The following is a 144,179-nucleotide window of genomic DNA, read 5'->3' on the forward strand; positions in this document are numbered from 1 at the left end:
GTGATATGAATAAATCCCAGGAAAGCACTGAGCTGATGCACATGCCGATAGCCCATCCAGACAACTCATATGATGACAGACCAGGTAATGCAGACTAGCTCCAGATGTGCTGATTTCACACAAGCATTTGTCAGGTAAAGTTGTAATGGGCCATTACAGAAAATACGTTACACAGAAAGGGGCTTATTTACAAGCCCCATGCACTGCAGGGATGTCACTTCATACATTATCAAAAGTGATGTACCGGCTGCACAAGAGCCTTGTAAATAAGCCCCATCGTGTTATGCGGATGATCCTCCTTTGCATACTTCCCCAGGGTAGTTAGGCATTAATGAGGCCTGCCATGGCTTACACGGCTTAGCTAACCTGTGAATATGGCAAAAAAACATATCACTGGTCTTGATCAGTATTTACTATGTAAAAGGTATGGCTCCTTGATGCCCACTATGGCTATGCTGTGCTTTGTACGGGCTTGCCTGACTTCATACCTCGGAATGCATAGCAAATGCCGCCGGCTGGTTTTGCATGGCCTCATGAAGGTGTTTTTGAGACCAGAACCACTGGAGCTGTTATTACATATGAGACTCCCATTGTGCATGCCTCTTGTATAACAGGCCTAATGTATGTCACGGGGGGCACTCACAAAGTACTGTATCCAAGGATATGCCAGCCTGAATCTCACAGGTACCGAACTCACCTACCTTAAGGAACAAGTACGCATGGGATGTGATGTATGCAATCCTCCTGGAGTCTTCAGGGATGGGGACGAACAATCCTTTACCCGATTCCCACCTAGTTCCGGCTGGAATTCAAGGCCTCTTCCTAATCATCAATCCAGACCTCGTAGGTTTCAGCCTCAGCTCTCGGATGAGGACGCCTTCGCTCTTGTACTCTCATACAATGGCACAGGGCCATGCGGCTCCTCTAACTCTGCTATTAACATTCCCGCTATTTCCCCAGACCCTGACAGGCAACCCAGGGTCAACTTCAGGTCGGTTAATAAGGAAAACCTACTCCAAATTACTAGCACTCATCAGGAAGAGATAAACACCTTCCCCTACATTAACTTGATGCTGATCAACTGCAGATCAGCCATGAAACATGCTGCAGACATCTCTGCACTGATATTAGCGCAAGATTTGGACTTACTGATTCTCACAGAAACCTGGCTCAACGAGGCTTCCTCCCCTATTCTTGACATCTTAGTCCCGCTTGATTATGCCATTATGCGATGTGATCGTCTGGGGAAAATTGGGGGGGGGGGGGGGGGCATTGCTTTCATTCATCGCTCCAGCTTAACTATAAAACAATCTGAGAATGTTCTGCTATCTTCCTGTGAACTACTAGTAGCAGAAATTTGGAATAAGGGCAAGGTTGTCTGTGTGCTTCACACGATTTGCCATCCACCGGGTGACAATTTTCTCTTCATAGAGCAAATCATGGAGGTTATGAGCTCTTGTTAGGATCAACCATACCATATCTTCTTCTGAGACTTCAACCTCCATTGGAATGACACCAATGATCTTTTAGTCAACTCCTTGAAGTCTTTCCTCTCAGATCTCAACTTATCTCAGGTCTGTAAGGGGCCTACCAACAACAAAGGCGCAACCCTTGACTTGACCTCATTATTGATAGTGATCAACTGCAGATCAGCCATGAAACATGTTGCAGACATCTCTGCACTGATATTAGCGCAAGACTTGGACTTACTGATTCTCACAGAAACCTGGCTCAACGAGGCCTCCTCCCCTATTCTTGATATCTTAGTCCCGCTTGATTATGCCATTATGCGATGTGATCGTCTAGGGAAAATTGGGGGGGGGCATTGCTTTCATTCATCGCTCCAGCTTAACTATAAAACAATCTGAGAATGTTCTGCTATCTTCCTGTGAACTACTATTAGCAGAAATTTGGAAAAAGGGCAAGGCTGTCTGTGTGTTTCACACGATTTGCCATCCACCGGGTGACAATATTCTCTTCATAGAGCAAATCATGGAGGTTATGAGCTCTTGTTAGGATCAACTATACCATATCTTCTTCGGAGACTTCAACCTCCATTGGAATGACACCAATGATCTTTTAGTCAACTCCTTGAAGTCTTTCCTCTCAGATCTCAACTTATCTCAGGTCTGTAAGGGGCCTACCCACAACAAAGGCGCAACCCTCGACCTCAATATTGATAGTGATCAACTGCAGATCAGCCATGAAACATGCTGCAGACATCTCTGCACTGATATTAGCGCAAGACTTGGACTTACTGATTCTCACAGAAACCTGGCTCAACGAGGCCTCCTCCCCTATTCTTGACATCTTAGTCCCGCTTGATTATGCCATTATGCGATGTGATCGTCTGGGGAAAATTGGGGGGGGGGGGCATTGCTTTCATTCATCGCTCCAGCTTAACTATAAAACAATCTGAGAATGTTCTGCTATCTTCCTGTGAACTACTAGTAGCAGAAATTTGGAATAAGGGCAAGGTTGTCTGTGTGCTTCACACGATTTGCCATCCACCGGGTGACAATTTTCTCTTCATAGAGCAAATCATGGAGGTTATGAGCTCTTGTTAGGATCAACCATACCATATCTTCTTCGGAGACTTCAACCTCCATTGGAATGACACCAATGATCTTTTAGTCAACTCCTTGAAGTCTTTCCTTTCAGATCTCAACTTATCTCAGGTCTGTAAGGGGCCTACCAACAACAAAGGCGCAACCCTCGACCTCATTATTGATAGTGATCAACTGCAGATCAGCCATGAAACATGTTGCAGACATCTCTGCACTGATATTAGCGCAAGACTTGGACTTACTGATTCTCACAGAAACCTGGCTCAACGAGGCCTCCTCCCCTATTCTTGACATCTTAGTCCCGCTTGATTATGCCATTATGCGATGTGATCGTCTAGGGAAAATTGGGGGGGGGGCATTGCTTTCATTCATCGCTCCAGCTTAACTATAAAACAATCTGAGAATGTTTTGCTATCTTCCTGTGAACTACTATTAGCAGAAATTTGGAATAAGGGCAAGGTTGTCTGTGTGTTTCACACAATTTGCCATCCACCGGGTGACAATTTTCTCTTCATAGAGCAAATCATGGAGGTTATGAGCTCTTGTTAGGATCAACTATACCATATCTTCTTCGGAGACTTCAACCTCCATTGGAATGACACCAATGATCTTTTAGTCAACTCCTTGAAGTCTTTCCTCTCAGATCTCAACTTATCTCAGGTCTGTAAGGGGCCTACCCACAACAAAGGCGCAACCCTCGACCTCAATATTGATAGTGATCAACTGCAGATCAGCCATGAAACATGCTGCAGACATCTCTGCACTGATATTAGCGCAAGACTTGGACTTACTGATTCTCACAGAAACCTGGCTCAACGAGGCCTCCTCCCCTATTCTTGACATCTTAGTCCCGCTTGATTATGCCATTATGCGATGTGATCGTCTGGGGAAAATTGGGGGGGGCATTGCTTTCATTCATCGCTCCAGCTTAACTATAAAACAATCTGAGAATGTTCTGCTATCTTCCTGTGAACTACTAGTAGCAGAAATTTGGAATAAGGGCAAGGTTGTCTGTGTGCTTCACATGATTTGCCATCCACCGGGTGACAATTTTCTCTTCATAGAGCAAATCATGGAGGTTATGAGCTCTTGTTAGGATCAACTATACCATATCTTCTTCGGAGACTTCAACCTCCATTGGAATGACACCAATGATCTTTTAGTCAACTCCTTGAAGTCTTTCCTCTCAGATCTCAACTTATCTCAGGTCTGTAAGGGGCCTACCCACAACAAAGGCGCAACCCTCGACCTCATTATTGATAGAGACAATATCATCCAACGGGGTGATATCCTACCTTGTGACTGGTCGGATCATCATCAAATTGCCTTCCACATTCTGGAAAGGATTACTCCCAGAAAGGGACAACCTCTTAAAGTTAAACAATTGTCTCGCAACATGAGAGACATCAACATTAATGATCTTACTTCCGTCACTATGAATAGACTTCAGCCTCCCCCTGACATCACCAACCTTGATGATCTTTCTGAGCACTACATTAGAACTGTGGCAAATATCTTTGACACCATTGCGCTGAAACAACTTAAAAGGATCCCTCTCACACAATCCAAACCTTGGTTTAATGGTACCCTAAATGACGAACGCCGTAAGCTTAGGCTTTCAGAGAGGCTCTGGAGAAATGAGCCTTCATCTACTAGCCTCTATCAGCTTAGGAAAATGAGAAGTGCCTACAACAAAAAAAATCTGCATTGTTAAAACGGACTATTTCAGGGAGCAGCTGGACGGTGCTAAAAATAGACCCAAGATGCTATTTGAAATCATGACACAGCAAGCAAACCACACTTCCAAGCACAACCTGGCTTCCTTGACTCTGCTTCCTAGCGGGGAGGACTTCACAGTACACTTCACTGAAAAAACTAAGAAAATTGAACAGGAGATGCAACCTAACACTCCCAGGGTGCCATCTTTACATCTTCAGGGGAGCTCGGGATTCCCTCAGCACTTTCCCTACCTTTGGGTTGTTCTCCCAAAAATTATGCCTCTTGGAATTTCTTTATCCTGCCAGATTGCACAGAACTACTACACGCTATGACAACTCTAAAACCGGCCAACCACTTCAATGATCCTCTGCCGGCAAACTTTTCTAACGACCTCAACTCGGCCATTTGGTCGAAGATCATTCCTGAATCTCTCCTGCAAGGGAGCATCCCTGATTGTCTCAAAATTGGGCAAGTAACTCCCATCCCTAAGCAGCCCAACTCGGATTTATCTGATCCTAACAATTTCTGACCGATCACAAACATCATGACACTAGCTAAACTCCTCGAGAAATGCATCCACAAACAGCTATGCAACCATATAGAGACATTTTAACTACTTGACCTTTATCAATCCGGTTTCAGAGCAGGGCATAGTACTGAAACTGCTCTAACTCACTTTGTGGATGACACTCTGAAATCCCTAGGTCAAAATGTCCCCTGTCTTCTGATCCTTCTGGACCTGTCTTCTGCATTCGATACCATCAAACATGGAAACTTGATTAATCTTTTTCAATTCAGGATGGGTCTCTTTGGGCCGGTTCTAAAGTGGTTTGCCTCTTTCTTACATAGCCACACTCAAAGGATTAAACTCAACCAGTCCCTCGCATCCAGTACCTCGGTCAGGATTGGAGTTTCGCAAGGATCTGCCCTCTCGCCCATGCTCTTCAACCTCTATGTGGAACCTCTCACTGTCATTCTGAACAATTCTCAAATTCATTACCACATACACACAGACGACACACAACTTTTCCTGAAGATCTCCTCCCTGGAGGACAATAAAACCTTAAATGAGGCTCTCTCGCAAACTCAACAATGGTTACCCCAGAACCATCTTTTGTTGAATCCCCTCAAAACTGAATTCCTGCTGATTGCCCCACACAACCACTCTGTACCAACCCACGAATGGCTAAAACAACTCACAGCCCTTAACTGCGCCCCTCACGTGGTTGATTCCGCTAAATCACTGGCCATCACCTTGGACAAATACCTTAATATGCAAACTCACATCAGTACCACCATTAGGGGTGCCAACCTTCATCTTAACACAATGAAGAAAATCAAGCCTTTCCTTCCGCCAGAAGACTTACAGCCTGCAGTACAATCCCTGGTGATATCACAACTGGAATATGGCCTGGTGACCCTTGCAGGGCTTCCTAAAGCGAGCTTGGCCCCTCTCAGAGCCACGCTCAATGCATCGGACAGGCTCATCACAGGCTCAGAAAAACATGATCGCATCACACCTGACCTTTTGCAGCTCAACTGTTTATCTATTGAAGCCAGGATCCATTTCAAAATAGCTTTCCTCACACATAAAGCCCTGCATTTCAACACTCCGGCCTATCTAGCGAACAAGCTTGTTCTTTCTGGCGCCGGTCGGAACTTAAGAAGTATGTCCACACTACTCTTGAAACCTCCTAAATTCAAAAAGAAAAGTACGTACAAATATGCTTTCTCCTGCCTTGCGCCTAGAATTTGGAACGCTCTTCCTATGGAGATGAGAACCAATCCCTCCACTGCCTACTTCAAGAAACAGGCCAAATTGCTTTTCCTGAGTGGACATTAACTGCATCATCATGTACTCTTTCTCTAGTCCCCTTGTTGACAGATTTGACATTTATCCCAACATATCTTTCGCTATGTATTTTTAATTGGATGTTAAACTGTTATTTTACTCTAGGGCCCTTCCAGGACTATAATAGAAGAATACTGCTTGGGCCTATTACAGATCTGTCATTTACTCAACTATGCTGTGACGAGCCACTCTATGATTGTTTTACTGAATGTTACAGGAAATATATTGCACTACATGAGAAACTGAACTAGTAGGGCCTTCTACCCGGTATCTGATTTTGATTGTTTACTCCTTTTTGTTTTACAATGATGACCTCAACTGTTCTGAGTCAGTGGCATAAAGAAACATGAGGGGGCCCCCTGCAAATCACGTGGAGGGGGCCCCCCGGCAGACCGCCTCCCCTCCCGGCAGCCCAGCCCACCACCTACCACTTTGCCCCACCACCCAAAAATCTGGCACAGTTTTCTTTGAAACCTCCAACATTTAAATGAAATGCCTCTATATTTTCTTTCTCAAAGTACTATTGAGAAAGTGGGAAACCCTCTTAACATTTAAGCTACGCCATTTGTAACAATAAAGTCATAACTGAGGAAGCAATCAGAACAATGCCAAGGAGTGATCCTATTGTCTCAGGAACTGCCTATGGCTGAAGAACAACTATGAAGGGTCTGAATTCGAATTGACATTAACGGACATTACCTTGAAACTTTGAAAGACAAACCCAAACCTGCAATTCCATAAAAACTCAACCGACAATCTACATTCTTTAATATTGGTACCAGTAGTCAATATGATCCAGTGTCATTAACTGTCTTGTGTTGCTGACTTAACCAAAACAGCTACAGTGTTTTATGAAGGACATGAACATGAAAACTACCTTCCAAACACACATTGTCTGCAGTATCATCTTTTTAAGACGGAGATAGTCAAATTCAGTGTTTTAAGAAATATATATATATTTTACAGACTCGGACCCTTTCAGGGCATTGTTTATGAGCTTCCATTTTTATTCTGCAATGTGTGGCCTCTTCTCAGAGCCTGAGATTGCTGCACCCATGCTCAGGGACGCATGAAGTTACTAGGTCTAGTCTCACTGTGGCTTAAATTTATTATTAGCTTGAGGCTCATTACAGTACTGGTGTTACTTGGGCATTGGTTTGGCTCAGGGTGGGATCGACTTATTCCATCTGGTTTATGGCTCAGTGGAGTTACTGTGCTTGCACGTGTGATAGGAGTATTTAAGCTATAGTAACATTGATTGTGAACTCTAAATACAGTCTTTCGTTTTTAGTCCGACAATATTCAGTATGAGTTTAATCATCTTAAGTTGCTCACTTCAGTAAGGAAGAAATGAGTCATGGCACAAACTAAAGTTTTTATTAGGGCGAGGGGGTTGTATAATTGAAACATGTAATTGAAATAAATAAAAGTAAGGAAACCCACCAAGTGGCCTACATCAGTGTAACTTAGCCTGAGGAAGTCCTATCTAGACCAGCCTTCCTACTGTTTTACTGCTTGTCACTTTTACTAGACGATTTAAGAGCGGAGTCTGTCTTAGCCACAGCAGACTATATTGATACAACCATCTGGTACAGGGCAGGGACTCTCACTCGCACCATGCACCGGTGTCTAGAGAACATGGTTAGGGCTTTCAGCTGTGTCCGGCAGTCATTTTGTATATTTGTATTTATATGTTCAATTTATTTGAATGCCTTTCGCCAAGGCTCTGTATACAGAGAGTAAACTGATAGAAGCCTTTAAAGCACATGTTCAGCTGCACAGACATCCCATTCCGCTAAAACTCCAAGCGCAGCCACTCAGGCCATAAACCCAAAACCAGAATATTCCAGCTCATGCACCACTAGAGGACTCATTAGCAGGTCATAATACAGGGCAGGAGACAACATATTGGAGGGGCAAAGATCCAAAGCCCATTCAAACGAACATTCCAGGCAGTGGAAGACTGGTTGCACGCAAGTGAAATAACCAAAACGGAAGGACAATCCATAAGCCACGCTCAGAGTGGCCAGTGGCAAAGTACCGTAGCATTCAAGAATACGACTACGAAGCAGCAGCAGCTGGTCCCGGATGTTTGGTGCCACAGGAAGAGCATCCGTTTCGGAGAAAGCAAATTAACAGCAGGAGTCCAGTGGCTAGTGCAAGTAACAGTGGCAAGCCACCAAAGAGGCTGGAAAAAATAGAATGGATCAATGCTGGTATTACAAAAAATATAGTTTGAAAAAAGGTAACAAGGCCAGAGCCCACAGCCTTAAAAAAATGGGCAATGCCGTTTGTGTTAGAAGCATTGAAGATAGTGTGACTTAACGCCCAAAATGTAGTGGGAGATCGGTATTAAGAAGTGCATGGACCTCTGTACGGGTGTTAGCCACGTGAAGGACGAAGGTCTCATGGGCAGATGTGAGAGCAACTTCTTTTTGGGACAATAATGCTCTTATTCTGCTCAATTTGTTGAACTCTGCCTTAAAGGTCGTAATGGAAGGCCAAATGGAGATGTTGAGCCTCCCATGCGGGGGTGGAAAAAGCAAATTTTTACAGCAAACCACACGCTGTGAGACTGTTACAATGTAAGGGATGCTAGCAAGCATGCCGCAGCAATCTTCATTATTTAAAAACAAATAGCTACCGCTTGCTAGCAGGGTAAATGTAGGTGTGATAGCTAGTACTGGATGACCCTTCAAAATACACGTCAAATTTGGTGTTTGTAAATTACATGTGCCATGCAACTGTACATTCTTACACACAAGAGAATGATCGGGCGAGGACTCACATGACTCCCCAGTGAGGTACACCTCTTTGTCATCCCGTAAGCATCTGTATGTGAATGGTAAAGACCACACCTCGTTAAGAAATGCACTACCTAAAGGTTCATAGCGGCCCAAGGGATAATGTTTCATACATGAACTAAATTTAAACAAGGAAAATGGCAAAGTTATTACCCTATGGATGAGCCACACTGCAGAATTAGTTTCAGCAACTGAAAAAGGCAAGTGTTCTAATTTTTCAATATGTTACAGAGTGTATGTGGAATCCTTCATGGACATAAACTGTTGTCTATCTGTCAATTTAAGTGGTGTAAATAACGATGACGTGTTCATGTAATCCCATGGAACTTTCCCCATCTCCAATGTCCATGCAAACTGCATAATTGAACGCAATTGATTTTGATTATGATACAAAACAGATACCTCATCATGAACAATATCCACAATGGATGAAACAATATTGTCTAAAGTGTAAATACGGGAAGAAAGAGTGTTAATACTATTATTAACAACAGCAAGCACTTTTTCTAAATTAGCTTGGTCTATTGCCCTTAGACGCGAAGCAGCTTCAATTTGGGACAGCTTCCAGATTTCATTGTAAGTGGCATAAATAAATCATTTTGTTCTTGGACCAGAAGGCCCTTTTATAAAATCTGTCAAGTCAACGTCACCTGACAACAACGACAAATGGTGCTTAACTGACGTAAGGGTCGAGTGTTGCAACCAATTTTGACATAACTTTCCTACTGAATAGGTAGTAACTGAATGAGAGTCAGAAAAACGTGGATCAGGTCTATCCTGAATGTATCCTGGGGCCTTGTCTAAATAACACTGTTGCTAAGAATGCAAACTTATATGCCAAACCAACCAACCCTGGGGGTCCAGGCTAGAAATATTATAAGTGTCATTCGTAAGCAACAAGTGTAAATCTTCAATGGGCAAATCAGTATGATTATCCCAGTTGTCATAAGGAGCCAGTGTAGGTATTTTAGGTGCATTAATTTGTTTTGCAGTCACTAAACCTAAACAGGTTGTTTGATAAATCGAACTATTAAAAAATAGGATTTGTTTTGGGATAAGGCATGCACGATGCAAAGCTTCAGATCCGTGCACCTGCCAGAATTTAGAACCCCAAACAGACTTAATATCTACTGTATCCTTCCATAACTCATAACCACCCACTGCCAGTTGATCAATAAAGAATTTGGAATACAATAATTTAGTGTGGGTGAGCATGACTTTGGAATTGGATGTAATATTCAATTTAAAATAAAATTAATCCGGATTGGATTTATTAAAATCTGTGAAATATACAAAGTTTCGAAAAAGAGTTTTCGAACTGCCTTCAATGGGAGCTGGGCAATGTTCTCATTGTGTAAAAATAAAAACATTTCTAAATGTATTAGTTTTATGCAGGTAATGATGGTCAAAATGCTGATAACAAAATAAATCAGCATAATTTGCAGTGTTTAATTACAAATCCTCAGTATCAAATACAGCATAATACTTTAAGTCAGAAAACAAAGATTCAACGGCTTGTACGTCCCAATCATCAGAGCATATATTCTGTTTCACAACATCCCCCATAGAAACACAAAGTACATTGGGAACATTAACCACTTCTGTGGGGCCATGAATTTGGAAGTTAACTATTCCATCCGCAACTGGCCAGGCAGAGATGTCGACAAAAGTCTGGTCCCTTTTCATGATGTGTGATGAGGAGTGCGGGCCAAAGTTCCATCAATTATTTTAACTGCAGAGCGTTCAGTGAGGTAGTGACCATTTATTAAAAGGAAGAAAAATATCACAAATCCAATTGACACGAGCAAAAAAATAGCAATGAGCACCAACCAAATATATGTCTAGGGAGGGATAAAATTATTTCTTTTAAACCAGGTGACAAAAACAGAAAATTTGGATGGGGAACTCGATGATGAGGAGATAGAGTCAAAGGAAAAACGCAACTGGTTCAGTGTGTTGTCTTGCAAACCAGGCAATTACTCTGTAGCGGGACACGTATATTCAGTTTCTTCATGAAGACTGCAAGACGGAGGGTTTAGCAAAGGATCAGTAACAGTGGTCATCTCTATGGCAGTGTCAGGCCTGATGTTGTTGGAACTGGCCAAGACTGTATTCCTGGATATTGTTGGAAAGGAAACAGCAGGTGTCATACTATGTAGAATCCGCCAGGCGCTGTAGTTTGATATTGTCCACTGAGATGTATCTGTTATCTTTGCGACCAGGAAGTGGTGGTAAAATGACTGTACGAGTACCCTTCACGCCAAGCACTGGGACAGGCGCACAATAAGAGGTGTCAAACTCTTTCTTGTTCTCCACCTTCTTGCGGACCAGGTCTCCGATCTTGGGTAGCCAGCCGACTACTGTAATCTGCAGCGCCACTTCAGTGGTGGAGGGTAAATTTTCTTTTTCAAGACTGTCTCGAGCCTCTTGAACATTCTGTAACACACAGAATGATTATTTACATCAAAGGACGCGGTTGTAGCCGCCATGTCTAGACCATCAAGGTCCGGAACAAACATTTTCATGCCAAAGAGCAGTTTGTATGGGGTCCGCCCACCCAGAGATCTTCTAGGGAAATTATTTAGTTCAGGTTGTATGCTATACAAATGGGCAAACCAGTTTCTGCCAGTACCTATAACTCTAGCTGTCAAGGATTGCTTTGAGTCACAATTCATTTGCTCCACAACTGAGTTGCCCTCAGGCCTGTTTGGATCCGAAAATTTGACTTGCACCCCCAAAGACCTCATGGCATCCTTGTGCGCCTTGGAGGCGAATGCAGGACCTTGGTCAGAATGAAAAGTGCCACATTCAAAAATTCCTACAAAGGCACGCAAATCCCAGGTGACAGTTTGTGCGTCAGCACTGCGTTGTGGCCAAACTCAAAGAAAACTTGTGCATGAATCAACTGCAACCAAGATAAACGTATACGCAGTATCAGAAGAAAATGGACCACAGCGATCTAAATACACACAATTGAATGGTTTATTAGAAATGTACAGCTGTGTTTGTGGGGGGCGAGCTGCCGTTGAAGGTTTAATCTGCTGACAAATGTCACAAGAAAGCACATAATTACGGATTGCTTATATAACCCACGCCACCAGTAACGTTGCTGTAAGATAGAGACAGTCGCCAAAATGCCCTCATGAGCAGAGGCCATGCCTTTGTGCGCGGCTGTTATCAAAGCTTGTCTGCGGTCCTGGTTGGCAATCAACCTGTCACCAACGTCATTAATTCTCACATAGGGAACTTTATCGGGACTTAAATGATAAGAATATTTTGAAGGGAAACCCTGTGGGTACTTACTTCCCTTCTCCGTAGCAGCTACAGCTGCCAAGATGTCATCATCAATCTTAGTCATGGACCTAGTAACTGCTGCTACTGAATAAGTGGCTACTGCCGAATTAGCTGCTTCGTCAGCCAAACTGTTACCGACCGAGTGTACTCCTACGCGCTGGTGGCCAAGAGTATGAATTACTTGTGTGAGTGGGAGATGTTCTTTCAGCTCTGCGACTCAAACCCAAAGCATTTTATGCTTAATTGCGCTGCCTTTAGAGTCACGATAGTCATTCTGAGACCAAAAGTATAAGTTGTCATGAAAAGACTGAACACAGTAATAAGAGTCACTTACAATTAAGCTAGTCACATTAGAATCAGCAAACTCCAGTGCTAGCACCAGAGCTCGTAGCTCCGCTAACTGGGCGGTGCTGTCCCTTAGTGCCTGCGTGTGCACGACACTGGACTTGAACTCACCGTCCACTATGGTACCTGCCACTATTGCGCTAGCTGCTGAGTAAGAGTGTTTTGGTCCGGTCCACGGTTGCGCAGAACCGTGGGTGTAAATGATACAATGGTAGTCCTCGAGCGGGCGGATAGACAGAGGAGCAGGATGAACAAATTCATACTGTAAGAACTCCTGAGTTTGCAATGAGTAGTTAAAGATATGCGGATGTAAAGCTTTGAGTTTGGTACACTGGCTCTCGTTACAGCTCCAAGAGCAGGATATGGTGTTACAACCATCATGCATTTTCCTTGCGCCAGTTTATGTTCCTTTAGGATCACCATCTGGACTGCGGCCAATACTTTTTCAACTGTCAAAAAAAGCAGTTCAGCCGAAGTGTACAAATGTGACTTGTAAGCAATAGGTACTGTGTCACCTTCATTAAATGTCAAGTAGGTGAAACCCACTGCCCCTGGCACTATTCTTATCACCAGGTTTGTGTGGTTATCACGCGTCAACAAGTATTTAGATTCAATAAGATCAGACTGCAAGGATTGCAGTATAGCTGAATGTTCCAGGAACCAGCAGGCTTTTGTAAGGGTAGGTTGTATCAAGGCAGCGGCTTGATATGCTGTGCATAATCCGGAATGTAAGTTCGTCCGAAGTTTAAAAATCCCAGCAAGGATTGCAATTTTTTCAGAGTTGTAGGAGAGCGCAAACATGCGCATTATTCCAAGAAGTGAAGCGCTAGACCTCTACCTTCATCATTGGGTTTGTAGCCCAGTAACAACACTTTTTACTCTGCAATGTGTGATTTTGCAAAGTTAAATTTGTAACCGTAGTCTGCAAACAACACTATGATGCGGTCCACTCGACAAAGATGCAGCCATAATTCGTCCATGAGATAAATATCATCTATGTACGTATCAGGATCTATGTCATCCAACAGAGAGACAACACGTGCGGCAAAAACGCCAGGGCTATTTTTGTAGCCCATGGCCAATCTTGTAAACTGTTTTTGTTTACCGCTCAGGGTGAAGGCTGTCCATTGACTACTTATATAGGACAGATTGTGGCTAAAAAAGCCAAATGTCTAGTGTAGTTTTATATTTTTTACGCACAAGACTGTCTACAAGTCCTGAGCTACGGGTATTCTGAACCGCACAGTTACGACAATGAGAGTTCAAATGTCCGTAATCCAAAACTAAGCGGTATGACCCATCTGGTTTGGTTACTGTAAAAAGAGGGTAATTCATCGGTGACACACGTCTCAATCACTCCTTGATATTCCAATTGTTCAAGAATTTCAGAAACTGGAGCTTTTGCTTCCCGCTGGAGAGGACATTGGGGTTGTGGCTGCGGCATTGACCGCAATGGTATCTCGTGAGGCGGAGAGGTCTTATCCCAGCTCACCTGAGTACGGTACAGAGCCGGTGCAAGCACCAAAGCCCACTCTTCTGCAAAAGCCATTGCTGGCTCCTTGGGTCCTTGGCTACGTTGTGTGAAAGACTAGGGAGGATTACCTCCTCCCCCCTCGGAGCGGCTAAAACAAAAAATGGGGGCCAGTCTGCCTCAGCTAAGATGTCATACGAAGAAGTCAGATTTTCCCAAAAAATCCCTTTAATAACACGTTTTATATCACCTTCAATTAAAAGTACAATTTTATATAATCTATCAGGGGGAGCCATTCGGGTGTCAGCAGTTTCGACCGGGATGAAAGTGTCAGTTGCTGTCACCTCCAGAAATGGACGCAGTGCTTGCCGCACTATGGTAACCTCCGCTGCACTGTCTAGCAGCGGACCGCTGTGCTTCATGTTAAGTCTATGTGTGTGGGACTGACCAAAGTGGATAAACAGCATACATTGTTATTCGCCCTTGAAAAGGCTGTGCAGACAGAGAGCGCGGTGTCCCGCTGGATATGTGAAAGGTAGACAGTTCTCATGTGAAGCAGCAGAACAGAGAAATGTAGTCTGCAATGCTGCCTTGAAATTGGTTGCCAATTCCTCCTTCGTCCTGCACTTTTTACAGTCACTGACTGTCCTCTTGACTTTGGCAACGCTGTTCACCTTGTCCACTATAGTCTGCCATATGGCCTTTTTCTTCCCTGCTTCACCTCCATGAACAATAACTGATTTCATTACCAGGCCAGAGGCTACCATTATGCATAAAAAATCAAAAATAAATTAAAAAACTTTTAATGTGAGGCACCCACTTTTCCCTATTGTTGCCACCCCACATTGGCTTGAGGGGACTGTGGAGGTGACACTAGTGACTATGGTGGGCTTGTGGCTTGCTTGTCCTACCCTGCCAATTACCACACATCACGCATTAGACTAACGCATTTTAGTGAGGTGATCCACATCACTGCACTAAAATGCAATGTCACGCATTAAAATAGCGCCTCCTTAGCTGTCGCCTGGAGTGCTGCTATAGGAATGCACTATAGAACCTGCAGGGACAGCACTTGTGTGCTGCTCCCAGCAGGTTTGAGGGCGCTGGCTCAGCTCATCCTGCACAGTGGTTTAATTATCTAACAGCACTATGCACTGGGCGCGGCATTAGCAATCACGTCAGGATGGTCCGCAACCTGAGTTTTTTTTTTAGACTTGCACAGTTCAGCTGCTGCTGGGCAAAATGGCAGCTCATCTCGTACAGTGGGCGGCGGAGATATGATCCTACTATGGCCCAGCCCCCGCCGGCTCGATGTGAATCACCTTGCTGCTGGCGGCCTGATCTCCTTCAGCTGGTGCTCCTCCTGTGCATCAGTGGGTGATCGGTAAGGGCAGGCAGAGAACTCCGCTTCGCCTGTGGTGTGTGAAAACGTGCCTACTCCGGGGTCTGCTGAGAATGCGGAGTATAGGCCAAAACTCCGACTCCGCAGCGGAGTGGAGTTAGGCAGCCCCCCCATGCTAAGTAGGCTCATGGCCTCCACCCCCTAATAAAAAATATGTAAAAAGTAATGTAAAAAGAAATAAACACACCTACATGTACTGTGGCATCCCCGGGCTGCCCTCCTCCTCCTCGCTGTCTCTCTGCTGCAAGCCCACTATGTCGGACGTACATCTTGCAAGAACTGCGCATGCAAGACCTGCAAGACTTGTGAGAAATGCGCACACACGCACATTCGCAGTTCTCACAAGATATAGGTCCGACGTAGGGGGCTTGCAGGAGAGAGACGGCGAGGAGGAGGAGGAGGGCAGCCCGGGGACGCTGCAGTACATGTAAGTGTGTTTATTTCTTTTTAAATTTATCTTTAATATTTTTTATTAGAGGGGGTGGAGGCGGGGGGTGGAGCAGAGTTTTTTCCCAACTCTGTGGACCTCCGTGTAGTGGCACTACGCCAGCTCCACCTAGGGTTAGTGATCGGAGGCTACGAGGCCGCAAACTTTCCGCACTATCCTGGAAGGCCTTTATTGCTGGCGGCTGGTGTTGAAGGGGAATGCCCAGAGGTGAATCGGTCCTTGGCCTTCCTGGAGCAGGGACCATGCCGTTGAGGGCTCCAAGGAGTGGTGGTGGAGTGCCCTTGGAAGTCGCTGTGTCTGGTTCTGACTGCATTGCTCGCCGCTTCCGTGGGCAGCCGGCTGTCCTGTGAGCAGCAGCTTATAAATATTTAGTCAGGCCCCGGGGGGATTCTTTGGCTAACTGTGGCCTGCAGGAGTGATTAGGATACCTGCAGGCCACCAATTGGCAAAATGCTGCATGGGGGCTGCCCTGATGGAAGGAGGTGTGCAACACCCTCGAGGTCAGTTGGGTCACCACAGTGAGTGACTGAGCCTGGTTTTGCATTTCTGGTGTGTGGCCCACTGGTGCTGGCTGGAACTTTGCTTTTCCTGGGGCGAGAAAGGCATCCTGGGACTGTTGCTGCCCACTGGTATCCTGGGTGTATAACTGCATTGAGGCCCTCTCCCATAATACCCATTGGAAAGAATTAGCAGGCGGGGGGCCCCCCAGAACAACACTGTGGAGCACTATATGACCACAGCATGTACCTCTCGGCACACTACATGCCATGCCTCTGGCTGGATGGAGCAGATCAAAGCTGTTGCAGGCAATACAAGATTTCTGATTGGCCCTGGAAAATAAAATAGAGACTGTGGCCCTCAAGGTCAATCTCTTACGCACTGAATTCCGAAAGGTTTCAGATAAGGTCCGAGCGGCACAGGGCTCCATTGAAGAGCTCCAGGCAGAGGTGGCCACTTTGTGGAAGAAGGTGGTGGCGGTCACATCCAGTCGGGGGCCCGGAAGTTTGAGTGGAGGATGCGGAGGGGTGCTCTCGTCGCAATAATGTACGCTTGCTGGGATTCCTGAGTAGGCTGAGGGAGCTCACCCCGAGCAGTTCATTGAAGCTTAGATCAGAGACACCCTGAAGCCTAGGGGGCTGTCCCACATGTTCATTGTTGAGAGGGTGCACCATGCACTGGTTGCACCGCCACAGCCTGGGGCACCACCTCGAGCTATAATTGCTTGCATCTTGAATTATAAAGACAGAGACAGTATCCTTAGTGTGGCCCGAGACACTGACACTGCCAGCTTTGAGAATCAGAGTATCTCCATTTATCCGGATTACATGAACATGGTCCAGGGTGCCCGGAAAACTTTCTTGCAGGTTAAGACCAAGCTTTGGTTTACCGTTCTATGTTATTGTACCTGGTCAAGTTGATAGTACTTTTGGGGTGCAGGTCACATTTTTTTGATACACCTGAGGATGTGTGGTGCTGGCTGGAGGTCTGGGACAAAGTGCCCAGAAAGCGCAGTGGGTCCTGGAGATCTGGAACACAGAAATTGTCTGCTCGGAAGGGTTCCAATTGGAGAGCTAGAGAGGTGCCGGAGGCTGCCCAACGGCAATCCCCTGAGAGGGCTGATCCACATAGGGTGGAGATACAGATGGATGGTATCATGGCACTGGCCTGCCGAACTGGCAGCCCGTTTGGGTGCAGCTTCGTCAATACAGGAGGAGGTAATGTTGCAAACTGAATCCATTGCTGGCGGTGGTCCTTCGTGATGTTCTTCATCTCTGTATATTGGCTATATAATGCCTTGTTTTTTCCTTTATAGGCAGGACTCATTGTAATGTATCTGTCACACGGTTGATGGATGATGGGGAGTTACCCCTGGGGCGGTTCATTTGTGAATTAAGATATTGTGGAGGCATGATATGTTTTACTTTCATGCTTTGGCTGTAGTTCTTGAGGGCGCAATATATTGTGTGTGGGTCATGTCTTTGTGGGTAGCCCCTGCACATCATTGATAGGCACCGGTTGGGAGGATGCAGGGTTAGGATGTGGGTTCTGACACAAATAATACAACTGGATTTGCAATGTGAAATATTGTTTTTATGCTGTGTTTCTGGGGAGGGGGTTTCTTCATAGATGCCAGTGTTTGGAAACATTTGTTGGTTATTGTTGGCAGTGAATGTACCATGACAGTGCAAGTTCTCCAAGGACTGGCAGCCTTTGAGCTGGTCATTTAAAGAAGCAGGAGTGGGAGTGGAGTCTGGAGCAGGATTTTATTATGCCTATGGCTGAGAGAATTAATATTGTCCCATGGAATGTCCGCGCCTTCGAGGGTACACCAAATCTATAGAGTGCATTCTTTCCTAATACGTCACAAGATCCAAATTGCTTGCCTGCAAGAGGCACATCTTGGAGTAGGTGAGATGCAGAAATTACATGAAAAATGGAGTGTCAATTGTTCTCTAATTCCTATTCCTATTATGGTGGGGGGGGGGTGATCATGTGGGTGGCTCCTGGGATACCTTTTCAGCTCACGTGTAGCAAGGCAGATGGGTAGGGAAGGTATGTCATGATTCAAGGTACCCTAGATCAGAAGGAGTTTATGCTCCTAAATTCATATGCTTCTAATATTGATGACTGGCATTTTTTTGAGTGGCTGCAAGACTTGTTGACAGACAGTGTGGGTTTCGCCATAATCTGGGCAGGAAACTTTAATTGTGTATTGGATATGGGTGGGGGATTGTTACCCACCCAGGTATGCTGCCAATCCACTGATGGTGGTTACTCTAAGGTGGGCAATGCAGAATCTGGGTCTCCTGGATGAGTGGCTCCTGTTTCATCCTGGCACCTTAGAGTACACGTGTCATTCTCGGATGCATAATACTTATTGTCGACTGGAACACTTCCTGGCAGGGGCGTAACAAAGGCCCCTGCAACCCCCGCGATGCGGGGGGGCCCCCAGGCATAATCATACTGGAGGGGGCCCCTCAGCCCCTAATGAAGTGATTGTGAGCAGCATATTCTGCAAGGGGACACTCACGTTTTGTTATGCCACTCACGGCACCTGACCCACGGCATTTGTAGACCTTCCGGCCGAATGGGCGTTGCGCGCATAGGACTCTGGCTGCCTGGTCTCACCTCACCTCCTCCCACCCCGTCCCCACCACTTCGTGTGCCACTGCCCGGGCGGTTGCAGATTCAGTACACAGGCACACAGGATTCTAACGTAGCCAGCCATGGACTGGAGTGGGCTGAAGCCAAGGATATTCTTCCCCATTCAGGGTGTTTTCTGAAACCATTTAAGGATTGAAATGGCTTTGTTTTTCTTTCACATTCTAGGCTCCTGCAATCCCACTCTCCCCCTCCTTATCAGTACAGTTGCAGTGTCATAAGGATGAGCGAGCAAACAGGTAACCAGGGAGAGCCAAGCAAGCTAAGGGTCTGGCTTTGCCCTAAAACCCTATGCACTAGCTGAGCTCTGAAAATATTTGGCAAGTAAATCAAGCATTAGATATGTGCAACTATGCAATAAGGAATGGATATTCTGTTCTTGCAGGCTAGAGCCTTAGCCCCAACAGACGGCTCAGTTTTATACACTAAGGGGCACATCAGCAAGGGCCGGCGATAATCGCTCAGCGCTCTTAGCGTGAGGATAATTATCGCCGGCCAACTCTGAATTTTATCGTGGAGATTGCGTGCTATTAGCAACGCTTATCTCCAAAGCGATAAAATTCAGAGCGCAAGCTGCCAGTTGTGAGATTATCGCTGGAAATCCAGCGATAATCCCACAAGGTTTGGCGATTGCTTGCTGATAGGGATAGACATACTTAGCCATGATATCCACCTTACATGAACTTCAATGCCTCAGCTGAGGTCAGTCAATAGGTGCCCAGACAGTATTTCGGCGACAGACTTACATTAATGTGCTATTGTGTCTGCCAGGATACTGTGGAGTTGGGCTGCTTGGCTGTGACCTTTTTAGACTGCTGTTGTCTCCTTCGCTAACCTGATCAGCTGCTTATATTCTCTACTGAATTCTTCCTCTACTATAGTGTAATGCATTGTCCTGGGATGTGTTTAATGTTTTGTTATGTTATATGTTGAAATCACTAAATAATACATTAAAAAAATATGTTAAGATATGAATGCTAAAGTGTCTCCAAAGTTCAAAAACAGTGTATTTCTTTAACATGCAAAAGTATTTGTCACTTGTACTCTATATTGCTTGATTAATATTATTTTGTACAGAGCGTATTCTAAACTCAGACTCTTGAAGGTGCTCTCATATGTAATAATGAAGAAAAAGAAGGCTCTGTAAAGTAAAATATGTTCCTAGAATCACACAATTTGGAGTAACAGGAAAGTCAAGATTGATCCCAGGTTTCTGGTTTTATTCTGCTACTAGATGGGTATTGCCTATTTTTTACATTAAACGTCATTAATGTGTCTTTAATTATTTGTCAAACATAAAAGTTTAATCAAGCACACAAAAGGTGATGGAAAGAATGCTTGCAATTTGCAATCGCTCGAGGTAGCATACTAACCCATCATTCTTTTGCTCACCATGCCACCTCAGTTTGGAGCCAGCCATATGCAAGTCAGTCCCAACCCTACTCCATTAGGAACAGTCCAGTCCGAACTAACAGGCCAGGTCCTCCCTGAACTGCTGCACACGCAACCCAGCACTGGTTTCTCCCAGTTATGGGCTCATCAGCTGGATATAGCTTGGTTCCTGTGACGCAGTGAGCATGGGACCCGCGTCTGGGCAGAACCGTGCCACTTAGGGTGGTACATGAAACACACAAAAGGTGATGGAAGGAATGCTTACAATTTGCAATTGCTCGGTGTAGCATTCCAACCCATCATTCTTTTTCCCACCATGTCACCTCCGTTTGGACCCAGGTATGTGCAAATCGGGGAACAACCTTTACAACGCAACTTTTACAACGCACTACACTTACAACGCATTTTTTACAACGCACAATCCATTACAACGCATGACATTACAACGCATGACACTACAACGCATTTTTAAAAACTACCTTTACAACGCATTCCATTACAACGCATACTACCATTACAACGCATAACATTACAACGCATAATATTACACTACACTATCCAACACTTACCCTACTGTTGCACCCCCTGGAGTTAGAATAGTAATTTTTACCCCTATACTATCCAACACTTACCCTACTGTTGCACCCCCTGGAGTTAGAATAGTAATTTTTACCCCTATACTATCCAACACCTACCCTACTGTTGCACCCCCTAGAGTTAGAATAGTAATTTTAACCCCTATACTATCCAACACTTACCCTACTGTTGCACCCCCTGGAGTTAGAATGGTAATTTTAACCCCTATACTATCCAACACTTACCCTACTGTTGCACCCCCTGGAGTTAGAATAGTAATTTTTACCCCTATACTATCCAACACTTTCCCTACTGTTGCACCCCCTGGAGTTAGAATAGTAATTTTTACCCCTATACTATCCAACACTTTCCCTACTGTTGTACCCCCTGGAGTTAGAATAGTAATTTTTACCCCTATACTATCCAACACTTACCCTACTGTTGCACCCCCTGGAGTTAGAATAGTAATTTTTACCCCTATACTATCCAACACTTACCCTACTGTTGCACCCCCTGGAGTTAGAATAGTAATTTTTACCCCTATACTATCCAACACTTACCCTACTGTTGCACCCCCTGGAGTTAGAATAGTAATTTTTACCCCTATACTATCCAACACTTACCCTACTGTTGCACCCCCTGGAGTTAGAAAAGTAATTTTTACCCCTATACTATCTAATACTTACCTTAAATGCAATTTAATATTATGCGTTGTAATGGTATGCGTTGTAATGGTAGTATGCGTTGTAATGGAATGCGTTGTAAAGGTATTTTTTAAAAATGCGTTGTAGTGTCATGCGTTGTAATGTCATGCGTTGTAATGGATTGTGCGTTGTAAAAAATGCGTTGTAAGTGCCTGGGTTGTAAAAGTGTGCGTTGTAACGACATACATCCGTGCAAATCACCTCATTGCACATGAAGTTAGAGCGTGGCTGCAGGCAAAAGCCACATTAAATCTTAGAAGCCACATTAAATCTTGGCTTGTTTTGGGGTCCAGGGTCTAAGAAGGCTTCAAATTGAGCTAGAGCCAGGTATCCTGCTGGAGCCTGGCTCGAGCAGTGGTGCAACAATAATTCCCGCAGCCCCAAGGGTGCAAAGGGCCCGAGCTCCAGGGGGCCCTCGGCAGCACTGTGAAAGGGTGGGCCTCAGAGCTCCTTACTGGATCCGTAGCGTGGGGGGCCCCCTCCATGCACTTTGTAGGGGGGGCCCCCGCAAGTTTCGTTACACCACTGCTTCCAGGTGGGTGGATTAGATCACTCACAGATAAGTTCACATGCTGAGGTTCTTCTCAGATCATGCCCCAACTCTACTGACCTTGACCTGGGATGGGAGGCCAGAAGGACATGGAGCATGGTGTATGCCATCTGATCTGCTCTTGGATGCAGCCTGTAGGGTGGAATTGGGAACTATGGAGAATTATTCTGCTGTATACTGGGGAACCATGGATATTAGGGCAGTTTAGATAATGCTCTTAGAATATTTTGGTGAGGTTTCAGGTCTTAAGATCAATGCCTGCAAGTCATTGCCCTTTCCTCTGGGTGAATTGATTGGGAAGCAACGAGATAAGTTACTAGATGTGGGTCTTCGATGGGAATTAAAGGGATTTCGATATTTTGGGATCTGGGTCATGCACAATGAGGCACAACATCAGCAACAGAATGTAGATAGGGCCTTGAGAATTTGGTTACATTCTGGAATAGGCTCCCTCTGTCGGTGATGGGCAGGGCGGCTGTGACAAAAATGTTTTTTCTCCCTCGCTGCCTATATCTTGTTCAAAACTCCCTGTTTCGGCTGGAGGATTGGTTCTTCAGCAGGCTAGATAGCTTGTTGGTGTCTGTTTTGCAGGGGTAGGCGCAGTCGGGTGGCACTTGCAACACTGAAGAAGAACTTGGAGGATGGTGGATTGGTGGTCCCGGATGTGCAATTTTACTATTACACTGCACACTTACAGCATGCAGTCAAGTGACTTACAGCGTCAAACAAATGGGAGAAACGACTACTGGGGACTGAGTTTGGATGTCACACTTTGCCTCAATTGTTAATGTGAGGAGGCAGGTCGGAGCTCCCTGTTCGGTACTTGGTCACACATACAGCAGGTATATGGGAAAAGGTGGTTCACAAAGTCATTCACAAGCCCACTTCAGTAGGGACTTTGACGCTCTTTAGGAATATTGACTCAACCATGTCTATGGAACAGTGGCAGGAGTGGGGATGCATGGAAACATAGGATATATACCCAGGAAATTCCTTCATCTCACTCCAGGTGGCACAGGACACTTTTGGGCTAGGACCGGGTCATTTCTTACATTATGCAAAATTAGAAAGTGTGGCAAGGGACCCCTGGTCGGAATTTCCTGTGGCCTCCAGGCCCTCTGCGATCCTGGATGGTCTTATTGGATGGGGAAAAGGACACCACTTAATTACCCATTTTTACAGAGCCCTTAGGTCTGATATGCAACTGCACCAATTTCAGGCGCGAGAAGCATGAGAGAGGGATTTGGGTACACCCATCTTGTTCTCGGACTGGGTGAGCATGTTGGGCCTTGTCCACACTGCATCCTGTGACAACAGGTTTATACTCTTGCACTTTCATTTTCTACATTGTACATATGTTACTCTGCATTTTTTTTATAATTATGTTTATGTTTGAAATTACAATATATGTTTTCTTATGCACAAGTGTGTCTTCTGACTGCTACAGCTTGATAGTAATCTAAACTTGTGTACTCAAATACATATAGGGCAATTATTGCTCTTAAATATTTTGAAGTTGCATGTCATTACTACAACTTAAAGAATGCATAGGTTTGTTTGATCAAGAAATAGAACTGAAAATGTGTCTCTTGCTGAAATGGCGATATCTGGCAACCATCGCATTTAAAGGCAGGGCAATGGTGGTTGTTTGCTAAAAATGCTAGGTAACAGGAAATGTCATATATGGCATGGTAGAACTGGTGTACTTAACCACAATTAAACACATAAATTAGCATTCATCTATTAGAAAACTAAGATGGACTATATGCAATATGGCATGCTTTTTCTTTAGAGCATGTTTCACATTAGAAAGTCACTGAACACCAAACACAGAGACACCTTCACCAAACCCTGGTCACTGAATGTATCAGTAGAACAGCTAAATAATTGGAGATTATGTCCTGGAAGGCGAAGCTGAGCTGGAATTACAACGAGAAGGAAATTGCATAGTTCTTCCAGATAGCTCAATCTGTTTTTAATAGGAGAACAAACCCAGACCCAAATTGGATCAGAGATTTGAGAGGCTATGCTAACAAGTTGGGTTTTGTTCTGTGTGCCTTGCAGCTCTCCCCAGTGGGCCATGGGCAGGCATCACATTCTGGTCCTCTGGGCGGATTACTCCCACTGCACTCTTGAGCACACACAGAATGTCTGTTAATTTTTGGGATAAACCCTGGCATACACAGCCGCCTGCTGTTGTGGTAACCCTTAACACAGATTCTACGGCCGCAGATCCAGAGATTAATTAAGATTATCAGGTGAGGGCTTTCCAAGTCTATCTGTTCCCCCTACATTATTCCTTATTAGGGATTGCAAACACTAGGCAGCTGGGCTTTCTGCACCTCCCTCCATGGGCACACAGCACAACATAGCAGTGAGCTGAACCACCCCACCACATGTGGGGAAGAACAGCTTACTTGGGGGAGAGTGCTTCGTGGGCGCTTCGTGGGCGCTGCGTCACTGTGATGGTGTCCTGATAGGAGGTGGTGAGTGAGCGGCTGAGAATGAAGCAGGAAAAGAGGTGGCCATCTTAGAATGTACACGTTGGGTCATCATTTCTAATGATCACATCATCACTGGACATGAAAAACAAGACACGGAGATGCTGTCCACATTCCAACCCTTGAGCCCGAGGATGTCGATTTTTATATCGAATCAAGAAGTGGGGATTTCTCAATTACAGCCATTGAAGAAACACATGTACATATAACTGATGGAGCAGCTGGTGATTCAGGGTGTGCCACTGACAGTAGTCCCAGGGTAAACCACTGCTTAAGTATATTATCCTGGAACTTAGCTGGGATTCAGTCTAAACTTCAAGATCCCGAATGGTTTATGGCCATGGGTAATATTGATATTTATGTGTTTCAAGAAACCTGGGCTTTAGATAAGGTTTATTTTAATGGCTATACTTCTTATTGCGTGAATGCTCTCCCTCAAAAAACATCTGGTAGGGCTAGTGGCGGACTGCTAATATTTGTTAAAAATACCATAGCCTGTAGGTACAGACAACTTTTAATAAACTCACCTGATATATTGGGTATCCAACTTACCTTCCCGTCTGGTTTAATCTTGACCTTGCTTAATGTGTTCGCCAGGTCAGAACCCTTTAGCAGTGAATCTGCAGTAATCTCACTTCTAGATGACCTAGTGGGAGGATATCAGGTGAACTCTAAAATTATAGTTGCAGGAGATTTCAATACTGCTTTCGAACCCTCCACTTTACTATGTGCGTCCCTTGAAGAGGAGGATAAGGTTTGGGGCATCCCCAATTTGGTAGCAGGTAAATCTGCCCAGCGTCAGTCCAATGTTTCTCTGCAAATTGCTTCTTTATCTGCCGGTAGGAGCCTAAGGGCATGCAATGGGAGAACCCCTTCAGATTTAGGAAGAAAGGCTACTTTTAAGAGGGGCATCTATACAAGTATCATAGACTATATTTTCGCTGATGTTAGAATATGGTCTTTAGTGGAGGATATGATAATTGAACTGAGGACTGATAGCGATCATAACTCTCTGTTTTTAAAATTAAAGGGCAAGGATCTGTTTAGGGGTGCTCATTGTTACATTTCTAAACTATTAAAGCCAAGTCCAACTAATAACCATAGGAGAGTTAGATGGCCCAAAATCCAAGCTGATCAAGATCTTTATGCTAATTTATATAAGTCTGTAGGGGCTACCCTAACTTGTATGTCCAGCCATAAGAATAGGACTGTTTTGTCTAACACTTTGTATGTTACTGCCGCACACAAACGCCTTTTTGAAGAGTTGCAGCTAGTCTTTTTAAAATTTAGGCGAGCTGGGAAAAGTGTCAGCGAAAGGTCTCACAACTGGTTTAATGACGACTGTAAGAGTGCCAAGAAGGCACTACAATTAACAGTTAGGGGTGCTCTAGATCGGATTTAATTCTTGCCCGCAACAAATATAAAGCCACTCTTTGTAAAGCCAAACGTGAATACACTGACACCAATTGAATGACTTAGTTCTAGCAGCAAAGGCAAGAGACAGCGATCAGTTTTGGTTGATTGTGTCTAAGGGGACTGCGGAGTATCCCACCCCAAATAGTCATCACATCCAGCCGGAGGTTTGGGTGGATCATCTCTCTGACTTATACTCTGATGATAGGGTCATTACAGATGCCTATGCTGTTCAGTCAGAGCCGTCTTTAGATGTCACTGCTTCTGATGGGCTCACAGATAACCACCCAAGAGTTTTCAGCCTTGAAGATACTTTGTCAGCAATCCAGAAATTAAAAACAGTAAAGCCCCAGGACCCGACCTGATACCAGGGGACCTGTATAAGTCTGAACCCGCGATATGGGCACCATACATTAACCTTTTATCTAACAGTATATTAGCTGGTGGTGATATTCCCGAAACTTGGAGGGGGGCAGAGCTAACCATTTTTAAAAAAGGGTAACCCTGCTATCCCCTCTAATTATAGACCCATCAGTTTGATTGACAACTTACAGAAGGGTTTTGCTAGACAAGTTTTAGATAAGCTTTAGGACTGGATGGATGAAAAGATGATACTGTCCCCAGCCCAACCTGGTTTCCACGCAAAATTTAGCATGTGCGACCAAGCTTTTAGATTTTCTCTGTTAACATGGAATTAAGTTCTACTCAGGAAACAGCGGCTTTATGTGGCTTTCGTGGACCCGCCAGCTGAATTCGATTTGGTACCACGTAACCTACTGTGGAAGACTATGCTTGATCAAGGTGCCCCGGCTGACCTGGTGACTGTGCTTGCAAGATTGCATAAGGATAATTATGCCCAGGTTAGGTGGGGGGTAAATGAGAAACTGACGGAGAGGATTACGATTGATCGTGGGGTGCGTCAGGGGTGTGTCCTCGCCCCCACATTGTTCTGTCTGTATATTAATGATGTGGTGAGTTCTTTATTGGATTGTAAAAATGATGCCCCTTCATTGAATAATGCATAAGTACCCATTTTGCTATTCGCCGATGATTCATTATTAATATCCACTACTACTATGGGTTCACAAGCTTTATTGAATACATTTTTGAGCTTCTGCAAGGACAGGAGGTTGGAACTGAATGCTACGAAAACTAAATTTATGGTGCTCGGTAAATTAAGGGGTGGCATACAACAGGTTAAGATCAATTGTGAACTCCTGGATCGAGTAAAAGATTTTGATTACTTGGGCATTGGCATAAATGTGTCGCTTAGTTGGGAATACCAGCTGCAGAAGAGTCTCCTAACATTATGTCAGAGATCGAAATCTGTTTTATGATTTTTTTAAAAATCCTACACCCAACCCCTCTCCCCGGCCCTTGAAATATACCGTGCAAAGGCCCAAAATGGGGCACTGTACGGAGCGTAGATCTGGGGGTTCACTCCTGTAAATCAATTAACGACTTGTGAGAACAACTTTGCCAGGGCTTTGATTGTACTACCTATCACAACACCTCTTATTCCACTTTTTTGTGATCTTGGGTTAAAACGAATTGGTGATCCGGCTGCCCTTAAACCCTTAACCTATTTGGTTGCGTCTATGGACTACTCCCCAACTAATTTAATATCGTTACTCTTTACGGAAGGTACTGGTGCTTAATGGGGCTAAACACTCCCCTGGTTCAAGCACATCGCTAAATGGTGCAAGTTTTTGAACCTAATGGGTCTATGGGAGTATCCAGAAAAGGCTACCAGTCGTGACATTTTGTCTCTCAAAGCTACTTACTGGAAGGTGGTGGGCGAGCACTATATGAACAACTCAACTAGCGGCTAGTTAACTAAAAACTTCCTAATCATAAAATCTTGCTCCCTGTTTGAACCGTTCCTTGACCTGATCTCGCTCCCTCTTGCTTAAAGCTTGTACATCAGGTTTAGGTATGGTAATCTGTTGTTGAAATTTCCGGGGAAAGAAACCTGCCCGGCATGCTGCGCAGCTGCCGAAACAGAAGAACATATTCAGTTTGTCTGCCCCAAGTATAGGCAGGTACGCAGGAGATGGATTAGACCTATATGCCTCATCATGAGTATTAGGAAGTACCAGTTTGCATTTAGAATTTTAAAAACAAACACTTCTGGACCAATTGTGTTTTCTCTTAGTCATTTTCTGTTATCTTTTTGGTTGATTCGTAAAAAATGTCCTTGCTAATCATGACACCATTTTAAAACGTGTTTTACCTATCCTTTCATGATATATATGTATCTTACATTCTTAGCTGACTTACATGGTTTAGTTTCCATGTGCTAGGTGACTGCATTGTGCCCCACCCCTAGCATGATTAGATTGTTGGTACATGTATTTATGTTCTTAAAATGATTCAAGATGTCATTTGTATTTGCGATTGCAATGGTTTATTACTATTTTAATTGTAGATATATTTATGTTTTATTCCTTATATACTTTGACGTTTTTTTCACAAATGACCGAATAAATTTATGATGATGATGATGATGATGAAGACACGGAGAAGCTGTGAACAAATAAAGCAGTACAACAAACATAAGAGTAAAACAAGTTAGGGTTAAGGCATAATAAACAGAGCTACCGACTTTGGGCCTGGGCCCTTGGTCTGTGCGTCAGCATCGGCTCTATAAGAAATATGCTGATGGTATTAAATAAATATAAACTCCTAACAAATTTAATTAAGCCATAGTTGAATCTGTACAGTTGCAGGATCGTTTGAACACACATTTTCAAATCAAAAGAAAACAACCAGAAGGGGTAAGTGCACTCAATAGAACAGGCGCCATCTGAATGCATCTGATGAGCAGAAAAACTAAGAAATGCAAATGCTGTGTGTGTTTGTTTGCTCAAAAGCCAATACGGGAGATTGAAGTGTAAGGAACAGGCACCCTCCCAACGTGCCTGATGATGAGATCCTGATGATGAGATGCAAATGCTTTGCGTGTTAGCTGGGAAGCAGAAGGTCAACAACCAAAAAGTGTGTCCAGAGGTTATGTAATTAAAATGACGATTAGGAGCACAAAAAACAGGGGCATTCCTTCTGGGAAGTTACAAAAGTCCTAAAGAATGCAAAGGACTACTAAGTGTATTCACAATCAAAAGCCGGCATTTACAAAGGACAGTAAGAGAAGCCAATCAAAAAGATGGGTGGTTCCCAAAGCCCGTATTCTAGATACAGCGGGGCAGATTTATGTTGCCTGGCGCATCCCTGCAAATCAGCAAGGATGCGCCAGGAATGATGCGTCACGCAAGTTTACCCTTGCGCCACACATGATGCGCCGCATTTACAATGCGGCGCATCATGGCGGAGGAATAAACAGATGCGTGACGCATCTGATGGCGTAAGGTTGGCGCAGTGCTTCAGTTGCGTCGCAAGCGCGACGCAACTCCAGCACTGCTCCAACCTACCCTATCCCTAACATGGTGCGTCAAGCCTTACGCCTGCTTCAAGCAGGCGCAGGGTTTTGGCGCATCAGCGTTGGGAAAGTGACTCAGTCAAATCTTATAGATTTGACTGAGTCACTTTTCAGGGGCGTTCCTGCGACGGAACGCCCCCCCCCTCTGTCGACACGCCCACGTGAAACCTGACGCAGGTTTTACGTGGCGCAGGGCTTTACACCGTGACGCATCTCCATAGATGCGTCACGATGTAAATATGGCGCAACGTGGCGCAGGGTTTACACCGCCGCTGCGTCACAAAAGTGACGCAACGGCGGCGTAAAAGTGGCGCATCTCCGATATAGATCTGCCCCAGCATGTCTCGAAGAGACAGCGCAAGCGTTGCTTAGGCGAAACCTAAAAAGAAAGGCTAGGAGTGTAAATGGGGAGAGATAGCAAAAGGCCATGTTTATATAGAAAGTCCCAGTCACTGTAATGTAAGTAAGCATTAAATACTAACAAAGTGAGAACTTCTGGAGCCTTCACAGTGCAGCTTTACAATTGGCACGTTTATTAGTGTTGGCTTTCACATTCTTGGTGGTAAATTTAAACAAAAGCCAGGTCATAAAGAGGAAGGGAATCTAAATAAAGAGTCTGTGTGTTTTCATTGTAAGTGTAGGCAAGGAGAGGGGTGCAATTTAACAGAGTTTGCATTTACTGTCGATTTGCATGCTGCCTCAAATAGCAATAACCTCCAATTGTGTATAAACTTTATTTACGTCTTCGTTATAAAGAGATAAATTGCATTAAATACGAGCTAGTATATAAAGGGCTGACTAAATGTGAGAAATGTTTAATGGTGTTTACATGGTCAAATATAACACAGAATTCTTGCTTTAGTACAATCATAAATTATACTCTTTATGGAATCCAGTCCTAAGACTGCTTTGTCTGTACTAAAAACAACATTACATGATGTTAACCCATAAGTGACTGCTATAAAAAGCCCATGATACCGAAGTGTATTTTGTTTTGGGGTTGCTTTGCACAACCGTACAGGCAAATTACTTTTGCTCACAGGGAAGAGAGCCAGTAGACAAAGCAGGCTGATCTCAAAATGATGAGGCGGTAAGCAGATTGAAGTGAGCTGGAGTGAGTGGATAATGATGTAGGAGAGAAAAGAGGGGTGCAAAAGGGAATTACAGCTAAAAAAAACACATATAAGATGTCAAGGATAGATAAATGAGGGTTTCCCCATAAAACGATTGTAGAGTAAATAGAATGAAAAAAAACTTTTTCTATAATATAGCATGAACTTGGTCCAAGGGCTTTAGAGCGCTTTTCATGAGCACTAAACTACATTACATAAGGTCATATTCCTTTTTAAGGCACAGGTGATAAAGTGATTTGCCCCAAAATTACTGGGTGCTGAGCTGAACCTCGGCCTCGAGCCTTGTTCCTCATTTCAAAAGTGGGCTGTTCTGGCTATTAGGCAACATCTCCTTCTCACAGAAAATGTTTAATTGCAGAGGGAATTCACCAGGCCAGGTTTATCAGCCTGATGAATGCTGTCCATTTGGAAAAATATGAGACTTCTGGTTCACCAACAAAACAATTGTCAGAACCAGTTTAAAAGATGTGTATTTCTCCAAATTTACATACAACTGCTGTGGAGGTGAAGTAGAATGCATGAAGATGGAACAGGAGGAGAGTGAGCAGAGTGATGAGACTGGAGTATGCAACATCTAAAGAATGGGCAGAAGGAAAGGGGGTAACGGGTCCAGATTGTTAGCAAGCCTGCATCAAATAGAGCATATTTAGAGTAGATTGCTTGCACTTGGTAATAGGAGACCTTTTCCCCATCACCTATACAGAACTTTGAATTATTCCAGGACAAGTAGGGAAAAGTCGTTCTTTGTATGGATATAATTCCATGTATTTCCTCTGTAGTTTTAATGCGGTGCTTGACTCTTTGTAATATTCAGAGTCATTCAGAACAAAGGCAAATCATAAATCCCAGAGAAAAACAGAAGCATGTTGCAGCCAACACGTGTTTCACCCCCTCACATTGGCTTTATCTGCTTGGGGCTTCCTCAGGGCTGCGCATAAAGGGCGGTCAGGCACTGCAGTCAGTTATCAAAGAGTATATATATATATATACAAAAATACGAAATTAAAGGTGTGCAAAATGTACAAGATGAGGTGGTACGTGAAATTCACGAGGTGGGAGGAATAAAGAACATGTAAAGAAGAAGGGAACAGAAAAGAAGGCGGAAGGAGGGGATGAGGGAGAATGATGGGTATAATAAGGAGAAAAGATTGATGGAGAAATGGGGGTGTTTAGGGGGAGAGAGGCGCAGGGCCATGACAAACAAAGAGGTTGGAAAGTTAGGGTTGGGGAGAAGAGGAGAACAGGGAAGGTTTGATTGGGATGAAGTTGTTGGAAAATAAACTTTGGAGTGCAAGTAATCATACGACGTATCATGGTTTAGTCAAAAGTACATGTATAAACATCAATGAAAATAGTAGTATAACAGTTCGGGCAGTAATCAAGCATATAAAAGCATCATTGTTAGTGGTATAGGCAAAAATTATACACACAAGGTTGTAATGTCCTGTGCGGTAGGAATTGTTCCATGTATAGGTACCAAAAACCATCTAAAGAATGAAGGACCGTTGATAGTAAAGATATAGGAGAGGTAAGGGGCAAAGGCTTGGGCAGAGCTAAAGAGAGAAGCAATATTATTCAATGACTTGTGAGATAAAAACAAAAGGTAAGGATATTTATTATGGTGAAAAGGAAGGAAAGATCCTCTCTGTTGGGGATGGACTATGGAAAAGCGACAGAATTCTTCAATCCCTCAGGTTTTTAACATTCTCTTATGGGGAGTGACTCTCTGAAAGGAAGATCTGTGTATCTATTTCACTACCGTACATTTTGTTTCTTCTTTCTTGAGCTTCCCTGGCATCTTTCTATTTTTTTGAGCTCGGTTAAAGGGGTCCCTAATCTGAAGACACCCTTAATCCACAGATCTAGGCATGTTAGGGGAAACCTTGCTGTACTATTTGTTCAAAGTGGTATTAAACTGGGCTCCTCACCCTCTAGTCTTGAGTGGATTATCTCCATTGGCCCACTTTTCATGGTCAGACTGAAAGCAGGATACTATAGTTTTTGGAGTGCAATTGGTACCCAGAAATGTGAAATCTATTGACCTTCCCTTGTCAATTGATTTATTAATTTTTGTAATAGATGAGCAGGATTGTGAACATCAGACCAATAGTAGAGGCAAGACTGTTTGCGATCACTTTTGGTTCATCTACATTTTGTGAGACCCTTACATGATTACAACATTGTTGTTTTTTTAACTAAAATTGTGGAAATAATGGAGGATGACATTTTCACTGCAGAGAAGAATGAAAAAACAGCCCTATCTCTCACTCTATCTTTTCATTTTTTTCCTTAGCATATTGGTCCTGCCTGAGGACTAGGCTTGCCACTAAAGCAGACCACTAGGGATGGTCCCTGTATAATGTCTCATAAGAATCAATTTCCATGGCATTCTGGAATTAGAGAAACCTATGTTTTCCTACCAGCCTCTATGAACAGGTAAACTCTTTTCTAACCTAGATGCTTGTGATTTGGAACGCCAGGCAGGTTAAAGTGCATCTGCTCAGGGGGAGAGAGAAATAGTGCCATATCTTAGTGGTAGTCTTGCTCTCTCCCTTTCATGCAGTGGAATGCTGCAACTTTGTTGCTGTGCAACATTTTTTTTTTTTTTTATAAAGTTTTATATAGCGCGAACATGACCCACGGGGGTATCAGAACGCTTTACAGTACACTGTTATCACACAATTTTACATACAATCGGAAATCGCATACAATACAAAAGAGGTAGACACTCTCAATGAGGCGAGCACTCCGAGGGCAGCAGAACCAGACCCAGATGGCAGACACGAGGGACAACACTAGAGGAGACATCGGGATAGCATACGTTTCTTAGGGACCTCGCACCTGACCACCTCTTACCATGTACTTACCACACCTCACTTATTAGCAAGCAACTCAAGGGGGGAGGGGGGATAGTTCTGTTGGGCAAGGGTTATTGATGATGGCACACGAAAGACTGATACAGAATACGAACGATTGTATGTTTTGTCAATATACAAATGCCAAAAAAAAATAAATGCAAGAGAGGTAGACATTGGTGTTTGGATACAATCGGTAGCAAAAAGTCATCAGAGAGTTAAAGTTTTAGGATGTTAATTTGTTCATAAGAAACATTTTTGCTTCTTTTTGAAGGCGGTAAAGGAGGAGATTCTGCGTACATCTGGGGGAAGGGTGTTCCAAATCTTCGGTGCGATACCTGAGAAAGCTCTGCACCCAGTTCTCTTTTTGTGGAAGGATTGAGGTTTTAGTAGTAGTGAGCTCGAGTTTTGCGAATGTCTGCATCCTCCCGACCACTCCAGCTTTTGTGCTAAATAGCTTGGGGTGTTGCTATGTAGGGCTTTATGTGTCATGCAGGCGATCTTTAGTTGTATTCTCGCCTCGTAGGGTAGCCAGTTCAGAGTCTTCAAGGCTGGGGTGATGTGGTTATATCTTTTTATTCCGGTGACCAGCCTGACCGCAGTATTAAGCGACGCCCTGAGCAGTGCTAGCTTGTATTTTGGAAGACCGCATAGAGTGTTGCTTCCATAGTCCAGTCTCGGTTGTACTAGTGCTGGTAACGCCATTTTTAGATCAGTCTGTGGGAGGAAGGGTTTAAGTTTCCTTAGGATATTCACCTGATAATTGGCTCCCTTGGTGGCATTGTAGATTTGCGCTTGCATATTTAAATGTTTGTCCAGGGTGACTCCCAGGGATTTTGTGTGGAGTCAATGATGTGTGGGGCGCAATCAAATGAAGTTAGATGCTTCAGCCATAAGTCTATCTTGGGTGTGTGATTGGAGGGGGAGATGAGGAGGAATTCAGTTTTCTTGGTGTTGAGCATGAGGTGGTTCCCATTGAGCTAACTTTGGGTTGAGGAAGATAAAGTCATCTGGTGAGGAGATTTTCATATATAGTTTTGTGTCGTCTGCGTATTCGTGATGTAGAATGTTTGCAGAATTCGGCGCATTGGCTAGGGGTTCCATGAGTAGATTAAAAAGGATTGGTGATAGTGATGATCCCTGTTAAACTCCTAGGGTGACCACGGATGGTTGAGATAATGATTGCTTCATCTTGATTCTTTGGGTTCTGTTGCTTAGGAAGGAGGTGAACCATTGTAACACTGTTCCGGTTAGGCCCATCCTTCGTTCAAGAAGGTACAGTAGATTGTGGTGTTTAACCGTGTTGAAAGCGGAAGATAGGTCAAGAAGTATCAATAGGCACGATTCGTTATGATCTAATACTTTTAAAATGTCATCCATAATGTGGGTGAGTGCTGATTCGGTACTGTGGCCTTGACGGAAGCCGGATTGATGTTTATCTAGGAGGTTGAAGTTCTTGATGTGGTTGCAGAGTTGAATTTGTACACATTTTTCCAATAGTTTCGGCAGAGTGGGGATGTTGGATATAGGGCGATAGTTGTTGAGGTCTGTGGAGAGGGAATTGGCATTCTTTAGTATAGGTGTGACCTGCCCTATTTTAAGGCAGTCAGGTATGGTGCCTTGCCTCAGAGATGCTTTAACAATTTTTGCCCATAGGGGTAGATTAGAGGTCTTTATCATTTTGAATACTGATTGGGGTAGGGGATCGGAGAAATGATTGGCAGGGTTGATCGCTAGCAGGGTGCTCGTGTTCCGGGATGGGTGAGAAGGAGTGCCAGTTGGCATTGGTTTTTGGAGCTTTGATCGGAAAGCTAAAAAGGTCCTTGATCTGTGTGTAAAGCAAAGACTCATGGTCAGCAGTTTGTTGGAGGTCTTTCTTGGATTGAAAGTCATTTTTAATGGTTCTAGTCTTTTCTCTGAAGAATCTGTCAAGTTCGTCGCAGTTAGGGGTAGCCAGATTGCTTAGCTCCACTACGTTTGAAGAGTTATGAGATTGTTGTCTTACGATTTCGAATAGTTATTTGGGACGGTTAATGGCTTGGTTCAACTGTGTTTCGAAGAAGTCTGCTTTAACTTTTTAGATTTTTCTGTTGTAAGTATTTCTCAGTGCTCTAAGTTGGTATAGGTGATCAGTGGAGGGTGCTGATTTCCATGTTCGCTCAGCTAGTCTTAACTTGCGTCAGTCCGAGTTTAGGTTCTCATTGAACCATGGTTTGGAGATTTAGGTGGAGAAATTTTTTTCCTGGAGGGGCGCTGTGGTATCAAGGATTTCAAGCATAGTGACATTGTAAAAGTCTGTGAGATCGTGGACGTCAGCCATGTCTGTTGAGGGGATCAGAGCGGAATTGCATTGGGATACCAAGGCGTTGGGATTAATATTTTGGATATTCCTTTTCCATTGTTTTGTTTTTGTAGGTTGACTTTGTTTTGGAGTTACCTCACTGTTGATGGAGAAGAATATGCTGTAGTGATCAGTCCAGTCACATGGGGAGATGGATTCTAGTGATATAGTGTTTGTTTTCGCTATGATGAGGTCTAATGTCTCCCCCTTGTTGTGGGTTCGGCTGTCACAGAATTGGGACAGATCCTGGTCTGACATAAAGGATTTGAGAGCGCTTATATCATGATCGCCAGTATTGTTCCAATAGAGATTGAAGTATCCCAGAAAGATCTGTGGTACTTGTGAGTTGGCGTTGGCTGTAATGACTTCCATTAGATCATCAATGAACTTCACATTGTCACCCGGGGGGTGGTAAATTATGTGAAGTTTGCAGATGATGTCCTTCTTATCAGAGATATTGGTGCAGAGATAGTCACAGGAGGATAAGGAGATGGAGTCTGTTTGATTAACTGTGATTGTGTTTCGATAGATGCAGGCTAACCCCCCTCCGGGTTTCCCAGTTCTATCCAGGCGAAGTATATCATGACTAGGGGGGACCAGTAGATCAAGGATGGGAGCAGAGGAACTCTTTAGCCATGTTTTGGTGAGGATGATGATGTCCAGATCATTCAAGAGGATGAGATCATGAATGACTGTAGCATGTTTGTTAGCCGATCTGCAATTAATTAGTGCACACTTTAGTTTGCTAGTCGAGTGAGTGAGGGTAGACTGCAATATGTTGACCTTTGTGAGGTTTTCCCTAATTATGGATCTGTAGTTGTGAGTGAGTTCTCTGTAGGGGTTGGGTCGAATGGATTGTATAGTGCCACCTAAAGAATTGCTGCTGTCATTATGGCTGTTGCATGATATGAGAAGGTCATGTAAGTCATTGTCAGATATACTATCCATTGCCCTCATAGGATGATCCGGGTCATTGGGGGAGGGTATTTTACTCCATGTTGTATAGTCTGGGTGTGGATTCGTGGTGAAGTATCTGCTGGTTGGCTGACTAATTCGGTTGACGGTGTCGCTAGTAGCTGTATTAGAGTTTAGGAGTTCATTGGTGATTGATGATAGATTTTGCGTTTCGTCCTTGAGATGGGCTAGGCCTATGGTTAACTCATTAAATCGCTCAGTCCAGTCATGGTTAAGACTCTTAGTTAAGTGTGAGGACGTGTGTTCCCGTATAGTGGTATGACCTCCAGTATGGCCTGGTTGCATTGCCTTCTGGATATCAAGTTGAGTGGGGATATCATTATTAGTTTTTGATGGGGTTAGTTGAGTAAGGAGTGTAGTTGGTGAGTCAGAGTAGATGTGAGGGATGGTCTTAAGAGGTGATAACATGAAAGGGGGGGCTGCTGCATAGGAAGGGGGTATGGTCGCTGAGTGTTGATTTTGGGTGAGCGGGTAAGGCGTCAAAGGCACTAGGGGTTGATCGGGGATCAATGTAATAGTCGAGTCAAGAGGATATTTGTCGGATAGCTCACCTGCTGGTTGGGCGATTGGGATGTCAGGGGTGCAGTTTCGGTTGGTGCATTCTCCATTGGTCGACAGGTGAATCAGGTGTGTGCCTGCATTAGGGTGGTCGGTATCTAAGCTTATGACTGTCTGAGCTGGACCCGGCAGCCCTGGTGTGATTGAGTCAGTTGTGAGGGACATGTAGGGGTCATTGGAGGTGTGGCGATATATAGGGTCCCTTGATGTCGTTAATGGATTAAGTAGCAGAGGTTGCGTGTCTTCCGGATAAAAGGGAGGAGTCGTGTCGGGGAGAGAGTTTTTCTTGCTGTTTGCTGCTCTTTTTAGAGTAGGAAAGATCTTGTCTATGAGTGCTAAATTGCTAGTAGATGCTTGTATGAGGATATTACCTTTATTGTATATGGATATGGTGGCATTCGCCTTGCAGAAGTCTGAGGCTGTGACCGCAAGTTTGAGGGCATGAGGGGTATTTTTGGTATTGGAGATTCGAAGAATGGAGTAGAGGGTGTTCCTCCACTGTGCACATTTTGTGGTGTGGAAAATGAGGTCATTCGATAGTATGCCTTTGTTGGTGCAGAAATAAGGGTCTGAAATCAGTGTCTCCGGGTGAGTTTTCAGTATCCTGTGTTTATGCTTCTTGGCTGCATTTTTCGATAGATTAGGGGAATAGGAGTTGGTGAAGGCATGGAAACCCGATGGCTGTAAGCTTATTTCCATTTTTTTTCTTCTCACTTTCTTCCTTCTTTCTCTCTTTCTTCTTTTCTTTTCCCTATCCCTTTTGTCTGTCTTTCTTTCTTTCCTTAGTTCTTGGACTCACCTTCACTGCTTCCTTCTTTCAGCTATTCGTTGATAGCTTCAGTCTGTTATCTGTCTGGTGAAGGCATTGATGGAGGTTAGGGAAGTTCTGAGAGGGCCGCTGCCTTAACAGTGTTGTTGGGTCCTGTGTGTTGGACCTTCTTCAATAGGCCCATATGCCTTAGGGATACTCTTTACCTTCCCTTTTTGCCCTGTTTATGGTTAATTTAATTTACATTGCTTCTTTGGCGGCATCTCATGACTGGGAAATGCAGTGTTTTTTTTTTTCTTTTTTGTTGAACACCATTCCAAGATGGCCGACACTTTTCCTTTATTTGCACAGTCCTCTTTGTATGCCCATTATTGCGGGATCTTCCCGCATGAATCTGAGTGCTCTCGAGGCAAAAGAGACCAGAAAATGGAGGACTGGATCCCCGGACACAGGGGACCCCCCCTCCCCCTGCAACCAGGAAAAAACAGGCTAGTGGGCACAGATGATGATCAGAGGCCCCAGGACGCTTCAGGATGGTCCGCGGTGGCGAAGCTCGCAGGTGTGCCGGCTTTCCCGGGATGGGGGAGTGGAGGGCTCTCCTCTGCAGAGACAGCCGGCACCCTCCGTGAAGGGCGCGCGACTGCAGTGCCAGGCGTTCAGCAGGCAGTGACTCACCCTGTTCCTGGATCCCGTGGAATCAGAGGCCGCACACCAGCCTCCCCCGCCGGAGTCAACACCACAAGCTCTGAAGTCAGCGGGGGCTCTCGTCCGTCAACCGTCAGTAGGGCATCCGCTAAGTCCACGACTGGGCCAACATTCTCAGCACCCTACGCCCCAGGAAGATCGATGGTCCTTGGTGGCCCGGGGCAGTCAGTAGACAGATAGCCGGACACCCGATGTGCTCACCAGGCGGCCATCAATGCCCGATGGTCCGGTCATATTTCCCGGATGACCTGAGGCCTGGGCATCCGCCACCCAAGCCGGAGACAGTGACACTAAGTGTCCGGAGACTCCAGCCCAGGGAGCGAGGACCAGTGGGGCTCCCGGCAGTCCACCGTCAATCTGTTGGGCACCCGATGGGCTCACCAGGCGCCCCCCACCACCAATGTCCGGCAATCCACAGTCCGACGGTCCGAAGCACGGTGAGTGATATCTGCGGGTTCCAGGGTGATGTATTTGGATGTTAGTGGGCAGCAGGGTGATGGGTGGTAGCGTTAGACAGGGATATTGACCGTTCTGGTGATCCCCAACGCGGAGCACACTAGAGGAGCTCCTGTCCAGCGGCCATCTTCCTTGGAATCCATTGGAATGCATTTGAATGCATTGGAATCCATGGAATACATTGCACACAAACTTAGTAAAGCTGCTCCAGAGAGTCAGGAAGTCCTCTCTACCACATGAAAGAACAGAGTTCTTCCCAAGATCAGCCTACAGGTACACCTGAGTGGTGACCCTTCCCCGTGAGCCCACTTCCTCATTGTCGTTTAATTCTTTGTACACCGCTGTTTGCAGCTCTGTAGCTGGTAGGAAGACATTCTGGCCATAAATTGTACTGAGACACAAGCGTCACTTGCTCCAAGACCAAGAAAGCTGACTATATGTAAAAAAATAACATTGTTTGGAGACAACCATCATTATGACATGGACGCTCACAATGGGTACATTTAGACCAGAGCCATCATTGTGCCATGGATAGCCACAACTAGGTCAAGAATATGCACAATGTGTCATGTTAAGGATGGGCATGATTATGTTAGGGTCACAATTAATAGAGGTGTAGCCTCATTTCTTCCAAAAATACTCCAAGAAGGGCGCCATTGACCTAGGGCCACCATTATCTCAGGTATTCACAAGATGACCCCAATATGTCAAGCGTGCTCCTCATTAGGATAAGGTCAGCATTATGCCTGCGATACACATAGATGTATCAAGTATGCAAATAATGTGCCAAAGAGGTTTTATTTGTGTCAGGGAAATTCCTCTAGCCCACCATAAGCATTTGTAGACACCCATCTATTCATAGACACATAGGGGCTGATTATGATGTCTGTGGGTCCGACACCGATGGCACGTCAGACCCACCGACATCTGCCCCCATGGTCCACACTCCGCTTTACAATGTGGCAGGTGGCGGGACCATCTATGGCTCTTCTGATGGGCTCAAAGAGCCAATCATTGCATCAGAATGACAGCATAATCCCTTAAAGACGGCAAATCTACAGTTGGCATTATGATGTCGGTTTCTGACAGCCATTCCTTGCCGGCCTTTCCGACATAGAAAGGCTGTTGGAAACGACATTGGGGGCACTGGCAGGGCCCCCTTTCCCCCCTGGCCCTCCGCTTATGGGGCTGGGGGCTCTTATGGGGCCCCCCTTAACATCCCTGTACTGTGTGGCATGCACCGCATGGTGCCTGCCACAAGGTGCAGGGATGTTTAAAAACATCCATTCTACAATGGAAGCTTTTGCTGCGGGCCTACTCCATTGTAGAATGGATGCATCCAAATCAGGCAGTCGGAACAGTTGACCTATGGTCAAGCGGTTCCCGACTGATACAGTGGGGCCAATTCACAGAACTAATCTGAGATAAAATCCTAAACTTACTACTTTTGGTATTTACAGAAGGCATTTAGTAGTAGTAAAGTCAGGACTCCTAACTTTACTACTACTAAACTGAGACAAAATCCTAACTTTACGACTTTCGGTATGCACAAAAGGCATTTAGTAGTAGTAAAGTTAGGAATGCTGGCACCGCAACACACTTTAGCACCATGCATTACATCTGCCCGACATTAGGGCCAATTCACCTGAACTAATCTGAGATAAAATCCTAAACTTACTACTTTTAGTATTCACAGAAGGCATTTAGTAGTAGTAAAGTTAGGATTCCTAACATTACCTACCCTAGGAGTTCAGACAGCTAAAGTGTGTGGAACTCCAATATCAAGGCCTGATTTATTGTACAGCACACTTTACTCTGTCTGTCAGGGTGGAGGAAGACAGCCTGATAGACAGAAGAATGGCATTTGGCGATCACTACAGGAGCAGCGGTGATCTATGTACCTTCAGAGGAACTGCCGTTATTGCTGTTCTTCTAAAGGTATCTAAAGTGAGGTGGACGTCCACGGTCGGCTTTGACAAGACTCCTCAAAACATTTTGTTTTTCAGAAACAAACTGGGAGTGTGTCTTTGAAAAACAAAGAACTAGCATCTTGGGTTGTTTTTAGCTCTTTGAAGCACAACATTTACTCATGTAGAATTTCCAACATAAACAAATTCATGATAAAAGAATGAGTAAAAACAGATTTTAACTTATAAATATTTCTCTTTTCCACAGGCAAGATATTTTTTACTATGCAAAAACCCTTTCTAGTGCATCCCATAAAATATAGGGGCATTTCCTTCTCCAAATCCTAGAAATGCAGCTACCTCTGTCTTTTACAGATGTAGTTTTGTAGGTGTATTCAGGGAGGGGTCTACATGGAAAGGGTTTGTGAATATCCACAAAGGTGTTCCGTTGTGGTTACTGGCCTTTCGAGGGTCGACCTTTTCCAACCCAACTCATACGTTTATGAATACAGAAAATCCACAGTCTTGCACACTTTTCTGCATTTATACATTCATTAGACAGCAAAAATGTTCACTAATGATTCTATTAATAAGGATGTGAAATATACTCATGCACCTTGCTACGTTTGGGCACCTATGTGCAAATTGAATGCCTAAATACATTTACGAGTTAGGCTCAATGTATGGTTTGTATTGCGCCTGGCAGGAGCACAACACCCATTAGGATTATCCCCCCGTCATCTGCTGTAGCCCGGGCTGTGGAGTGCACAGACAGTTCTTGAACTGTCTTGGGCTGGGGTTGTGCAGGGCCTGCTGACTCAGACTCGTCCTCATCCAAAGTACTTCACAGGTGATGCAGCTGAAAAACTCCTAAACATTTTAAATTAGACCTGACACTTGCTTAAATCTTAGATTGCGGCGATATGACATGGCTGGATGAGGTTATGCAAAGTGGTTAGAGTCAGTGGGCCTGATTCACAGAACTAACTTAAGACAAAACCCTAAACTTACTACCATTTTGGTATTCACAGAAGGCACTTACTCATGTTGGTATTCACAGAAGGCACTTACTCATTTCGGTATTCACAGAAGTTAGGAGTCCTAACTTTAGGACTCCTAAATGCCTTCTGTGAATACCGAAAGTCTTAAAATTAGGATTATTCTCAGTATAGTAGTAGTATAGTTAGGACTCCTAACTTTAGGACTCCTAAATGCCTTCTGTGAATACCGAAAGTCTTAAAATTAGGATTTTTCTCAATTTAGTAGTAGTAAAGTTAGGAGTCCTAACTTTAGGACTCCTAAACTGAGAAAAATCCTAATTTTAAGACTTTCGGTATTCACAGAAGGCATTTAGGAGTCCTAAAGTTAGGACTCCTAACTTCTGTGAATACCGAAATGAGTAAGTGCCTTCTGTGAATACCAAAATGAGTAAGTGCCTTCTGTGAATACCAAAATTGTAGTAAGTTTAGGATTTTGTCTTAAGTTAGTTTTGTGAATCGGGCCCCCAGTTTGGGTGATGCGCTTTATGCAGAAAAGCTGAAGTTGTTATCAGATCTATTGTGACCTAAGATCCCTGGTATAAACACGTAGGGTGGTTTCTGTGTCACATAGGCTGAGTACGTTGTCTGCTGTGCTTTGAAGGTACTGTTCATGAGACATCGTCAACAATGCCACTAAGAGAGGTGAACTTTCTTTTGTGCGATTGGGAGATACAGTCTTTACAGGTGCTCTCAGTGCACAGGGAGCGGTTGTGATGAATTGAGAGAGATTGTGCTGGTCGTGGTTTCACTTTAAGTGTATGTAAATAATAGATGAGACCTTTGTGTTTGTTAAGACTTCCTGTGTAAAAGAATCGACATTTTCTTTAGTGGAACATAGTTGTTGAAATAGCTTGCATTATATGAGAAATTTTAGAAGAAAACGCGCTCGAAGAATTGTAAAGGAGGCGTACGTAGCCTCTGCAAGGAGTGAGCTGACGTCACAATGTGCCGCACTGGTATTGATTGGTTGGTGTAATGCCATGCTGGGATAGGTTGACTACGTCATAGAGTGTAGCTCTGAGATTTGTTGTGAAGAACCTAAACAAGGAAGTATAAGAGAACTTGATCAAAGAAAAGACTAATTTGTGAAGGACGATATTATAATTTGCAGAAATGAAAATTTTGAGGAATTTAAAAAGCTTGATGCAGGGCTATGTACCCGTACCAACTAGAGAAGGGGTCATAATAACACCTGAGGGTAGGCCAGCATTATGTATGACACTAGAGAGATGATATAAAGCATGTATATGGCTTGAAAATTGGAAAAAATATACAGAGAATGATGGCCCTTTACCTTTTTCACAATACAGAACATTCAACATTAGAATTCTCGGGAATTTGAGGATACAATTATATGAGATCAGACCGCCTCCTAGGCCTATGCAATTTGAGGCGCTTAGTGGATGGGAATATATGGCCCACCAAAAGAGAGGCAGAAATTTCAGGGAAGGTACAAGAACACAATGAATCAATATGTTGAGGCCAAATGGGATGCACAGCAGAAGGCTTCGAGTACAGATACAGTGCAAGAAATTTGGATGCATCCCATACTAGTTGCAGAGAAGGAAGGTGTATGAAAGCGTAAGAAAAAGAAAAAACATCTTGAGGATCCACAGACACTACCCCCGGCTGGGGATACTGATAGTGAATTTGATGACGAATTTATGAATGAGTTATTATTGAATCATCCACCACAATATAATGAGGATCAACCCCCAAGTATAACAGATTCATATTGGGGGAAATTCCTGATGCATCTGCTATGCCTGTGGACCCAGTACCTCACACTCCTCTCACACCAGGGTTGCCCGATGCAAATAATAAGACTATTTTGAATGCTCCTGATGCTTTGATTGTTCCTGGGATGAATGGTTCAACTTCTACTCCTTCAGTTTTGAGACTAGGACCCCCTACTTAGATGTCCCTAATTCAAAGGCTCAGCAAATGTTTCTTGTAGAATAAACTCTGGCTCAAATGTGCAAACATCTTGCTTAAATTCCTTGAGCAGAAGGTCAGACAAACTCAGACCTTTTACATGCCTAGAAATTATACGGTGACCCCTTTGAGGGTAACACAGAACGATGCTGACAGCACCCTCCTGAAGGGATCGCCAGACTTTGACGTGTCCCTTCTACATTTGATCCCCTACCATAGGGGCAGAGGGGCAGCAGGAGAAAATGCTTCAGAATCCATCAGCAGGACAGACAGGTCGTACATCTCAAGAATTATATGATTGGCTTAGGAGCATAGTCACTCCTGTCGATGATCAGAGTGCGGGGAGCAAAGAGATCAATGCCCTGGAGACAAATAAAGAGAAGTGTCTTGATGTTGCAAGACTTAACGTGGAGCTGGAAGAGATGATTATAAGAACAATAAGCCCCACTAAAGTATTCACTTATCGGGACGATGAATTATTGTTCGTTTGCAGAGATATTACTAGATGTGCTCAAACAACACACAAGAAGTTGTGTGAATTGGCACAGAAATACAGATTGGATGTATAAAAATCAAAGACATTGCAAAAACCGTATAGGACAAATGTTAGAGATAAAGATATCAACAACTTGAGAGCTTCCAGAATGACATTACAATTCAAAGAGCTCCTAGCTACCTGAAGGAAATAGGGAGAGTTGGAAAAGTTGGAGGGTATATGTCCTAAGAAAAATTAAGCAAAGAAAGTCACAATGCAAATGTTCCCGGTCATTGATGGTGATGGGCGAGGAAGTAAGAATGCTCCCTATGAGAGAAGTACCTGGAGGTAGATATGTACATGTCCCTTGGACTAGACTAGATATACTGTACTTTACAAATGACTTTCCGGAATTAAGAGAGAACCCAGTTGAATTGTACAAGCAGGTTGAATGATTTGCGAAGGTCTCAAAGGTTCTGCTGAAGGATTTGGATACTTTGTTTGACATTGTGGTTCCAAGTGATTTGTGGTTAGAATGTAAAATCAATATTGATTGGCATGAGACAGACCCAGCCATGTATACTAGCACAGGTACATCATCTCCTGAGGTAATGAAGAAATATAACCAAGCCATTACCTACCTAAAGAGAAAGATTTCTCCTAAAGAGATTGATTGGATAAAGATAGACAGGACATCCCAAGAGCTGAAGGAAATGGTTCATGCTTACTATGAAATATTGTTGCAGGAGTTTAAGTAGCATAGTAGGATGGAGAGTGTGTCCGAGAAGGATATGGGAGATTTTGTCTATCGATTTGTGTATGGATTAAGGCCTGAAATTAGCAACATGATCCAACAACTGATTTTCTGGCAGAGTAAGCCCGTAGATGAAATTCGCCAATATGCTAAATATTGCGGGTACGAGATTGATTTTAAACATAAAAAGCTCAAGTAGAAACTTATGATTGCTCAAACGAAAGCTGTTCAGAAGGGTTAGTGTGGAACAGGTGCTGATCATATGCTTGCTTTGCAGGGAGGTTAGCAGCAAACCCCAATGATGCAAGGGGTAAGTGGAGGGCAACAGCAGGGTGTGTAGACCAAAGATAGAGGTGCTTCAATTGACATATTGCAAAAACAATTCTGTATCATGTTTGCGGTATTTCGATTTACTCCAATTAATCAGGGAAATGTGGGACAGGTTCAGAATGTTGGAAATGCACCGTCATAGGGAGGCGGCATGGTACAGAATCAGCAGACACTCAGACTGAGAAATCAAAACTAGAATATGCCCGAGCCACAAATGAATCGTCAGATTCAAAAATACAGTTCAAAGAAAGGGTTTTATGCAAATAGAGATTAAAAATTAACCCAAAATGTGCCCCAGCAAAACTCAGACTCAACTCAACTTGATACACAGACTCAGATCTGTCACAAGGACGGTGCCTGAGAGGGGAGGAGGAACGCATGTGTGACACATCCTTGGAGGTAGTCAAAGGGTCCCTATGTGGATGGCAAGGTAAATGGGACTCCTGTCTCATTTCTTGTCAACACTGGTGCTACTCGTTCCACTGTGAGAACAGCAGAAGTTCAAAACCTACCCCTCTCAGAAGAAAGAGTCCAAGTTGTAGGAGTTGCAAAGTGACAAATGTCAAACCCGGTGACTGAACCCATACCAGTACAAACAGGGTCTTTTGAGTATTTATATAAATTTGTTGTGTGTGATTCAAGTCCAGGTAATCCATTGGCACGAGACTTGCTGAGCAAGCTCAATTGTTCAATCTACTGTTCACCAAAAGAAATAGAATTCTATACCAATGATGAGGATGTTGTTTTTAAATTGGCAAAACAAAATTTGGAAAATGAAAGATTATATCTCTTATTGACTATTGATGATTTACCTCTGGAACTGAGAGACACTCTATCTCCAGACGTCTCGGACTTCACAGGAAAAGATATTGGTCTGATCAAAGGTGTGGCTCCGGTGAAAATAACTGTGAAGCCAAATGTTGGCTTTCCACCAATCCCACAATACCATCTGAATCTTGGACCCATTGCAGAGATCACTCCTCTGATTGAATAAATGATTGAGCAAGGAATCCTGAAAGAAATAATGGGAAGTCCATTTAATTCATCCATTATTGGTCTGCAGAAACCCAACGGCAAATACTGCATAGTTCAGGATGTGGCCGGATTAACCAGATTGTAGAAGCATATTATCAAGGGCTGGCGATATAATTATCACCGCTTTAGCATCCGTTTTCGGCCAAAAAGCGGCGATAATTATATAGCAATATCTTCAAGGACACGCTAGCGCGTGTTTTCCTTACTTAGCGCCCATTTCCAACATGCCTACCATCGCATCGCTAATGAGATGCAAAGTAGGCGTGGCTGTCGAAACAACACGGGTAAATATTGCAAAGGCAGCTTCGTGATCTTACTAATGAGTTGCAGCGATAATTTTAATCACGCTAACTCTGCCTTAACGCAGGAATTTAACTTCTGTTAAATTCCTGACTAAGGCATACCTAACACGGGGGTGGATTGTGCGGAAAAGGACACAGGGCCTTATCATCAAGTTATCTCATTTTTCCATGGAATATGGCTGGAAAACCAGCGATGTTCCATGGAAAACTCCTTGGTAATATGCCCCAGCGTTCCTTGTTGTCCCGTGGTACTAAATCCAGCTGTGATATTATTTCAAATTTCATGTGAAGCTGGATGGTTTTCAGTCATTGATTTGTGTCAAGCCTTTTTTTCTATCCCATTGCATGATGACAGTCAGCATTTGTTTGATTTCCGGTTTGGCAGTCATGTCTTTGCATGGTGCTGAGTCCCACAAGGGTATTCATGAGAGCCCCTGAATCTTTATTCAGATTTTCAAGAAAAACGTGGAGTCCTTGGTGATGTCAAATCACTCGACCCTTGTCTAATACATTGATGACCTGTTGGTGGCATCAATTACACAGGAGACTTGCACTCACAATACCATCATTTTGCTGAATCATTTCGCTGTAAATGGACATAAAGTATTGCCATATAAATTGCAATTCTGCAAGAGAGATGTTCTGTATCTTGGGCATCACATTGAGAAAGGAGCAAGGAAGGTGTTGCAGGTCCGAATCAATGCGATTCTGAACATGAGCCCTCTCAGTACTCAAAAGGAAGTCCGTATGTTTCGGGAAATGGTTGGCTACTGCAGACAATAGATTCCCAATTTTTCTCCGACAGCCAACCCTGTGACTATGATTGCATGTGCACGTTTACTGAACTGAAAGAGTCTTTGCTGGGCGCCAGATTTCGGAATATCCAATTATAACAAGAACTTTACTCTGTGCTGCAGTGAGAGCAAGGTTGTACATTATCAGTGCTAACTCAAATGCATGGGACTGCATTCAGACCTGTTGCATATTGTTGAGCTACTCTTGATCCTCTAGCCGCTGCATTGCCTGGATGTGTTATAGCTGTTGCTGCTATGTGTGTGTGAGTTTGAAGCAGAGTGAGAGTATTGTGATGGAACATCTGTAAAAAGGTACATGTACCCCACTCAGTGGAGGTGTTTCTTACTCATACTTGAATGCAACATCTAACTAGCAGCTGCCTTATTAAGTGGGAGCAGATCATATTGGGAGCTGAAAACGTAACACTAACAAGATGCATGTGTTTGAATCCAATGACTTTGATGTCCTTGCCTGTAAACGAGACTGTGATTGATGAAGCTGATCATCATTGATTAAATGTGACTGGATTGTGTACAAAACCCAGGCCGGATATCCTTGATACTCCGCTGCCTGAATAAGATTATGTGCTGTTAGTTGATGGGTCTTGTTTGCATAATGCAGAAGGAAATTTGAAAGCTGCATATGCTGTTTGTACAGTTGCAGGTGTTGATGAAGCTTCATGGTTGCAAGGTGTGTTTTCAGCTCAGGTGGCTGAGTTGATTGCCTTGTCGTGAGCTTGTAACATTTCTGACCAATTTAGAGTCACCATCTTCACAGACAGTCAGTGTGGATTTGGTGTCGTACATGACTTCGGCCAGTTGTGGTCACAGCGGGATTCATGACTTCATCTGGGTCCCCTATTTGGAATAGGGAAAGCATGAAGAACCTCTTGCTGTCATTACAACTTCCTGCCCAAATTGCAGCAGTGAAGCCTGTAGCCCAGCGGCATGGTAATCATTATGCTACAGTCGGCAACCGCTATGCAGATGAGACTGCGCTTTTGTGCTCCAAATTCTTACAACTTCAATGGAGATTCCCTGGAAGAGAACTCTGATGTCACAGATTGCAGACTATTGATGTTAACCGTAAATACTTGGGAGGAAGTAAAAGTATTACACAATGAGGTGCCAAAAATTGAGACACACTAAGAGACATGAAGACGAGGTGTGGGTGCACACTGATGGGAGGCCTATGTTACTGGGTAGTTTGGTGCCTCCCATGGAGCAATAGTATCACAGTCCTGCACATATCGGGAGGGATGCTATGATGCATCTCTTCCATCAGAATTCTAGGTTTAGGGCAGTAGCTGAATCTTTGTGTCACCTCTGTGTGGTGTGTCAACAGTAAAATCCAGGCAGGACAACAGAAATCACTATGAGTCACATAGGGAGTTCGTGGGGTTCTTTTAACTGAATGCAGCTTGATTTTATTAAAATGCCTGCATCCAATGGTTTGAGGTATGTGCTTGTAATTGTCTGTATATTTTTACCGGTGGGTAGAAGCTTTTCACACCAGAGAAAATGACAGTGTAACTGTAGCCAAATTAGCTCATACCACATTTCAGAATTCCAGCTTCTTTAGAGTCAGACCAAGGGACGCATTTCAATAATGAGGTCCTAAAGATGTTCTGTGAAGCATAACAAACTGATCAGAAGCTCCATTGTGGTTATCATCCAGAAGCCTCTGGAAAAGTGGAGCAGATAAATGGAACACTGAAGTCTAGGTTGGCAAAGGTGTGTGCTTCAACTTCTCTGAAATGGCCTGATGCATTGTCTCTTGTATAGATGAGTTAAAGAAGTACCCCAGACAGAGGAACAGGACAGTCCCCTAATGAGGTAAATATGGAGTGGCCTGTGAGACAGCCTGCAGTTCCTGCCAATCAGTTGGTGAATATTACAGATGATGTGGTGCTCAATTTATGTTAAGGACTGGCTGAAGTGGTACGTTCAGTGTCTCAGCAGGTTGGCGAAGCTGCTACTTTGCATCAACAGGAGCAGTGCCACGATCTCAGTCCGGGTGACTGGGCCCTTTTGAAGAAACACGTATGCAAGTTGTGTTTGGAACCTCTTTGGCGTGGGCTGTGCCAGGTGATGCTGGTAACCACAACTGCTGTTAATGTGGTGGTCTTCCGAATTGGGTGCATGCCGCTCAAACAGGCAGAGTCCCATGTCCTCTTGAAGATACACCGCCTGTTTCAGATGTGGCGGTGATTACAATTAGACAGCTATTTCAGGTTAGCCAAGCTGTTGAGGACACTCACACTACTGGGATTCAGTGCACTGGTTCAGAGAAGGGTCCAAAAGAGTCTGCTCTTGTAGGTACCTGTAGGAAAGTAGGATCTGCTTTTATGGTTACCCCCCTTTTTCGCCTGGTGCTAATTTTGTTTTGACTAGTCTGACTGGGATCCTGCTAATCAGGACCCTGGTCTCTCTGCTTTCTTCCCTAAATTGTTATGTTCAGTACTTAGGTACATCCCAGATTGGATACTGAGGTACCCTTATCAGTCCCTAGAATATGGCACTAAGGTACCCAGGGCATAGGTACCCCAGAAGTCCCCCATGGGCTAAAGCATGTATTATGCCACACACGGGAGACCATTCAAACTGTAACTACAGGCCTGCCATTGCAGCCTGTGTAAGCCTTAGGAAAGATATAGGTTTCCTATATCTAGGGTCACTACACTTAAAACCCATATGTCACCCCTACAGAAGGCCTTTGCAATCCTGAGTGCAGGGTGTGTGGTTCTAAGTGTGAGGTTGCCCCTGCATGAGCAGGACACCCCCTACAGCCTACGGAGTCCTTTCTCCCAGGTTGTAAGTGAAGCAGCCATATACCATATAGAGGCACACCACGTAATTACGCAATGACCATCTCGAAATCATCTGCAAAAACAACAATTGATGGACAGAATGCAGAACAATGTCATACATTCACCCCAGTACAGAGATCTGGGCCTAAACCCATCGTTTTTTTGCTCACCATGCCATTCCAGTTTGAACCCAGCCATATGCAAATCAGTCCTGACCCTGTGCCCCATGGGAACAGTCCAGCCCGAACTACCAAGCCAGGTCCTCCCTGGACTGGAAACAAGCATCCTAGGACCGGTTTCGGGCTTTCAGCCCTCGTCAGCCAGGATAGCTTGATTCCAGTGGCATGGAGAGCAAGGGACTCACGTCTGAGCATACCCTTCCCACTCGGGGTGACAAATGCAAAAACAACAATTGATGGACAGAATGCAGAACAATGTCATACATTCACCCCAGTACAGAGATCTGGGCCTAAATCCATCGTTTTTTTGCTCACCATGCCATTCCAGTTTGAACCCAGCCATATGCAAATCAGTCTTGACCCTGTGCCCCATGGGAACAGTCCAGCCCGAACTGCCAAGCCAGGTCCTCCCTGGACTGGAAACAATCATCCTAGGACCGGTTTCGGGCTTTCAGCCCTCGTCAGCCAGGATAGCTTGATTCCAGTGGCATGGAGAGCAAGGGACTCACGTCTGAGCATACCCTTCCCACTCGGGGTGACAAATGCAAACACAACAATTGATGGACAGAATGCAGAACAATGTCATACATTCACCCCAGTACAGAGATCTGGGTCTAAATCCATCGTTTTTTTGCTCACCATGCCATTCCAGTTTGAACCCAGCCATATGCAAATCAGTCTTGACCCTGTGCCCCATAGGAACAGTCCAGCCCGAACTGCCAAGCCAGGTCCTCCCTGGACTGGAAACAAGCATCCTAGGACCGGTTTCGGGCTTTCAGCCCTCGTCAGCCAGGATAGCTTGATTCCAGTGGCATGGAGAGCAAGGGACTCACATCTGAGCATACCCTTCCCACTCGGGGTGACAAATGCAAAAACAACAATTGATGGACAGAATGCAGAACTATGTCATACATTCACCCCAGTACAGAGATCTGGGCCTAAATCCATCGTTTTTTTGCTCACCATGCCATTCCAGTTTGAACCCAGCCATATGCAAATCAGTCTTGACCCTGTGCCCCATGGGAACAGTCCAGCCCGAACTGCCAAGCCAGGTCCTCCCTGGACTGGAAACAAGCCTCCTAGGACCGGTTTCGGGCTTTCAGCCCTCGTCAGCCAGGATAGCTTGATTCCAGTGGCATGGAGAGCAAGGGACTCACGTCTGAGCATACCCTTCCCACTCGGGGTGACAAATGCAAAAACAACAATTGATGGACAGAATGCAGAACAATGTCATACATTCACCCCAGTACAGAGATCTGGGCCTAAATCCATCGTTTTTTTGCTCACCATGCCATTCCAGTTTGAACCCAGCCATATGCAAATCAGTCTTGACCCTGTGCCCCATGGGAACAGTCCAGCCCGAACTGCCAAGCCAGGTCCTCCCTGGACTGGAAACAAGCATCCTAGGACCGGTTTCGGGCTTTCAGCCCACGTCAGCCAGGATAGCTTGATTCCAGTGGCATGGAGAGCAAGGGACTCACGTCTGAGCATACCCTTCCCACTCGGGGTGACAAATGCAAAAACAACAATTGATGGACAGAATGCAGAACAATGTCATACATTCACCCCAGTACAGAGATCTGGGCCTAAATCCATCGTTTTTTTGCTCACCATGCCATTCCAGTTTGAACCCAGCCATATGCAAATCAGTCTTGACCCTGTGCCCCATGGGAACAGTCCAGCCCGAACTGCCAAGCCAGGTCCTCCCTGGACTGGAAACAAGCATCCTAGGACCGGTTTCGGGCTTTCAGCCCTCGTCAGCCAGGATAGCTTGATTCCAGTGGCATGGAGAGCAAGGGACTCACGTCTGAGCATACCCTTCCTACTCGGGGTGACAAATGCAAAAACAACAATTGATGGACAGAATGCAGAACAATTTCATACATTCACCCCAGTACAGAGATCTGGGCCTAAATCCATCGTTTTTTTGCTCACCATGCCATTCCAGTTTGAACCCAGCCATATGCAAATCAGTCTTGACCCTGTGCCCCATGGGAACAGTCCAGCCCGAACTGCCAAGCCAGGTCCTCCCTGGACTGGAAACAAGCATCCTAGGACCGGTTTCGGGCTTTCAGCCCTCGTCAGCCAGGATAGCTTGATTCCAGTGGCATGGAGAGCAAGGAACTCACGTCTGAGCATACCCTTCCCACTCGGGGTGACAAATGCAAAAACAACAATTGATGGACAGAATGCAGAACAATGTCATACATTCACCCCAGTACAGAGATCTGGGCCTAAATCCATCGTTTTTTTTGCTCACCATGCCATTCCAGTTTGAACCCAGCCATATGCAAATCAGTCTTGACCCTGTGCCCCATGGGAACAGTCCAGCCCGAACTGCCAAGCCAGGTCCTCCCTGGACTGGAAACAAGCATCCTAGGACCGGTTTCGGGCTTTCAGCCCTCGTCAGCCAGGATAGCTTGATTCCAGTGGCATGGAGAGCAAGGGACTCACGTCTGAGCATACCCTTCCCACTCGGGGTGACAAATGCAAAAACAACAATTGATGGACAGAATGCAGAACAATGTCATACATTCACCCCAGTACAGAGATCTGGGCCTAAATCCATCGTTTTTTTGCTCACCATGCCATTCCAGTTTGAACCCAGCCATATGCAAATCAGTCTTGACCCTGTGCCCCATGGGAACAGTCCAGCCCGAACTGCCAAGCCAGGTCCTCCCTGGACTGGAAACAAGCATCCTAGGACCGGTTTCGGGCTTTCAGCCCTCGTCAGCCAGGATAGCTTGATTCCAGTGGTATGGAGAGCAAGGGACTCACGTCTGAGCATACCCTTCCCACTCGGGGTGACAAATGCAAAAACAACAATTGATGGACAGAATGCAGAACAATGTCATACATTCACCCCAGTACAGAGATCTGGGCCTAAATCCATCGTTTTTTTGCTCACCATGCCATTCCAGTTTGAACCCAGCCATATGCAAATCAGTCTTGACCCTGTGCCCCATGGGAACAGTCCAGCCCGAACTGTCAAGCCAGGTCCTCCCTGGACTGGAAACAAGCATCCTAGGACCGGTTTCGGGCTTTCAGCCCTCGTCAGCCAGGATAGCTTGATTTCAGTGGCATGGAGAGCAAGGGACTCACGTCTGAGCATACCCTTCCCACTCGGGGTGACAAATGCAAAAACAACAATTGATGGACAGAATGCAGAACAATGTCATACATTCACCCCAGTACATAGATCTGGGCCTAAATCCATCGTTTTTTTGCTCACCATGCCATTCCAGTTTGAACCCAGCCATATGCAAATCAGTCTTGACCCTGTGCCCCATGGGAACAGTCCAGCCCGAACTGCCAAGCCAGGTCCTCCCTGGACTGGAAACAAGCATCCTAGGACCGGTTTCGGGCTTTCAGCCCTCGTCAGCCAGGATAGCTTGATTCCAGTGGCATGGAGAGCAAGGGACTCACGTCTGAGCATACCCTTCCCACTCGGGGTGACAAATGCAAAAACAACAATTGATGGACAGAATGCAGAACAATGTCATACATTCACCCCAGTACAGAGATCTGGGCCTAAATCCATCGTTTTTTTGCTCACCATGCCATTCCAGTTTGAACCCAGCCATATGCAAATCAGTCTTGACCCTGTGCCCCATGGGAACAGTCCAGCCCGAACTGCCAAGCCAGGTCCTCCCTGGACTGGAAACAAGCATCCTAGGACCGGTTTCGGGCTTTCAGCCCTCGTCAGCCAGGATAGCTTGATTCCAGTGGCATGGAGAGCAAGGGACTCACATCTGAGCATACCCTTCCCACTCGGGGTGACAAATGCAAAAACAACAATTGATGGACAGAATGCAGAACAATGTCATACATTCACCCCAGTACAGAGATCTGGGCCTAAATCCATCGTTTTTGTGCTCACCATGCCATTCCAGTTTGAACACAGCCATATGCAAATCAGTCTTGACCCTGTGCCCCATGGGAACAGTCCAGCCCGAACTGCCAAGCCAGGTCCTCCCTGGACTGTAAACAAGCATCCTAGGACCGGTTACGGGCTTTCAGCCCTCGTCAGCCAGGATAGCTTGATTTCAGTGGCATGGAGAGCAAGGGACTCACGTCTGAGCATACCCTTCCCACTCGGGGTGACAAATGCAAAAACAACAATTGATGGACAGAATGCAGAACAATGTCATACATTCACCCCAGTACAGAGATCTGGGCCTAAATCCATCGTTTTTTTGCTCACCATGCCATTCCAGTTTGAACCCAGCCATATGCAAATCAGTCTTGACCCTGTGCCCCATGGGAACAGTCCAGCCCGAACTGCCAAGCCAGGTCCTCCCTGGACTGGAAACAAGCATCCTAGAACCGGTTTCGGGCTTTCAGCCCTCGTCAGCCAGGATAGCTTGATTCCAGTGGCATGGAGAGCAAGGGACTCACGTCTGAGCATACCCTTCCCACTCGGGGTGACAAATGCAAAAACAACAATTGATGGACAGAATGCAGAACAATGTCATACATTCACCCCAGTACAGAGATCTGGGCCTAAATCCATCGTTTTTTTGCTCACCATGCCATTCCAGTTTGAACCCAGCCATATGCAAATCAGTCTTGACCCTGTGCCCCATGGGAACAGTCCAGCCCGAACTGCCAAGCCAGGTCCTCCCTGGACTGGAAACAAGCATCCTAGGACCGGTTTCGGGCTTTCAGCCCTCGTCAGCCAGGATAGCTTGATTCCAGTGGCATGGAGAGCAACAAATCCTATCATGTTTGGTATCAAACATGTTAGAATCATACCCCCACACTGTAAACGGTGTGGGAGGTATGATTCCAAGCACTGGAAAAGCCCTCCGTTAAGCTCTCAGTGCTCCTGCTACCAGTCTTCTAGACCCGGATAGCACAACATTGCTGCTGCTGAACAGAGACACGATTCTGCCCTCCAGCTGCTGAGCCATGCTCGAACAGGGGAAGGCAGAACAATAGGTATCTTATCACAGGGAGGTGTGACTACCTCCAGACAGGATTTAGTGTGTTGGGGCCAGGTGGGTGCAGTTGCCAGCGCTACATTTGGTGCCTCCTTGCATAGTCCAGTTCAAACCATCCCGCTCTGGTGCAAAACTGGACAAAGGACATGGGAATATCCTCTCCCTGTCCAAACCTCTCCCTGGGAGGGTCCCCTGAATTTTCCCAACCCTTTGGGTACTTAAGGGCTTACCTGGGTGTAGGTCCCTAGATTCGTCGTGGGACACAATTCAATTCAGACACCACTTTAATTTCTACCGTTTGGACTTCATTAGGACTCGACTTCATCTCCCTTCCAGTCTGCTGCATCGTCTGTGCCTGTGCATCATAAAGGAACCTTTCAAGGCCTGCGGGCATCCGAGACAACTCAAGGAAGCTCCCTTGGAGTAAAGGAGTCACTTCCCTGCATCTACAGGCACCCCAACTAAGCTGGCTGGTCAGTTGATACTGAGCTCCCACGGACTCCGAAGGAGCTTAACAACGCAGGCGGTGGTTCTCCACGTCTCACTGGTGAAGGGTGTCCACTTACATAAGTGTACATCACATACCAGGCCAGCCTCTCACAGTACCAAAGGCTCTCAAGAGGAAGGGCTGATTAGGCATGATTTTGACCCCACCAAAGAAACCAGTGCACCTGCAACGCGAGTGGTAATCAGAGACAGTTGGCCCTGAAGACAGGACAGATTGAGATGCATTCTAACTGACGGCAAGGTACTACAGAAAAATCACGGAACTCTAGCCCATGTGAACAAAGCAACAGTGATGGTGAAGGACCATCAGTGAGAAGGGCCAAAAGTCTAAGTCAAAAGTATGCTACACCTGAATGGACTTATTTGGCATTGAACGACTGGGAAAAAGCATATCACATCTTTTGCTACAACAATCCGAGTTTGCATGAACCACCTTGAAGGAATGCTGTGTTTCAGTTGAATTTTGAAATAATTAAAATCTGATGGTTTGAGTCAATTTTACTGAAATAAAAAGTGAAAAACTGTGCATATAAACAGAAACTGGAATTACAAGGCTGTGAGAAAACTTGGACATTGTTCTAAGAAATATAACAAAGCATTAGTAGAAAAATGAACTTCTAACTTCTAATTGTTCTGCAAAGACTTCTAACATCTTATTAAAATTTTTCAAAGCTCGAGAGGTCTGATTCGAAGGAATTAATGGATCTAAGCACCTTATCACCGAAACACAAATGCACATTTGCGTGTATACTTGCTATCTTTTCTATAACCCTTGTGGTATTTCTTCAAATTATGAATTTGCCCCATCATGTATATATAACAAAAGGTAAACATGCTTCTGTGCCTAAAACTTCTTTAACAAATCATAATGGACTAAGCATCTTAGCCGACAAGGTATTACATGGATATCTGTCTACTGGTGATTTCTCAATGAATGTATTCACCAAACTATTGTATGAATATGCCAAGACAATGAATGCTTGAGATTGCTATGTGTTTTTGCAATTGCATTCTTAAGTTTCTGAGGGGGTGGTCGATCATCACCTGCTCGAAACATATGGAATTTCTTGCAGTGTTTTAACAAGTTTGTTTTATGGCAAGGGACAATTCTAGTGTTACTATTCTAAGTATGACCTAATATTTTTCTGAAGTGCCTGTGAGGAAATATCTGAATCCTGGACCTGATACTAAAACTGCTGAAATAATAGGAAAGTCCTTCAAACCTACCCAAACCTGCACATCGATACAATTTACCTGTCTTTTACACCAAGTATAAAATGAATTTGTAGAATCAATAGCAGGTAGACAAAAAGATATCATGACTAAAGCTGCAAATCATACAAACATACCACCTTGGTCAATCAAAGAACTGCCTTTTAAAATGACAGGAAATCAAGCTGCTATAGTTTGAGACTGGCAACATAAATGAAAGCTATCTGTATTACGGTGTATAACTGAGGCTAATGTAAACTTTGTTGTTTTGAGTGAATGTGACCACACATTCCAAATTATGGGAAATTAGGGATTATTTCTGGGAGGCATAGACCCTGTGATTCCTGGAAAACATTAACTTTGTGGGAAAAATGCCAACTATAGGCTGCCTAAGAAGTGGTATGGTGCCGCTCGCAGGCGTGGACACTGGAGAATTTTACTCTTATCTTCATCTTTTAAACAACGAGGAGTTTTAAAAACGACGTCTTCGTGTTGGTGCATTTGGAGCCTGTTTCCTGCTGGGACTGCGAGGTCCAGGGTGCGCTGCTGTGCAATCTGATTGAGCGCACCTGGACACTCTTCCCGGCTCCTCCTCTTCCTATTTACATTCCGCGCCTACTACCGCGTTGCGGGACGCGTTGCGGGGCGTAGTCCGGGGCGAAGCCCGGGCAAAGGGCGGGCCCGTTTAAGCCCGTTCAAGCACGGACAAGACCGGACCGGGCCCTGTCCCTTTGCTCCACTGTCTCGTCGCGCCCAAGGAAGTAAGTCACTATGGACACACGGAATAAATTAACGAGATCCCAACCAATTGTATCTGGAACTTTGGATAATTTTATTATCAGGGCGAACTCTGTAATTCAGGGGGAACTGAACATGCTAGAAAGGCGCTTATCTGATGGGATTGCCAGTACGCGCAGGTCATCTCTGGGTCTAATCGCATCTGCTGGCTCCCCTTCAAACCTCGATGACTCACAAGCAGCATTGATGGACAGTATCGATCGTACAATTGAATCTGTATTATGAGACTTAAGACCTAGCTCCCCCTCATGTAGAGATACTCTCCAATCCATCCCTGAGGGTACTGATCAGACTATGCATTCCCGATTGCCGGACTTGATGTTAAATCGAGCACAGTACATTGAGGAGGGTGCTGTCCCAAAAAGAAAACGAGTGGGGGCCACCAAGAGAGGGAAAAAACCCAGACACGATAGACCGCATACTAGTACTGTTAATGTACCCATTCCAACATGTACTAGGCCTGCCCAAGTCAACAATGGCATTCTCAAACCCCCATTGGAACAAACCTTATTGACGTCTAATACATCTATACATGTCTCTGATTGTGACTTGGAACCCGATGAGGGCTCTTGCCGATTTACTGATAATGTAAATACTGCTATCAAGGGACTTCTTACTACACTGATTGTTAGGTTTGATGCAATTGATATTAGGCTTAAGGAAATAGAAAGGGCCGTCACAGCCCCTGCAAACGTATTAGAGAGCAGAGCCAAACCGTGTGCTGTATGTGAAGCAAGTAAAGCGGATTCACACTTTCCCTCCCTTCCTATTTCCTTAGGCTCCCCAAACTCACTACAAAGGAAGGAAACCCTTCCACTTGGAATTCGAGATCCTATGCCAAGCATACCAGAACTTACACCAAACATTTCTCTGCCGATATCCTCTGCCCTTCAACATACATCCTCTGTGCCTGCCCAATGTCAAACACAAACCCTAACTAAGAACTCAGTTACAGTACCTAACCCACAATACGTAGACTCGGACCAAATTTCTAAGGATCCAAGAGCCAACACTAATTCAAATATGGCTTTTACAAACAGGAGAAACATAATTAATCTTCCACCAGAAGCCTCACCTCATGTTGTTGTTTTAACAGGCGTTCCGGAACTTACTAATTCATCGCCTGAATCCTATGCATCCTTAAAAAACAAAGTCATTAACTGGCTTAATAAGCATAGGCCCCTCCCCCCAAATATTAGGTCACAGGTTCTAATGGTTAGAAGGGTTCCTTGGCTGGGTAGCACTACAAAGAATATTAAGGGTGACTGTATTTTGGTCAATTTTAGTAACCGCCTAACAGCTCCCTATATTCTTAATTGGACTGGTAGTAACAGTACCTCCCTTATTAATTCTCTACCTCTGTCTTTTTTCTACCCCCCAATTCACACTTTCTTCCAGGATGATATGGATGATAATTGGTCTAAAGTGGGGGGCAATGGGGCTAGAGGTAGGCCTAGGCGCTTCCACATCGATGAGCCCTTGTGCTCTGGTTACTCAACTTTCAATAGGTACGCCTGTCTTGAGGATGTCAATTGACTTCCTCAGGAAGTCTCTATTTCCGTTCCATCCCCTGTAGTGCTTCCACTTTCTAATTGCCAGTCCACTTCTCCTGCTCCTATCCTTGTTCCTATTACCACTCCTATTTCTCCAAATTTGTGCGAGCCTTCCGTTTGTAAAACTCCCGTAGCTCCTTCCAACTGTATAACAAAACACAAAGTGCTCTCATGGAATATAGCCGGTTTACCCAGCAAACTTGATTGCCCAATTTGGGGCTCCTTCATAGATCTTCACCAAATATGTTGCTTCCAAGAAACTTGGGCAAGACAAGATTACCATCGATTGGGTTATGCTACTTATTCAATTCCGGCGGTGTGGGGTGGTCGTGGCCGCCCTTCTGGTGGCTTGACTTTTTGGGTTGCTACTCACTTGGGATGTACTGTTACTAATTTTGAAACTGGGTCTGATGATATTCTATGTTTGATACTGGATTGGGGCTTAGATAATAAACTGGCGGTGATTAATGTATACGCCAGACCCGTGAATTTTTGTGCGGAATCCCGGGTGATCGAGGCCCTTTCTAATGTCTTAACTGGAATACCCGACCATATAATGCTTCTTATAGCTGGTGATTTTAACTCTCATTTTGAACCACTTGTGGGCCTGGTGGACCAAATAAACCTAGAAGGGGACGAAATCTGGAATATTCCCCAGGTTTCAGGCCCAATGGCTAGGGCCTGGACACCCCTGGCTATCCAGATTTCTTCCTTGACAATGGTCCACTCTATTTGGGCTTGTAATGGACGAACCACTTTAGATAATCCCCCTAAGCCCACATTTAATAAGCCAGGCAGAGAGGCCAGACTTGATTATATTTTTGTCCAAGTCAAGGAATGGAATAGAGTCCTTGATTTTCAAGTCTTTCCAAGGGGGGAGAGTGACCATAATCCTCTTATACTGGATGTCTCCCTATCTGGTCTGTGCCCTCTAGATTTAGCGTCACCACCCAATACGGAGCCATCTGACTCAGCCATTCTCTCAAATAATAAGCGGAGAAATAATGGACCAAATTGGTTCGTAATCACAAAGAATTATCCCAAGTTTATGCTGTAGCTGCCTCGGTTTTAAATAATATAGTGGAGATTTTAGAGCAGTATTCCCCTCCAAACTACTATGAGAAACTGGCTACTGCCCATCAGGAATTGTTTCATATGTTGTCTGGTTTATTTAACCCAACCGTTCCTTGTAAAAAGGGATTTGTAAACCAGCCCAACTGGTATAACAAGACCTGTAGATCGGCCAAGAGCGACCTGCTCGATGCTATAAAGAAGAAAGCCTTTAAGTCTGACATTCAACACAAGAGACAGACATATAGATCCCTGATACACTTTGCTAAATTGGAATGGGCTTCTGAAAACTGGGAGAATTTAACATCTGCCCTAAAATCTAGAGATTCACGGAGATTTTGGTTGATTGTATCAACTGGCACAACCGAACCTCCTGCAATTGTAATTAATAACATTGCCCCAGAAGCCTGGGAAACCCACTTTAGCTCTCTTTATAGGGGCCCGACATCTGCCCTAGTGAGCCCATCATACGCAGTACCAAGTCAGGACCAGGTTAATTTTACGCTAACTGAAATCCAGCTTGCAATTTCCCAACTTCCTGCTGGGAAAGCACCAGGGTTGGATGGGGTACCAGGTGATTTGTACAAACACGAACCTAGGGTATGGGCACCATATCTTACATTATTATTCAATGCTATTCTTGATGGTTTGCCTGTTCCCTCTACATGGCTAGGCGCCGAAGTTGTGCCTATTTTCAAAAAAGGGTCCCCCTTGCTGCCAGGGAATTATAGGCCCATTAGCTTGATAGATGTTGCACAGAAACTTTTCTCGAGGCTGATCCTGGATCGTATTATGGAATGGGTCGAGACCTCTGAGATTCTGAGCAACTTTCAAGCTGGCTTCCGAAAGAGCGTTTCCACAACTGATCAGATTTTCAGGTTGTGTATGCTCTTCTGGAAAACAGTAAAGATAGAGGGGGGCTCCCTCTACACAGTCTTTTTCGAACTCCGTGCGGCTTTCGACTTAGTTCCCCGCACAAAATTATGGACCGTGTTACAAGATTTAGGCCTCCCAGGGCCTCTCTTGCACATACTGGTGCACCTCCATACTAATAACTATGCGAGGGTAAGATGCGGTAGAGATGGTAGCCTCTCAGCTAGTTTCCCTGTCGAAAGAGGGGTAAGGCAGGGTTGTGTTCTGGCGCCCACGTTGTTTTGCCTTTATGTAAATGGTCTCATTTCTCATTTAAATTATGTACCTAATAGAGATGCTCCACGGCTTGCGGGTATTGGCATTTCTGCCATTATGTTCGCCGATGACACGCTGCTTTTAGCTAAGACCCCTATGGGGTTACAACGTGTCTTGGATGGCTTTGTATCCTTCTGCATTGACCGGGGGTTGGAGATCAACACGGCCAAGACCAAATTTATGATCTTCAACCCCCCTAGGTCTCTTCGCCCTAATCCCACCATAAATGGAACCAGACTAGAAAGAGTCCACACTTTCGAGTATTTGGGTCTAACTCTGAATGAGAAAATGACCTGGTCCCATCACCAGATAAAATCAAATTTAAAGTTAACTCAAAGGGTAGGGGGAATCCTGAAATTATGGAACCAATCTATGACTCATCCGATTGGCCCGCCTCTGGAAATTTACAAAATGCAGGCTCGTGGGGCTTTAATTTATGGCGGCGAACTCTGGGGCATTGACTGTGCCCCTGAGATTGCCGCTACGGAAAACAAGTTCTTACGGAACTTGTCTGCCCTTCCATCTAGCACGCCGTTACTTCCCTTGAGGCTCGATATGGGACTGAGACCTTTAAGGGAAGAACTTGGTGTGAAGCCTTTAACTTTTTGGAGGCGTCTCTGGACAACCCCTGAACTTTTGAGCTATCGCTCTGAACTTATGGAACTCTACCTTCACCCAGCTCTGGGCAAAATCCCATGGCTTAACTATGTCAAAAATGAATTTATTAGGCTGGGCCTACGGACCCACTCGACAAAACCCCTAGAGGCCTGTGCGACTATATCTCGTAAAGAACTTGTTGCACTATACCATAATTTTAATCTCTCGGCATCTCTTGCAAGCGAGAATTTGGGATCAATGACCACTACTTTTTTAACCACTAAGGATCACTATAGATTGGAAACCGTCCTGAACGATATAAATCCCGTCGCCTTGAGAAAACTATTTCTACAATGGCGATATAACGCACTCCCAGTTAGAGCACTCACCAGTAAATGGCACCCGCCTACCTTAAAAAATTGTCCTGCATGCTCTAGTGAGCTGGAGGACTATATTCATTTAATGTTTTTTTGTCCTATGTACACTAAATCTAGGAAGAAGTGGATCGCTCCTATTTGTAGGAATTGGGGCTTTAGACGGCATTTAGATGCCTATAGGCTGCTGAAAAGTGATTTATCTTCTTCTACTGTTTTTGCTATTAGCAAGTATTTAGCAGCAGTATGGTATATCAGAAGAATTCACCTGCCGAAATGAAATGTAAAGTTGCTTATCTGTGGCGAGGATTATGCTGCAATTTTCCTATATTTGCAATTGTATTCCCCCTAGTTTATAGTTGTATTTTATTATTATTGCAAGATTCCTCTCTTTAAGATAATTTGTGTTATTCAAATGCATTTGTATGATTTCTTTTATGATTCTTTGAATCGAAATAAAGATTTAAGAAGAAGAAGAAGAAGGTATTGTTCCTGTTACATGGGGATAGTTTTTCCAAACCGTTATCATGTGGTTTAATCTGATGAAACCAACAAAGTCTTGAGAGACATGCAGGTGCAGGAGAGATAGTGGGAGATATTTTTGGAGCCCTAATACCATCTGTTGTTGTGATACTGAATTCTCACAAAATACGAAAAGTGCCTACTGTAGTATACAAACTGCCTACTGACACTGTTTGTGGATTTTTGGCAGTTGACATTGAAATGACTGCCATGAGATCTATGGTTCTTCAGAAACGACTTGCTTTAAATGTTCTTCTTGCAAAGGAAGGCAGAGTCTGTCGAATGTTAAAGGCTCAACATTGTTGCACTTACATTCCAGACAAGAGCAAGGCTTTGAAGGGTATATTAAGAAAACTACCCACCTGATAAAGGACTTGAGTGATTTAATAGATAATGGTGCTTGAGAATTAATTGGTTAGGGAGTTACCTCTATGGACAAATGGTTTGCAAATTTGGGAATAGGATTGTTGGGGAAAATCTTGAAGCCCATCTTGATGATTGCTGCTTCCATACTGATTTTGATTATTGCTTATAAGATCTATAGACGAGTGAAAACAAAGAAAGAAACAAGGGGAATCAAGAGGAAAGGGCTGAGATAGAATTGGAAGATAGACAAAGTGGGTACTATGATGAGATGAAGGCTCTAGAACAATCTAGATTGAAGATCATGAAGGACCAGAGAGCTTTAATTTGCAACATCAGATAAGGTAATGGTGTAATGCCTTGATTAGCCATCAAAAGGGGAATTGGTGACATTGAAAAAGTGCTAAATATTTTTAAATGACACGATTTTTACACCATTTTGAAGGAATTCTGACAGCTGTGCACAAGTTACACATTAGAGAAATTCTCGAGCAATATTAGTAACTGCATCGTAAAAGCATTCAGAAGAGTGTAGATTAGATGAAAATATTCATTTTAATAGCATAGGTTCATGTTTTACTACATTGCATTGGAGTATTCTTGTTTACGTATTAGAAATGTGAATATGATAGCTCACGTTATAGAGATTTGACTAACCATCCTTTCATCCTTACATCTCTTGCCCCGATCCTCCCCTTCACTTACTGAACAGTTCACTTTCTCAGGGGGTTGTTCCCAACCCCTTGAAATCGGCTATCATCTTACCCATCTTAAAAAAACCTGGCGCAGACCCCTCGATCCCAGCCAACTTTCGCCCCATTTCTCTCCTACCATTTTTGGCTAAGGTGCTCGAGCGCCATGTCACCAGGTCTCTGAGCACCTTTGTGGAAGAAAATGGGGTATTGGCGGCCCGCCAGGCTGGTTTTCGCCCCGCACACTCTACGGAGTCCGTAGTTCTCTCGGTCCTTGACAACCTCAGGGAAGGAGGGACACCAATCAATTCCAGGCATTGGTCCTCCTCGATCTCTCTGCCGCCTTCGACACGGTGGACCATACCATCTTACTCTCCCGTGTCGCGGCGGCGGGGATCGGGGGTACGGCCCTGATTTGGTTGTCCTCCTTCCTGAGGGACCGCACCCAGGCAGTTTGCCTGGGTGACTTTACTGCGGACTTTCGGAAAGTTCTGTGCGGGGTCCCCCAAGGCTCCTCCCTTTCACCTCTTCTGTTTAATCTTTACATTTCTCCCCTCATTTTTTCTTTACAACAAATGGAGGTCTCCGTATATAACTATGCGGATGACCTCCAACTTGTCTTCAATCTGTCCTCTTCTTCTGCTTCTATCTCTAATTTCCAGTCTACTATGATTTTCATCAGGGACTGGATGGATTTCAACCACCTGAAACTCAACCCTGATAAGACCGAGCTGGTGTTGACGGGTGGTTGTTCCAGTCCCTGGTCTTCACTTTTTTGGCCCCCTTCCCTTGGTCCCTCTCCGGTCCCCTCTACTTCGGTCAAAACCCTTGGTATTAAACTCAACTCTCACCTTACCCTCCACTCCCAGGTTAGTTCTGTGGTTTCTTCCTCTTTTCTGTCTCTTCGTACAATCCGCAGGGTCTCTCGATTTTTCACCTTTGAGGCCTTGAAGTTGATCGTCCTTGCGATGGTCATCTCCCACCTGGATTATGGCAACGCCCTATACGCAGGTATACCTGCATATAGTCTCAGGCGGTTGCAGATGATCCAAAACCAGGCGGCTCGGCTGGTCTTTAACCTTCCTAAATCCTCACATGTCACCCCCCTGCTGAAACTTTTACATTGGCTTCCGGTTCGGGAACGCATCCAATTCAAGCTTGCATCTATCACTTACCAGGCTCGATTGGGTACGGCCCCTGCATTCATTTCCTCGGAGATTATCCCCTACTTGCCAACTAGGGAGCTCCGATCTTCTTCCCAATCCCTCCTGACAGTTCCCCGGTTTCGCCGGAAAAAGTGGGGGGGCTCAAAATTTGCGACTCTTGCCCCAATCCTTTGGAACTCATTGCCCCTGGATCTCAGATCCCTAACCCTATTCTCCCAGTTTCGAAAGAAACTTAAAGCCTACTTCTATAGCAAAATCTTCATTTAATCCTCTGTTACCCGACCTCCCTTCCTTGTCTAGAGGAGATCTGCCAGTTTACAGCGCCATGAAACCGCTGGTGTAAGAGCGCTATATAAGAATTTTTAAACTCAAACTCAAACTCAAATAATGATGTATGTGAAGAACTAATAAAACTAAATGTAAATTAGATGAGATTATGAACGGTTATTGAAGAGTTCATTTACAACTCTAGCTTTACTCAAAGTTAAAACGTTCACTAAGAGAGAAAGGAGGAAATGGTGCTGCACACTCCTAATTAACTCAATTAACCCCTTGTGTGCGCACGACGGCTCCCGGCCGTCGTGCATTATGGTGGGCGTGTGCGCACGACGGCCGGGAGCCGTCGTAATCGTGCACGCGTTTATTTCTCCCGCACAGCGGGAGAAATAAACCCTCACACAAGGGGTTAACCTAAATGACCTTCATATATGTACTAATATGTATCACCTGAAACAACATTAATTATTAGAAGTTTGAAATAAATTATATGTTGGCACTTTGAAAATGCAGTAATATGCCAGAGTAACACATGCAATTTACAATGAAATGAACTTGCTTTCTAAGTGCAGCTAAGTTGCAAACAATATCTAAAAGTCATATTTCTCACTGAAAATGTACATTTAAATACTTTATATATTGCTTATATTAGCCTAAATTTAATGCAGGCCTGCCTGCTTGCATATATTTTTCTTTGCTTTGCTAGACTCTGTTCTCATGGGAAAGTGTCCTGAAATTGCAAAGTAAATTGAAACTATGTTTTATTTCAAGAGTTCCCAGTTGCATACAAGGACTATTTGACACAGTTTCTGTTATATTGGGAACATCTACTCAGAAGGGGGACCCCTGGTATATAATAGTGGCAGGTAGGGCAGGGGAAATACGGAAAACCAATAAGGAAAACTACCTGCCAAGATAATTCAAGAAGGCCCTGTAAAGGGTCCGGGGATAGGTGACCACACACCGTAGGCAGACCAGGACAAACTTCAGATAAGCAGCAATGTCTTTGAGTCACACTCAACTTTATTGATTTTTTAGTGTGATCAAAATTCTTTAATTAAATTGATAAAATAAAATTTCAAGATTCACGAAAGTGTAATAGCTCAGTCCCACACATCTCATTCACAAGCCACAATCATACTAACACACATTCCACATTAACATCATCCTTTTAACAACAACATATAGATTTGGTTCTCATAAATAAAAAACAACAAATTAGGATCGTAAGGCTGCCATAGGTTGATTAAATAGCAGTTTGGTAGTTGACATCCACAAGATGTGGGTAGTGACGTTTCAGCTACCCAGTGATCTAACAAACGCCAACGCGCGTTTCGGTGTCAAGCCCCAGCCGGGACTAGACCTTCATCAGGGCGAAGATGAGCAGGTAGTGTGGGACAAACACACCTTAAAGTCGTGTTCTTTTCAGGAGATCAAGCTACAATAGTTCCACAGTCTCAGAGTTGACGTGTAGATCTGTAGGATTTAATTTACAATACAAATGTTGCAATGCAGCTCAGTGATATAAAGTGCTCAGCCATAGGCCTGGTTTGCCTCTTAAGCTTAAAAACAGAAACCAAACCCTCCATGTGGTATATAATTCATCATTTAAATATCTGGTAATGTCTCACATTTTAATTAGTATATTTCTTTAACTTGGAAGTGTTTCGCTTAAGTACAGTAAAATGAATTTCTTCAATTGCTGACATTCAACATAAGATTGGATTTGCTACATGTGCCACATAATCCTTTTTCTGCTGCATATTCTGTAGACTTTGACAAAAAAAATCATAGTTTTTAGCGCAAACAGATAATAATTTACTAAATGGCGAGACATTGTACCTGCGCTCTGGAAGGCCCCTCTCAACAGTTGAATGGTCATATTTCAGTTGCTAAATGCTGCATTTAGATATTTAATTCTTATTAATAAGGTGAAATCTTTCAGAGACAGTGTTGCCATGTGTATAAATGTCAAAATAATGAGGTAACACTATCATATTATGCTGCATAATTTGCCTTTTCTTGACGCATAATTTAGTTAAGATAATTTGGTCTTCAGCATTATTCCAGTCGTCCTGGCTAGTAGAGAACCAAGAGGCAAGTCAGTTGTCATGTGAACCCCACTTAGATTTTTAGAACCTATGGCACAGCATTAAAGTCTACTAAAACATATAAACGTGAAGTTTTTGTAGAGGGCACATACTAAATTGAGTTTTTTTAAGGTGCTCTTATAAAGGACAAAAGAAGACAAAGGCAGATAGTGAAATAGGGTAATTGCTTAGGGTAAAACAGATTTTGTCTAGTAAGTAAACCATATTTGACACCAGGTTTTCTGGTTTTACGATGCACAATTTAGCCACTAGATAAAGGGGAAGTGGCTTTGTGAGTGATATAAGGGCCTAGGTGGCAGAATCTACATCAAGTCTTGCCCCAAAGTTCCAAGTCTACAGAGCCTGAGCTCAGCATCTGGGTCTGGGCTTCAATGAATCTTCCACCTCTAGAAAAGTAACTTTGGCATGTCCAGAAGGATGACATTTTGTTGCAGATTCAGCTTCAATAACCATCTTTCACTGCACTTACACAGGCATTCCTTTCACCCTGCACTCAGCACTTACACCACTCAACATCACTCAGCAATTTCAGACCACACCTGTAACACAGCAAAGATTAAACTACCAACCACTTGTGAACATGCACACCTCTACAAATGCAGTCACAAAATATCTGACCTTCCTGCAGTATTAGATGCTTATTCAGTTTGATCTGTAAGTACAGGCACAACACAAGAGGGGAGACTGCATTATGACTGTGGGATGCTAAGGGAAAGGAGATTGAGCTAGGGCTATTGGGGCTGGTGTGGGAGCTGGATCAGTCTTAGGCTGTGGGGATCAGCTATGGTGAAAGCAGCTGAAGGCAGCAGGACAGGGAGCAGCACAACAGGCTAAGGATGAGATTGCAAATGTGGCTGTGATCTGGTGTGGGAGTTAACTAGTACTGCAGGCTGAGGGTACTAGTACTAGTACTGCAGGCTTTGGAGAAAGCAGGTAATAGAAGTCAGTGAGGGTTCAGGCCTTCATAATAGCCACTGTGAAGAAAGGTGGTCGTAGGGTTCACCTGTGGCCAGACATGCTGTTTCTGCTGCTTCTAAAGCCATGATGTAGTCCAACATCTGACCCTTTTGGCCTGCATAGAAATAGCGCTCTGTAGGTTGGTGTAGGAGGAGGGACTGGGATGAGGCTGGTGTGATGCAGGACTGCTGGCTAAGACAGCAGTGAGCAGCACTTCTGGAGTACAGAGAAGGTTGTGCAAAACAAACCTTTTTGTTTTGAATGTCATTAATGAAAATGGGGAAGTAAAACCATACAGGCTTAGATGCTGCTGCGTCATCACACTAGACATAGCAACCATTTTGGATAGGGACATCCCTTGTTGGGAAGCTCTGTTCACCAATATTTTTTCCAGTTATACTGCTTTTGCCTCACAGAGTAATGTTCTTAGACAATGCTATCACATAATTGTAGAGGGGTGTTCTGCTTGCCCACTGCAGCATTAATGCGTTTTAAAGATGGAGCTAAGTTAGGTGAGAGAGCACCACTCAGGAGTCAACAGAAGTGCAACAAGCACTGCACACAAGTTTTCAGCATCACCACACAAGTTCTGCCCAATCAAATGCTGTAATCAAGATAAACATGTGGGAAGTGCCAAAGTCTCTCTGAATGATGTGTTTCAGAAAGCTTTTTGCTGATAGTCAGACCTATAAAGTACTTCTCAAAGTATTGAAACACATTCAATGTGGTGCTTAAAAACTCACATCATAATACTATACATAAACTTAAGTACATTAACTCTTCAAGAATAACACACAAAGTTATGTCATGTATTGTGGAGTACTGGTGATTATCCAAAAGTTCTGAAGTGGTTTTTAAAACAGTATTTGTTTTATTAAAAAAATCTTTCTCTTCATCTTTTCCTTCATGCCTTTAGTGCCTCTTGTAGCATTCCTATTGGTACCTGTTTAGCACTTAATTGCAATTGATAACTTAGTAATAAGAGAATGCCACTTACCATATAAACTTAGGTGGCATATAATGCATAGTTGGTCACTCTGATTACATATACATTCACGCAGAGGCCTTGTGTCAGATTCAGTTCAGGGAGCATAGGGCAAGCAGGGGCTACTAGGCCTCAGCCATGGGGGCAGGGGTGGTGTATCTTGGATGTCTCAGAGTATGTAATACTTTGGCTCTACAATGGTGGGCCACTTAAACCCCTTCAGCACTTGATTTTCAAAGGTAGCACTTTGGAGCAGTCACATGCTTCTCTGGGAGGTAGTGTAGGGGTATGTGAATTCAAAACTTGGACCACCCAGCAGAGCAAATCTGTTTGTCCAACCCAAAAACATACTTTAATAGATATGTTTAAAGTGCTATACTTCCTTAGGTACAATAGAATTAGCTGTCACTTGGGAGACTGCACCTTGAGCTACTGTCTTTACTGTCTTCCTCTTCTCTTGTTCACATGAGTCCGTCCTCTTGTGAGTCTAGGCAGGTCCCCTTTATGTTAGTTTTGTGAAACATTACTCAAGGCTCAGGTGTAGGTACCCCAGTTCAATTATGGTTGTGCTCAGTTCAGTACAATCTCCTAGATACAGCCTCTAAACAATGCAGATCTCAATGTGGTTAAGCATCTTGTTTCTCCAATCTCACCTGCTTCTAGGATGAGACAGAATGTTTGCAGGAGTGGCCTTCAGTCTGTGTAGGCCACATCAGGCCGGGGCAGTCAGAGCTGTGGCCATGAGCCCTTTGGAGAAAACAGGTAATAGAAGTCAGTGAGGGTTCATGGCCAGCATCAGACCTGCTTCTGGGTCACTGGGAAGCAGATGGGCTATCACTTACATGTGTCACAACAGCACGCTAGCAGCCACAGGATGCACTTTGTAAATAATGTAGCAGGGACTGTCATGTACAAAAGTCTTGCTACAATGGTGACGTCCACCATGGATATAGTTTTTAACATCTGTGGAGAAGTCAGACACAGGCACAGCTCTGGATTTTCAGTGGCTACATTCACCATGGACACAGGTCGTGAATTAAGCAGCGAGGTCAACTGTGATTGTTCCTATTGAAAGATCAGCTTCCTGCCTGTGATCCCCTCCTACAACTGCACTTTTGGAGACTGCACCCACCCTCTTTGGACTCACAGATCACTTCCTTCAGTTTTTTTTCTTTTGGTAGACCCTCTATACTAGAGTCTAGCAGTTTCTGTCACACCTCCTGTGGCTTGAAAGGCTCTTTCACTCTCTCAGCAGGCAGGCTTCCTCGTTCTCAGGCCAGAGGTTTAGCTCTTCCCGCAAGATAGGACTGCAGTTGATATACCCTCTCCTTTGGGAAGCTGGCTATTACACATACATCGGTACTGGTTGTTGTATAGCAGTCCACAAAGTATGCAGTGGAATACTCCCTTGCTTGGTGAAAGAACTTGGAACTGGAGCATCAAAGTTGTAAGTAGCTCCCACTTCCATGCAGTCAAAGCAGATAAGGAATGTGGATTCTCTGTCTTCAATCTCAACGCAGGTTTGCAGCAGTTTTTCTGTTGTGTCCTCTCTAGGTTATTGTCCAGACAGAGCCTTTGTGTAGCGTCATGCTCTTCACAGTAGGGTAGTCTCCAGCCTGAAGTACTCACAACGGAGGCCTAAAGAAGTGTGAGGTTTTGGCAACTGGCTTTTCCCCAACCACACTGAACAGTGAACAGGATGAAGACAAAAGGTTGGCTTCACCTAAAAGTTCTCTCTCACCCTGAACAACAAAGATGAGAGTCCCACTATAAAGACCTACCAAATGACAGTATCACAGGAAAACTAATTAGCAGATCCACTAGGCAAGAGTTGCTGAAGGGAATTTTATAGGACACTTGTTGCCTCCCTCCATTTTCAGGAATAACACCAAGACTCTTTCACTGTTTGTGAAAACAATCTCACCTACATTGTGTATACAGGAGTAGATTAGGGGCTTCTACAATAGGACCTGCAGGCCTCAATTACTTTGGCTTGCTCATGCAAAAAATGCATGTACTACACAAGCCAAAAATATAAATAATCCACTTGAATGATAGTACTAGGATCTAGGTTACACATTGATGCAGAACTTTACATAAGTGGGGCAGGCTACACAAATAGAAGGTCTGATCGTGACTGTGGATTCACAAAGACTGTATGCTGCCACCACCGCTGTACATGCTAAACCTGTGACAGGGGCGGTAGGCCACTGTCAGAAAAATTATAGCACAATTGTCGCAACACTCTAGGTCACAGGGCAGTTGCATGACTTCATTTGTGTCAGGGACAGGGATAGGCCTCTGAATATGTTACATTAGCATGAGCATGGAGCTGGGCTATAAGTGAGTCACAGTTGGAGCAGCGTAATTTTTTCCCAACCCTTTCACATCTTGACTATGCCATATGTAGGAAACAGCCTTTATAATGAAGGCTTATCAATGAGATTAATCTACAATGAATGCATTACAGGACAACATCTTTACAATGCCTGCCTTTACAACAAAAGTTTTTACAATGAGTATGCCTTTGTGACGAAAGCCTTAAAAAAAAATTTGTTGAGAAGGCATGCATGGGAAAAGCATAGTAACATTTTTCAGGTTAGGTAAGTATTAAATGTGAGTATACATATACATTACCTACTGCTGTCTCCAGTAGGTAATTATAGTTAGGACCTAGTTTCCGTGGGAAAGTTTTTTTTTGACTTGCCTATATCTTTGGCGTCGTTCAACCAATCATAATGAAATTTTCCAAAAAGTGTGTGGTTATCATGGAAAGTTTGAGGTTATCCATTCAGTGGGGAGCAAAAATAAGGGTGCGTTTGTAATGTTAATTCCCATAGGAATCTTCAGCCACACCTACAGCCCAAACTGCTGAACGGACTTGCACCAAACTTGGCAGGGATCCAGATGTTGGTTCACAAAAGTGCCTTTTGCCTATTTGGTGCATATCTTTTAGAAGTTTTTGAGAAATGTATGGCAAAAATTATAGTGATATCTGTGACCGCGGATATTTCACGACGATTCCATGAGTAATCGTGAATGGATGCGCCAATGGGAATGCTCTGTTTGGCTGGACCCAACCTGAACAAAAAGTTGCAGCTGGCATTTTATTGATCAGAAATGGTTCAGGGGGCTGAACATTTCTGAAAAAGCTAACATAAGGGGTCAGAGTGGAGGTCATCTGACCCCATGTTTGAGGAATGGGGGTGTTATGACACAAGTTATGTATTCAAAATAGATTCTTTTAATTGCGTGGAATTATCACGGTGACAACGCGACTGCCAGCATGGTCCCACGAGTACCGTTGCATGGACATCGCGTCTACCTACTTTTGTTGAGAATATTAGTGGAAATATAAAAAATATATGTATAAATATTTGTACACACTAGCCGGTGACTGTCACACACTTTTGTACTTACTCACACATTCACTCAGACACTTATACACCCATTCACATACCCACTCACAAAATTATATATCCAGTCACTTACCCACTTAGATACTAATGTACCCACTGTCATACCCATTTAGGTACTCATGTACGCACTTACAGACTCACTTGGAGAGTCTTGCACCCATGTACAGACCCACTCAGACACTCATACACCCACATGCATACCCAGTGTGAGACTTTTGCTTTCACTCACACACTCACTAATAGACAGACCCACTCAGACACTTACACCCCAAAGCATGGATCCAGTCACAGGCTCATGTACCCAATCTCATATGCAATCCAAGACTCATACACCCACTCAAAGACCTATTCATACACTCATGCACCCACTCAGAGACCCAACATCAGTTCTGCAAAGGTTTCTTTCATTACCACCACAGTCATGAGGTGAGGAGCTTGGGAATCCACAATGGATTTAACCAAAGCCAGCAAATGATGAAACTTTAACCTTCTCTGGCCAAACCAAGTAATCTGCACATTTGGCAAACCCAAGTCCCTGTTAATACCTCTTTTTTGCAGTCTCTTTAGCCCAATAGATGTAGCTGTGGCCCACAATCCATACTCCAAGCATTTTTTTTTATATATATATGTTTGTATTAAACCTTCTGGTCACAACTTTACATAGGCACAGTAGAGTCAATAGAACAATCATGGAGACTTGACAGTCGCATCGTATAGCACTCCTATTGCAGTGAGACATGGTAGTTGTTATGATTACGATGATGTTGCATCGTCTAGGGAAGGAAGGACAGGGGGGTCACATATATTCCCACGATACACATTCCATCTAGCCCATATAGCAATCCATTTCTGGGGGCACCCACGTGCAATATAGACAGTTTTGTCCCTTACCATACACCAGTCCATATCCGCCTTCCAGGCTGCGAGCGTCGGCAGTGCTGCTTCCCCTTACAGGTGTGCAATGTTCCTTTTTGCTACCGTTTTACCCAAAGTTTCCCATAATCTGTCTTTACTGTTTATGTCTGTGGGTTCCCACACGTTCAGGAGACACGTCTTGACTTCAGGCCTGATCACAATTGCCAATCCCTCGCTCATACACTCATGTACCTTCCTCCAGTAGTCCTGAATCAAACCACACTCCCATAGAATGTGTAGAAAGGATCCTGTGAAGTACTTTTAGCTGAATGAGGCCCAACATGGACGAAATCGCGACCTCCCGTGGGGAGGCCACTGCCTCCTGCCATTCTTTGTTGTCCAGCTCTAACCCGTCCCTCTCCCATCACTCTCGTAGAGGTACAAGAGGATCTGGAGTGTTATTGATGAGTTTTTTATATGTAAGAGAAATGACTTTATCTGGCAGGTAGCCGTCAAGCAGCTTGTCCTCCAATGGGGAGTATTCTGGGGGAGAGGACCCATCTGGAAGGTTAGACCGAAGAGTGTGCCGGACCTGCAGGTATTTAAAGTATTCTGTGACAGCTAGTTAATGTGTTTGCTAGAGCGAGTACCCTGCCTGCCTCCCATAAATCTCTGATCCGTGACAACCGAATGAGATACCACTTATCGAACCCGTTGGCCCCGCCCAGGGTGCCTAGTTGTTCCGTGTCCTACAGCGGAGCAGCCAGTGTGAGTTTTCAGTCCCAACCTAAACTACGGTTTACCAAGTGCCAGACTTGGACCGAGGGATCTGTTGGTCCGTTAAGGAATACCTGCGGGGTCGGGAATATAATGCTCTGCTGAAGTTCCCGCCAGGGAGTAGCCATCTGTCCGTTCTGTATCCAGGATCGTCACCGTGTCGATAGGTACAGTGGTTCACCACTGCCAAATGGGCTGCCCAATAGTACTTTTTGATATCAGGGAGTCCTATACCTCTGTCGTACCACCCTAATGTGAGTTTGTGAAGTGCTATGCGGGGTCTACCGTCCCACAGGAGGTCTCGCTGGATGCCCTCTATGTCTTTGAAGAATCTAGTTGGTACCGGGTCTGTGGAGTTCTGCAGGACATATAGAAAGCGCGTGAGGGACATCATTTTGAAGAGTGCAGCTCTTCCCAGCAATGACAGTGGGGGTAGGAGATTGCGCTCATACCAACGTTTGGCGTCGGAGGTGTTGAAGATGCCTAGATACTTGAAGCCCTCTAGTGCTACTTGTATGGGGCAATCCCGAGGTGGGGATGGAGGGTCTCCATGCAGAACATAGAACAGTGACTTACTCCAGTTAATTTTATATCCAGAATTTTTCCCAAAGCTAGTGAAAATGTCCAGGACAATACGTAGCGATTTCTGGGGAGAGGCTAGGTATAGGAGAACATCGTCAGCGTTCAAGGAGATGCGGTCCTCCCACGCCTCCATCCATTTGAGTCCCCTGATGGATGGGTCCCTACGTATCCAGTCCGCTAACAGTTCAAGGGATAGAGCGAAGAGCAAGGGGGAGAGTGGACAGCCCTGCTGAGCCCCTCGGTTAAGGGTGAATGCAGCCGACATCTTATTATTAACTACTACTTGTGCCAGTGGGTCCGAGTAGAGGAGTTTATTCCATCCAATGAAGCCGGGGCCAAAGCCTAGCTTCTTGAGGACTGCGAATAGGTATGGCCAATTGATAGTATCAAACGCCATAGTGGCGTCCAGTGACACCACGATCACGTCTTCCCGGATTGTGGCCAGTCTCCCCAATACACAGAGCAACCGATGTAAATTTAGGGCTGTGTTTCATTGAGGCATAAAGCTGGATTGGTCGGGGTGCACCAAATTACAAATAACCTGGTTTAGTCGGGTTGCCAATTGCTTGGCAAGGATTTTAGGTTCCGCGTTCAGAAGGGAAATGGGCCCATAGGATGAGCATTCGTCTTTCGGTTTCCCTTCCTTGTGCATGGTGACTAATTTTGCTATTCTTTGGTCACATGGAAGTTGGCCTCGATCTCTAATCACCACGAACATGTTTTTAAGGTGGGGTGCAAGTTGTCAGGCTTAAGCTTGTACAGTTTAATGGGTATTCCATTAGGACCCAGGGCTTTCCCTGGCTGGAGGTTCCTAATCGTCTGAGCTATGTCGTCATTTGCTAGGGCACTGTCCAATGTTTGCCATCTTCGGCTGTAAGGGTAGGCAGGGCGATGGCCGCCAAGAGTGCCGTCGAGTCTTCCTCCCGCAAGTCAGAGCCTCACTGGTAGACCACTTTGTAGTGGTCTGCGAATGCGTTGCCTATATCCTGGGGATCTGTTATCTTGTCACCCGCGCAACTTTTGAGTTCAGCTACTAGTCTATTTGACCTCTCTTTCTGGTCAAGCCATGCAATTCATTTGCCAGCTTTGTCTCCCTGGTCATATAGTCTGCAGTCCCTGTCCCTCGCTAAGGTTTTGGCCATGTCGGTTACGACGGCCTTGTACTCGGTTCTTTTCAGCAGTAAGTGGTGATGGCTATCCTGGGCCTAACCTTTACCTGCATCTTCCTCCAGGCGGAGGAGATCATTTTCGAGGCAAACCATATCTTTAAACTTTTTTTTACGTGCTCCGGCAATGGCTGACAATGTTTGCGCCCTGATTACTGTTTTAAATGCCTCCCAGAGAGTTGTGGGAGAGTTGACTGACCCCTCATTTTCCTGGTAGTGGTGGTCAATGGCACATGTGAGTTCAGTTTAACTACGGGATTGCGGAGGTACCAAGCGTTGATAGAAGCTACACTGCCCACTCTCTAGTCACTTAGGGCCAAGTGCGTCCATATCGGGGAGTGGTCAGAAATCCCTCTTGCCATATGCTGTATTTTATGCACTATCCCCATCTGAGACACGGGCATGAGCAAGTATTCTATCCTGGAGAAGGTGCGATGCGCTCCCGAATAGAAAGTGTATTGTCTGTCTTCAGGGTGGTACATCCTCCAGAGATCCGTGAGGCCTAATGCTTCTAGAAAGTTTGTGAGCCAACTACCCACGGAACCAACGTCCCTGGGCGGAGAACGATCCAGACGGCCAGAGACAACCAAATTAAAGTCCCCACCCACCATCAATTGGCCCTCCAGGAGCGAGAGCATGAAAGTCCCCAGGTCCTTAAAGGTCTGGCTCTGTAAACCCGGTGGCACATAGACCGTTACCACTGTCAGAGTGTGTCCCTCCCATTGTCCTGAGACCACGGAGTAACGCCCCAGTTTGTCAGCCCAGGTATGTTGTATGCTGAGTGGGAAGGATTGTTTAATGAGAATGCCAACCCCTCTCGATCCTGTCGTGAAACTGGAGTTGGCAACCAGTTTGTAACCCCATCTGTTTAAATCCTTACAGGTGTTTCCAACTAGGTGTGTCTCGTGGAGCAGTGCTACGTCAGGGGAGTGTTGTTTAATGTATTGGAGCACGATGCTCCGTCTTACCTTGTCCCCGAGCCCATTGACATTCCAACTCAGGAGCTTAAGGCTCTTGTCCCAGTGCGTATTCATTTAAATTAAGGCGGCATGTGCTAAGCGCTTGTGGTATGTAACTCAGTTTTAGTAATCGAAGTTGTGTGAGTCGTGACCATCCATTCCTATCCCAACAACCCCCCTCCCTGGGTCCCAATGAAAAAGAAAATACAACCAGCAATAAGAAAACCCCATAAACTGTCCCCTCCCTCCCTGCTACCCTGCTGTGTAGGTTTGAAACTACCCACATCCCCAACTAGCAGAGCGCCTGTCGCCCAAATAACTCGTCAACTGTTACAGGGTCTGTAGGGTGGCACCGCCTCAGGTCCCCCCGGGGCCTGACCCCAGCCCTCACTAGGAAAGTGGCATTATGAAACGTTATCAGTCCAGCAGTGCCCACCCTGCTTAGTATATGCCATCCCCTTGTCAAAGATCAAGCATTATACATTACTGAGTGTTGCAATGAGTCCCCGAGTCTGATGTCAGGTGAGAGGAGTTAATTCTCCACTGTCCTCCAAGGTCGTTGGGATCATGGATCTCGATCTCCAGGATCACATGCTTCTCTTGTCCGGTTCTGCTCGACCATCTAGGGAGCTTGGTGGACTCACTCGGGTATCTCTCCAGCTATCTGCGATTTTTGATCTCGCCTTCCGTATGCTCTCTTCATCTAGCCACATTTGCACGTCCGACGGGGTCGTGAAGAACCATGATTTCCCATCTGCTATAACTTTGAGCTTTGCTGGAAAAAACATCATATACTTGATGCCTTTGTCTCTGAGCGCTCGTTTCACCCCGTCAAAGGAATGGCGCTCTTGCTTCACCCTACGAGTAAAATCTGGGAAGAATCGGACAGTGGTGTTTTCATATCGGAGATCCCCTTGTAGACGGGCAGCCTGCAATATTGCGTCGCAGTCCCTGTAGTTGAGGATTTTGGCTATGATGGTCCTAGGGGCTGCTCCAGGTTTTGGCGGGGGGATCAGGGCTTCATGCAACCTCTACACGGTGAAGAAGGTGGAGAGTTGTTTAGGTTTGAGATGGTTCAATATTAGATCTTCAAGGAAAAGTTCAACGCTTGGCCCCTCTGCTCCTTCTGGAAGCCCAACCTCTCAGATATTGTTGCAGCCTGCCCATCCCTCCTGATCCTCCAGCTTAAGAGCAACCTGACGGTGCTGATGGACAAGTTGTTGGACTTGTTCTTCCAGTTTCCGGGTTGTGCTTAGCAGCTCTGTGACATTGGCCTCCCTCTTTGTTACACGTTCCAACGTCTTGTTCATGTCAGCTCTGAGTAAGTTCATTTAGATGGAGACTTTGTCAATTTTCGTTACGAGTGTTGCGCCCAGCACTTGGATCGCTGCCATTATGGAGCTGAGCGATGGTTCTGGGTCGCCTGTCTAGCCACCTGTGGCCCCATCGTCTGGCATTGACCAAAGGAAAAGCAGTTAAAATGGAGGTGTTTAAAAAAAAAAAACATATATAAATATTTCATGTCAGCATGAAAGTGTATAAAATTAGGTAGTGTGTTGGATGCCTTAGGAAGAATTGGCTGTTGTTTAAAAAAAGAAATGTAATACTGATATGGAAATGCTTTTGAATCTGTGGAGCAAACCACACCTGCTGTATCTCATTTAGAAGTAGCATGTTCCTTCTAGAATGTGCTGTGATATTGTGACCTACTTGTTCCACTGGGTACACTGAGCAAAGAGTGTATTGGGAAAAGGGCCTAAAAAGGGACAGAATTTGTTTTTTAAAGTTGTGGATTGATGACACAATTTAGGTATTGTTGGCAAGCTTTAATTTACAACTCAGGACTATGTAATAAACCGTTGTGCAGTATTTCATTTTTTTGTAAATGAGGATAGATATGGGTTTGAACTCCCAGTTTTTTCAATTACTAAGTGATGATCATGAAAAAGAGCCAACAGGAACCTCGTTTTGAAAAAAAGGGAAATGGTTAAGAGATGCTAACCATCATAACCAATTGGAGCTAGAGTAGCCTAAAATGAAAGACATGATTTCATTTGCTGCCTTTCTCATGATGATAGAGTGAAAAATTGAAGAGGTTGCCATTTTATTGATGCTTTGTATGAGAGTAGTGTACCATTCTTATGCTTAATTTTTACAAATCTTAACAGTGTCAAAACTATCCAGAATGAGTTAAAGGAACAATATAGTCTATGAGCTCAATTCACTGGTATGTATATAACATTTTAATTATATTAAAAATGTACATTAGAAATAAATATATATATGTGGAGGTTTGATTAAAAGAGTATCACAGTGATGTGAAAAAAATAAATTATATGAACTGTATGTGGCAGAGATTATGTGTTCAAGATGCCAGTACTGTTGAAAATTACCATGAGCAATACATTTAACAATGACAATGTTTTAAATGTCTAAGCATTATGTGTATATATATATATATATATATATATATATATATATATATATATATATATATATATATATATATATTACCTACTGGCGGTTGCCAGTAGGTAGTTATAGTTAGGACCACGTTTCCATAGGAAATCCGCAACATTCTATTTTGAATAACTTTGGCGCCGGTCGACGAATCCTCGCAAATTTTTCAAAATAGGTGGGGCGCTACGCTCCGCTCCTACCCTGAAAGTCTCGGGGGGATTCGTCAAGCGGGGGCTGAGATAAAAGGGGGGTCCCAAAACGCGTTTTTCCCATGCATTTTTCCATAGGACCTTTAGACAGGGCTACAGCCCGAACGGCTGAACAGAATTACTAGAAATTTAGCAGAGAGGTAGTCCTCAGGTCAAGGAAGTGCCTTTTGTAGGTTTGGTGTAAATCTGTTCAGTAGATTCTGAGAAAAAAGCCTTTAAATCAATATATATATCTGTGGCAGCTTACGGTGCGCTTACCGTACGCGTACGGTGGCGTGCGCGAGCGCGATTCTGATTGGCTCTTAGATCTTAGTAAACATTCGAATCGGCCAAAACCAGGAAGCGGCGGCCGCCATTTTCTCTCTCGCACTGAGAGTGATGTTTAAAATATAAAGCCCAAAAACATGTAAAGGGGCTGTTTAGACAGCTCCCACACACATAGCCATGTTGAGGTAGTCCCCAAAGATCCCCCAAGGCCAAAAACGCAATTTTTATTTTTTTGCTAATTTTGCCGATTACGCTTACCGTACGCGTACGGTAAAAAATTTAAAAAACAAAAAAATTATCCACACTCTCCCCACCCCGTGTGCAATTGGTGGCCGAAGGCCTCCAATTGTGCATGGCTTATTACAGGTGAGATAAACTATAATATTTTTTTTAAAAAAAATTATCCACACTCTCTCCACCCCGTGTGCAAATGGTGCCCGAAGGGCCCAATTTGTGCATGGCTTATAAAAATTAAGAGAAATTAAAATATTACCTTTCAAAACGAAGTGCATCATATGTCCTCCATGTGCGCACATGGCCCATCTAGCGTAACGCGGGCACGCGGTGCGCGTAGCGCACCGCGTGCCCACCGTGCGTGCACGGCACTAACTGCGTAAAGTGGGCGCGCGGTGCGCGAAGCGCACCGCGTGCTTACTGTGTGCGCACGGTGCGCGAAGCGCACTGTGCGCGCACGGAACGAACTGCGTTTAGTGGGCGCGCACGCCACAAATGGCGTAAAGTAACTTAGCATTTAAAAAACCGTACAAATTCACTGAAAAAACCATAGGTTTCACACACGTTATAGTTAGGAATTAGCATTTAAAAAACCTTGCTAATTCACTGAAAAAAACATAGGTTTCACACATGTTATAGTTAGCTGGACATTTTACTGATAAAAAACCAATGAAATTCCCCCGTTATAGTTACTGTAGGCAACTATAACTCACGCGACCGTAATCCTCTGCTGATGACATATGTGTCTTTATGAAAAAAAAATATTTGTAATATATGTATAGCTAAAATTTAATGGAAGAAGACATGGGCAAATAAGTGTCTAAATACAGTATTAGCATCAGCAGAGGATTACGGTCGCGTGAGTTATAGTTGCCTACAGTAACTATAACGGGGGAATTTCATTGGTTTTTTTATCAGTAAAATGTCCAGCTAACTATAACGTGTGAAACCTATGGTTTTTTCAGTGATATATATTACCTACTGGCGGTCGCCAGTAGGTAGTTATAGTTAGGACCCCTTTTCCATAGGAAAACCTCAACATTCTATTTTGAATAACTTTGGCGCCGGTCGATGAATCCTCGCGAATTTCTCAAAATAGGTGGGGCGCTACGCTCCGCTCCTACCCTGAAAGTCTCGGGGGGATTCGTCAAGCGGGGGCTGAGATAAAAGGGGGGTCCCAAAACGCGTTTTTCCCATGCATTTTTCCATAGGACCTTTAGAACGAGCTACAGCCCGAACGGCTGAACAGAATTACTAGAAATTTGGCAGAGAGGTAGTCCCTAGGTCAAGGAAGTGCCTTTTGTAGGTTTGGTGTAAATCTGTTCAGTAGATTCTGAGAAAATAGCCTTTAAATCAATATATATATCTGAGCCCGCTTACGGTACGCTTACCGTACGCTTACCGTAAGCGTACGGTGGCGTGCGCGAGCGTGATTCTGATTGGCTCTTAGATCTTAGTAAACATTCGAATCGGCCGAAACCAGGAAGCGGCGTCCGCCATTTTGTCTCTCGCACTGAGTGTTATTTATCAAACATGATGGCCAAAAACATGTTACGGGGCTGTTTTGACAACTCCCTCCCACATAATCATGTTGAGGGAGTCCCCAAACATCCCCCAAGAGCAAAAACGGTTTTATTTTTTTTTCGGCAATTTCGCCGAGTACGCTTACCGTACGCTTACCGTAAGCGTACGGTATAAAAATAAAAAATAAAAAAACACTATCCACACTTACCCCACCCCCTTTGCTTTTGGGGGCCCCAGGTCACCAAATGTGCTGGGCTTATGAATTGTGAAAAAAAACGTAATTTTGGCAACATGAAATTATGAAATCGAAATAAAAAAAACACTATCCACATTGACCCCACCCCCTGTGCTTTTCGTGGCCGAAGGCCACCAAATGTACAGGGCTTATTAAAGTTGATAAAAACCGTGCACGGAACGAACTGCGTTAAGTGGGCGCGCACGCCTCGAATGGCGTAAAGTAACTTAGCATTTAAAAAAACGTACAAATTCACTGAAAAAACCATAGGTTTCACACATGTTATAGTTAGCAGAAATTTTACTGATAAAAAACCAGTGAAATTGCCCCGTTATAGTTAGTGCTGGCAACTATAACTCACGCGACCGCAATCTTCTGCTGATAACATATGTGTCTTTATGAAAAAAAAATATTTGTAATATATGTATAGCTAAAAATGTATGGAAGAAGACATGGGCAAATAAGTGTCTAAATACAGTATTAGCATCAGCAGAGGATTGCGGTCGCGTGAGTTATAGTTGCCAGCACTAACTATAACGGGGCAATTTCACTGGTTTTTTATCAGTAAAATTTCCGCTAACTATAACATGTGTGAAACCTATGGTTTTTTCAGTGAATATATATATATATATAAACAATCCACCGACAAAAACAAAGGTTACAAGAATGTTACAGTTAGACTTGTATTTCACTCGCAACAAACCTAGTGAAATTCAGCAGTAAACCTGAGCTAACTACAACTTACTACCCCGCAATGCACTTCTTATGAGTTTATATATTACATCATTCATGGCAACTGATGACATCACCGTTGACATCTCAAATTACATCACTGATGACATCAACCAGTGAGTATTTTTTTAAACGTTTCTGAGTGTTAAAGTTATATACTAAGATACCAAAAATATATAGTTTGTGTATTACTAAAGAGTAAAACAGTTTGTAACACATATTATGTCAGTGGCTGTGTAACTGTGTTTATCTGTGTATGAATAAGTATCTAAGTGGCTCTATGGTTGTGTGAGTGGTTGTATGAGTATTTGAGTGGCTTTGTGAGGGGCTGTGAGAGTGGCTGGATGGGTGAGTAAATGACTGTGTGTGGATGTGTGGATGAGTGAGTGGGTGTGTCAGTGGTGTATTGGTCAGTAAGTGAGTATGTAAGAGGCTATATAGATGAGTAATGGGGTGTGTGAGTGGCTGTATGGTTAAGTGTGTGAATATGAGAGGGGCTGTATGGGTGAGTCTGTGCTTGTGTCAGTGACTGTTTAGGTGAGTGAGTACATGTGTTAGTATCTGTATGGGTAAGTGAGTGGGTGTGTAACTGTATGTGTGAGTGAGTGTCCGTCTTAGTGACTGTATGGGTAAGTAAGTAGGTGTGTGAGGAGCTGTATGGGTGATTAACTCAGTGTGTGAGTGGCTGTATGGATATATGAGTAGGCCTGGGCAGTAAATGTTTTAGTTTTTTCTTGTTTGCACTTGCGTGTTCATGAGATATTTCCCCCCGAGCACGCAAACAGTGTTTGCGAACAGGCAAAAAGCATCGCGAAGAGGCGGAACAAGCAATTCAGCGTGTTTGTGGAACTCTCTGAGTACTCGCGGAGATTTTTTACCGTTTCGCGGAGCTTTGTATAGCGCGACTACGCAAATTCCGCCCACCCCTATGTATGAGTGGGTGTGTTAGTATCTGTATGTCTGTATGACTGGAAATGTGAATGGCTGTATTAGTGAGTGAGTGGGTACATGAGTGGCTGTAGGGAGTGAGTTAATGGTTATATGAATGTATGTGCGATTGAGTGGATGTGTGAGTGGCTCTATGAATCAGTGAGTCAGTGTTTGAGTATTTGTATGAGGCTGAAAATGGGTTTGTGAGTGTTTGTGGGGGGCTGGGAGCCGGTGTATGTGAGGTTCTATAGGGGTGTGAATGGGTGTGTAGTTCACAGGAAGATGTCATCAGTGATGTCATTCGAGATGTCGTCAGTGATCATCGCCTTCCGGATGTGGTTACCTAGGCCTCTATGTCCACCCGCAGCGTGGCGTACCCACCACGGCTATGCCATAAGAGACATCGGACCTCTCAACATTCTCTTCTACACGTGGCACCAGAGCCCTGTTCACCGCTTAACAGATTTCCTCCTGCACTGTACTTCATCACTTACTACTTAGTCCTCCTCGTACCCCAGACCGGGTTGGAAATATCACCGGCTCTGTGTCCTGGAGAGTCACGGGACAGTTTTCTTGTGATGAAACACGTGTTGGCTGGTTGTTTGACTCTATTCTGTTGTTGCTTCATTAAATAACTTTGAATATTATACTGATGTTGACCTCAGCAATTTTTATCTAAACGAGATTTTCATACCATTATCATATCCCCACCACGTGTGCCCGGGACTGTACAGTAGGTTAATATTTGTGCTATATTTGGTCTCTTTTCTCTCTGCTGGTTATCTTGGGAGACTTGTTTGTTATAAAATCCCTAATCGCATAATTCAATGCAGTATCCTCAGTAGAAAAATGTTGGACTTGGCCCTCTTTGCAGTGTCATCATTTAACATTTTGCCTTCCTCCTGGTATTTTTTCTAACCTAGTGTTAGTGATTTTAGGACTCTGGGCACTTTATCGTTGCTGTCCAGTGTAAAGTGCATGTGCTCTCTATATCGTAAAACGGGGTAAGATTGGTCTACACCCGTTTGGTCTTTATCTATCAGTCCCTTGTAAAGTGGTATCTCAGGTACCCAGGGCCAGTAAATTAAATGCTACTGGTGGGCTTGCAGCCCTGCAAGCGCCACCCACCAAATTAGCCTTTCAAACCTGTCTCAGGCCTCTGCCATTGCAGGGCCTGCACACGCAGTTTACTACCACTGTGACGTGGCATATAAAGTGGTTGCACGTCTTTGACTACCCTTTGACTATATATTAGTCACCCCTAAGGTAGGCTCTAGCTAGCCCTATGGGCAGGATGCGGTGTAGGTAAAAGGTAGGGCATGTGCCTTAACTGTGTGTCATGTCCTGGTAGTGACAAACAGCTATTTTGGTTCCTCGATACTGTGGGGTGGTCCTCTCATAGGAATGCATTGGGGATTCCCTGATAGGTGTTTCAGTGGTAATTCCTGATATGAGAGGAGCAGCATGGTCAAGTTTAGTATGTTCGGAATAGTAATAATAAATGCTGTGTAATGGTGTTCGCAGATTTATTATCACTATGTTAGAGATGCCACTTTTAGAAGTTGGCATTTCTATGTGCTATGTGTCTTTGTGCCTGCCTGATGTGTATTGCAGGTCTGTCTCTGGAGTGACAGGGGCTGGTGAGGTGCAGTGGCTCCAGAGGGGCTGGGTGAGTCAGCGCTAGGCTGAATAGGCAGATCTGCATTTGGAGTAGTGGGAGGAGTAGCCCCTGATCCTGAATAGATCTGTGCCTGCCTTGTACAATGCTGGCTCTGCCCCCCTGTGGTGTGCCTGGGGCCAGAGCCTCACCTAACAATGAGGGTGTGTGAGCACTTTAAAGAAATGCTTGAGTAGCCCCCAGAACTGGTTTGGACTGGGATCAGAGCCCTGTGCAGGAGGAAGAACAAAGACAATCATGGTATAAATATTGGGGCTGTGACCCCATGTAAAGGTGCGCTTACTTAATGCTGTGAAGCTGAAGGAATACTGGGCAAGGAGGAACTGCTGTGGGACCAAGCTGCTGCTTCCTGGAAGTCCCTACGTAATGGCCTGCCTGTGCCCAGCTCTGCCCCTGATGACCTTGGACTGGGTGCATGGAGAACGCTGGAGTTTACCCCTGCCTTTAGCAGATTGGTGGCCTCTGCGCTGGAAAGGACGAGAAGAGCGATGTCAGGCCTCTGTGTGGTGTCTCCATGGTGGAGACCAGCTGAGTGCTGTGTTTACCCCCACCCCCCTGTCAGGAGGGGTTTGTCAGCCCAGCACAAGGAGTGCTCTTCTTTTCGGGTTGTGGGCTGCCAAAGGTGTGGTGACTGCACCTCCGAGGCGCGTGGCTGGCGCTGTTTAACTACATTCCCTGAGCCCAAGAACAAGGCTCCAACTTCGCTCACAGTGTCCCAGAACCGCTGGACATCAGGCACCCGTTGCTGGATTGGGGGCGGGGCTGACTAGTGAGGAGGGGCCCAATCACAAAGCAGTACCGATGGAGATGGAAGTCAGGCAAGCTTGTGCCTGAAGGTGGGCAGGGCTCCCGGGTTGCCGGTGAGAGCCCCGCGTGTTACACAGAGAAGACGGAACCTCGCGGGTTCATCTTGCCATTTCCCTCTTGCCTGTGTCCAGATTGACTGAGGAGAAGAGTGGCTCCAGTGAGTGGGGCCCATACAGAGCACTCTGGGTGCAAGGATCTGCTTAGAGCTACACCACCAGATCGTGGGTAGGTGCCACGAAGGTGGAGAATCCCCGGTGAGTGGGGCTCAAACAGCACACTGTTGGTGCCTGCTTGGGCTGATTTTACCCCAAAGAGAAGCCCCTTGAGAGGGGCTCCCAATGCACCCTGTTGGTGCCTACTTGTTCCACAGCTGGACCGCCACATTGCAGCAGCTGCAACATGGGGGGCATGTTGGTCTCATAGGGAGACACGGGTGAGCTACACCCTCACCCCCATTTTTGCTACCGGCCTGTTGGGGCCTGTACCCTGGTGGCAGACGAAAAGTCACATACTCATAGAGCCCTGACTTTGTGGGACAAAGAGACAGCCCAGATGGGCCCCCAAGGAAGGCCAGTTGGCCTGGGATCACCGTGTGTTCGCGTGGGGCGTAAGGCCCTAAGGTGATGTGTGCACCTTACTATGTGGTACTATGGTGCACTGCTAACGTGATTTATGCATAATGCCTTTATGCTACCTGTGATGTTACCAGTAGTTACTGGTTGTGTTTACTACTTATGTGCTAATGGTGATGACAGTGGCCTGATTGGTCCTGTTATGTATATAATCCCCTGTGAAGTGATGGCACAGTGTACATTTGTGATTATGTTCTAATGTGTTTATGGATAATACAAAGGCTATTTTTGATATAACCTGGTGTGGAGTTTCTTTTGTGGTGTGCCTAGTGTGTCACTGATGTGAGTGTGTGTTGCACAAATGCTTTACATATGGCCTCAGGGATAAGCCTGACTGCTCGTGCCAAGCTACCAAGGGGGTGAGCAGGCGTTATCTTCAGTATGTAACTCCCTTGACCTGACTAGAGTGGTTGTTTCTGCCTGGCTTAGACGCTTGCCCTACCCAACCAGAAATCCCATTTCTAACAAAAAATCTCTCAGTTTTTCACTTTGATTCCATCAAGATAGTGGTCAGATGTGCCACACATATGGCATAAATTCAGAAAGTTAGCAGTCTAATTGTTCATCAGAACACAGTAGTAAACTGCTGATCTCCAGGGAGTTAACTGGGAGACTGCTGCTGGTGATGAAAGGGCATGTTTCAGTCTATATGTCACAATGTTTTAATGAAATAGAAGAGGAAAATATTTGAGAACTCACATTAAACATGTTCTGATTTTTCTTTTTACAGCACTAACCATAATTTATATGACAAAGTGAAACCTCTTGTGTTTCTTTCTAAATTAAATGTTTTAGGTTTTAACAGTTTGATTCAAGTGAGGTGGCTTCAGGTGTGCCATATTTTTGTCATAAGTAAGACTGTTAGCACTCTAGTTGTTGTTTTGAACACTGTGGGAGGCTTAAGTAGAACACACAGGAATCAACTGACAGGCTGAGAATGTCAGACTTCGTTCTCATATGGCTGAGAAACATACTGTGAATTTACAGAAAATATGCTCTCATTTTAGCTTCTGGAGTATCTCCTATAACCTCTATGGGAAAATCATGAGAAAACAGTTTTCTCTTAAACATGATTGATGTACTCCCAGCAGGAGGCTTTTTACAGGGTAAAATCACCTTAGAACCCACCACAATTCCTAACATTAGTATTGTAACACCAACAAATGATTTCTCCTTTTTGTGACCCTCAAAACCTGCCTTTCACTACAATACAGTTCAATGGGGTGCTATCATGTATATTGGCCGCAAGCTGGCTGCCAGCACTTTCTGGTTGAAGTGCCGACAGCCAATCAGATCCCACCAGGAGATCTGTGTTTAGGCTCCGCCCAGGTATCTTTATTTGATTTCCCTTAAATTTCTCAACAACTACTAAATGGATTTATACAAAGAAATTGAACGTGTGATCTGCCAACCAAAATCTACATTCCTGCCAAATTTGGTATAATTCCATCCAGCGAGTCAGGCTGTAGTCATGTTCAAAGCTCCTATTGGAATTAACAGGAGAAATCGTATATTCCCCCCCCCCCCTCCTTTTTCTCGGCCCGCGCTTGACGGATTGCCCCAAAACCTCTTTGTCAAACAACGCCAAAGATATGGGCATGTCAAAAAAATCTTTTTCTATAGAAACATGGTCCAAACTCTATAACTATAACTAACTACTGGTGACAATATATATATATATATATATATATATATATATATATATATATATATATATATATATATATATATATATATAGTACCTACTGGCGGTCGCCAGTAGGTAGTTATAGTTAGGACCTAGTTTCCATAGAAAAAGGATTTTTTTCACTTGCCTATAACTTTGACATTGTCTGTATGAAAGTTTCAAAAAAAGTGTCTAAGTAGGTTCTGTGTGTCATGGAAACTTTGGGGGTGATCCGGGAAGTGGGGACTGAGAAATAGAGGCACGAAATAAGGGTGCATTTGTAATGTTAATTTCTGTAGGAATGCGTTGTCGAACCTACAGCCCGAACCACTTGACGGAATTACACCAAATTTGGCAAAAAGGTAGATGTTGTTACGCAGATTGTGCTTTTTGTTACCCCAACTCACTCTAATACAGCCACTGATATATCTACTCATACACCCATACTGCTACTCATATACTGTCAGTCACCTACAGAGTTACTCACACACTTACTTACTCACCCAGAGTCAATTACAGAGCCACATACTCACCTATACAGTTATACACACATTCATACAGATACTAACACATACTAACCCATACTGTCAGTGACACAAGCACACACTCACCCATACAGCCACTTTCACAGTCCCTCACTCATACATACAGTCACTCATATACTCTAACACTCACCTATACTGCCTTTCACATATGAAATTACTCACCAATACTCCACTGGCACACCCATTCACTCACCAACACAGCCATACTCAGACTCAGTCACCCATACATCTCCTCGCAAATGTACTCACTAACCTATACAGCCACTGGCTCCCCCATTCACTCATCCATGCAGGCAGTCATGCACCCTCCACTTACCCACACAGACATTCATATACCCATCCAGGTACTCAGACAACCAGCTAATCACCGATACAGCCATTCACGTACCCACTCACCAACCCATACAGCCACTTGCACATCAACTGACAGACTGATACAGACATTCAGACAACCTAGTCACTCACCAATACATTTACTAAGGCACCTAATCTCTCACTTATATAGTCACACACCTATTGAATAATCCTTACAGGCACTCATACATCCACTGATTCCTTAATATACCTTGCTATATATTTTTAACACATAAACCTTTTAAAAACACTCACAGTCACTGAATGATGTCATCAGTGATGTAATTTGAGATGTCATCAGTGATGTCATGAGTGATGTCACTGACCATGCCATGAGTGATGTCATATGTGAGGTCATAAGCAGTGCATTGTGGGGATGTGAGTTTTAGTTAACTGAGCTAACTATAACTGCTAAATTTCACTGGTTTTGTACTAGTGAAACTTGAGCCTAATTAAAACATCTACGTAACCTTTGTTTTTTTCAGTGAACTTCTAAGGTTTTTTTATATTTCCTTACTATAACGTCCATGTAACCTTTGTTTTTTTCTTTAAATATATTTATATATTTTTTAGGGTTTATGGTGGGAATGTGTTTTTTGGTGGTGTTATTTTAGTGTTTAGGGTGGGTATAGTTGTTTGGGTGGTAAGGGAATTTTTCGGGTTTAGGGTAGGTATTAGATTTTGGGTGGTAAGGGAATTTTTAGGGTTTAGGGTGGACATGGGTTTTTAGGTGGTAAGGGATTTTTAGGGTTTAGGGTGGGTATGGGGTTTTGAATGGCAATGATATTTTAGAGTTTAGGGTGGGTATAGATTTTTTGGGTGGTAAGTGATTTTTTAGGGTTTATGATGGGTATGGGCTCTGGAGGACAAGTGATTTTTTATGGATTAAGGTGGTTATGGCTTTTTGGGTGGCAAGGGCAATTTTAGGGTTTAGGGAGTATAGCATTCTATGTGGCAAGGGTATTTGTAGGGTTTAGGGTGAGTACGGGTTTTTGAGTGTGTAAGGTATTTTTAGGGTATAGTGTGGGTGTGGATTTTTGGTGGCAAGTGTAATTTTAGGGTATATGGTGGGTGTGGGTTTTGGTTGGCAGAAGTAGTTTTACAGTTTATGGTGGGTACGGGTTTTTGGGTGGTGAGGGAATCTTTAGGGTTTCTGGTGGGTATGCCTTTTTGGGTGGTACAGGATTTTTTAGGATTATGGTGGGTATTGAATTTTGGGTGGGAAGGGTACTTTTAGAATGAGTATGGGTAGATGGGTGTTAAGGGAATTTTTAGGGTTTAGGATGGGTATGGGTTTTTGGGTGGTAAGGGAACTTTCAGGATTTATGGTGGGTATGGGTTTTTGGGTGGCAAGGGGTTTTTAGGGTTTAAGGTGGGTATGGGTTTTTGGGTGACAAGAGTATTTTTAGAGTCTATGATGGGAATTGGTTTTGGGTAGTAAGGGAATTTACGGGTTTAAGGAGGGTATGGGTTCTTTAGGTGGAAAGGGAATGTTTAGGGCTTAGGGTGGGTATGGGTTTTTAGGTGGTAAGGGAATTTTTAGGGTTTAGGGTGGGAATGGTTTTTTGAATGGCAATGGTATTTTGGGGTCTAAGGTGGGTATGGGTTTTTTGGTTTTTGGGGGTTTATGGTGGGTGAGAACGTTTTTAGGGTTTAGGGTTGGTATTAGCTTTTGGATGTCAAGACTAATTTTAGGGTTTAGGGGGTATAGGGTTCTGGTATTTGTAGGGTATTGGGTGGGTGTGGGTTTTTGGGTAGCAAGGGTAATTTTAGGATTTTTGGTGGGTATGGGTTTTGGTTGGCAAGGGGATTTTAGGGTTTATGGCGGGTATGGGTTTTTGGATGTCAAGGGTAAATGTAGGGTTTAGGGTGGACATGGGTTTTTGGATTACAAGGGAAATTTTAGTGTGGCAATGGATTTCGAAGGGTTCATGGGTTATGGGTCGATTTTTTCAGTGTTTATAAGGTTTTTTTAATTCTATTTCCTAACTCTAATGTCCCTATAACCTTTGGTTTTTCAGTGAATTTCTAAGGTTTTTCATAATTCTATTTCCTAACTATAATTTCCCTATAACCTTTGTTTTTTCTGTGAATTTCTAAGGTTTTTAAAATTGTATTTCTTAACTACAATGCCCCAATAACCTTTTGCTTTTGTCATTTAATTTCAATGGTGTTTTTCAATTCAATTTCCTAAGTATAACATCCCTCTAACCTTTGCTTTTTAATGTCATTTCCTAGGGTTTTCTAACATAGCAATGAGCTGACCCATAGTTAGATATATGCAAGAACATTTTGTTATCTTAAAAATCTTATTTGACTATACTATGTCAATAACACAGTTTGACAATTCTGAACAATTTTTTCAATTAACAGTATAGTATTGAATCATGGTGCACATTCCAAGTTTGAGTCTAATCTGTGAAGGTTTGCTAGTGAAGAATAGAATTGGGGGAGAAAGAATATATGTTTTACTTTGTAAATTTCATGAGCATATATAAAAATAGATTCATAGTGAAATGAAAGTAATGCTAACACTGTTTAAAGTAAGGATTAAAGTAGCATCACATTCAGATTTTTTAAAAGAGTTTTATTGTTTTGTAAATAATATTTTTTTTAAACATTCTGTTTACATGGCACCACTTTACGATGTCTTTATTAAGCCGCGTAGTTGCATGGTTTGAACATGTCTAATAGGCACCTATTTGGATAGTGTAGACGATGTTTGCCTTTAGGGCTTTGCTAGTTGGCTCCTTTACTAGTATTTTTCTATGTGGCTTTCATAAAATGTATGTTTTTTATTTGGTTGCCATCCATGAGCATGTGGTTTTCAACAAGTCTAAAAATGAAACATACAGTTATATTGTGGTGGGCTGTTTCAACTAGAATTTTTTCTATGTGAGTTTCATAAAATGTATGTTTCTAATGTATTTTCATTGTTCGCAGTGATGTTGCCACCCGCAAAGAGTGCACGGTTTTCAACATACTTTAAAATACATTTATTTGGATAGTGTAGGTGATGTTTGCCTTTAGGGCTTTGCTAGTTGGCTCCTTTACTAGTATTTTTCTATGTGGCTTTCGTAAAATGTATGTTTTTTATTTGGTTGCCATCCATGAGCATGTGGTTTTCAACAAGTCTAAAAATGAAACATACAGTTATATTGTGGTGCAATTCAATTTTTTTACTAATTTACTCATTCTCGAATGTATTATATCTGTTTATATGTGATAGGAAATGACTTTTTATTACCATTACAGATAATCACGAAGACATCGGTAGTCGCAAAGATAATGTGACCAGCACAAACAGTGATTTGATTGGATAATACACTTTTATAGTATCTACACAGTAAGGTCCACCCATATCTTTTTTCTTGAAGGTTGTTCACTTTTCAGCAGCATTCAGACAAGGTGGTTGTGGTTTCTGGAAAGGGAGAGATTTATTTTTTGCACTGTTGGGAAATGGCTTCAGAAGAAGGATGAAGAGAAGCAGATTCTTCAGGCGGCAGAAGAAAATGTGAAGGTAATGCATGGAGAAGATTCAGAAGAAGATAACCCTCCCCAAAGAAAACAAGCATTTCTTGGCAGTTTTTTGTAATTTCATCTGGTGAGGTCAAAACCGTAGCAATGCTTTTTAAGTGCTATCTCTGTAATAGAGTTTTGTCAAGACATACCAGCAAAAAGTACAGGTGCGGGACAACTTCTATGATTTATCATTTGATAACTTACCACAAAAAATGCTAAAAAGAGCAATGCGTGAAAGAGAGCTTGGTGAGCCACCTATATCATTTCAAGCAACATCAACACCTGGACAGAAGATTTCCGATGTGGTGGGGAACCAAACCCAAGAAATGGCTCTAGAATTTTGACATTTAGCCATGTACTGTACAGAGTGTGTGTATATATCCTGATCTGTAACCCCTGTGAAAAAATATAAACTGAGAAAAATGTATTAGGATGTCACATTCAACATTAGGCAACCAAAACAAGGTACAATATTTTTTCTCCAAAACTTTAATACAACATAGTATATGTTCTCATTGTTTAATTTTTCACATTTTAAATACAAGTCAACAGTCCGTGCTTGAATCTTGTAGTGAGTGGGTAGACAACATATGCAAACACACTCTGGTTTTTCAAAACCATCAACTGTAATACCTGTATCCTCTTCTGCAACTCCTCCTGTTACCAACTCTTCATTTTCCCTAGAGTCCTGTTCTGTACAAAAGAAATGAAACTGCACATCATCACAAACCTTTTCTACCTCACAGTACCATGCAAAAATACCCTATTAATTTCTACTAAATGTAGAGCAGGAGTTTTCACATAGCACAGCCTCCTAACTATAATTTACATTGTTGAGTAGTATACAGCTATCATCCTGAAATAATGAAAGGTGCTTTGATAAACAAGCTAGTGAGTGTTCCTGTAAATGTGAATGTTTTTTAATCTTTTCTTCTGGTTTTGTGTCCTCCTCCACAACACCATTTTGTCAAGTCTTCATTTAATTTATAATCAACATGAAAAGCTTCCCCTTCAAAGCAAAGGCATTATCAACTATTCCCTCAACTCATTCTTTCTGCCTCAGTGCCTCTCTCCTTCTTTTATACTTCTTCATATTTCTGAGTAGAATTACGACCACTCTACTACGAAATATCCTGGCTCTGATTTCCTTAAACTGCTCTGTCTCCTGGTTAATGTGCGTATATCCTTGTTACATTAGTTCTCATTCTTCTGATACACATTTTGTTCAATCTTATTCTTTTGTATATTTTATTTTTTATTTTTATTATATTGTAATCTTTGCAGGTATGCACATATATTTTTAAGCAATGGCTTTATCCTTTTACCAGCAGCTCTTTTTTCTTTCACCACTTTTTCAGCATTTTGCCCCTTCAGTGTCTCAGTTCTGCATATATACTGTAGTTGCTTCTGTTGCTTTTCCCTCCGATCCTTTGTAGGCATTCTAACTTTCTGTACTTATGTGGATATTGTTCTGTGAACAAAAATATAAGTATATATTCATTTTGACTTTAGCCAAGGTACAAACTACTCTACTGCTGACTTGCATCTAAAACAAAAACAGATGGTTCTAAAAGTCTACATATTCCTCACTGAAACTTGAGTGGATCAGTAGTGCCTAGGTGATTCCCTGAGGACAAAGGTAGGGGCTAGATGATTCCATGAGTATATGGAATCTCAATGGGTCGTTCCATATGTGAATAGTTATTGCTTGTGTGCTTAGATGAGTATATCGGTACTGTTTGTGTGTTCGGATGAGTGCATGAGTAGTGCCTGAATGATTAGAGAAGCGCATGACTAATGCCTCAATGATTCAATATGTGCATAGATAGTAATTGAATGACTAAATGAGTGCAACTACTATTTGCATGATTGCAGGAGTGCATATATAGTATATAGGTGATTCATTGAGTGCATGGATAGTGCCTATGTGATTGTTTAAGTGCATGCACAGCACCTGGCAGATTGGATGGGTGCATGAGTAGTGTTTCAGTGATTGGATGAGCGCATGGCTGCTGCTCATATGTTTTTGGATGAGTGAATGCGCAGTGCCTTGGTGATTACATAAGTACATGGGTAGTGCCTGGATGATTGAATGAGTGCATCAGTAGTACCTGGTTGATTAGATGAGTGCATGACTAGTGTCCGAGTGATTGCATGAGTCCATTGTTAATGCCTGAGTGACTGGATGAGAGCAAGTGTAGTGCCAGGGTGATTGTATTAGTGCAACAATATTGCCTCAGTAATTGGATGAGTGCCTGGTTACTGGATGGGTGATAGTTTGAATGCAATGGTAGTGCCTGCATAATTGGATACGTGCATGAGTAGTGCCTGTGTGTTTCCATGAGTTTATTGATTGTGCCTCAGTAGTTGGATGATTGTGTGGGTTGTGAGTGGGTGTTTAGATGAGTGCATGGGTTGTGCCTGGGTGTTTGAATGAGTGCATAGGTACGGTCTTGGTGATTGTATAAGTGAATAGTTAGTGCCTGGGTGATTAGATGAATGCATAGGTAGTACCTGTGTGGTTCAACGAGTACATAGGTAGTGGCTGCGCGATTAGAAGATTGCATTTGTAGTGCCTGGGTGATTGGATAAGTGCCTGAGTAGTGTCAGGGTGACTGTGAAAGTATCTCCAGTGCTCAAGTCCTTCTGTACGCATCAAACTACCTGTTTTAGTGTATTTATCATTTTCAACTGAGCTATGTGTGAGTGAAGTCTAGATGTCACACTTGATATATAATTGGATATATGCCTCTCTAGGAGCAACCATTGCTCTATTACTCAGAGTACAAATGCATCAGTAAATTTCTAAAACTGAAAAATGACACTTGTCACTTGTCACTTTTTCAAAGCACAAAACCAACATCTTTTCTCACATATTTTTGTGTGTTTAAAACATGTATTCAGCATTTCTCAAAGAAAAATTACAGGCCAAGTGAAACTAGCACAAGTCTCTCTCAAGACACTCTGCACTACTAACCCTCCTCAATTTTAAACGGAGCATGTTCAAAGAAATGCACCACCCTCAGCATAAACATGGCATTTTCAACAGCCTTAATGAACATAGATCATCATGTAAGCATATATGCGATTTCATAATAGATATACACTTTCAGGGCATCTTTCCAAAAATACATGGTTCTCTAGGGAGATGCGTCACGTTGTAAAGCCCTGCGTGACATTATACCTACGTCAGGTAAAATCTATGCAGGGTAGGCGTTCCCACGCAGGAAAGCCTCGTAAAAAGTGGCGCAGTGAAAACTACAAAATTTCACTGCATTACTTTTAGGGCGCCATTGCGTCAAAACCTTATGCCTGCTTGAAGCAGGCGTAAGGAGTGACGCAGTGTATTAAGAATAGGCCGCAACCCGCATTGCTGGAGTTGCGTTGTGCTTGCGACACGACTCCAGCAATGCGTGACTTTTCCGTCAACAGATGCATCAGAATTTCTGACACTTCTGTTAATCCTTGTGCCATGGTGCGACGTATTGTAAATACGGCACATCCATGGTGACGCAAGGGTTTTGCATGGTGGCACAGGGAAAGTGACGCATCTCTACAGATGCGTCACTTTCTTATAAATCTGTCCCAGAGTATTCCAACTTTGCTGCTTGACCGACTCGTGGAGATCGGTGTTTCAGGGTCGGTTTGCGGCTGGATTAGGTCCTTTTTGGAGGGGCGGGTACAACAAGTCTGGCTGCCACCGGCCGAGTCTGCCTCTCTGCCACTTACTACTGGGGTCCCACAGAAGTCGTCCCTTAGCCCCCTCTTGTTTAACATCTTTCTTACTCCTCTAGTCATATTGGCTGAGGATCTGGGGGCTAAGTAAACTCAATAGTCTTTTCGTACATATAACTATCTTCAACCAAAAAACCATATCTCATCATCTAAGCATCTGCAAATCGGTCATATAAGTTGTAAACCACATTGACAAACAGTTCTTAATACATACCTAACAAGTATAAGGACTCCATAACTCATGTACATCACATTTTCTTATCTTTTAATTGTGACTACAGTACCCCTGTTTCATAATGTGACTAAAAGTACTGCAGCTACCAGAATGCAAATAACAGATCTGTTATCTGTTCTGCACATGATTGCGAGAAGTTGGCCTGGCATATGCTGGTCACTAGTTATAGTGGCCACCTTGCACCAATCCAATTCGACTCTTATGGTAGATATGTTTAAGACAACCTTTTAAAGAAAGCTATCCTAGTGGTAGCTGTGGAGAGTTTTACCTTATAATCTCTTGAATTACCAAATGAAAGGACACCACACAGGTATATATATCAAATATATGTGTATTTATTTCTAGACACACTCTACTAATCTCTTTATGAGATTAGAAGTCAGGAACACATTCAAATATCAACGTTTCACAGTAACTTAAGCACAAATATGGCTGGGGCCCTAGGAGCGTACCAGACCATATACTAAAAAAGAGGTTTAGGAAAGTCGACTTGCAGAATGACTAGGCCTAGGGCCTGTAGAATTGCTGAGGCTTCACTAATGCAGCAAAAGCAGGTAAGTAACAGACCCACGGGAGATGCGTGCAGTGTGAGAACACAGCCGCGGGTTCCCTATTGATTTCAATGGAGCAAGTCGTGGTTTGATTTTTAAAGTTTAAGGGTACTTCGAGGAAGTCTACAAGCAAGCCCCTTACAAGGTAAGTAATTTGAGGGCTAACACACACTAGGGAAATGGAGTGAACGAGTCACCTCACCCAGGGAAGCCGGGTGCATAGGTGTCTTTTGGTGTCGGGTCGCGTCCCTGTTTTCTATGGAGACCAAAGAAGATTTGCTGCTTGCGAAGACTGAAGAAGTGTCCGGTGGAATCCAAGGCTGGATTCAAGATGAAGATGACCTGAAAATTGAAGGGACAGTGTTCACAGTCACTTGCCAGTGACCCGGGGTCAGGAAGATGGATGCTCATGGAAGTCGGGTGATTTCAGGTGATCAAGGGTGTTTTGACTCTTCGCTCACGAGGACCAGGAGGCATCAATGATGACCAGCAGCTGGATTCGGAGTGTCCCACAACGTCTGCAGCTTACTGAGGTGTCGGCAACCGGATTGGAGCCAACAAGCCTTGGCAACAGCAAGTCTTGTGGGAAGTGAATAAAGTCAGCGGTTTAAACCAGCAAGGTTTGAGGGACTCACCCAGCGAGGGCAAGGGATCGCAAAGACGCCTCATGAGGAAATGCTTCACAGGAGCCCACGGTCACTCGGGACGGGGTAGGCCTCTGATTTTCATAGCAAAACCTGCTGGAGGCTTGGGCCACAAATGGTCCAATGCACAAGTTCGTAGAATGTCGTGAAGGGGTTGCACTTGACAATAGTGCACGGTACACGGGTATTGCTGTTCCTCGTCACTCGTGGGGTCCACTCGCCTCATCTCTGCTGGGGACTCACAATGGCTGTTGAGAAGTCAGGAAATCTACTTCCAGGGCTGCAGGGACTTCGGACTCCTGCGGGAGCGGGAAAGTTTGTGACTGTTGATTAGAGTTTTTGTTGCGTGCCAAGCAAGGGAGTCACTCCTTGACTCCAAGGGAGATTTTTCTGTCTTCCAAAGGTAGTGGAACGTCGAAGGGCCAGTATTCTTCTTGTAAAGCATCATCCAGGGTTATCTAACTTGCAATGGCAAGGTTTCCCTATCTTATACTGAAGGTAGGGGAGGGACTAGCTTTATGACCACTCTGGGAGGGTCAGGGTAGGGGGTGGTTACACCCACTTCCCTTTGTCCAGTTTTGCACCAGAGCAGTAGTGACACCTCCCTGTGACAGGATGCCTATTGTTGGGCCTCCTCCACTGCGAGTTTCAGTCAGCAGCAGGAGGGCAGCCCAGTGTCTGTGCTGGTGGCATCCATTTTGTGATGCCAGGGCTCTTTCAGATTTCTACCGTGTTACCACAGTAGGTACATGTCGTCCCCTCTAGAAGGGTGGGATCATATTCCCACACCAGTGGTGTGGGGGTATGATTCCAAGTTGTTTGACACCAAACACGACATGTTTTGATGCAATCATTCCAAAGTTAGCATTTACCGGTAGGTTATAATGCACTTAAGAGTGTATGGTTTAACCACATCCACAAACAGCCACAGAGAATAGACTCTGCCAGCTGCAGAGGGGTCCTGCTCATGCAGAGGCACCCCCTCACATTGTAAACCAAGCACCCTGCCCTCAGGAATGATAGGGCCTGCCATAGGGGTGGCTGATAGGTTTATATGTGTGTGTATGGTGAGGAGTGCTAACACTACCTCACCCAGGCTGCAGTAGCAGGCCTGTGGTGTCAGATTGAGTCTGCTTCCCAGGGGTGGCATAATACATGCTGCAGCCCCTGGTAGGCCTGTGAAGTGCCCATGCCCTAGGTACCTAAGGTACCATATACTAGGGGCTCATAAGGTACCACAGTATCCAATCACTAGTGCATCTAATATGCACACCAAGTCGTTTAGAGAGAACAGATAGACTGGGGCCCTGATTAGCAGGGACCCAGCCAGACTATAACCAGAAACCAGTGTATACATCAGAAAAAAAGTGGGGGCCACATAAGTGCAGACCCTACTCTCCTACAATGATGCTTAGATATTTAAATCATTGTCATTTTTAAAGAAATTGCTCATTGTAATGTTCAACAGTACTATACTGTTGTTTTTTATAAAGTACACAATGGAATAAAGGGGCACAGATTCATGTTCCTCTTACTTCACAACACATTTAGTAATAACATCTTGAAGACATACTCTACAAGTAACACACACCATATATGTCACCTATCTTAAAATATGTAAAACCACACACATTGCCAGGAACAGTTATTTTCATCTATTATTTTTATATGATTGTGATACTCTTTTGTATCAAAGTTCCATATGCATCTTCATTTTTAATGTCATTTTTTTAAATGATTAAAATGTTATGTACATACCAGTGAATTGAGTTTGTAGATTGTATTGTTGTTTTAGTTCTTTTTGGATAGTTTTGCGACTGTTAGGTTTTATAAAAACTAAGCACACGAACCAACATACATGGCAACCTCTTCAACTTTGCACTCTGTGATAATACGAAAGGCAGCAAATGAAATCATGTCTTTCATTTTAGACAACTCTATGTCCACTTGGGAATGATTAGTATCTGTTAACTCTTTCCCTCTCTTATAAAATAAGATTTTCCTCTCTACGCATGTTCGCGATGTCTTCGCAATCGTCTCAGAGAAATCGCGAAAATAAACACGAGTCCAAACCTATATTTAGATTCAGTTTTTGTTTCATATAAATACTGCACAACAGTTTATTACACAGTCCTGAGTTGGAAATTAAAGTGTATGATTAATTAAATTGGGTCATAACTCCTCAAATTTAAAAAAATAATTCTGTCTGTTAACACCGTTCCTCCTAATACACTCTCAGCTCAGTGTATCTGGCAACCCACTTGAACTGGTAGATCATACGTTCACAACACATTCTAAAAGGATCATAATATTTCTAAATGAGGTGCTGCAGGTGTGGTTAACTCCACAGATTCAAAAGCATATCCATGTCTGTATTACATTTCTTTTTTTAAACAACAGCCAATAATCGAACTTCTTGCTAATGCATCCAACACACTACATGATTTTATTCTCCTACATGGTGACAGCATCGAACCAAATATATGTTTAAAAAAAAAAAGAAAACACCTCCATTTTAACTTTTTGAATGTGCAAAACTGCCTCATTCAGCTCCAGCATTTGTTGCAGGGATTCTGCATATACACAGATCTATGCGCAGGAAAATGGGACCTCAGTGTATAGGGGATAAGCCTTCCCACCACCTTAGTTCCCACAAACCCAGGAAAGACTAGCTATAGTGTCTCACTCGCTCTCCTGATCTCCAAATGGAGAAACCAATGATTAGACACCCCAGAACACAAGACTCCCGGATCTCTCAGGAATTGCGGTAACAAAACACACTTTTTCGCTCACAATCTCATACTTGTCCACAATAAGATCAGACAGAGACATGAAAATAGTTTAAAATGTTTATTTTAACTAACGTGCTCTAAAATAGAGTATACGAGCCACCACCAACAATAAAATGAATAAAATCAAGACGGTTAGCATTGCAGCATTTTATAAAGACAGTGAATAACGGACTTTAAGGCCTGACCACCCTCCACTTGGTAAGCAGAAGTATTAATATATACAAGAGGATCTCTGGTCTTTGTCAGAAAACCCCATACCTTAGGCCATAGATCGTATTTCTACATCACAGCTGTGGGTTGCTCTTCTCCCTGGAAAGGTCCCTCTCTAAGTGTCTGTTACCTAAACATGCATCCCCATAATATCAAAGTACGATTATCCAGCAAAAACAGCTGCATTGGTATGCTTTGTCTAAGTGCTAGGGCCTGACCAGAACAGAATAGCAAGAATCAGTGTTTTTCGAACTTGCTTACAATGTTCAGACTAAACTCCAGGAACAAGCAGAGAACGAGCACAGCAGAGAGTTCTCATGTGAAAGGCATATGTGAGTGGATGCATCAGTGTCTGACTTGGTATACGAGTCAGTATATAAGTCTCTGTAAGTATAGTCGAGTGGGTATGTAAGTGGGCACATGAGTCTATGAGTGAATGTATCACTGGGTGTATACGTCTTTGAGTGGGTATATGAGTAGGAACGAGTCTCTTACTAAGTCTATGAGTGAGTTCAACAGTGTTTGAGTGGGTATGTGACTGGGTGTATGAGTGTTCCAGTTGGCATGTGAATGGATATATGAGTCTTTAAGTGGGTATGTGCGTAGGCACAGGTTTTTGAGTAGGTCTGTGAGTGGGTGTATAAGTCTGAATGCATATGTGAGGAGGTAGATACACTTGTCAGTAAGTCTCTGACTGGGTGCAAAAGTGTCTGAGTGGGTATGCGTGTGGGTGTATGAGTGTCTGAGTTGGAATGTGAATGAGTGTATGACTCTCTGATTGGCTATGTGAGTGGATATATCAGTTAGTAGCAGGATCTATGAGTGGGTGCATAAGTGTTTGAGTGGGTCTCTGAGTGGGTGTATGAGTCTTTTACTGGGTCTCTGACCAGGTGTATAACTCTCAGAATAACTCTTTCAGTAGGTGCATGAGTGCCTGAGTGGGTCGGTGACTAGGACCATAAATCTCTGAGTGGGTATGTGGGTAGGTGCCTGGGTCTCTTAGTAGGTATACGACTGACTGCATGCGTTTTTTTGGTGGGTTAGTGAGTCGGTGCATGAGTCTTTCAGTGTAAATTTGAGTGGGTGCACAAGTCTCTCAGTGGATCTGTGACTGGCTAAATGAGTCTATAAGTGGGTTCATAAGTCTCTGAGTGGGTATAAGAGTGGTTGCATGAGTCTTTGAGTGAGTTTGTGAGTGGGTGTATAATCCTATGACTGGGTATGTGAATGGGTGTGTGAGTGCCTGAGTGGGCACAAGGATGGGAGCATGACTGTTTGAGTGAATATGTGAGTAGGTACAAGAGTCTATGACTGTGACCAGCGAGGGTGTGTATATAGATATAGATACGTTTTATTTTATATTTCCACCAATATTCGTGAAGATGGTGTAATAGTTGTGACCACAATTCCAGAAGCCCAATAGTTTGCCAGATAACAAAACAGAAAAACATCTGCAATCATTTGCCTTTAATCTCATCAAGGCTTCATCAATCCTTCATCAATGTTGCAAATGCCTGTGGGCCAGTAGAAACACCTGCAGACCACCCATGTCAATGACTAGCTCTGTAGCCAATGTAGCCAAAACAGTCAACAACTCATTGAATATAGGTATTTTTCCAAAGGAACTCTAAATGCCTTATTTAAAACCCACCCTAACCTAAACAGGCTTTGAGCCTAGAGATCCTTCTAACTGCTGGTCAATAATCAACTGTTTTTATTCAAAAAGAGAGAACTATTGAAAGATCTGCCTCAAAATATACTCCTACATTCAGAGAAAATAACTTACTTTAATATTACCAAAACAGATTCTTGTATGGCTAAGGCACAGAAGCAGGTTTGATTTCCACATGAGATGATTTTAAAACAACAGCAAATTAAAACTGGAGTACCGGCACACCTATCATGTGACCTCTCCCTTGCCTTTCATACTGTTCACCATCCTAAGCTTCTACAGAAACTTGACAGCATCAGAGTGCAAGGAGCATGACTGAAGCAGATTGCATTGTTTCCATTAGATAGATCATCATCTCAATGCTCCCATTGTGTCAGCTCCATTAATTCACAACTAATGTACCAAATATCTTTACTCCCTCTTAAACATAGAGATGTGGTGCAACAGCCAGGATGGCTGACTCGAACATGGGAGCTCACGGTTCGATCGCCGGCGGCAGGTTAGCCCAGCACCATGTGACTCTGGGCAACAGCTCGCTTAATCTTCCCCACAGCCCCCAGCGCGGGACATCTCATCTGAGTTATCTGCTCGCTTTACAAATGCTGGTGTTATTATTATTATTATGTTATTATTATTACTTACCTTAGCTCTCTATTGCATCCAATCTGCTCCTTATAATAAACAAATCATACTTAAGAATGAAAACTCGAGTTTGACTCAATCGGACGATATCTCAGTCAAATAATATATGATAACTTACCACAGCAAAATAAACACGTCACAAATTGAAAAATCGATATGCAATAAATGGAATAAACGTAACTCATCAACAATATCGCCTCAGCAAGTAGGCCCGCCACCAACAACTGAGCCTAAGTGAGTAATCTTGGGATAAATACTGACTCTAGTCTGTCACTCATAAGACGCCTGTGTTCTCTAATACGTTTAAACTGCAGTTTACCACTTCTTTCCCTCATGTTGGCTATAAAGATATCTCCACCTACATTGCTTCAATGCTTGACCCACCCCACTGACTGAAGAGTTAGCCCACCAAAAGACAGGTCTAGTTGCGCCCCTGGCGTTTGGTCAGTGGCGTAACGATAATTGAGGGAGACCCCTGCAAGGTACGTGGAGGGGCCCCCTCCGGGCTCTATCAAGAGCTCTCTGGCTGAAGTGCAGTACTGAGGGGGCCCCCTGGAGCTTGGGGCCCCCCCGCACTGCGGGGGATGCGGGGGACTGTGTTATGCCCCTGCGTCTGGTGTATATTGTGTTTTACATGTCTCAGATGTTCATCTGCATTGTTGTTTAGTTACCTCTGATTAGGTGCCACCCTCGTCCAATCATTTTACGGCTGACAAAATTAGTGCCGATAGAAACTTGCCATAGGAAGGCTAGTTTCAGTTTTATTTTTTGACACCCAGGGGCTGATTTACAAGCCCCTTGAGCCACTTTTGCGTCACTTTGAACATGGGAAATGTTAGACCTGGCACCATTGGCGTGGGTCTCCCTTCCATTTTTGCGGTTGCCTCATATGTTTTTGCTGGTGTTAGGTGATTTGGGCACTGTGCCACTGCTGTCCAGTGCCACAGTGCAAGTGCTCCCTACTGTAAATGAATGTATTGATTAGTGATTCCATGATTGACTGATTTGGTTTACTTGACAGACCCTAGTATAGTGCACTGAGTGTGCCCAGGGCTTGTAAATCTAAATGCTGCTGGTGGGCTTGCAGCACTGGTTGTGCCATCCACCGAAGCAGCCCTATAAAATGTGTCTAAGGTCTGCCATTGCAGAGCCTGCGTGCAGTCTGGTACTGTCATGCTGACTGGGCAAGTGCACCCACTTGCCAGTCCCTAAACCTTCCCTTTTCTTCATATCAGACACCCCTATGGTAGGCCCAAGGGCAGGGTGCATTGTAAGTATAAGGTAGGACATGCCCTGATGTGTGTGGCATGTCCTAATAGTGAATTACAGCCATTTTCGTTTTTCACTATTGCAAGGCTACCTGTTCTCCATAGGCCAGAATGGGCTGTTAGATTATTACATGTTTATAATCTTAACTGACTCAGAGAACATGGTAGAAATTCGAGTTTAGTATGCCTAAACTCAGAATGATAAAATACATCTTTTAGTGAAGGTGGTTTTAACATTCTGCGTTTGAAAATACCACATTTTAGAAAGTAGGTATTTTCTTGCCTAACCTTTCAAACCTGCCTCTGCTAGGCTGTGTATTCCTCTGTCTGGAGTTTGAGTGACAGGGCTGGGGAATTCCAGGAGACAGGGTGAGGTGTCCCAGTGGTGAATAGAGAGATCTGCATCCAGATGGGTGGGAGGAGCTGCACCTGGGACCTGAATAGGGCTGTGCCTGCCTTCCACAATGCTGGCTCCACCTCCTGGGGAGCGGCTGATGTCTCTGCCCTGCACAGTGAATAAAGAGAAGGAATCCTGTCAATAAAGTGCTCCAGGGCTGTCCTTGCCTTCCACAATGCTGGCTCCACCTCCTGTGGGGCGTCTAATGTTCTGCCCTGCACTGAAGGAGAAGTCTGGTAAACAGAGTGCTCAGGAACTGGTTTGGACTGGGCAAAGACCCCTCTCCCCTCAGAGAACAAAGGATTTTGGGGTATAAGTAGTGGGACCCTGATCCTAAGAATTTAGATCACTTTTGGAACAAGAATAAACCTTTACTGAGGAGCGGAACCTGAAGAAACTGAAGAGAGACTATCCCTAAGCTGAAGTGCTGCATGGGGGATTGGCCTGCAGTGGTTTGCCTGACTGCCAAAGGAAGGAGAAGAGACTTTGTGTGCTTATTTCAACTTGTAAGGATCTCAAAGGGCTTGGGACAGAGCTTGCCTCCTGCTGAAGTCTCAGGGACAGCAGACTTCAACCCCCAGCTCCCCAGAGTTCTTTGGAAGTGCCTGCTACTGTTTTGGGCCTTCTGAGGGACTGCGTGTCGCAAGGAGCTGTAAGCGCGACTCAACGAAGCCGAAGCGTGTCGCCGTTGCTGCTGCTGCCGTCGCACTTCTGAACAAGGGTGTCGCCGCTGGAGTTGTCGCACTGCACCGCATCGAGAGAAGCGTCTCGCAACGAAGAGGAAGCGTGTCGCCGTCGCTGCTGCCTGCCGTCGCACTTCTGAACAAGGGTGCCACCGCTGGAGTTGTCCCACTGCACCGCATCGAGAGAAGAGTCTCGCAACGAGGAAGAAGCGTGCCGCTGTTGCTGCCGTCGCACTTCTGAACAAGGGTGTCGCCGCTGGAACTGTCGCAATGCACCGCATCGGAGAAAGCGCCTCGCATCCCCGAGAAGCGCGCCGCCATCGGAGTTGTCGCATCGTGCGGAAGCTTCACGCATCATGGGAGAAGAGTGTCACAGTTGAAGCTGTTGCCATCGCACTTCTGAACAAGGGTGTCGCTGCTGCAGTCCATGCATCGAACCGAGAACTTCTCGCATCCCCGGAGAAGTGTGCCGCATCTGGAAGATCTTCCCGTCTTTATTTCTTTGCACCAGAACTTTTGCCGCATTTCCATCGCAGCGACATTGCTTGTTGTGGAAGCGCAACGCATCGTAAGGTACATTGACGCAAAGTGCCGCATCTTAAAAACTGAACTGAACTAAGCTAAAAACTACCATCTTAAAGTAATAGTATTGTGTATTTTTGTTGTTTATGGTCTTGTGGTAAATATATATAAAGTATACTTATTTTTTATATAAAACCTGTGTGGTGTCCATTTGTAGTGTTGTCACTGTTATTTTATGTGGTCACAAATGCTTTACACACTGCCTCTGAGATAAGCCTGTCTGCTCGTTCCAAGCTACCAAGGGGGTGAGACGGGGTTATTTTAGGAGTGTACCCCCTTACCCTGACTAGAGGCAAGGGTCCCTATTTGTTACAAGTACCTACCTGTGCCAACTAGAGACCCCCAAATCTAACAGGAAAAGTTACGCAAAAGTGGCGCAAGGGGCTTGTAAATCTGCCCCCAATATTTTCAAACAAGGTAAGTGGCGTTGCGACAATCAAATAAGACCACCATAGACGCCTTTCTATTGCCTTTGTCATTTTAAAAGGAAGCATAGAAAAACAAGATCATATTCTGCTGCACCACAGATCATAAATAATTCAAATCTAAAATCCAGGTACCATTTTTTTCAATATTCGGTCAAACGCTGTAGGTTAGAAGCAAGTCTCTTTTGCCTTTGCAATTGACCTTACATGAAAGTGGAGTTTGCAGGTCTAAAAATAAATATAGCAAACATCCATTCTCTATATTCCCCGCTTATTTTGATTTCTTTGCCTCCTAGGAGGTATTTTTTTCTACTGCAGCTAATCACTCAGCAATTATACTGACTAGGAGCAGAAGAAAGCTGCAACGGAAATTAACACCTTCATTGCGTGTTCCCTCTTCCTTGTCAGAAGCCCTTAGCATTTTGCACTGTCTGTTCAGAAACCAGCATATGGAACCACCTATCGCTCGTTACATGTACACGTCACCAGTCTGAAATTCAGAATATTACGCTTCCTCTTTTTCGATCATGTTCTCCTTAAAACAAATTAGTTTCAATAAACCACAGGCAGCTAGCCCGCTCCGTGTTTGAACACCTTCTGCAGTTTGGAAGAACAGTTCACAGTTAGGTTGCTCATTAGAAGCAGCTTGAGAAAAGCTATAACTAGGGAAAACAGCTAATGTTATTTGATCATCTCCTTGCTGTACCAGCTCACTATTTATTGTGCAACTTATATTTACATGGAAATAAAGAATTTGCCTGTAAATCGTCATATTTTTAGCTCATGTTGCACAGAAATATTTATTAAGGATAGCTCAGGTCACTGTGGTAGAACACTGAGGGGCATATTTACGAGAAAATGTAGAAAATGCAGAAGGCAGCACAGATAGAAAAAGCAAAAACTAGGAGAAATGAAAGTATTTAGCCTCATTTCACCATTCTATCACCTGCTCTCACATGGCGTTAGTTTTTGGCGCTGCCTCGAATTTACACAGGGTCAAAAGCAATGGGTGTTGCAATGGAACACTCACAGCAACATCCATTGTACGCCTCTTTCCCGCTAAGTGATGCGTCTAAAGGGGCCTTATTTACAAGGCGCCGTTAAGCCACAAAATGTAGCTTAACGCCGCTTTGTAAATATGGAGAAAGGCGTATCACCTCCAGAATGTCGCTAAAAGTGATGTTTTGGTGGTGATATCCCCTTGTAAATAAACCCCAGTATGTTTATGACTAAAGTGATTTGGCAAAATAATTTGCTATATAATACAGCTTTTAAACTTCAATTTGTAACCTTCTATAGTTTGAAGGAAGAGGAAAGGTAAATGATTCACTTATTCACATGACTGTCATCATGTCATGTGTAGGTGTACAAAGAGAATGTTGATAACTCAAAATCAATGTCATTATAAAATATACATTTTATAGACTATGAATTTGTGTGGAGGATCATTTGCCGCTCTTAGAAATTATGGAAACTGTAGATGTACTTTCCTTTCCTGACTATCAGCATTTAGGTGATCAGGTGAGACTAACGTTTTCTCAATGCCACACTGTCTGACTGCACCTTCATCAACCCCTTAAGGTATCTGGGGGCAGATTTATGTTAGACTTGCGCCACTTTTGCGCCGCCGTTGCGTCACTTTTGTGACGCAGCGGCGGCGTAAACCATGTGCCATGTTGCGCCTTATTTACAACGTGACGCATCTAGGGAGATGCGTCACGTTGTAAACCCCTGCGCTACATTAAACCTGCGTCAGGTTTAATGTATGCAGGGTGGGCGTTCCATCAGAAAAAGCCTCGGAAAAGTGACGCAGTGAAATCTACAAGATGTCACTGAGTCACTTTTCCGACGCTGCTGAGTCAAAACCTTGCGCCTGCTTAAAGCAGGCGTAAGGCATGACACAGCATGTTAGGTATGGGCAGCCCCTAAACATTGCTGGAGTTGCGTCGTGCTTGCGACACGACTCCTGCAATGCGCCACCCTTACGCCATCAGATGCGTCACGCATCTGTTTATCCTTGCGCCACGATGCGCTGCATTGTAAATGCGGCGCAACTGTGGTGGCGCAAGGGTAAACTTGCGTGACGCATCTTTCCTGGCGCATCCCTGCTGATTTGCAGGGATGCGCCAGGAAACATAAATCTGCCCCCTGGCATTTTACCAACGTACAAAAGCATATAGTATTTTAAGTGGCTGTCAGTCAGTGACTTTGATGTCACTTGATGAATAATAATATAAAAATATAAAAGAACAAATATGTTCACTATAGACATCATGGTACAAATTCAAAAGTTCCCAGCACAAAGCATGCCGACAAATGCCGGTGTATAAATCATACATCAAAAAGCAAAAAGAACCAATACTCTAAAAACAGCATTGCCACAGTCAAATGTCCCCTCAAAGGACCTACACAAGAATCTATCAGAATTTCACAAACGAGATTACACAATTACATCTACTCTTGTTCTCAGCTTCTGTAACCAAAAGAACTATTATTTTATCTCTGAAGCCAAAGCAATAGATGAATATCTACTAAATTAAATGAACCATGTAATTTCTGCAACCACACAAAGGGAGCTCATCGGAGAAAAACACACTACCTCTGTCCTCTTTCAAGGACTGTCTCTCACAGAATTAGACAAGATAATGAGATTTTTTTTCTTAGAGTAAGTAACTTTTTTGGTTCAATTAATTAAAAACTTACGAAAAGAAAAACAATAATTACAATTCAAAAGACATCAGGGATGGGATGACATCGGATGATTGTACCGTTTGGTGGATATAGGCTCCAAACAAGATTAAAAACTGATATATTGACCGTGAGTACATAAGTACTATCTGAAGCTTATCAAGCACGTAACTTGTCCAGAGGCCATGTGGGTATGCAGGATAAAAAGTTTTATCAGACTGCTTTGTAGAGTTAAAAAGAGTCACACATCTTTCTTTGGAATCAAGCAATCAACTTTGTCAGAAGGTTCCCGGGTGCGAGGAATTTCTCAGAATTTTGATGGTAGTGTCTATTCCCCAGCTTGCACCCTAGCCCAGGTGTCATGATTGTTGCAGGAGGTCTAGGGAGCCAGAGGAGTTATTAAAGTGCAAACGTCCAAGTTAGCAGCTTTAAAGTGTGTGGATGCAGTCTAGAAGTTATACAGATGACCTGTGCACATGTTATAATATCAACAGTATGTGTTACTGTATGTAAAGAACAAACAAGTCCACACGAAGAGGCGCCATCGCATACCGCATCACTTCAAACCCCATACGATTTTTTGGCAGTCTAGAAGTTGTCAAGCACAGGACTTGTCGGGATGCGTTCCAAGGGCCAGATTAAGAAAGTAGATGTCCAAGATGAAGAAAGTTTGATAAGTTGTTTGGTAAGATTGGAAATGTCACACAGCTATTTTTGGTTCCTACAAGCAACTTTATTGGAGATCTCCAGGGTGCCAGGATAGCCTATGGTTTGTTGTTAATGTCTCATCCCCAGCTAGCAGCCTGCCCTAGATCTCTAACCTTTTCTGGGGTTCCTGGGGGACCAGAGTTGATTTCTAAAGTGAAGATATGCATGTTCAGATCATATCATACTGGCTCACAGAACCCGAAGAGCGGGTGTAGAGGTGTAGAGGTTAGAGTCTTGTCAAGCTGTCTTGTGAAATCTTGAAAGAGCACAGCTGGTAGTCTAACTTTGTCGGGTGACCCTGGGGGAGCCCGAAATTATTTTTTTATGTGCAAATGTGTAGGTTAGGATCATACTGGCTTGTCCATCCTTAAGAGTGGGTGTATAGTTTTTAGTCTTGTCAAACTGTCTAGTGGAATCTTGGTAGAGCACAACCAGTGGTTTCATGCACCCATCTATTTTTCAGGGGTTCCAATGGACCAGGATAGCTCAGGTTTTTATGTGAGTGCCTGATCCCTAGCTAGCAACCTGGCCAGGTTTGTCATGATTTTGACTAAAGGCTTTTCAGAAGGTTCAAAGGTACCTGGGAAACCCGAGGTTTTAGTGTCAGTGTCTGGACCCTGACTGACAGCCTGTCTAGTTTGTCATAAGATTGCCATGTGAGTCCTGGATCCGCCAGGGTCACCCAAAGTTTTTAGATTAATGACCAGCCCCCGGCTGGTGGCCATTTTCACTGCATCTCGATGCGCTCATTTGCTTGTTTTGGTAGTTTTGGTTTGAATTTGTTGAGAAATTTCATGAAGCAACAGTTCAAAATAGGGTTGTTGGGCTGTAGACAGGATATGACGGCCTGCCTGCATGTACGAATCCCTTTGCTTTTTAGTGAAGGCTTGAGGAGGCACCTCCTCTCCACTGCCCTCTCTGGTCAGATGCAGATTAGGTGCAGGAAATTCTTTTTGTTTGAATCACATAAGCGGCAACTTCTGTTGCCAGAGTACAGCCATGCAGATTATTCTGCCATAGTAAGTGAGTGACCCAGGCAGCATGGCAGCAGCTTGAACTTCAAATGAAGTGGATGTGTGCAGATTAAATATGATGCTCCCTTTTGCTTCCGGGAACTGTTAATGCCCATCCAGGCATGACCTCTTTTAGCAATCTGCCTTTTAAGAAAGAGATTTTGGCCATTGCAAAGTTAACTCTTTTTTTATGGGCATAATATGTCAGTGGCAGAGCCCAGAGATTCCCAAAGTGCAGGTTTACTAATTATTGGTCCAGGCACCCTTTGAAGCTGCTGTTATAGTTACAGCTACCTGGGTTGTCGATTGCTGTCCAAGGATGTTGTTTAAAGTGTTGGGCTCTGTGTGCTTTAGTTGAAAGCAGCACTCAACAATTGCCCTCTGCCCCCGATTGATTGCATCATGAGGCCAAACTCCAGACAAATTTGACTTGGAGAGGAGCTCTGTGCTAAATTGAACATGTACCGCTAAAATTTTGTTTTAAGTTTGTTCAGTAGGACCAAGTCACAACCGAGAAGGGCCTCCCTGCCATAGGTTAAGGTTGGCAGGATTTTTGCCGCCACTACTTTCAAGAGTGGATCAAGTGTTGGGTCTTTCAATTTCTTGTGCAGGGTGTTAAAAGCGGCAATTAAGGCATTGCTCTTGTTTTTGATGGCTCGGAACTGTTGATTGGCTTTTACCTTGTCGTCAAACTGTATGCCTAGGTATTTGTATTCTTTTACTGTTTCTAGGACGTGTGGGCGGGGATGCCAAGTTGCATTTTTCTTGATTGTCTTGCTAACCATCATCACCTTGGTTTTGTTTCAGTTAATGACCAGGTCATTTTTTGCAGCATGCAAGTGCTAGGTGTTTATCAATCTCTGCAGGCCTACTTTTGTTAGGCTACAAAGGACCACATTTTCTGCATATAAGAAGTGGTTCAGTGCTACTGTGCAGAGATGGGGAGCCTGGCTGCTAGTTTATTCAAGAACAGGTCAGAGGTCAGCCATGAAGAGGTTGAAAAGGCATAGGGCCAGCACTCCGCCCTGTTTTCAGCCTTGTTGAGTGTAACTCTTTTTGGACTGGAGGGCGCCAGCTTCGATTTTAATCTGCACCCATGTTTGACCGTGAAGTAATGCACTGGTTCTAAGCAAACGTTAAGAAGGGATGTTCCAAGCCCTAAGCTTCCCCCGGAGATTTGCTCAGTTTACACTCAATTGTAGACGAGAAAGTAGAGGTAAGTCATACAATTCTGCTTTCTTTTTTTTTTTTTTTAAATATATTTTTTTATTATACTTTCCATAGTGCACATTTCATAAAATCCGTTAGTTGTTAATTCCACAACACTTTTTAAACAAAATGTAGTACACATAAATAAATCATGTTTAACAGATCAAATCATAATCAGTAATCCATAATCCCATCTCCAGACACAAAGTCCCTTTACCCTATCCCGTCCCTCCACCGCGCTAGTGGCTCCCAGATGCTTAGACCCCGAGCTCTCCCTGCTCTTCCTTTTCTTGCGTATATAGGTTTCTCCAGATTAAATGTAGCTAATAGATTCGCCAACCATGTTTGCATGAGCGGGGGGGCCTTGTCAAGCCAGGCCCTGGCTAAGGTCAGTCTATGCACAGCCGTAATCATGAACAGAAACTCCTTGTCTGAATTACTATTATTTCCATCATGTCCTATTCCCAGCAATATCCGCATGGGGGTTAGGGATATCTGTAACCCCAGTGCCCTAGCCAGAAAACCCTCTATGTCCTTAATTAGCGTATGTAATTGAGGGCAGGTAGCAAACATATGAACTATATCTGCATCAGTTGAGCGACATCGAGGGCAGCCTTTCCCGACCGTACCCCCCCATTTAGCAATTCTGGCTGGCGTATGGTAAAGTGAGAATAAGGTTTTATAATGTTGGGATTGCAGAGGAGCCGAACACAGTATAGTACAACCCAAATCCAACGAATCCTGAAAATCATCAATTTCTCCTCCAAGCTTGTCAACCCACTTATGCCTGTGCTTGTCCAAGTCATCTACTTTGGTTTTAACTAATAACGCATACGCTGATCTAATCGTGTGTGCGCCACCAGTGGTTAAAGTCTCCAAAAAGTCATTAATCTTATATCCTACTGAACCGCCCTGTTTATTACCCAGAAAGCTCCTAACCTGCTTATATCAAATTTGTTTACAAGTGTGCCAAACTGTGCTACACCCACAGAGTCTCTTAAATCCCCAATTTGCTTAATTCCCTTTTGGTCCCATGCGGCCATAACTGTGTCTGAAAAATTTCCCGAAGGATAAGACTTGTTATTATATAATTTGATGTATCTGTTGAATCTGCCAAGTCCCATCTTTTTCAGAAAAGCATTCCATATTTTAATAGCCGCAGCTAGAGTCCTAAACTGTTTCCTTCTGAGGTACCCAAGATCAGTATAGTATAAGAAACAGTTTTCTGTCTCCTGTCCTAACACAATTGCATAAACATCTGTAGATGAGGAAGTAATTTTCTGCAAGATCCGCCCTCCTCCAATTAAACCCTGCATATATTGAAGGGCGGTTGCCAAATAATATAATCTAAAATCAGGAGCTCCCCACCCTCCTCTTTCTCTAGGTAGGGACATAAATCTATAAGCTCTGTGCGTTTTTCCATGCGCCCATATAAACCTATTTAAGATACCTTCCAGTATATTAAACCATTTAGCTTCGAAAAATAATGGAATTGCTCTAAATAAATAAAGAAACTTTGGCAAAATCATCATTTTCACCACGTTGGTACAGCCTACTAAAGAAAGATGTAAATTGTTGACTCTGTCTAAATCTGTTTTTATTTTGACTAGTAGAGGAGTCATATTAACCTCAACAAGAGCATCAAGGTTTGCTACTATTACTATACCTAAAAAGATAGCTGACATAACCACCCTCGGATCGGCACAAGCGGTATATTTATTCTTATCTATCTGGGTCTTAGATTTATTCAAACTGTAACCCGAGAATTGCCCAAATATACTAGCTTCCCGTTCAACCTCTATGATAGCCAAATCCGGGTCGGGGGTGAGTATAGCCACATCGTCGGCATATGCCAAGATTTTAACTGTACGACCATTCAGAACCATTGGAGAAATCCCACTATTTCTCTCCAACCTTCGTATTAGGGGCTCAAGAAATAACGCAAATAAGAGAGGGGATGAAGGACAACCCTGTCTCGTTCCCCTAAAAATCTTTACTGCATCTGAGTGTCCTCTATTCACTCTAATTTTAGCTGTTGGTCCTTTGTATAGAGCTTGGATAGCTGTTATGAAGCCTTCCCCTATACCACTCCATCACCACTGCCCAAAGGTATTCCCAGGCGACCCTATCGAAGGCCTTTTCAGCGTCTAAAAACAACGCTGCGATAGGGTCACCCAGGGTTCCTGCGGCGTCAAACATTGTAATAACTGTCCTTACATGCTGGGTAGTTCCCTTACCTGGTATAAAGCCATGTTGTGACGGGCTTACAAGCTGCTCTATATTCCCTGCAAGCCTCGTTGCGAGCATTTTCGAATAGATTTTAACATCAGAGTTCATAAGGGTAATAGGTCTGTATGAGCCAGGGAGTGTCGGGGATTTCCCTTTTTTTGGAATAACTATAATATCTGCCCCCCCCCCAAGACTCCGGAGGAGAACCACCCCGTTGCGTATGTAGCATAATATCAAACATCTCGGCCAGCAGAATATTCTGAAACAATTTATAAAATTCCACCGGGATTTGGTCTGGCCCAGCAGCTTTCCCCTAGGGAAAACTCTCCAAGGCACCCCTAAGTTCATCCAACTGAAAGGGGGCGTCTAACAACTCTCTATCATCTAACAGTAAAGCAGGAGCCAAGATGTCGCTAAGGTACCTATCTACCTCTATTGGGCCCCTCACGTCATCCAAAGAATACAGCTTGGTGTAAAAATTGCGGAAGACTTCCCTAATGAGATCAGGATCCATAACTAGGTTTCCCTGGGTATCTTGGATCTCCTTAATATCAGCTGTGGCTGTACGATGCCTAGTTCTAACAGCGAGAATATGTCCAACTCTCTTGCTTAACTCGTAGGTATCTTGTTTATGTGTAAGATACTTTTCAGTGGCTTTCGAAATGATACCCTCCGTAGCATCTCCTTTGAGGGTAACTATACTAAGTATATAAGGCTCAAGTGGGATAACCTGCATTATAGCTATGGCAAGATTTTCTTCTGCTGCAAGTAACCTAAGCCTTATATCTTCCAAGTGACTTCTTTCCCTTTTCCGTCTTGCCAATACATAACTCATCGTTTCCCCCCTAACCCCAGCTTTAAAACAATCCCAGACCACGCCAGGGGAAGCCGTACCTCTATTAACTTCCCAAAAGAATTTTATCCAACATTCCATATGTTTCTGATAAGCCTCATCTTTTAGTAGAATACGCTCGAAGGTCCACTGGGTTTTCCTAACTTTTATCTGAGTAGTATTTAGTGTTAAAACAAGAGGACTATGGTCTGAAATAATTCTGGGTTGTTTTTCTATTTTTGAATGAGGGATTAAAGAGTTGGAGATTTAAAAATAATCCAACCTGACCAGTGTTTTATGTGGGACGGAAAAGAAGGTACTGCCATCTATAGAGGGATGGAACTTCATCCACGGGTCCCCAAGGGAATTATGTTGAACCATAGCGGCAAGGGCTCTGTATGACTTCTTCTTTCTCCCTAAGTACCTTCCCCCTGGTTCTGCAAAGGAGCTTCTTGGGTCATGAATATTGAAATACCCGCAACATATAATAGGTTCCAGCCACTGCGGCAATTCCATATCCATAAACTGCCAAACATCAGGATCATCTTCCGTGGATCCATATATAATCACTAGTGTAAACCGCGTCCCTTTAAAACATAATTCCACAATGACCCACCTACCCCATTGATCCTCCTTTTTCCTATGCACCACTAAATCACTACTTCTCCCTAATATTGCTACCCCTCTAGTTCTAGTCCCTTGCTTACTTGCTGCTAATACATCAAATCCTAGCTGTTTCAAAAGATATACCTGCGATACTTCAATGTGGGTCTCCTGGAGGCATACCAGATCCAAATGTAAAGATCTCAGCCAACCTGTTACCTTCGCTCTCTTCCTGGGATCATTGAGGCCACATACATTAATTGAAGCAATCTTGCAAGGCATTAAGGGATATCCGAGAAATTCCTACTCATAATCAGCCAGATAGTAGATAGCATAAAATTATACCATGACTCACACAGAAGAATAAGGAGAAAAAAAATGTGCATTATCAAACCACAAAAGTCAAAAAATGTTAACCATATTGAAAGACCCCCCACCCACCCCCTCTCACCACCCACCCCTACACACCCACCCCCTCTCCCCCCTGTACAGGCAAATAGGTCCATAAGACCTATATGTGACCGGTTTTGGGCTGCGACAGTCGCACCCCTCTCCCATCCCCCATCTTAGACAGATATTGATATCCCCTGGGTCCGAGCAAGCTTCTAAACAAAAAAGCCAAGTGTTACAGCACCACCCTGGCTTTTTAAAATAGAGATAGCGTTCCCTTTACGGAACCTGTTTTTTCAAATCGTCCATAAACTGCTGGGCTTTGATCTCTGAAAAAAACATCCTAACTCTTCCTTTAGTAATTACTTTTAATTTGGCAGGGAACAATAAATAAGCCTCTGAACCTAACACCTGGAATTTTGAGATCAACTGCCTCAGCCTCCACCTCCGTTCGACCGTCACATGGCAAAAATCCGGCCTGGCGAAGAAGGTGGTGCCCTCAAATGATCTCTTGCTATCAGGTCTAGCTTTCTCGATTACCTCTTGCCTTAAAAGAAAATTCCCTAAATAAACTAAGATAGCTCGCGGAAAGCCGCATTGCCTCCACCATCTGCCCCATGCACCTTTTTGAGGGTAAAAGGGAACCTATGCGCTCTCTGGACTTCCCTGTCCCACTGCCACTGAGACTCTGGGAACGCCCCTTTAAGTAAATTGATCACATAGCGCCTTATCTCCTGCCCTTCCACCTCCTCAGCCACACCCAAAATTCTGACATTGTTACGCCTTTGGCGATTTTCAAAATCCTCCACTTTCCATTGGAAGTCCTCTGCCACCTTTTCCTGAGCCGATTTAAAGTTTTGCCAACTGCCAAGAGGATCTTCAAGCTTACTTGTGCGTTCTTCCACCTCCGTCACTCTGCCCACCAAATCATCGTACAGTTTATTAGTCTTCCTCAGTGAAAATTGTATTTTTTTAGCATACTGTCTTGCTTTCCGGCTCACGACTCTAGCCTCTGCTTGCATCTGTTTCAGCATATTAAACAAGATGTCAAAAGGAGCACTCTGTTTTGGCGACCCAGTGACATCCTCTTCCTGATATATCTGGGAAGTGCCTGAATAGTCCCACAGCAGCCCCTTTTCTGTGCCTCCCGGTAATCCGGTCTGTTGGCTACTTAGCTTTGGCTTTAGCTGTCTCTTCCTCAAGGTTGAGTCGTTACCTGTACCTATATCCCCCCCAGAGGAACTGGAGCCTGAAAATGAGACCTCCTCTGCTTCGTCATCTTCCTCCTCTGAGATCTCCTCACTTGGCTGCGCTGAGTCTGAGTCTTCATTGAGAGAGAAGAATCTCTCTCCTTCACCCGAACCCAGATCGCCCTTTTCAATTGCCTCCTCCTCTCTGCAACCAAGTAGTTTCTCTTTATTTGTCAAACTAACAGAGCTTCCCCATGTAGGCAGGGCTCTTTTGGGGTTTTTGGGGTTCTTGGAGGCTAACAACTCTGCTTCAAGCACCATGATGGTGCCCAACATGTCTGCATCCACATTCCCCCTCTCACCTGGTATTACATTCCCTGACTGAGCCTGTCCCTGCTCGGACATACCGGGGGGGAGCCTGTTGCAGAAGCCAAGTCCAACTCTATCTGAAGCCTCGCTCGATCCTGAGCCCCCGCAGAACGCTGTGCCTGTTGCTGTTGCCTAGCAACGGGAGCGTCCGCGATTGACGTACTTCGAGCGTCCTCGAGGACGCCTCCAGGCTCGCTGGATCCGCCGATGCTTCTGCTGCCTTCGTTTGGTGACCGATCGCCTGATGCCATAGAACGAGCGGTGAATACTTCTGACAAGGCAGGCTGCCTGAGGGGGGTCTCCCTAGTTTTTGGTTTAGTTTTGTCAAATCTGTCAATTCTTTCAGCCCTTTCAGCGTATTTTGCCGGCGGCTTACTCCTTGGTTCAACGAGACTGCCTGGCTGGCTACCTGACTCAGTAGCACCGATTACGACATTCCCCCCCCTCCCCCCTCGCGTCTCCAACTTCTTATTTAGCTGCGGGGCCGCCGTATCGCCCCTAGCTCCTTGGCGGTTGGCGCTGCTTCTTCGTTTAGACCTTTTGGGGGGTGTTTACCGGCCTCCGCTTGCTCCTTTGCCTTCTCCTTCCCCTTTGGTTTATCACTTTTAGCAGGGCGCGGTGGCATTCTGTGCGGCTGTGTATATCGTGTCTTTATGCAACCAATAGTCCTCCAAAATCTCCCCCAACTTTCCTTGAGCCAGCCCAGCTCTACCAGCATATTATATTTAAACGATGTGATGGATGAATGCATCGGTGGATGAGTATACAAATCTGGATGCCACGTCTATACCAAAGTCATCAGGGGTCCAAAATCCTGTAAACTAACTCATCGTCGATTTCATTACTGATGGGAGAGAGGTCAGCAGCGACCGCTCAGCACAGCCCGTCCGCGGCCATCTTGCCTCCAGGAAAGAGTTCACTTGTTTTATATTAAATCAGAAACAATATTATTTTCTGGGATACAATTCTGCTTTCTTATTTTGTCCAGGATAATAGACAAGGTCAAGATGATAGTGATAGTGCCAGAACCTATCCTGAAACCAGATTGTTTTATTGGGATTATTTGATTTGCATCTGCCCATGTAGTCAGGTCACTTAGAACAAGGGATGCAAGGTATTTTGCTTCATTGTCTAGAAGTGTAAGGAGGCAGTAATTTTCTGACATAGTTTTATCTCCTCCTTTGTGGAGAGGGTCATGTATAGCTCTAATGTGGACTGCGTTAGAATAGAGGGGAGTCAGCTTTTCTGCCCAGTACTGCGGATCTTGTTTGGAAATTGCCCAGGGTATTCCATTTGGCCTAGGGGCACCATCCCTCCTGCTTTGATGATGGCTTTAGAAGTTCAAATGTTCAGACATGTAAACTCCATTTAGAGTGAGGGGAAAAATGTAGATCTGTGTCTTTGGACAGTTGAGCTTGTGGGCAGTTGTCTCCATGCCGGGATTGCTTATGATGCGGGCCCCAATTACAGGTTGTTCTGCTGCTATGATGGACTCTTGACAGGAATGTAGTGCTGATAAGAGCTCTTTACAGGGAGGGGCTAGGTTGTGTGATGGCACTAATCAGTGTAGTATCCGAACACTCATACACGGAGTCACTTGGAACTCTCTTGAATTCTGATGTTGTGCCTATACGACAGAAAGATACCACATAATCAGATTGTATCCAGTCTAAGCCCTGAAGAGAATCCCTACAATTACAATGGGACTCGAAACGCGTCGGCACCACATACCAAGGGGAATATGTATCTAATTAATTTTTCCCTTGGTCTGACTTAAAAAAAGTAAACAAGCTATATCCTAAAAAGATGAAAGTGATAAGTAAATAAACACTTAATACCATATAATTTGTTGAATGGCCTTAGTCTGTTAAAAATGTTAACAGCAATCTAAGATTGACGGTTAGTTCATTGTTACTGTTGAATCTAAGTGTGTTGTGGGCACTGGGGGGGTAGACTTACTAAGGGCCCGATTCACAGAACTAACTTAAGACAAAATCCTAAACTTACTACCATTTTGGTATTCACAGAAGGCACTTACTCATTTTGGTATTCACAGAAGGCACTTACTCATTTCGGTATTCACAGAAGTTAGGAGTCTTAACTTTAGGACTCCTAAATGCCTTTTGTGAATACCGAAAGTCTTAAAATTATGATTTTTCTCAGTTTAGTAGTAGTATAGTTAGGACTCCTAACTTTAGGACTCCTAAATGCCTTCTGTGAATACCGAAAGTCTTAAAATTAGGATTTTTCTCAATTTAGTAGTCCTAAGTCTAAACTTAGGACTACAAAATTGAGAAAAATCCTAATTTTAAGAATTTCGGTATTCACAGAAGGCATTTAGGAGTCCTAAAGTTAGGAGTCCTAACTATACTACTACTAAACTGCGAAAAATCCTAATTTTAAGACTTTCGGTATTCACAGAAGGCATTTAGGAGTCCTAAAGTTAGGACTCCTAACTTCTGTGAATACCGAAATGAGTAAGTGCCTTCTGTGAATACCAAAATGAGTAAGTGCCTTCTGTGAATACCAAAATGGTAGTAAGTTTAGGATTTTGTCTTAAGTTAGTTCTGTGAATCGGGCCCTGTGTGCCCCTCATGTGCAAGCTACACATGTAAAAGAAGCATTAACAAAGACAATAAGTCTGGCTTTAATGTGCTAATCCATGCTTCAAAACCACATTAAAACCAGAAAAATAAAAAAAAGTCAGCCTGTATTAAAATGCTTCCCTGTCTTAAATAAGCTCCTGCATTTGTTTCTAAGTCAAGTCAAGGTTAGTCGGCGAGGGATCCTTCATTAAAGCCATTCTTTTACTTCTAATTCATAGAAATACAGGAAGGATTATCAATATAACGTCCTTACTACTTAACATTCTTCTGACTAAGAAACAAAGAGTACCATAAAGAACCCAAGGGGCTTTAAGTATAGACCTTCTTTTGTTTTGGGGAAAAAAAGGAACAGAACCCAGTCTGGAGGCAGTAATAAGAAGCCACAAACAGGGAGCAGGGAGTGGAGGGGGGACAAGAAGAAGTGGAGGATGATCAGAATGAGCAATACACTGGGAAAAAAGGGATGTGCGGGAGAAACAAGAAGGGATTGCAGGTTGGGGAATGATTACACAGGAGAAAGTGGGAGAGAGAAAATAGAGGGTTAGCAGGCTGGGGACCAATGAGCACATAGTGATAAGAGATAGGGATGAAGCAAGGAAAGAGAAGGAGGGACAGGAGGGGGTAATGGAAGAACTAGCACACATGAGGAAACCTGCAGGAGCAGATAGAGAGAAGTGCAATTGTGAACAAGTCTTTAAGGCAGTTAAATTCAAGCACTGCATTGGAGGTGAGACGATACAAGCTAACCACCAATAGCATCATGTGTGAGAGAAATATGTAATTGGGCTAAATCAAGGTGTAATTGACAAAGTTTCAGGCCAATGGCTGAAGAGGATGGTCAACAAAGTCAATGGATGAAGAGGGTGGAAAAAAGGTCCCCCAGGTACATTGTAGGGGGAAAAAGTCTGTTTGACAATTGCATACTATATCCAATTCTTAATGAGTATTATCTGACAACAGCCGACCATATGCTTACTTTTCTTTTTTCTGTTCATTTACATCCATATTTCAATACTACATTAATTGAAATCCGAAGGACCTCTAGATAATCTGTCATTTGTCACTCCAAACTTTGTACTAATATAACCACTCTTCGGGCATCCCGATATTAACATGAATGAAGGCCAAATAAATAAAAAATAAAACATATGCACACATGTAGGATCAACATATCAACTGCATAAACATGTTGTCAAAAGCAATTAATGGAATCAATTTAAAGACCACCCACCAACCTCTTCCTCTAATTTTGTGTCAAATTGTTTAGCTTTGTGACCAACCTTCGATGATTATGCATTTACGATTGCTATAGTTTACATCAAACAGTGCCACAACTTTTCTGCAAAACATCAAATTAGTCCACAACATCACTATCTCCTAACCTTGCACTCCAAATATGAACAAGTTTGGACTGACCTTGACCTGATGCCCTCATACCATTTAATACACTAAATATGCAGAACCGCAAAGTCCTGAATATTTGAAGGGCAAAGAGGAGAAAAAGAGGGAGTACACCCTCCTGATTCTAAATCTTAATCACATTAAAGTACTCCACTATTGACAATAGTGGAGTACTTTAATGTGATTAAGCCCTCATACCATAAACACTGCTTTTTCAATAGCCCCCCAGTAATTGGTTAATAAAGAACAATTCATCAGCATGTTATATCTTGTAAAAATCCATTCAAGATTTCAGATGTGATATATACATTTAAAATACACACTTTCATGTTATGCACTATTTAAGTTTCAGGTTTTATCTCATGTGTTGCTGTGACTTTTGCCAGTTTGCATTTGCTCACCCAGCTCCTTGTACCCCACAGTAATGGTGTTTTCCCATTTCTTGTTGTGTTCTTCTCCTGATTTAGTACTGATTTAAACACCTCTCTAAAACAACAAGTGCTGACTCCCTCCTCAGCTCTTTTTTAAGACTGTTTGACTCCCCTTCTGCCTTGACAAATGCTCTACGGTTTAGCACTTTCTGACCTAGTTCTGAATGAAGATTTCTCCACCACTAGTTGAAGGTTACGATACCTGCATATTCATGGGTTACTGCATTTATTCTGGGGTGATTGAACTCCAGTGTTTAAAAGTTTGTGACACCGGCATTAACTATTTGTCCGCAAGGTCCATTGTGGGTTCTTTCGTGACACAAGCACTCACCCCTCAGCATGTATCTGAGTTATTGTGTGACTGTTGGAAACATCCCTGAATTAATCGCAGAATTGTCAATGCTGAACTCTTGCATTCCATCAGGCGGGTAAAAGTTAATGATCGTTTTCTCAATTTTGTGTACAGCTTTCTCTTTTATAAATCTCATATATAATTGAAAAAAAAAGGATCAAGCTTATTTGTGTTTTATTACCTGTGTATTTTATACGATACTAACTGCAATAATTTTTCGGGTAATGTCCGTTAAAGTATTACAGCGCTGGTTATACGAATGTTAGGCCCATACTCATAGTCATTCATTCCCTTGGAAATCAAGGATGGCCTTATATATGGGCACCCCGAACATCTGAATTTTGATCTATTTGTCTTAAAAAATGCATCTGGATTTAACCAACATTATTACCGGGCCAAAGCGGACCAATAGTTGCCAGGTCCTCATTAGCCATTCTGTTGTCCCCACCCTGAGTCTAGATAATGTTTCAAATACTGCAAAAATAGCCCAAAAACTACAAGGGCATATTCTTAAGGAGCTATCGCCGAGTTATCGGCACTTTAGCGCAGCCAAAGTCGCAATAAATGTATCGCCCCCTTCACAAGCCGCACATGAAGAACAACAGATGTCATGGAACTACTCATCATGTAGCCCGGAGCCCCAAGAGGGCAACAACACCCACTGCCACCACACACAGGTCCACCCCCCACCCCCTCCCCCGCCACCCCAGAGGCAGCGCAGACAAAGACAGCTGACCCTCAAAAAACGCACCAACCTCACAGACCCAACACCAGAGAATGTCATTGCCCACTGCAGGCCCAAAAGGACAACAATCCTCTGCATCCTGACCATCATTGCCCACAGGCCGACGGCACTAACAAAGCGGACAACCAACATCCCACCTCAGACAAAGCTGCTGGCTGTGCTGCACCTGTTGGCCTCTGGTACCTATCCAACAAACACAAATATGGAGGTCTGATTAGGTGATTAACATCTTTTCCCCACAGGTTATAATGTTGTAGGAAACTCACTTGAAATTTAACACGCCAAAACTTTTTATCTCAAAATACTAGTGTGTTGCCTATTTTGCTTCAGCCGAACTCGGACTGAGGGGGTAGCGATATATCTGGGGAAGGGGATCGATTGGGAGGACACACAAGTTAGTCGGGATCCCAATGGCAGATGGATCTGGGTAACAATTTGAATCAATACCAGGACGATCAACTTAGTGAGTTATTTTGCCCTGGTAACTGATGATTCTAAGGCAATCCTCCAGATAAGCGAACTGGTCATGGGTGCAATAGGACCCATAGTTATAGGAGGGGATTTTAACTTCATTCAGGATCTGGCCAAAGATACCTCTAACAAAACAAAGAAGCAATTAAAACCCCATACAATATCAAATCTTCCCAATACGCCTGCTATTCACAGAGTTTTTAAACCTGCTGCACGTATAGACTTTTTTCAAATTTATCATTTGCTTAATTTTCTGGGTTCTGAAATAAGGGCTAATGGCTTTTCTGACCATTCCCTGGTTAGTGCTCATCTGGAAGGTGAGGTGAGCATAAGAGAGAGGCCCAGGTGGCAGATGGACCACTCTTTTCTTTCTAATCAGCAATGGGTATCTGATATAAGCAAATCTATAGAAAACATTTTCCAGACCAACAAGGGTACTGCATCTTTTTTTCGGTTTGGGGAGCCTTCAAGGCCACAATTTTTTGACAAATCATAGCCTTTAGAGCTGCACAATTTAAAAAGCGGCAGGTAGATATAGACAAATGACAGTCCGCGGTCGACATTTTATTACAGCTGAGTAATGAACAGCTGGGGTCACAAAATATTGTAAGGCAATTAGACAAAGCAAAGCACGAGCTAAGAGAGTTTTTTATTTTAGAGGAAATCCAAAGTTCACGACTATATCAGCACTGGGTCTATGAGATAGGGAAGTTCCTTGCTCATTCAACTAGAACTAAACTGGAACTAGCAACAATTAGGGAACTGGCCGAACCACAGACAGGCGCTGGGGTCTCGGAGAAGGATAGGATAGCCAAAATCTTCTTACAGCATTATAACTATTTATGTGCGGCAAAATATACAGGGGCAGATTTATGTTGCACTTGCGGCACTTTTGCGCCACCGTTGCGTCACTTTTGTGACGCAGCAGCGGCGCAAATCCTGCGCCATGGTGCGGGGCATTTACAAACGTGACGCATCTCCCAGATGCGTCACGTTGTAAAGCCCTGCGCCACATGTAGGCGTTCCAGGGCAGGTGGGGGCGTTCCGGCGCAGGAACGCCTCCTAAAAGTGGCTGAGTGAAATCTACAAGATTTCACTCAGTCACTTTTAGGCCCATGCTGCGTCAAAACCCTGCGCCTGCTTGAAGCAGGCGTAAGGATTGACGCAGCATTGTACAGATAGGGCCCCCCAGATCATTGCTGGAGCTGCGTCGCGCTTGCGACGCAACTCCAGCAATGCGCCACTTTTCGGCACAGATGCGTCACGCATCTGTGCCGTTTTTGCCCCATGGTGCGCCGCATTATAAATGCGGCGCATCCATGGTGGCGCAGCTGTGGCGCATAATAACTGGCGCATCCCTGCTGATATGCAGGGATGCGCCAGTCGTCATAAATCTGCCCCACAGTCTATATCATCTTACTTTCACTCTCTAAATCTCCCACGACTAACTACTGCACAAACTGAAGAATTAAATGCAATATATCAGCAGCAGAAATTCAACTTGCCCTCTCCACAATGTCAAGTGGCAAGACTTCTGGCAATGATGGATTTCCAATAGATTTTTATAAAATCTTTATTAAAGAGCTGACATCCTTTTTGGTAAAGTTTTTTAACGCAATAAAAAAAGGGGGAGGGATTCCATCTGATTTTAAAGAGTAACCCATAGTTAGTTTTGTCGAGAAAGGCAAGAACCCAAGAGATGTTAATGCATACAGACCGATAAGCTTATTGAATGGCGATTATAACATTTTAATGAAAATATGGGCTATTCTGGTGTCACGTATAGCTCAGAACCTAATTCATATGGACCAAACAGGATTTATTGCCAACAGAATGATGTCATAGAATACAACTTTGTTAATACAAGCCCTAATTAATTTAATATCAATCAGAGATCTGCAGTCCTAATGATGGTAGAAGCCGCAAAAGGCATTTGATCTAGTCAAATGGGATGCTAATTTTTTTGCCCTTACGGAGTTTGGCTTCCCTCGCAGTTTACTAACATGCTTTATAGAGTATACCATGGTGCACAGGCAAAGGTCCTTATTAACTCAAACTTAGCAGGTGTGGTTAAAATGAATAGAGCAACGCGACAGGGACGCCCCCTTTCACCAGTGTTATTTACTTTTTTTATTGAACCTTTAGCTATCATTATTAGGGTCAATGGGGCTGTGGAGCAACCAATTTTGGAAATGTCTCAAATTTAAGCCATTTGCCATCGATATAATCCTTTATCTTAGGCCAGAAAGACAAAGTCTTGAAGAATTAATGGCAGAATTGTATCATTTTCAGGTAATAGGGGGATAAAAATCAATCACAGCAAGAGAGAAATGCTTGTATTTACTGCCTTGTGTAGTATATTCCCTTTAAATCTTCAGCAACAGGCATCTCATAACCAACCAATTTGTTATCTAGGGGTAAGAGTAACAAACCAATGCGAAGAACTTTATAGACTAAATTATGACCCAATGTTGAGGAAAATCAAGGAATTGTTGGAGAGATGGACATTTCTACCTCTTACATTGATAGGACGTATAGTATTGATCAAGATGTCTATCTTACCTTTGTTGATTTTTCTTTTTTCTTGTATCCCAATTAAATTCAAAAGGGTATATTTTAAGGAATTCGACACATTTTTTAGGCATTTTATTTAGAATAAAAAAGCTCCTAGAGTTAGATTTCCAACACTCTATTTGGATATAAATCAGGGTGGATTGGCTTTACACAAAATGTATTCTTATTATGGAGCAGGCCTTTTAGATAGAACCGTGCTGATCTTGGATGCTGTAGGAACACAGGATGATTTGTTTATTGAAAAGATGGTGCAGGAGGAGGGTTCCAGTTACCAGCTTTCTTAAAGACTGCAAAGATCCCCAAAAAGACAAGATAAAAAGTTCTTCGGGAATACTCTACCTGACTTCAAACATTTTATGCAGTAAACAGACAATCTGCGGGCTATAGGTATCTGCAGCTAGACGAATGCCAGGCCTTGGGTTTACGAATTCCTAAAAATCATACAAGGTACTGATATATGAACGGATTTAAAGAATTAGGACATTTTATGGTAGGAAGCGTTATTATCTCCTGGCAGAATATCCAAGGAAGATGTGGTGATCGTTGTAAGCTTTTTTATTTTGGATATCTGCAGATCATGCATTTTATTTAAAAAAAATCAATGTACCTACGAGCTTCATCTCTTCACCAATACGCACGGCTCTTTTTAAGACAAGAATGAGGGTGATAGGAAATTGGTATAGGTTATTAAGGAGTCATAGGAATGTCTCTTGATGAACATCTTTCTAGAGAAGATTTCCTTGATGACCCACTGTACAATTTCAGAATCAGAATGGCAGATAATATCAAAATTAGGGAGCTCAGCCTTAAGAGCTGCAAACTATAAACAAATGTCTTTTTTTAGCTCGATGGATGGCACACTAAACCCCTAGAGCCCTTTCGAAGATGTATCCCTAAGCGGAAGATTGTTGTTTTCGATGTCAGCAGTTTGAGAGCGGAGATTGGCTCCACATCTTTTTTACCTGCCCATTTTGCCATTTTGCCATATGTTGCAGACTGGGAATCAGGCAATACAGGGTGGATCTGAGGATACAAAAATCTGATACCTCACCCCTCATTGTTTTGCTGTGAGCAGATTTTTGTTGTGTTTTTGGTTTGGGCACCAGAAGCTCATGTTCCAGGCTGTACATGAGGTTCCTGTATCAACTGAATTGCAAGTGTAGCCAAAAAATTAAATGATTACTATCTCATGACATTTTACACAGGAATGTTGATGCCCCGAGACACACAGCACTTTATCGTTCTGAGTTAGAATGTATGAGGATCTAATGAGTAATATTTTGACGATCAATATGATATTCAGTACCCTGTAAGTCTGATCATGCAATATTGTTTGCTTTGCATTGCCCACTTGAGGAACATGATGGAATATTTCTGATACTATCTCATGGCAGACGCATATGCTGCATATTCACTTTAAGGAATCTATAATTTTGTACAAGTTATTGGCCAATGTACTCCCTACATGAAGGTCTGATGTGCAAAAGGAGAGAGTTACTTTGGGCATCATTAGGAATGCGGGCGGACTTTGTCCGCCCGTGATCCTGACGTAAAAAGGGACCGCCCGCCATAAGTGCGGCGGTCCTGTGGGGGTGATTAGGATGCGCCCGCCACACTGGCAGGCGCATCCTGCATTTTTAACATTGCGGCGGGCGGTGCTTTCAGCATCACCCGCCGCAATGCCAAAAATGCATGTTATGTATATGAATGCACCACGTGGCAGGCACCGTGCGGTGCCTGCCATGTTGTGCATGCACATGCAGCCAAGTGCCCCCCCAACATCCTGGGGGCCCACAACGGGCCCCCAACTTCAAAATCCGCATGCCTTTCTGTGGGGGCAACGCTGCCACGGAAAGGCTGCCTCCCGCCTGCATCTTAATATGGATGTCGGTGTCATTAAACCCTTTTCCGCCCGGTCGACTCGTCGACTGGGCGGAAAAGCGGCGGACGGTCTTCCCTTCCACCGCGGTACCCCCTGCCATATTAATATGTCGAGGAGAAATGGGTGGCGGGCGGGGAAGGATGTAGGACGGATCGCCACCGCCATCTGGGGGTGGCGATCCGCCCTACATCCTAATGGACCCAGCGTCCATCTGCTGATAAGTGGGTACCGTTCCAGACAAATCAACTAATTTTATTATCGTATATATCGATGTTGTTTTAATGTAATCTGTAAGAATCTTTTTATATGTTTTACATGTATTTATTACTGTGCACTTTAATGGTCATTTGTTCGAATAAAGATAAAGTCAAGTGAACATGTCACAATGTTTTGTAAGTCACTGAAAACTAAAATTTAAACAACTGAAAAACAGCTAGCATAATAAACCGAAAACTATTGGTAACACATTTCTCATAACACTGCAGCATTTCCAAAACAACTTGGATATTATTTTTGAAATGACCTTGCCTTGATACTCACCAGCCCACCAACAGAGTAGACTGGGCACTGCACTTCACATTCCTTTATAGCTGGAAGAAAGGCTCATTTTACCGTCCCTCGAGGGTGGAGAACTTTTAATCTCAAAGGGCACTTGGTGTTTCCTTCTTGATAGCCGCGGTTTTAAACCCCTTCTACAGATGGGAGGAATGGATTGTTCAAAATGATAATTGATGATCTGTGAATCGTAAACACTGCTTTAAGATAACTGTTCGAGTACACGAAGTAAAGCTGCAATTTGCAACCTGAGGAGGTGTAATGAAATGGAAATAGGAAGGAAGCCTGATAGAAGCTGCTTGAATGTCATCAAGCACTCTTGTGATCAGCAACGGAAATTCAATCTCTTTTAGAGTAACATTGGCTAAAGAAAGATTGCAAGAAACTGAAAACAAAAACGTTCACCTATAATATGCGTATCTGATTCAATTTTTGCTTTCTCAAGCAAAACATGGTTTCAAGAGTAAATTGTGTTTGAGATCATGCAAAATAACTTTGCAGCCGTACTAAACACAAAATATTATGTAGGCATCTCTGTCGCTTGATTTACATTAGGGACCTGAATAATGGCTTCCCAAATAATAGCTTCTGAATCATTTTATTCATAGAATTGCGAATGGCTTTTAGTATTCAATGGTTATGATTGCCACTCCGCACTGTAACATTTTCAGAGACAACAACGCAAATCAGCCCTAAGCGGTGAAATAAATGACGGGGTAGATAGAAGGAAACTGGTGCTGTAGAACCCAACACAAAACAAGCATGAGCGAAGCCAATAGGTCTGACGTTGGCTGCTGTGCTTCTGACTTTGTGAACGAATATTTTGGTTTGTGGATGATTTTTGTATGAAGGCACGCACTGTATAAAAACCAACACTGAATAAAAAACGAAATGTATATTTTGTATATAAAAGTACATGTGGCGCAATTAATGCACTGCAGGGGACCACTTATTGTGCAAATGTGCACATTCTACAAGAGGAGAATGCAGTCACTGTCAGTCAGGTAAGTCAATGGCTGCAATGTGCTGACTATGCGACAAGTGTTGTATGCTGTGTTGGGCGTAAGCAAAATATGAATGACACTACAGCAGACCAATAGATGAATAGGACTGAAAGAAAGGCCCTATAAGTAAGTATGAATATTATAATTTAACCCCTGCTCACACTCTGGTAGTTTGGTACAGAGCAGTCAGGCTTACTGGCAATGTGTAAAGTATTTGTGCAACACTTCAAACAGCAACACAGTGAAAACACCACAAAAAAAGATTCCACATCAGTTTAGAAAATTAGAATTTAATTTAACAAATTAAACAATACCAAAACAACAATAATCCATAAGTAGAACTCAAGACATGAATTATTAAAGAATAAGGTGAAAATAACGCCAATAAGCACTAAGTGCCAACAAGGGACAACCGGTTGGCAGGACGGGGACAAGTCAAAAGTTCAGGACGACCGACAAGGAGTCCTGGTCACCTATATGGTCCAGATTTGGCCTGTTGAGCAAAAGTACCTTAATATAGCCTTATAGCCCGCCATAGCGGGCTATTCCGGCTGTTAAAGGCCCGCTGCAGCGTTAAAGGCCCGAGCCGAAGGCGAGGGACTTTAACAAAGCAGAGGGACTTTAAAAGCCGGTATAGCCCTGCTGCGAAGGGCTATAAGGCTATTAGAACATTCTGCCACTAGAGGGCAGAATGTTCTAACAAAACAAAGCCTTCAGGGAACGCGAGGGGATTGAAATCCCCTCAGGCTCCCTGAAGCCTTTGATCACAGCCAGAGCTGTGAACAAAGACACATTGGAATGTTGGCGCTCCGGGCTTATACCAGCCATTAGAAGCCCGGAGCACTCCATTGTTTTCAATGGAGCTACCAACATTCCAATGTTCTAATCCAGGTTGCGCCATCGTTGACAATCCTGTCGATGATAATCTGGTATCCAGAGTTGTATTGTGAAGCACTAATCAATAATGATTCATTGCCCTGCCAAGACCAAGGTCATCTCCTTTTCTTGTCTCTTGTCCACTGTCCCCAAACAAACTACCTCACCCATCATTGTAGCGCAACTCCATTCCTCAGGCACCTCGGTCATAAATCTCAATACCATTGTCCACTGGTATCACCTCTTCCACCACCCATGCCTTCTGCCATGCTCAAAATCGAAACCAACTTTTCAAGGAATCCTCATGTGTAACTGCAATTTACAAAAAAAAAAGAAATTATGAATGGTAAAGGCTGTTAATACAGTGCTACAGAACAACAAAGCAAGTGGGACAGGAGCAAGCATCCAATTATGTATTGTCTCATGGTGGGTTTAACAAGTTTCATATCTTCCCTTTCCCCAAACCAACAGGCCAAAAATATATTTTTGGTGTCCTTCAAGTCACTGGGGTGTAATGATCTTGGGTGGCTAAACAGGTATTCAACTGTTCCTTAATGTATCCTAACCACAGGATACGCAAAGCCCCCTTGAGAGCAATACAGTCATCTAAAACAGGTTGATTCAGGGTGGGGACAGAACTTGACCAGATTCTCAACCAGTGCTTTGTAGTACACACTGCGATGAGGTCAGATATGTAGCCCACCGCAAGCACTTTGTTAATCATAAAGTCTGCACAAACATTGGTCTTTAACCACCTGCAGTTCTCTTTAATCAATGTACCCCAATACGTCACCCCCAGAGTAGCCATGGGAATACATTTTTCCTTAAAGGCCCTTAGTACGGGAGGCATGAGTTTAGCCCCCTAACTGCTTTGCAAAATCTATGGTAGCACCCATGGCCCTCGCCTGGATGTTGTTTTAAGGGTCTCATTGAGCAGCCCATGACCCTCTATCATCAAACAACACCCCAAGATAGGGGAAAGCAGAGGGTTTAGTAAGTTCTTCCCCCTTTCAAAAGATCTTATGCACGGTGACCTCCCAACTTACAATCGTCATTGTATGAAGTTTAGTAAATCTCATAGAATGGTCTAAAGAATCCCTAAAACTAATAAAAGTGTTTAAGAAGTTTTGAAGTGATCCGGGCTAACAACACCTCGTCGTCTGCATATAGTGAAGCAGGGATGAGTTTAATGCCCACCTTAGGGGTGTCTCTGCAAGCTGATGACAATACATCCCCTAGCTTGTTATAATAAAGGGTGAACAACACAGGGGGCAGAATGCAACCCTGCCTTACCCCTCTCTAGACCCCCCCTAGAAGCAGACAGACTACCATTTTTATTGGACCTCACCGAGGCTGTAATGTTAGAGTGGGAGGTGTGCAGAAAAGCCACCCGGTCTGCATCCTTGCCCAAGTCCAAGAGGATAAGCCAGAGCTTGTTTCTGTTAACACAGTCAAACTCTGAGGTTAGATCTTTAAAGGCCATATGCAGGCCTCCCCTCTTAGCTATGGTGTATTTACTCACAATCAAGTGTAGGTTAATGCATTGGTCCAGTGTCACTCTACCCTGCCTAAAACCATATTGCAGCTCTGAGATAACATTACAATTATTGAGACAGGAGGTGAGGTGCTCCAGTACAACCTTTCCTATGATCTTAGCAGCAGAGTCTAAAAGGAAAATGGGGCAAAACCATGCTGGATCATCACTCTCCCCTTTAAAAAAAAATTGTAAAATGACAGCCTCAAACCACACATGCAGGCCACATTAAAGACCAGTGTCAGGATCTTAGCCCAAGTTGAAGGGTCGGTTTTATAAAGATCTAGGGGAACCCTGTCCGGGCCCATTGCCTTCCCCCTGGCTGTAGTCAGGATGTCTTTATACACCTCTTCAACATTAAAAGACAATGGGGAGATATCAGTTCCCGGTTCCCTCACAATGTCAGTCTCCCCCAGGACCTCACTGATATAGATTCCTTTGAAGTGCTGGACCATCTATCGCAGATATAGTGCAATTCACTCAGAGTTTGTTAAACCTGAAAGAAAGGGCTATTTATAACTTGCCAAAATTTAGAGCTGTTAACTAGCATGCTGGCCTGATTTAGGACCTCCCACGCCTGCTCCCTAATAAGCTTTTTACTCTGCTGGATTGCACATTTGTATGCTGTTTTACATGCCCTAATCTTGTCCGCATCCCTGAGTTTCTGCTTAAGTGCCACCATTAAATACCTATGTATCTTGGAACAATAAGTGTCAAACCAACTTTTTTCTTTGAATCCATTGTTCCTGCCAAGAAAAGTCAAGTTATCCGCAATTTGTGTAGTCAATTTGTTAAAGGTGTCTAACACGGATCTATCCTGCGTCCCGCTGTCAAGACATGCTGCGATCTCACCTGCACTTACTGTATACAAATTATCTCCGGTATCACCTTGTCTCACTTCAGTCTACATGCTTGATCTCTTGTACTAATATCACTGTTCAGGACACTCTTGCCCTTCCTCCCTGGTGTGTCTAGGTTCCAGGCCAGTTCCAGCGTTATAGGATTATGATCGCTACAACTGTTCCAATAAACCCTCCAGTGCGGCAATATGTTCAGTGTCTGAGGTTCTATAGAAATAGTTATAAAAATTCACTACCAATAGGGGAGGATGGTTTGTAGACACCTGCTTAACAGGCTAGGTGAAGTTTAGTTAATATCAACTGCTGCTAGGAGCACAAGTAGATGTAATTTATGAGATTCATATGTTACGCATATTTTAGTAAATTGTGCACATTCATTTAGTTATATCTTACCTGAATTTGGTTTGTGAACTTTAATAGTCAATTAAAAAAACTATGCCTTGTCTTTGTTTGACTTAATTGAACGTATCCATCTATTAAAATATCTTCTTTGGAATGCTTGAATGGATTTTGGTCCTGTTCAGTTGATATATGCCAAAAGGTGAATTTATTATCCTCATAAATACCAGCTTTTTGCCTCCAAATCCAGCCAACTGTATCATAGTCCTTTGAAGTCACACTGTAGGGAAAATGGATATAGATTAGCTTAGAAACTCCCGCAATTTGTTGATTTTAGATTTTCAATTTCCACCAAAAGGTTTCGAGATTTTGCTAATTTAATAAAAACTAGGCCCATTAACTTTTGTGCATGCTTTGGTGAAAAAGGATATCATGACTGTCCTCATAGCAAATCAATAAGAGGTGTTTTCACCTCTGTCTCGAGTTCTCACTCAACTGATGGTCCAGTGTTTAAATTGGCAACTCAAAATGGCGACCATGCGAGACGCCGAGATATGATGAGCAGCACTCTCCCCATTGTTTGCAGGTGTGAGCATGTACTATACAGTGTTTTTTTATTACTAATTATCTGATAAAGTTGTTGAATTATGTGTTTTTACTGTGTGTGAGATTACTTATTTGTAATATGATATTGGTGTACTCGGCATTCAGGTGTACCGAGGGTGTGAATTTGGAAGTCATGTGGAATACTCTCCCAGCGGATTTAGAAGATGCAATACTGCACTGTTTAGTGTAATTACATTGCCTACCTGATATTAGTCTATGGACAGGGTAGTTTGCTTTGAGGGATATGACTCCGTTTGAGACCTCTATCTGCTGTTCCAATATGTCGCTCGTGATTACATGTTATACTTTAAACGTGTTAGTCGGTTTTTGATTCTGATTACACCATACCGGTGTATAAAATGGTAATTCAAAATAGCGCCCATGCGCGAAGCTGAGATACCATGAGGGAGGAGCACTCTCCTCAGTGTTTGCAGGTATGACCATGTACTGCACAGTGTTTTTATTGCTAATTACTTGGAAAAGTTGTTGAAGTATGTGTGTTTACCGTGTGTGAGCTTACTTATTTGTAATATGTTATTGGAATACTCAGTACTCAGGTGTTCCGAGAATTAAAGGTTGGAATTCATGTGGAATACCCTCCTTGTGGATTTAGAAGATGCAACATTGCATTGTTTAGTGTTATTACATTGCCTACTTGATATAAGACTATGGACAGCGTAGTTGATTGCTGCATGTGCTTTTGGAATATTTATTGATATTCAAAAGTGAAACTTGGAACGTGGTTCAGGTGATAGTAAGTCTGAGGCTCTCTCATGAAAGGCTATAGATTGTTGGATATGATCCTCACGTCATGTAATTTGAGACAGCGTTAAAAGCATATCATACTTGATAGCTTGATTTTCTTTAACAGTGAACCCTCCTTTTGTCCTCCTGAAATATATGGTGTGGGTTATGTTTTACAGCTACATGAATTGCTGACTGTTGGATTGCAAGATAATGAGGAATTAAGGGATTAAGAACTAAAATATAGGTACTGATTACTTTATAATAATACCTATGTGTGTTTTGTACACTAAGGTTGGAAATTGTTGTATTGATAATGATTATTATTATTTAGGTGCTTGCGAAAATCTATGTATTACTACTGAGGACTGAACTGGATTATGACATATTAGGTAAATCATAACTGGATGATTTGGTGGCTGTGGTCGTTTATTGGAATGTGTTCAATTCCCACCTGCAGACTCTCTTTTGGTGAATCGGACTTGGCACAACTTTACGGTGTATTAGGGGAATAAAACCTGAAGATAATGCTAGACCCTCTTTTTGTAGATCATTCATGCCTTTTTATTCTCTACAAAAGGAACCCTACACATTTTCTTCACATGTGATTAACCACAAATTATGTTCCTTTGTGATTTTTCTTTATTTTTTCACAACTTCACTAGCTTTAGTGGGTGTAGGAAATCAAATAGTGGTCGTTGTTACTTATATATTTTAATTATTTTATATGTTTGTTCTCGTGGATAATTTCCACCGTCTTCATCAGGGCTACAAAAAATATGTAATCAAATAGTGGTCGTTGTTACTTATATATTTTATATATTGCCTATTTTTTGTAGCCCTGATGAAGACGGTGGAAATTATCCGTGAGACAAAACACGTGTTGGCTGCATTCTGTTCAGACTGGCTGTGTCATTACCTATTTGGAATGCCATTGAGGTATCCACTTGCCATGCCTGAGCTTAATAGATCTGCAAAAGAAAAATCAAGTGTTGGAATGCTTTAATGAAATCTGGTGACCTTTATTGAATGTCAGCTGATGGGTATCTCTTCCCACCACAACCTTTTGGCTTCAATTTATTTCTCTTCATCTCATACTCCTATCAACCATATTAGGAGTTGTTGAAACCTCAAGAAATTGCCTGTAGCATTCTACCAAAAACTGATTTTCACTCCATATCAGAGATTCAGTCTGAAAACAAAATTCATTTTTGTTCCCATCATATGACTTATATCATCCTATAATCATGATGATAGAATTCCTCTGGTGCATGATAATAAAGCTCTACTTTAAGAGTTTATCCAGAAATCAGAAGTTTGACCTGTAACACCCAACTCTAATCTGAATCTTCATTACTCTTTTTGAGTTTTTACCATTTCAATAGACTCGCATTGTGGCAGTTAACTGCCATTCTTCTCATTCGACCCATTGGCATTCATTGAATACACTTGATCTTATTTTTTATCTAGTGATTTATCAATTTTTTATTTCCGATTTCTAGTTTCTAGTTAATTCATGCACTATTTCTCTTTTTGTAAAAGTGTAAGTTCTTTGTCCCATTCTCAATCAATCAATCAATCAATTAATGAATCAATCAGGGGGTTTATAAAGCATGCTACTCACCCGTAAGGGTCTCAAGGCGCTGGGGGGTCCAGCTCCGGGTCAGTCGAAGAGCCAGGTCTTGAGGCTCTTCCTAAAGGTGTTCAGAGTCAGGGAGTCTGATGTTGACTGGAGCTCGTTCCAGGTCTTTGCTGCGACGTAGGAGAAGGCTCTTCCGCCTGCTTTGGTTCTGTAGATGTTTGGGGTCTCTGCCAGGGTGAGGTCAGCAGGGCAGAGGTTCCTTCTGGGTATGTGGAAGGATACTTTTTTGTTGAGGTATTTGGGTCTGGTGTTGTGGAGGGATTTGTAGGTGTGGGTGAGTAGCTTGAAAGTTACTCTCTTCTCGATGGGGAGCCAGTAGAGGTCTCCTAGGTGCGGGGTCATGTGCTCGAGTCGTGGGGTTCCGAGGATGAGTCTGACCACAGTGTTCTGAATGGTTTGGAGCTTGTGTAGCTGAGTTTTGTTAATTCCGGCATAGAGGGCGTTACCGCAGTCCAGTCTGCTTGTTACAAGTGCGTGGGTGACGGTCTTTCTGCATTCAAGGGGAATACACTTGAAGGTCTTTCGGAGTATGCTGAGGGAGTTGAAGCAGGTCGAGGTGATGGCTTTGATCTGGCGGGTCATGGTGAGGGTGGAATCAGGGATGATGCAAAGGTTCCGGGTGTGGTCAATCGGCATAGGTGGTGTTCCGAGAGCAGGGGGCCACCAGGAGCTGTCCCACGCCATGGGGGAGGGTCCAAGGACGAGGACCTTGGTTTTTTTCCGAGTTCAGTTTTAGGCAGCTGTTGTTCATCCAGGCTGCAATGTCTTTCATTCTTTCTTGGAAGCTGAGTCTGGTGTCTTCGGGGTTCTTTGTGAGAGAGAGGATGAGCTGGGTATCGTCGGTGTAAGATACTGTAAGATGCTGAGCCCATGCTGTCTGACGATGTCGGCGAGGGGAGCAATGTAGATGTTGAAAAGCGTGGGGCTGAGTGAGGATCCTTGGGGTACTCCACAGTTGATCTCTGTAGGTTCGGAAAGGAAGGGAGGAAGTCTGATCCTTTGGGTTCTGCCGGAGAGAAAGGAGCAGATCCAGTTGAGGGCAGTTCCTCGTATACCGGCATCATGGAGTCCTGCTGCGAGAGTGCGGTGTGAGACGGTGTTGAAGGCCGCAGAGAGGTCTAGTAGGATGCGGGCCGCAGTGTATCACTGGTAGAGTAGCATGCAGATGTCATCGGTGGCGGCAATGAGAGCGCTCTCAGTGCTGTGGTTGCTGCAAAATCCAGACTGGGAGGAGTTGAGGATGGCGTTCTCTTCAATAAAGGTGGTCAGCTGGGCGTTGATGAATCTCTCGGTGACTTTGGCTGCGAAGGGAAGGTGAGAGATGAGCCGGTAGGTTTTCAGGTCCATCGGTCCGGCCGAGGGTTTCTTGAGGAGGGGCTTGACTTCTGCCCACTTCCAGTCATCGGGGAATATGCCGGATTCAAGGGAGGTGTTGATGGTCCGGCCTAGTTCAGGGGCTATGGCGGTGGTGGCTCTGTGGTAGATGTGCAGTCGGCAGGGGTCCGTGGGAGCTCCTTAGTGGGTGTTCTTCATGGTCTTGGTGGTGTCTTCAATGGTAGCAGGTTTCCAAGCGGTGATGATCGGCCAGTTGTCGGTGGTGGAGGGTGGTGGTGTCAGGAGTCTGTTCGCTGAAGTTGTCGTAGAGGGCCTTGATTTTCATGTGGAAGTAGGAGCTTAACTTGTTGCAGAGGTCCTGGGATGTAGGGACATCCGTGGCTTAGCTGCGAGGTTTGGTGAACTGCTGTATGACGTTGAAAAGTTGTTTTGCATTGCTTGCGTTAGAGTGAATTTTGTTCTTGATAAAGGTCCTCTTGGTGGCTCTTATGTGCTGGTTGTATTCATTCATGGTGTTCCTGTAGTTGTTCTGGTCTTTGGTAGTTTTCTCGTTCCGCCAGAGTTTCTCGGGGTGTCTGCAGGAGCGCCTAGCTGCTTGGACGTCTATGGTGAACCAGGCTACCTTTAGGGGGCATTGATTGAAGGGGTGGCAGACGGGTGCGAGCTTGTCAGTGCAGCTGGAGATCCAGCAGTGTAGTTCTTTCGCTGTTGAGTTGGCATTGGTCGTGCCGGAGTGGGAGGGGGAGTATTGTTATTTGAGTTGTCTTTGCCTCACACCCCGGAAACACTGGAGTTTGGTTAGCCCACTAGAAAACGAGTTAAGGAATACCTTGAGGAAATATTAGTTTCCCTCTGTAATCTTTCTCATGACCAGGTTGTTGCTGGAGCTTTGCTGAAAAACATGTCAAATTATATGTTCACCTACACATCTCAATCCTGGATGTTGTATTTTTTACATGTCTAAATAGGTACAATTTTAACATAAAATATCCCAGAGAAAACTGAATTATCAGGTGGATTCCAACACTTAGTGGCAGGTTCACAAGCAGTGGATTCACTTGGGATATTTCCCAATCTAGTGCAGACAAAACAACACAGAAAGGACAGCAAATGGTTAAAGACTGATTGATTACAGCTATTCTACCTGCTAGCCAGAGGATCATTGACAAAAATGAAGCAGGGTTCAATCTCTGTAGATTGCAGTGCATTATATCAAGGACATTCCAAAGTGTTTTTGATGAACCTCGTGCTTATTTAGGAGCTGAAATCAATATGAATCATGATCAATTATCATTTATTTTCGTTGAGTCAATAAAGAGAGTTAAGTTGAATTAAATGGTTTTATTTCCAAATCTTTTAGTTTCTCATGCTTTTATTAAAGTATTTGTTTTACTAGTTTTATCATTAAAGGTTAACTAAATCAATAATTACATTTTTAGTAATATTGTAAGTCATTTTAGCATTCCAAATAAACATTAATACAATGAAATGTAACAAGCATGTTCCATAAAGAAACTTCCCGATTCTATACTAAGTCAAGATAATTGCGTGAAGAACTAAAGGTGTCAGTTTAGGTCCCATGAAGGGTTCTGATGGGAGAATCAAGCATATGATGGAAACTTTAGCATATTAAGCTGGAAAGTATTCTCAGGTCAAATAACAGTAGATCAAGAAATAAGCTAGGACAACTTAGAAAGAGATATCTAAGAAAATTCAGTACAGAGTCCCCTGTCAGATAAGACAGAGGACCCATCAAATGCGCTCTGCAAAAAGAAGTCCTGTCCAAGCTAGGAACATACACTAATATAAACACACACTTTCTATAATGCAATATTAATAATATTTCTTATTCATGTTGACCAATAATATTTCAGGATGCTCCTGGGAACAGGTTCACTCCCCAATTTCTCACCAAAGTACAATCATCCTTTAACCATGTGTCCTTGAATGTTGCAGGATATCCTTTCTTTTTTCTCAAATCTTCTTTCCATGAATCATCCTCCCTGTTGTCTGCTTCTTTTGTGGTGAGCACCTCAGTATCAGTCATTTGACACAACCAATGTCTATTCATTAACTAAGAAACAGTCCCAAATTGCAGTGTGTCTGCAACAAAGAGAAGAAAAACATATTGAACAATGGTCATTTAAAGTGAAAAACAAGCATTTCAGTATTAATGAGCTTCCATGTTAAATCAGTATACCTTCAGCAATGCCAACTTAAAAATAATACATGCTTCATTAGTATTATAGGCCTATGATAATTAGGTATGGTTGCTTACTACAAGTTTTGCATCCAACACACTTCAATTTTAAATGTATTATTCTACACATTGCATTTTTAACAAAGCATTATGAAAATATTAATATTCGCATTAGCAGTTTCCCCCCTCTGATGGTTGAAAAACTATTTACAATTTCTTTACAAATGAATCTTTAAAGTACACTTTCTCTCACTGTGAAGCCTTTTTTTCAGTTCTGTGTTTTCCAGGATTTCTTAATTTTTTGTATTCTCCATTCTTTTTGTCTTCCTTTTCCAATTGTCTTCTCATTCCTCAGTGTCTATATCTGTGAGTTACCCAAATAAATACCATGCAGTGCCTTGATATTTTGCTTGTGGGTGTAAATTCATACTTTTTTGAAGAGATCATGTAATAATTGGAAAAATAATATTCAAAATGTTCTTGTCTATAAAATAAGCTAAGCAGTATGCACCATGTAATTGCATCTGATAGTGAGATGTGGTGATAAGTCACCTCATCTGTTTCAGTCTCTTTTATTTCTTGACTTTTAACACAGTTAATCACTTGACATTGATGTTGTTTTCCGTCTAAAGTTCAAATAATAGTTTTTGCCAAGTCTTCAATTGTAATATTTGCTTCAAATATTTTATTTTAATCAATGCAGTTTGTCAATGTGGCATATCATAGGTTTAAACAACTTGGAGCTCAATTAATCTGACCTTTGATTTGAACAATGTGTCACATTTCTCAAATAGCAGGACCATTCTGAAGTTGAATACCTTTGTCAAGATACTATTACTCTTTTGGATGTCCTTAGTCTATGTTGATCTATCTCTGTGTCACTTATGTCACTGGTTTCTGTTTCTTTGATGATTGTAGGCGGTAAACGATCAATTGACACCGTTAATCTTGATGGCCTTTTACCACTTTGCCATTCTTTGTATTTTTAAAAAAAACATCTTTATTCAAATCTTTATAAAATCAAATTTTTCAAATAGCCAACGTGTTTTGTCTCTTCACAAGAGACTTCTTCAGGCCTACAAAATACAAACATGTACACATAATTAAAATCAGAACAAGAAAGAGTTATTTTGCCAATTAAAACCAAATTTACATTCCACAGCTGCCCAATTGTGTACTGTTTATCTTCACACAAATTTGATGTTGTTTGTTTGCCACTTTATCTAAAAATACACTAAACTCATTTTCCAAATACTTCCTTTTTTACAAGGCACATATCCTAATGACATGAGGCCAGCAAAACAAAGCGAATCAAAGGTCCAGCATTTCCGACTTCGAATTTCTTTGGGAAATCAATATTTAATATATTTCTCAACTTACCATGCACAGCCTCCAAACCCTAAGGGAACCAGCATGAATGAGTAATCAGACTCTTATCTATTCATTATCATGCCCATTATTCATTTCATGTTCATACTTAGATTTAGTTCATATGTACAACTCATTTTGATAAGGTCAGCAATACTTTTCATATTCTCAGCGAGGGTTAACAGAATTATTGGTTTGATATCCATAACTTTCATTTTGATAAGACCAGCACTACTTTTCATATTCTCAGCGAGAGTTAACAACTGTTTTGGATTGATATCCATAATAATATCTTTCTAAAAATTCTACTCTGATTGACCATCCTTGTAATATGACATATCAGATTAAATTAGTTATTGTTTAGTATACAAAGAGACTGACACATGTAAACAAATTTCGATCAGCTCCTAAAGAGTACCTTTATAGGTTATTCGATCATCGGAGACTGATCATATCCAAGTGTGCATGTTCCAGTGGCTTCCACTGGACTTGCAAACCCACTAAAATACAACTCTAGAATATAATTATCAATCACCTGTTACTTGAGCTGACAAAAATTCAGCAAAGAAAATAGAGAAGGATGATACACACAACTTCACCACTGCAATCGCTTTTGAAATCGCTACTACGTCATTCTTCAAGTTTGGGCTTTGAGCTTCAGCACATGGGTATTTCTAACCTAACTAATTATTTCCGCTCCTGTCTTGCTACATGAGCTGTGATCTGCTACCAACTGCTGGGGCTCGAAATTCCACTACCCCTTACTCATCACCATTAAGCCAGTGCTTGTTTAGGTCAATGAATCTTTGATGTCAGAAGAGATTTAGGTACTGAAATTAATATGAATCGTTATCAATTATAATTTCTTTTAGTTCATTCAAAAAAAGAGTTACATTGAGTTAAAGTCAAATATTTTAATTCTCATTCTTTTATTAAAGTATTTATTTTCCAAGTTTCGTCATTAAAGGTTAACATAATCAATAAATCCATTTTTAGTAATAAGATAAGTCATTTTAGGAAATCTAAATAAACATTAATACAATGAATTGTAACAAGCATGTTCCTTAAAGAAACTTCCCTATTCTAAACAACAACAAAATAAATGTGTGGAGTATTGGTGGGGTCAGTTCAAATTCCCAAGACGGGTTCTTATGATAGAATTAAGCATGAGCATGCAGGTTCAGCAGAACAAACTGGAAACTATTCTCAACGCAAATAACAGCAGATTCAGAAATAAACTAAGACTTCTCATAAAGAGATGTGTAAGAAAACTCAGTACAGAGTCTCCTCTCAGAGGGGCATATTCACAAAGAAGTGGCGGTGAGAGGCATTAGACTCCTTGGCTTAACGCCTCTCACCGCCACTTCGGAAACGCCAGGCTGCACCCTATTCACAAAAATGTGGTGCAGCCTGGCATATCCCCCATCAACAGCGCTAAGTCTGACAACTTAATGCCAAAACAGGCACCCTTGCACCAGAGTGCAAGGGTGTCTGCGGGCATGGAGGTTTGTTAATGCACCGGAAGGTGTCCCTTCCTGTACATTAACAAACCGCAAATGCCAGTTTTCTTTTTCCATGCAGCACACATGGAAAAAGCAAAAACGAGGTGAAATACAGCTTTTTTCCTTGTTTAGCCACCTTAAGACCTGATTTTTCCAGGTCTTAAGTTTGGCACTGCCACCTATTATCGCCGCCCTTGATAACAGGCGGTAGCGTCAAACTCAATGGGT

This window comes from Triturus cristatus, chromosome 5_1 (genome assembly GCF_964204655.1).
Source record: "Triturus cristatus chromosome 5_1, aTriCri1.1, whole genome shotgun sequence".
In the NCBI taxonomy this organism is placed as follows: domain Eukaryota; kingdom Metazoa; phylum Chordata; class Amphibia; order Caudata; family Salamandridae; genus Triturus; species Triturus cristatus.